Source organism: Lynx rufus, unplaced genomic scaffold (assembly GCF_022079265.1).
Source record: "Lynx rufus isolate CCGP_SWC_20201006 ecotype Redwood Valley unplaced genomic scaffold, mLynRuf1.p SCAF_3, whole genome shotgun sequence".
Taxonomy (NCBI): Eukaryota; Metazoa; Chordata; class Mammalia; order Carnivora; family Felidae; genus Lynx; species Lynx rufus.
In genome coordinates, this window is record NW_025814845.1 from 8856964 (window position 1) to 9001142 (window position 144179).

General features: G+C 45.9%; 1 protein-coding gene and 2 non-coding genes across 6 annotated transcripts; 1 reads left to right on the forward strand and 2 right to left on the reverse strand.

The window, feature by feature from the left end:
• Nucleotides 1–4835: 4835 nt before the first annotated feature.
• On the reverse strand, nt 4836–108494 carry PROM1 (prominin 1). Of its 4 annotated transcripts, XM_047091635.1 has the most exons (25): nt 108272–108494; nt 70697–70752; nt 62270–62296; nt 59550–59755; nt 50524–50644; nt 48220–48283; nt 46471–46560; nt 41142–41359; nt 39010–39084; nt 35913–35976; nt 32874–33033; nt 30228–30380; nt 24651–24774; nt 22750–22853; nt 21032–21116; nt 18316–18462; nt 17588–17659; nt 16418–16510; nt 14467–14520; nt 12101–12181; nt 11709–11777; nt 8549–8641; nt 6027–6142; nt 5528–5551; nt 4836–5096 (listed from the first exon to the last, which is right to left on the reverse strand). In XM_047091635.1, the coding sequence occupies exons 1-25, from the start codon at nt 108492–108494 to the stop codon at nt 5042–5044; spliced, it is 2574 nt and encodes an 857-aa protein (XP_046947591.1). In that variant the 3' UTR covers nt 4836–5041. The 4 variants fall into 4 exon arrangements, with proteins under 4 accessions (XP_046947591.1, XP_046947595.1, XP_046947592.1 ...); XM_047091639.1 differs by lacking the exon at nt 62270–62296; XM_047091636.1 differs by lacking the exon at nt 5528–5551.
• Nucleotides 32607–32710, reverse strand: LOC124521394 (U6 spliceosomal RNA). Its single transcript, XR_006964491.1, has one exon. It is a non-coding gene; the product is annotated as a U6 spliceosomal RNA (small nuclear RNA).
• LOC124521480 (U2 spliceosomal RNA) lies at nt 42666–42855 on the forward strand. Its single transcript, XR_006964559.1, has one exon. It is a non-coding gene; the product is annotated as a U2 spliceosomal RNA (small nuclear RNA).
• Nucleotides 108495–144179: the final 35685 nt, after the last annotated feature.

Here is a 144179-nt window from a genome sequence, read left to right on the forward strand (position 1 = left end):
GTAGTTCTCTTTTTTTGCTAGGTCTCTGTCTGGCTTAGGAATCAAAGTAATGCTAACTTCACAGAATGAGTCTGGAAGTTTTCCTTCTCTTTCTATTTTTGGGAACAGCTTGAGAAGGATAGGTATTATCTCTGCTTTAAATGTCTGGTAGAATTCCCCTGGGAAGCCATCTGGTCCTGGACTCTTATTTGTTGGGAGATTTTTGATAACTGATTCAATTTCTTCACTGGTTATGCGTCTGTTCAAGTTTTCTATTTCTTCCTGTTTGAGTTTTGGAAGTGTGTGGGTGCTTAGGAATTTGTCTGTTTCTTCCAGGTTGTCCAGTTTGTTGGCATATAATTTTTCATAGTATTCCCTGAAAATTGCTTGTATCTCTGAGGGATTGGTTGAAATAATTCCATTTTCATTCATGATTTTATCTATTTGTGTCATCTCCCTTTTCTTTTTGAGAAGCCTGGCTAGAGGTTTATCAATTTTGTTTATTTTTTCAAAAAACCAACTCTTGGTTTCATTGATCTGCTCTATAGTTTTTTTTTTTTTTAGACTCTATATGGTTTATTTCTGCTCTGCTCTTTATTATTTCTCTTCTTCTGCTGGGTTTAGGCTGCCTTTGCTGTTCTGCTTCTATTTCCTTTAGGTGTGCTGTTAGATTTTGTATTTGGGATTTTTCTTGTTTCTTGAGATAGGCCTGGATTGCAATGTATTTTCTTCTCAGAACTGCCTTTGCTGCATCCCAAAGAGTTTGGATTGTTGTATTTTCATTTTCATTTTCATTTGTTTCCATATATTTTTTAATTTCTTCTCTAATTGCCTGGTTGACCCATTCATTCTTTAGTAGGGTGTTCTTTAACCTCCATGCTTTTGGAGGTTTTCCAGACTTTTTCCTGTGGTTGATTTCAAGCTTCATAGCATTGTGGTCTGAAGTGTGCATGGTATGATCTCAATTCTTGTATACTTATGAAGGGCTGTTTTGTGACCCAGTATGTGATCTACCTTGGAGAATGTTCCATGTGCACTCGAGAAGAAAGTATATTCTGTTGCTTTGGGATGCAGAGTTCTAAATATATCTGTCAAGTCTATCTGATCCAATGTATCATTCAGGGCCCTTGTTTCTTTATTGATTCTGTGTCTAGATGATCTATCCATTGATGTAAGTGGAGTATTAAAATCCCCTGCAATTACCACATTCTTATCAATAAGGTTGCTTATGTTTGTGATTGTTTTATATATTTGGGGGCTCCTGTATTTGGTGCATAGACATTTATAATTGTTAGCTCTTCCTGATGGGTAGACCCTGTAATTATTATATAATGCCCTTCTTCATCTCTTGTTACAGCCTTTAATTTAAAGTGTAGTTTGTTTGATATAAGTGTGGTTACTCCACCTTTATTTTGACTTCCAGTAGCATGATAGATAGTTCTCCATCCCCTCACTTTCAATCTGAAGGTGTCCTCAGGTCTAAAATGAGTCTCTTCTAGACAGCAAATAGATGGGTCTTGTTTTTTTTTTTTTTTTATCCATTCTGATACCCTATGTCTTTTGGTTGGAGCATTTAGTCCATTTACATTCAGTGTTATTATAGAAAGATATGAGTTTAGAGTCATTGTGATGTCTGTAGTTTCATGCTTGTACTGATGTCTCTGGTACTTTGTGGTCCTTGCAACATTTCACTCACAAAATCCCCCTTAGGATCTCTTGTAGGGCTGGTTTAGTGGTGATGAATTCCTTCAGTTTTTGTTTGTTTGGGAAGACGTTTATCTCTCCTTCTATTCTGCATGACACACTTGCTGGATAAAGGATTCTCACCTGCATATTTTTTCTGTTCATCACATTGAAGATTTCCTGCCATTCCTTTCTGGCCTGCCAAGTTTCAGTATATAGGTCTGCCACTAGACTTATCGGTCTCCCTTTATATGTTAGAGCATGTTTATCCCTAGCTGCTTTCAGAATTTTCTCTTTATCCTTGTATTTTGCCAGTTTCACCATGATATGTCATGCAGAAGATCAATTCAAGTTACGTCTGAAGGGAGTTCTCTGCGCCTCTTGGATTTCAATGCCTATTTCCTTCCCCAGATCAGGGAAGTTCTCAGCTATGATTTCTTCAAGTACACCTTCAGCCCCTTTCTCTCTTCCTCTTCCTATTTTACGGATATTGTTCCATTTCATTGCATCACTTAGTTCTCTAATTCTCTCCTCATACTCCTGGATTTTTTTATCTCTCTTTTTCTCAGCTTCCTCTTTTTCCATAATTTTATCTTCTAATGCACCTATTCTCTCCTCTGCCTCTTCAATCTGAGCTGTGGTCGCCTCCATTTTATTTTGCACCTCATTTATAGCATTTTTAGCTCCTCGTGACTATTTCTTAGTCCCTTGATCTCTGTAGCAATAGATTCTCTGCTGTCCTCTATACTTTTTTCAAGCCCAGTGATGAGTTTTATGACTATTATTCTAAATTCTTGTTCTGTTATATTGCTTAAATCGTTTTTGATCAATTTGTTAGCTGTCGCTACTCCCTGGAGTTTCTTTTGAGGAGAGTTCTGTTTCGTCATTTTGGGTAGTCTCTGGGGTGGAACTGCAGGGCACTTCCCCTGTGCTGTCTGGAGTAACTTGTGTTGGTGGGCGGGGCCGTAGTCAGACCTGATGTCTGTCCCCAGCCCACTGCTGGGGCCACAGTCAGACTGGTATGTACCTTATCTTCCCCTCTCCCAGGGGCGGAACTCGCTGTGGAGTGGTGTGGCCCCTGTCTGGGCTGCTTGCACACTGCCAGGCTTGTGGTGCTGCTTCGATGGGATCTGGCCAATGGCGTATTAGCCAGGGTGGATCTGCAAGGTGCACAGGGGTGGGGGGGGGGGTGGGCAGGCTCAGCTCACTTTGCCATCTGTGGTCCCCTACGGGAGGGGCCCTGCAGCACTGGGAGGGAGGCTGACCCATCAGAAGGTTGGATCCACAGAAGCACAGCGTTGGGTGTTTGTGTGGTGCAAGCAAGTTAGGTGATGGGAACTGGTTCCCTTTGGGATTTCGGCTGGGGGATGGGAGAGGGAGATGGCACTGGCCAGCTCTGTCTTCCAGGGCCCAACAACCTTCCCTTCCGGTGTCCTCTCGCCCTCCCGCTCTCTGAGCAGAGCTGTTGAGTTATTCCAGATGTTAAGTCCCGCTGGCTGTCATAACTCATGGAGTCTGGCCCCTCCGCTTTTGCAAGCCAGGCTCAGGGATTCCACCTTGCCGGCGGGCTGCCCCTCCACCGCCCCGGCTCCCTCCTGCCAGTCCGTGTAGCACGCACCGCCTCTCCACCCTTCCTACCCTCTTCCGTGGGCCTCTTGTCTACGCTTGGCTCCAGAGAGTCCGTTCTGCTAGTCTTCTGGCGGTTTTCTGGGTTATTTAGGCAGGTGTGGGTGGAATCTAAATGATCCACAGGACGCAGTGAGCCCAGTGTCCTCCTACGCTGCCATCTTCTTTCTCCAATTCATGCAATTTTAGAAACTCAATGGCAGCAAACCTCCCTTGATCCCCACCACCACCCAGGCTTCTGTGTCTCTCACACACCTCCAGTGTGTTGTCTTGGTTCCAACACTGACATTGAGCTTCTGGGAGGTTGGGCCAATCTGTTAGCTCACCTCTCTTCCATCAGCGTCTTGAACTTGCTTGGGACATAGCAGATGATAAGTAGTCACATATTAATTGGATGAAATGCACATGGAACTGTATTTGTAATTCTGAAGCCAGGCTGCACGAGAACTGCGTGGGGTGTAGCCCAGAAAGTGGTCTGTTAATCCAGGGAAGTGTTTCTCAGCCTTGGCCGTCTATTAGAATCATCTGAGGAAATTTAAGCATCCACATGTTCAGGACACTATATCCGAATCTCTAAGGGTGGGTCCTCAGCATCAGCCACGTGAATCCATTGTGTGGCAGGGGCCAGGCATCATGGTGTTAGATGAAGAGACACTTTCTGCTCACAAGCAGTGGAGTATTAACATGTTCTTAAATAAAGAAATGAGCATAAAATTAAGAGGGAGATGAGTCACTATTTTGTATGTGTCTAACAAAATTTATAATTTTTCTATCTTTTGTGATTTTGGTAATTTAACTTAGTTTCTGTGTGTAGAGGGTGTATAGTGTTGCTCTCCTTTGAGTTTCCTTCCCTATCTTTTTGGCTATTTGCTATCACTGCTGGATGACTGTGCTGGTCTGAATGGAGTTCCCTCCCAAATTCATATCACCTAGAACCTGCGAATGTTTGCCAATAGGTTGTTTGCAGATGTGATGAAATTAAGATGAGATCATTCTTGATTAGGATGGGCCCTGATCCAATGACTCCTTAGAAGCAGAGGGAAATGTGGACACAGGCACCCAAGGAAGACTCCATGGGAAGACAGAGACAGAGACTGGAGTGAGTGTCCAAGGAATGCCGTGGATCGTCTCAATCATCAGAATCTAGGAAAAAGGCATAGAGCAGACTCTTGTGCTATCCCCCTTGGAGGAACCAGCTGTGCTGATGAATGCATTTCATACTTCCGGCCTCCAGAACTGTGGGAGAAGATACTTCTGCTGCTTTAAGCCACCCACCTTGTGTAACTTGTTACAGCAGCCTTGAGCAAATGACACAGTGACATAATCGATGTCTATAATATAGGTATGTGTTTCAATAAGATTAGAGTCAGATTTCTGAAATCACTTTTATTGTTCACACACACACAACTGCTATTTGCTGGATTTTGCCTAGCTACAAGTCTAGGTTCCCAAGCAATGAAATGTGACACAATTCATGCCTTGTTTTGAAAATTAAACTGGAAATGAATGAATGTAATACATATTGGAACTTTCATAGAAGGCTCAGATGATTAAAGCAAAACTTCTGGAGAGAAAACAAAACAAAAACCAAAACAGTTGTGAACGCACACTTTTTACTCTTTGGCGCATCAGTGAGTGTTGCATACAAAAATCACTAAACCCTGTAAACTCTGGAAGGGAAGGTTTCTTTTCCAGTATTCAGAGACGCTGTAGATCAAGAACTCGTGCCGTTGGATCTGTTTAAAAACTTTGTTCATACAGTCTGAGTGGAATGATGTCTATGAAAACCAATATTACCATTTTCCATACTGTAACAAAAATAAATACACCAAAAACACCATGTTATCTCTAAGATGAAATATTCACATTGTGAGCTACAAAGGCAATGCAAGGGGTCACGAAAAGCACGTGACCATTTGTTAAATCTACAAAGAGAGTAAAAAAGCTATATTCACATTCTGCTCCCTTTAAAAACCAAACACTGAAACAGCCATTTTATATATTAATAAACTTAACCTATAAAAATATCATTAATTTAACAAGTATTCCTTCAGTGCCTTGTATGTGCCGGCCCTGTTGTAGAGGCATCAGCACGGATTTTTATCTGGGCATATCTAACGTTGTCATGTAATTTTAAGATGCTATTAATTCCGTTTTAAAAGTCCATCACATAATAATAAAGACCTCCCCAGTCCCATCTTAGGAATATGGTTTTTTTAAAAAAAAAGAAAAGGCTTACTTTTTGACGGATACAGTTTCAGCACTATAAAATACTAAAAAGGGAGATACAATTATTGTTTTTAATTACGATCACAGCTCGACAGCTGGATCCCCCACATTTGTTTTTACCCTAATACAGACACTACCCAAGTAAATTCAGGAGAGACACACATCACGAAGGAGGTGAGTGGCGTAAAACATGAAGCATAAAGGTATATATATACTACAGAGTCAAAGTGAAAACTAGTAAACACAGCTATAAAGTAAAGTGCCAAATCCCCAAGACAGAGGAACTGCAAACAAGAAATAAGAAGGCTGGTTAAGGACACTGAGAAGATGAAGCAAGAGGGAGAACAGTTAAAACAAGCATGAGAAAGGTACAAAGAAGACACCTGACCAGAGTGACCCCCTACTTTAAAAAAAGACCAAGTTTAATCTCATCAGAGCTCGTTCTGAAGTCAGTGCCTCTTAGAAAATGACCCCCCTCCCCCAGCCTCTGTAGAAACTTGTCTACTTACTCCTCATACACATCCTCTGAATCCATTCGACGATAGTACTTGGCCAGCTTTACAGCAAAAATGAGAGCCGGCAGTAGAAATACGGTGGCTTTTCCTATGCCGAACCAAAATAAATTCTAGGGAAAAAAAGAAAATCAGGAGGATCAGATGCCTCAAGACGGGAAAATGGAAAGCAGCAGTTGCTTTTTTCGTTTTTCTGCCATTGTTTAATGAGGTTTAATTTTGTTCATTGAAACCATTTGTAAATGCAACGGGAGTCATCTACTGTGTGAAAGGCTACACGTTGCTGCAATTCATTAAATCTCTCCGAAAACCTTGACTCGATCCTATTATATTTATTTTACAAATGAGGACCAGTGGGAGCAAGTGGGGAAGCAAGGGTTTGCATCTAGGACCCCACCAGATGGCGTCCCTTTGCTGCCTACGATAGGAGCATGGCGGACCAGCAGGCCTGAGCTTAATCCCTTTTCTGAGTTGTTTGACGCGGCTAATTCACCTTTCTGGCTTTGCTCTGCATCAGAACCGCGGGACCGTAGCATCTTTATCCCATAACACTATTGTGTGGAGAAGGCAGGACCGGCGCTCGGCACCTACTAGGCTCTCAACAAACATTCCACATTTAACTTAACCAAGCTTAAGGGCAGATCATAGGCTGCATTCAACCCTATTTTGCTTAAAAAGCATGTGAAGGTATTTTCAAAAGATAGTTGCTAACATTCCTAAGTCAGGCTTCACACAGAAATCTGGAGTCACGTCTTTCTTGAAAAGTCTTCAAGTTCAGTCTCATAAACTGAGCCCCCATCCCCACAAGGCAACACCAGCGGCCGCTGGGTGGTGGTTCTTCCATCAAGAAGGTCCGCGTTTGGTTGGGGCCTGGCCACACCACTAGCTTTTGCAGGGGTGACGCCCAACGCTGTTTAGCCTTATCCACCAATCAGAAGAGACGCAGCTGGAGACCCCGACGACACCATACGCCCTCCAGTGTCTTACGCTTGGCCTGTAGAGGTTCGGGTCTATGGCCGCTGCCTTAGGGTGATGTTGTAGGTAACATCAGGACAGCCTCCCCAGCCTACCGGGAGGCAAAAGGCAGCTTGGATGTGACAGCGGCCCTCCTCCGCCGCCCTCCAACCCTCACAGCTCAGCCACTGACGTTCTGCCTTCCTCCGGACAGAGCGCACTGTCGGATGGCAGTGGCACCTCTTGGCCCAGAATTTCCAGTAAATTTGTTCTCCTTTCCCCATGTGTTCTTTTATTGGTAGATTTCTGTGCATTCAGACCTCGCTTTGAGAGGCTTTAGAGCTTTATGACAACCAATCCTTTTACTGGAAGCTGCCATAATTCTTTCAGGAACAATCAAGGTATAAAAGAAACATGCTGGGCAGCCTGGGGTCCACTTTCCTGGCAAAATCAATGCCCAGAGCTCTTTCTTACTATTTTAAACCACCTCGCTACAAAGCTCCAGCCTCTAGGCCTCCCTTCCACTGGTCCTCAGTTACTGGGGGAAAAGCCTCGACAGTTGGGTGATTTGACTGGCTGGGGGCAGGCGGTGAAGACCGAAGGCAAGGAGATCAATTCAGAATCCACCAGGTTAGGGGCACCTGTGTGGGCTCAGTCGGTTCCACGTCCGACTTCAGCTCAGGTCACAATCTCGTGGTTCATGAGTTCAAGCCCCGTGTCGGGCTCTGTGCTGACAGCTCAGAGCCTGGATCTTGCTTCAGATTCTGTGTCTCCCTCTCTCTCTGCCCCTCCCCACCTCATGCTCTGTCCGTCTGTCAGTCTCTCTGTCTCTCAAAAACAAATAAACATTAAAAAAAAAAAAAGAATCAACCAGGTTAGCCCAGGACACACCTACAAAGCCATCAGCAGGGGTCCAAGAAGCAGCACAAAGGGGTTAGGGTCTGGGGAGGAGGGAAGCGGCCAGGAAGCCAAACCTTGGGGTCTGCATGGCTAGAAGAGGACAGGAGCGTCTCCATTCAGGTGTGAAAGTCCGTCCAGCAGATAGATGGGCACGTGGATGTGGGACAGGGAGATGACAGACGGAGCAGTACAGATGCACTTGGACAGACAGATCGACGACAGTTGATTATCATTCATTCAACTGCCTGTGCCAGGCAATATGCCAGATGACCAGGTCTTTTTGTTGTTGTTGTTGTTTTAAGTTTATTTATTTTGAGAGTGGGGGGAGAGGCAGAAAGAGAGGGAGAGAGAGAATCTCAAGCAGGCTCCATGCTGTAAGCACAGAGCCTGACACGGGGCTTGATGCCACGAACGGTGAGATCATGACCTGAGCCAAAATCAAGATATGGGTGCTTAATCGACTGAGCCACCCAGCCGCCCCTGAAAGTATCCTAACACGTTCATCTCAATTTTAGATCTCAGGTCTTGGATTCTACAGCTGTTAACAGACCCAAGCACAGAACTATTTTATATCATAGGGTGTACTACAATCTGCAAACAAAAAATGAAGATTGATGAGTTTACTGTGTTCCTTATTTTGAAAGATGAAATTTCACCATTCTTACCATGGGGTCGATAATGTAGCTGCACAGAAAGACGTCAACAGCAGAGTCTAAAGCGGTGGCCACGGGTTTGCAGGCTGCAATTTTCTCAGTAATCTAGGGGGTAAGAAACACGAGTGAACTTTGAGGCACATGCACAAAAATCCACAAGAATCAGACATGCCATTTATCTTTGACCTATTTTCACCAAAAGGATCTCTACACCCTCGTTGATATGGAGCAGAATGCTGATTTCTACGGATGAGTTTGACAATGTTTAAAAGCAGGTACTTGAAAGCAAGATGCTGATTCTCTCTGCCTCTCGGTCTCTGGTTTCTACACTTGTTTTATGGAACCATAACACCCACCCTTACGAGGCTCCTGAGAGAATGAAGTACAAGTGTCAGGTCCAGGGTCTCGGGCTGAATTTCTTACCCGATCCCTTTGAGATCTGACAAAGGATGTGGAAGAAAATGGAAAGCTAATAAATCAATAATTATATATTTTGGACCAGGGCTTGGCAAACTCTTCCTAGAAAGGGCCAGAGAGTAAATATTTTCTACCTCGCAGGACAGACCAAGACATTTCTGTCGCAAGTGCTGGACTCTGAAAAAAAATGGTGAAAGCAGCCGCAGATGATGTATAAACCAATGGGGGTGGCTGTGTGCCAATAAAACCGTGCTACCTGCAGACCCCATTTTAGAAGACTGAAAACTAAAATAAATAAGGAAATAAATAAATAAAATTAAAAAAAATAAGAAGAAAATAGGGGCGCCTGGGTGGGTTAGTCGGTTGAGTGTCCGACTCTTGATTTCAGCTCAGGTCCTGATCTCAGGGTTGTGGGTCAAGCCCCACTTTGGGCTCCGTGCTGAGCATGGAGCCTGCTTGGGATTCACTCTCTCTTTCCTTCTGCCCCTCTCCCCCCACTCACACACACTCTCTAAAATTAAAAAAATACATTTTTTTTAGAAGACAGAAAACTATGTACTCATTAATGAGTTTAAAATAAACACGTTTAATAAATCCCAAACAGATGCTCCAATCCCATTGACTTACGATAGCTATAGTCATGCGTTTTAAAAAACTTTGGGGTGCCTGGGTGGCTCAGTCAGTTAAGCGTCTGACTCTTGATTTCAGCTCAGGTCGTGATCGCATGGTTTCGTGGGTTCGAGCCCGGCATTGGGCTCTGGGCTGACAGTACAAAGTCTGCTTGAGATTCTCTCCCCCTCTGTCTCTGCCCCTTCCCCACTCTTGCAGTCTCTGTCTCTCTCAAAACAAATAAATAAACTTAAAAGAAAATCTTAAAAAAAAAAAAAAGAACCTTTGAGTACATACAATGAGCTCGATGTTATCTCGTTTCCTTTATTGGTTGGTAAACCTTCCCTTTTTCTTCCACCATCTATACCTTCCAAGGCAATCCATGTTAACAACTTCATTTTCACCAAGCTCAACCAACCTATCTCTTTCTTCATAGGCTTTTTCACTGTCGGGTTTTTACAAAAACTGGGGTTGGAGTCATACTCTGTATGCTTTCTGCATCTTGCTTTTCTCCTTTATTTATAACCCTGTGAAAATCTCTCCTAGCCCCACAGCATAGCTCTGATCCATTTGGTACCAACAGTCACCCAATATTTCCATGGCATGGCTCTCGTGTGACTTAACCATTCTTGTCCAGATTCCCTTTGGTTTCAGGGTATTTGTTTCATATTCTGGGTATGGACGTGACTAAAATGTGGTTCCTTGATCTGGTGGAGGATATGCACAGGGTCCGGTGGCCGTGGCGGCAATGACGGTCACGTATCTCTTCCGCCGCTACTCACCCACGTGTGCACACGCCTCATGCCAGCACTGAGAGGACCCTGCGGTCTTCCCATCTGGTTGGTGGGAGGTGTCAGCACAGACATCAGGAAGCTGGGCCTTGAAGGAGAACCAGATACACGAGGCCCAGATGGTGGGGACTAGAGGTAGGGACTGGGGAGGGGGGTATGACACAGAGGAAATCACATGGAGAAGTGTGAACGTTTCAGAGAATCAAGCAGTGGGGTGTGGCCGGAATCCGGGGTGGGGCAGCAAAGAGGGAGGAAATGGTTGGTAGTCTGGGCTCACGCGGCCAAGGGCCAGGAATAGATGTGAGAAGCTCATGACAGCCTGGAGGTAGCCGAAGATTTCCTGAGTCCCCAGACTTCTCAAAGCCCGTCTTGGCTAACAGCAAGTAGCCCAAGTGACTCAGCCCAAGTTGATCAAGTAACTCAGCGGCAAGCATCTCCCCCCCCAAACCCTGCCCCAGTGGAATAATCCTCACAGAGGGGAGCTGGCCCAGAGCCCAAGATGACAAAAGGCATTTTCCAAGACACTATACTTCTCCACAAGCTGGCTGCTGGGAGCAACGTGCTGCCTTGAAACCACCGGAAACTTCACTCTGCTCCTCGACTTTCCTCTTCTAATGTATTCAGGGAGACCCAACTGTTGTGGACCGAATTGTGTTCCCCCAAATTCGTGTGTTAAAGCCCTACCTCCTGCTATCTCAGAATGTGACTGTATCTGGAGGTAGGGTCTTTGAAGAGGCAATTCAGTTAAAATGAGGTCATTAGGGTTGAGTCCTAATCCAATGTGACTGGCATCTTTATAAACGAAGCGGAAATTTGGGCACAGACATGCACAGAGGGCAGACCTCGTGAAGACACATGGGGAAGATGGTTGTCTACGACCCAAGCAGAGAGGACTCTAAAGAAACCAACACTGCTGACACCTTGATGTCAGACTTCCAGCCTCCAGAATTGTGAGAAAACAAATTTCTGTAGCTCAAGACACCCCTAGTCGACTGATCCACCAACAGCATGGCAGGCTGAGCGCTGCCCAAGCCACCATTGCAAAAGAAGCTCACAGTTCACTGGGGAGACACAGTCAAGTGTGGCCAGAACTCCTATAATGGTGAGCAAGGGAGCTGAGGGACGATGTGAGGGGCACTTTCTCCCGCTCGGTGTCAGGCCCGAGAAGGGGTCCAGCATGGACAACCCGTGCTGTGTCTTACGCCACCTCCCATCATGGTCCCTATTCGAGGTCCTCGACTTATCTCTCCTACCCAGTTACTAGGATTTTAATTTTATCTCCTCCTGATTGTATCCGACAACATGGCCATCCTCACACATGGACCTCTTGTGTTCATAAAAGAGAAAGTACTTACTGAGATTTTGACCCACTGCAGATAGCGTTCAAAGTATCCTACTATCGTGTTCCCATACTTCTGACTTTCCTGGAAAGAAATCGAAGGGTAGGAAAACCGTTAAAAGGATGCTATAGTTACGGGCACACGCCCACTTACTGGCATACATATTTTTTTTTAATATGAAATTTCTTGTCAAATTGGTTTCCATACAACACCCAGTGCTCATCCCAACAGGTGCCCTCCTCAATACTCCTCACCCACCCTCTGCTCCCTCCCTCTCCCCATCAACCCTCCGTTTATTCTCAGTTTTTAAGAGTCTCTTATGGTTTGGCTCCCTCCCTCTCTGGATTTTTTTTTTTTTTCCTTCCCCTTCCCCATGGCCATACATATTTTTTAAAAAGAAAACTTACTTCAACAATAACCGAGGAAATACGGGTTGTGAGGAAGTCCTGAGCGGAATCCAAAGAGGAAAGGGTATTGGTCACTTTCATCTGGAAAACACAGCAATCGACAAGTGTCACGTGACGAAGGGATTTCACTAGTTTGCCTGTCGGTGCCCGTGCGGTCAGCTCAGCCCCATCCCACGACGACCTGCTAGTCAAGAAGACGACTGAGCCGGCCCAGCCCTCTGAGGGCAGGGGGACAAGAGATGTCATACTGAACACTCACTTTGTGGCAGACACTGGGCTGGGCCCTTGATCCAAATCGCCTCCCTGAGTACAGGAGGTCCCCCTTATCCACGGTTTCCATTACTCAGGGTCCAGAAGCAAAGATCCTCTTTCTGATAGATGGTTAGAAATGCTGATAACAGCCTAACGCTCTCTCACATGCCTACCTCATCCCCCGGTCAGGCATTTTTACCACGTCACATCCTCGCAAGAAGGGTGAGTCAGAGATTTTGAGAGTGGGACCACATTCACATAACTTCTAGTACAGTACATTCTTAAAATTGTTCTATTTTATTATTGATTATTGCTGTTAACCCCTTACTGTGCCTAATTTGTAAATTCAGCTTTATCGTAGCTATGCACGCACGGGTTCAGTACTGTCCGTGGCATCCGCTGAATGTATCCCCCATGGATAGCGCGGGGGGCGGGCTCTTGTGCTCACAGGCTGTAGGAAGGCATTATCAGGCCCCCTTCACAGAGGAGGTGGCTGACCCTGCTTGATGTCACCAGGTTGGGGGCATAAGAGCCCGGATGTGCACCTAGTTCCTTGACACAGGTAAGAACTCCGACATGGCAGCTTGGTGCAAATTAAAAAGGTGCCCTTTCTGTTCTGCCCGGAGACCTCAGGGTACCCAGCTTGGCCAGTGGGTCAAAGATGCATTTCCACCCCAACTCGCCCCCCCCCACTGACCCCTCGTGAAGGGCAACGCGCAGCTCACGCTGTCACCATGAACGTCCAGATGCGCAGGATGGCAAGGGACCCGCACACAGTTACCGGTCTGTCCCAGGCTCCCTTGGCCCAGGACACACATGTGTGAAATGGCAACTGTGACGAGAGGAACAGTGACGGTCCCCAAGCCGAGCAAACCTCACAGAAGAGCCTTCAGGGGAACTCAGGGTCTCCCGTGCCAACAAAGAAGCAGGCCCAGGGCTGCCCGGGGAGTGTGCTAACTACTAGCGAAGTTGCTCACGGTTCACGGGGACATGTGTCACACAGTCACACGTGGCAAGAAGCCCTGTGACCAAGGTCTGCAAAAAGAGCTCAGAGAAAAGCACAGGGAGGAACGAGGAACGTGGGATTTTCGGTTGTGGGCTGACATCCCCAACCTCTCACGGGCAGCCCAACCCGCTCAATAAAGAGAGGTTTCCTGAATTGCCCATTGGCACTGAGGGTACCAGACAAACACATCGTAGCCGTGGAGCTCGGTTTCTGTTGTGGGGGTGTCTGCAGTCTGAAGGACCCCCTGTGGTCGACTGTATTAACTGTTCCTGACTGCTGATACCTTTTGAGCTCTGGCTTCTCAGCCCAAGATGATGGGCCTGGCAGCCTCACTTGCTTTGGCTAATGGAACGCAGATGGAGCGGCCGGTTCTAAGAAGTTGCTTAAAAGGCAGCTAGTGTTTCTACCTCGAGGACATGAGGTGGCCCAGACAGGAGCTGCTCCCTCAGCCTGGGTCTCTGGGCGGGAAGGTAGGCGGACAAGCCCGCAGTCAACCCAACGGTGAGAATGAGTCTGTGGTCAAAGGCACTGGATTTTGTAGGCAGCATTAGCTCAGTGAGAGTGGCCAGTGTACCTTCTGAGCTTACATTCTACACATCAACTCACGGCTTTCACCTGTGTATCCAAGGTGAGAGGTACTTGCAGGGAGCAAATGGTAGGAAAACCCAGTTTGCATTTAAAATGGGTGGATAACCAAGCTTTAAAAAATTTTTTTTTTTAATCTTTATTTATTTTTGAGAGAGAGAGAGAGAGAGAGAGAATCTGAAGCAATCAAGTTCCAGGCTCTGAGCCATCAGCACAGAACCCAATGCGGTGCTTGAACCCACGAACTGTGAGATCATGACCTGAGCCGAAGTCAGATGCTTAACTGACTGAGTTACCTGGGTGCCCCCCGCCCACTTTTTTTGGAAATAAAGTCCACTCACAAATGTGGGGCTTGAACTCATGACCCAGAGATCAAGAGTCATGAGTTCTACTGGCTGACCTAGCCAGGTGCCCCAAAGGATTTTTTTTTTTAACTTAAATACTTGTAAAACCATTATCTCTGAAAGGCTGTGTGTGCTTTTATAATAAGACCCCGTGGCAGAAAAGGAAAGTAAGTCCTTACCCCCAATCCGCTGCTTTTTTGTTGAAGTTCCTTGATGCTTTGGTATACAGAGCTCTGGTGAACAAGCATACATAATATTTTCCAACTTATTACACGAACATTGTGTCTCCCTCTCCCCCTCCCCCCCCGCAGCCAGCCATCAAATACGACTTTACTGTGCAATATAGATGCAAGTAACCATGTGAGCCACACAAACCTCTGGTGTAAGAAAAGCGGAAGAAGAATAGCAGGATCTGTATTCTAGAACTTTGAAGGGCAGCACATCCCACACGAGGTGTCCAAGAGACCACTCGGAGTAGGGTTGGCTCAAAGTGGCAGGCGGTAATTACAAAAGTCTACCCTGACTTCCCAGAGTAGTTCCGTCTGAATGGTTTAGGTCAGGAATTGGTAAAACAAAGGCCAGATAGTAAATATTTTAGGCTTTGTGGGCCACGCCGTGTCCAAAGACTCAATTTTGCTCTTTTAGCGGAAACCGGCTGCAGTCATCTGTAAATAAGAGGGCATGGCTGCGTTCCAATATAACTTTATTTACAAAAACAAGCAATGGGCTGGATTATAGTTTTGGGGCCATAGTTTGCTAACCCTAGGTTTACATCATCGGTCACCTGTACACAGCAATTTGCCTATTTGTAGACAGATCGCCTCGGCTCTGCAAACGCCCAGGAGGCTTGTGTCTACTTGAAGGAAAGCCGTTAAGCTTAAAATGTTAACAAACTTGTGCTAGGCATAAACAAACAGAGCAGAGAATTATGATGAGTGCAGCACACATATTAAGAAAATTCAGTTTTCCTTCTGAATGCTCCAATGAGTTAGAAAGTCGGGAAGGAAGAGAGAGAGAGAGAGAGATTGAAGTGGTAGAAACTAGTTCTAGGAGGTTCCAAAGCTGAAGTCAAGTGAACTCGTGTGCTTCTCCAAACCTGAGCAAGCTGACTCTGTAACAGGTCTCCCACAGCAGTGTCACAATAATCCCTCCTGTTTACAGAGTCTCTCTGGGACATCAGGGCTTTCGTCTCCAGGAAACAGGTTAACAGGAGGGCAGGAACCGTTCCCCCCATTTTCAGATGAGAAAATGGAAAATCCTAAGACTTTGGGGAGGTAGAAGCAGGGTCTGGAATCAGTTCCGCCTGAGTGCAGAGCCTGTGTTCTCTCTCTGCTACAAACTGCCTTTCCGGCATTTGGGAAAGAAGCCAGAAGGCAGCCGGAAGCAAAAGAAAGGGGAAGTCACAACAGAGGCTACGAGAGAGGAGACCGGGAACGCGGCCCATCGGATCAGTGAACGGAGCTAAATGAGGCAGGGGGAAAAGGACTTACCCTTGCCTTCCCATATTTCTTGGCAGGGTGTGGAGAAAAAGAATTTGAAAGTAAGTGCGAGCGAGTTCAGAACACAGACATCATCACCCCAGCCAGGTGCCTGGCTTCGGGGGCCTATCGAGCCGCAGGGAACCAGAGCATAGTGTGTGGGGCAAGCACGGAGTTGACCTACCTGGTCACACCCAAGTGGAAAAGGCAAGGAGATAAAGCACAAAAGGAGTGGGTGGTGACATTGAAAATCTGTCTTGTTTAAAGCCCAGCTACTATCATCTATTGATTTATTGATTTTTAAAAGTTATTTATTTATTTTGAGAGAGAGAGAGAGAGAAAGTGGGAAGAAGGGCAGAGAGAGAAGAGAGAGAATCCCATGCAGGCTCCGTGCTGCCAGCGCAGAGCCTGATGCCGGGCTTGAACCCACGAACCACGAGATCCTGACCTGAGCTGAAACTGAGTCGGACGTTCAACCGACCGAGCCACCCAGCCGCACCAACTATCATTAATTTTTAATTCCTTAGCCTGAGGCCAACTGGATTTGACCCCCGCGTGAGGTGCAGATGCTTCCTTAGGCTACATGAAAGCCACCTAGTGACATGGGATTTGCTCGGGTCACGGGGAAATACCGGAGGTTGTCGAGTGTTACCATTGACTGTTCCAAAGGGATGACTTCGCTACGGTGAATCGTCCTAATTGTCTGTGCATTGTTTTTCAGGGACTGTTTCAGACTTCCGTGGGGCTGCAAAGAGAAGAAAAGAAACAAAGGTAAACACCACCTTTCCAGACTTTGGAGCGCTCTCTCTAACCACAGGGGCTCGGGGCAAGGTAGCTGTGACCGACGTGCAGCCCTCCTTGTATGCTGTGGGCGTGGGGCCCACCGGACGTGGGGCAGTGCCAGGACACCCTATTTCAAGTCACAGGACTGTGAACTCTCAGTGGCCACCAAACCCATCAGCCTGTCCTGAGTGCCTGAGGCTGTGCTCTCTTTCTCACCTCCGCAAAATACAGCCACTAGAAAGCCATTTCACAGCAGCGATAGCCCCGTCTCGCAGATGAGAACAGCAAGGCTCAACTGAGAAATTTTTCATTTGACCCACACTTAAAAAGTGTTTAATATACTATCGCGTGACATATTAATGGGCTCATTAATACATTAATGAGCAACTTTATTGCTTCTGTTTTACAGATGAGGAAACTAAGGCATGGAGGAGCGAAACATCTTGTCCAAGTTCCCATAATTAGGAAGTGGCTGGGCCAGGATTTAAATCCCAGTCTTCCTCCTGAGCCCAGGTTCCTCATGGCCATGCTCTGCTGCTCCGTTCATGATAGCCATTTAGTCACCGGCCAGCAGGGGAAGTGAGGAAGGGAGGCTTACGGGGCTTAGGTGGCGTCTTTGCCTTCCGTTATCCACCTGTCACTGGCGATGCAAAGCACCAAATGGAAATCCCCCTCCCGTGTCCTCAGTTTCCATTCCCTACACTGCAAGAAAAATGGCACGCATGCGTGCACTTGCACATGTGTTTGGTGGCAGAGGGGTTGATGGGGTGAAAACAGAGCTGGTGCTAAACAGTGAGGGCACCCGTGCCACCAGCAGAGGTCGGGAGCAGGCGCGGGCACCCTGACGCCACCCTGGAAACGTCCACGTGCTCACCGACTTCCGGGCACCACAGCAATGGCTGCTGGTGGGAAGTCTTGACGTGGACACGAGACACATCTTTAACCAAAGCTTACTTGTGGTGTACGGGAGTGAAGAATAGTACTGACATTTGACACCTGTAGTGATTACAGCATTTAAAACCATACTGTTCGAACTCACCAGATGGTTGGCTTTTACTTCTAGATCATCTGCAAAGGATAAAAGGTTCGCTTTGGTGGGGGCTTTACTCAGCTGCAAAAGAGGGGAAAAGAACTGCGTCATCAACGTGGGATTTTTAAGCCTTAACGGAATCTGATAGACAACATAGTGAACCATCGTCCATGGCCATAAAGGCTGGAAACTCTTACACAGGCGACTTCGGCTACATTCTTATTTATACATGTAAAACCAGATTATTTTTATCCAACCACATCCAGCCATAAGAAGAAATCAAGTGCCGATCCATGCTATAATGGGGATGGATCTCAAAAACTTTTAGCTACGTGAAAGGGGGCCTTTTAAGGCCATCAGACACAAAAGGTCACATGCCTTAGGATTCTATTCAGATTCCATTCAAATGAAATATTCAGAATAGGTAAATAGATGGGTGGTTACCAGGGCTGGGGGGTGGGAGTGTGTGGAATGGGGCTTTCTTTTGGAGTGACGGAGATGTTTTGGAGCTGGATAGAAATGGTAGTTGTGTAGCACTGTGATTATACTACATATTAATGAATTATTCACTTTAAAAGAGTTCATTTGTGTTATATAAATTTCACCTCAGCTTAAAAAAAACCCACCCAAATTAAAAACAAACAAACAAAAGAAAAACAGAAAAACAAAACAAAACCAACCCACGGGTATCTGCTGTGATTTTCCCCAAAAGATCAAGCATGAACTCATGGTCTCACCTCAGCCAAGTAGATGTTATAATTTATGGCGTCTATTCCTGAAAAGCTGAAATCCATAAGGTTTTTTCTTCCTGCCTCATCCAGCAGAACGATATTGTCAATATTTACTTTCATATTTTGAAAGTCATTGCTTATGTTTCCAGCATGCTGCATGATAAAAAGAAAAGTTATAAATAAGTCCATTCTTCAAGATAGTCACATACTTAGAGCTTTAAAAGAGCAGTAAAATGACGAGGGACAAAATACACAGACATGCCCCTGACTGACATTTCTTCCCGGTAACCTTCTCTTCCCTTCCACCCCTTCCCCGCTTCCCCGGCTCCTTCCTTATGCCCCACGCCACGCACTATGTGAGGAGGTCGGAGGCAAAGCAAAATAATATTCCATCTCCACCCTCAAAGTCCTCAAAGGAAGAGGCAGTGTCATAATAAAGCCACATGAACTGCATCAGGACACCAGGCGCAGGAGACAGCCTTCAAAGGTAGGGGACTGGGGAGGACACCAGAGAGGAGGTGGCTTCTGAATGAGTCTTGGCAAATACAGATGCTGAAAGGGGCCAGGCAGGCTTCATCCCAAGGGAAGGAGGCAGCACACACTGGACTCGGGTGGTGGGGGACACTTGAGATCATGGGGACACGGTTGATGACTTGGGGTTGTCCTAAGTGGCAGTCAGTAGTTTTAGGCAGCGTGTAGTGTCTGAGTGTCCCTAGTGCTCTGTCTCTGGTCCACAGAGAAAATGAAACATGGCATGATGTCAGATGAGTAGAGGGTATCTAGTTAGGGCTAGATATTTTATTTATGTATACATGCAAGGAATATTTAAGAAGGATAATCAATACAATAGAAAATACAATGCAATACAAAATTTTGTATCCAGCTTTTTTTTCTTTTTATTATATATAGAGAGAGCACAAGTGGGGGAGAGGGGCAAAGAGAGGGAGAGGAGGGAGAGGGAAAGAGAGAAAGAGAGAGAATATCTTTAAAAAAATTTTTTTTAATGTTTATTTTTGAGAGAGAGAAAGAGAGAAAGACAGAGTGCGAGCAGGGTGGGGGCAGAGAGAGGGAGACAGAATCCAAAGTAGGATCCAGGCTCTGAGCTGTCAGCACAGAGCCCGATGCAGGGCTCGAATTCACGAGCTGTGAGATCATGACCTGAGCCGAAGTCAGATGCTCAGCTGACTGAGCCACCCAGGTGCCCCGAGAGACAGAGAATATCTTAAGCAGACACCATGCTTAGCACAGAGCCTGACTCCGGGCTCCATCCCATGACCCTGGGATCATGACCTGAGCCGATATCAGAGCCAGATGCTCAACCACTGAGCCACCCAGGTGCCCCTGTATTCAGCTTTTAATAAACCTCTTCATATCTGAAAACTGCCAGGCCGTCATGGTTTCATGGTGCTTCTGGAAGCCTTCTGTGATGCCTCAGTGGCAAGCTGTGGGGTTTGGGGAATCACCTCTTTCCTCGGTATCTCTTGGTATCTGCTTCCATTTGGAAGCCCAGAAGAAAGAAGTCTCCTTAAGTTCTTTCCTACAAGAAGGCCAGAAGGCCTCCAGATGTGGGGAGGCGGACAGTGCAGGCTGAAGGCACCCTAGGCCTGGGCAGCTGAAACTCTCGCTCTTTCTTCTGTCAAGCGTGCTGTGGAGTGGCCTCTCCTCAGAGTCTTAAGGCTCAAGACTAGAGCGTGGGCTTGGGCAAAGGAGAAGAGGAAATCATTCCACTCTGTCTGCTTCCATCATTGTGGCCATGCTGTCTTGCTGAGGGCCAGCAGACCTCAGCAGAGATCACATGGAGTCCGGGGGCCACAGCCGTGAGTCACGAGGGGCCACGACTGTGTGGACCAGAGTTCTCAGTGCCTCGTTCCCTCTTCAGGGACCCGGCAGAAGAGGCTGGCCAGTGTTGGAACGCCAATGCCCCCTGGGTTTGTCCCTCTAGGAGCAGCGACACACAGCAACATAAAATCTTCTTATGTAGTGTCCACAGCAAGACCCCTCTTGAGCATTGTGCGGTCTACTAGAGAAACTCATACGTCCATAAAGACAACTGGTTGCGGGTGACGAAAATGTTTTGGAATTTGACAGATTGAGGTTTGCACGACCTTGTGAGTGTACTAAATGTCACTTTCAAATAGTGAATTTTGGGGAATCTGGGTGGCTCAGTTGGTTAAGTGTCGGACTCTTGGGTTTGGCTCAGGTCATGATCTCATGGTTCGTGGGCTCGAGCCCCACGTCAGGCTCTGCACTGACAGTGTGGAGCCTGCTTGGAATTCTCTCTCTCCTCTCCCTCTGCCCCCACCTCCCATTTGCACTGTATCTCTCTCTCTCAAAATAAATAAACATTAAAAAAAAAAGAAAATGGTGAATTTTATCTTATATAAATTTTATCTCCATAAAAAAAAAAAGAAAGGGGCCTCCAGGTGGCTCAGTAAGTTGAGCATTCGACTTCAGCTCAGGTCATGATCTCATGGTTTGGTTCATGAGTTTGAGTCTTGCGTTAGGCCCTGTGCTGACAGCTCAGAGCCTAGAGCTTGCTTCGGATTCTGTGTCTCCCCTTCTCTCTGCCCCTCCCCCACTCATGCTCTGTCTTTGTCTCTCTCCTTCTTTCAAAAAACAAACATTAAAAAAAAACTTTAAGAAAGTATTTCTGAAAAAAATGAAAGATAACTGGATTTAGTAAAGAAATACGTCAATTTCATGATTCGTTCCAAGTCCTTACCTCTTGAATATTGAGATGTTCACTGATATTATAGCTATTCTCTAGCTTAAGTGTGCCATAAATGCCTTTATTTTCTTTGCAATCACTGTGGGAATAAACAGAGAAATCATGATCTAGAAAGGCAGCTGTGGCTGCCTCTGTCCACTGCTAAGGATGGAGAGAAAGGTTCACGGTTTATCTTTGATTTCAATCTGTGAGCAGAGAAGCAGCTTCTAAGCGCCGACGTGGGAGGAGGTCACCAGTGGACCCCCCCCGGGGCCTCCCATTCCTGACTTCGTTCCCTATGTCGCGAAATGTCCCATCTTTGGAACCGATACAATAAAACTGGTAAATCAGCCTTCTGTCTGTCTCCTTTGTGCCTTTGGAAAAAGCCATGAGTGATAACAAGTCCACAGATTGGGAAGACATCAGTTCTCATAAAAAACAAACAGCAAAGAGCAACACCTGCTAGAAAGAGGTGTGTTACAAAGCATATCATGGGGTTTAGGATAAGTTTCAATCAAACCCCTGCCAGACCATCTGCCTCCATATTTTCACGGTTGAGCTTCACTCTCTTAACATATGGTTGGATGTATTTCACTCTCTTAACATATGGTTGGATGTATATTCTAATGGCAGGATGGAGATAGGGAAGGGGGCCACAAATACCCAGATGGTGAGGACACCTAGCTTGACCTCACCTCTCTGTGCTTCTCTAACATGTGCAAAATGCCTCCTCGACCGAACTAAGAAGGGCGGCTTTATCCGATGCACATCCCTGTTGCTGACACAGCCACTTCCTGGGAGTGCCTCTTCCATGTTCAGCAGCCAGAGCCCTCTAGCCGAGGGATGCCTGGGAGACGCAACTTGCCCACATCCCTGGGAGATGTGATACTCCTCTCCAGGGAACCCCGAGGAGGCTGGTGTTGTTGGAACAGAAAGCTTAATACACGACCCATCAGAGGTAAGACTCTGCAGGAGCCAGAGTCACAAAGAGCTGGCAGGCCAGGCCAAGAAGCTTGGCTTTGTCCTTTTAGCCCAGGGATGGTTCAGTGGTGCGTAGAATCTCCAATCGCTTGATAATGTCCGCCTGCATGTTGCGGAGAAGGATTCCGAGACTCTCCGGGCTATGGACAAGACCACAGCTGACTACCAATGTCTACCACGAGGGTCAGGTGCAATGGATGGGCACATAAGCTACTCATTTGCTATCTCTGCTAGAGGAGCTGGGGAGCCTTTGGACCCTATTGAACAGAGAGGACGTGAAACTGCCCAAGATCACCAAGGCCTGCTCCCTGGTGGCAGAGTCAAGACTGGAGCCCAGGCAGCCTCACCACAGAGCCTGGCCCTTCAGCTGCTTCACGGTCAGCGTGTCTGAGATTTGGACCCGTTGCTGAGTTCTTGTTATACATGGTATTCACTTGGGGCAGGGTGATTTCTGTACAGGAGTTTCCAGAGGGTCTCATTAATGCATCTCAGGGTCACCTTAAGCACTGAGGTCTAGTGCCTACTGGACAAAGGGACTTTGAGACATCACCACACCGAAGTCTAGCAGGTTTTCAGGGGAAGGATTCTCTTTCTGGTCTTATTTCTACTCTCTTTGCCAAGACTAGAGAACAGCTTAATTCTGAAACTGGAAAGTCTTATCGAGTCTTATCAAAGACACTTTGAAAGTAAAATTCTCATTCTGGAACAACAACATTTCGGTAGCAAAAAATGCATCATGCAATTATGTATACCTGTAAACTTGTTCAAAAGTGAGATTAATATCCGGTTTGTTAAATACCATGCCAGAGAGATAGTGTTTCCAATTCTCATTTAGTAAATACGGCGTGTCCAAAACCTAGAACAAGTTAAAAAAAGACTCTTAGTTTTTTAAAAAAAGATACTTTTACACTAATATACATGCATATAATAAAATATTCTGTTAAACATATTTCAGGGATTTTTCAGATCATGGTTTTCCTCATTGATTTCCAACTTAAAACCAGAAAATAAGACTATGATTGGAAAAAACTGACTGACCACTGGGTAACATCAATAAGAATGACTCAAATTGCTTTTTTTTTTTTTTTTTTTGGAGAGCACTTCTCTTAGTAAGACAAACTCATAAGAAATTGTCAAAGAATAGACAACTTGATTCAGAATAGCTAATAGAAAGCCATAAAGCAGCTGGCCCACCTTTTCACTACTACTTCTCTATAGATAAAATGAATTAAAACTTTCATACGCTCTCACTTCATATCATATATTTAAGATGGCTAACATATGTAATGTAATATGTCATATATAATAAGATGGGCTCATTAGTGCATGATCACGTACGTGCTTGAGGAACATAAAGGGTGTCAAAATATCCCCTATTTTTAAAGAAGTTCTTTTCAGCAATTTAATACGGCATGGAAGATAATGAAGTCTGGCTTGATGTATCACTATAATTTTTCATTAAGAGGCCAAATGGACAAAATTTGACAAATTGACACTCTCAACTTAATTTTCCTCAACCAGCTGAATAAATAGAACACCATGACAACTTGTTACCTTAGTATCTACTCACCAGATTTCATAACAGATTTGAGGCAAAAAAATATATATGCAATAAAACAAGAAAACAGAAATCTATCTTAAAAAATTATTTTTAAATGTTTCTTTTTGAGAGACAGCGGGAGCAGGGGAGGGGCAGAGAGAGAGAGAGGAAGACACAGAATCCAAAGCAGGCTCCAGGCTCTAAGCTGTCAGCACAGAGCCTGATGTAGGGCTTGAACTCATGACCCATGAGCTGAAGTCGGACGCTAAACCGACTGAGCCACCCAGGTACCCCAAAGAGAAATATATCTTAAAAAACAGCATCTGGAGAAAAGCACTGAAAAGCCAGAGTGACAAGACCCAAACAAGGGCCAAAATTTCCTCATTAATTAGTGAAGCTGAACAGAGAACAGGTCCCTAGAGTCCACAAGACTTGGTTTCAGAGGGAGAAAGTGAAACCTGAACTCATGTCCCAACAGCCTCGCCAGACGTCTACCAGGGGCAACACTGGGCCACAAGGTGTGGAATTTTTTGGTGTCTTTCACTACAAATTTAGGGCCTCAAAACCATCTGTGTGGGCAACTGTCATTTGAGAAACTCTTTAAAATGTCAGAAACCTCCTGGGGTACCCCAACTTGGGAATTTTCTCCTCCAGCTTATTACAAACCACATTGATGAAGAGGCCTTAACTCCTGGTGCTGATTTCACCTGACATTTGACAAATAATACCACCATGGGGGCACCTGGGTGGCTCAACTGCGGCTCAGGTCATGATCTGGCCATTCCTGAGTTCGAGCCCAGCATCGGGCTCTGTGCTGACAGCTTGAAGCCTGAAGCCTGTTTCAGATTCTGTGTCTCCCTCTCTCTGCTCCTCCCCCACTCAGGCTCTGTCTGTCTCTCTCTCAAAAATAAATAAACATTAAAAAAATTTTTTTAAAGAAAGAAAATACCACCATATTATTATTATTATTTTTTTTTTGCTCTGACAAAGTGAAGGGATCTTAACTTACTGAATGAAAACCAAACTGCTCATCTTTTTTTGCACCCACAAGATATGGGGAAATCAAAGTTTCTAGTCAAGCCTTTCCATAACAGACCCTGAAAGCATACGTACCTGGAATAATTTCCTGTTTTGGTAAGGCTCACAGAGCAGTTTTTCCACGTTTGCACCAACGACAAAAGTGAGAACCACGATGGTCATCAATATCCAACAAATCAGGAAGCTGACTCCAGCCCCACTGGAGAAAAAGGAAAAACAGACACAAAGTTAAGAGTTCTACGGTAGATTATTCAATATTTGGGGGTGTCTGGCGTTCAGTCGGTAGAGCATGTGACTCTTCATCTCAGGATCGTGAGTTTGAGCCCCACGTTAGGTGTAGAGATTACTTAAAAAAAAAAAAAAACAACTACACTTCCCATATTACCTACCAGTACTTACTAATTCTATGTATGCAACGTAGGAAATGGACCTAGAGTCTTCGCTTTGTACAGGTTAAGTGAGCCGATTGGCTCAGGAGTGGAGACAGACAGCAGTAAGCAAGCACTGTTGACTCTTCGGTCCCAGGCATATAGTGAGGGAGTCCTTCGACTTAGGTCTCTGGTCTCCCTGCAGCCCAGTACTTTGGTGCAGACACAGCCTCCGGGGTCGCTTGAGTGAACCTAGCCTTCCGCAGGGCACACAGTGAGCGGGGAGGTTCTGAGGCAGGAGACGTACCACTGGGAGTCCAAAGGGGGCCAGCCTGGTTCGGGGAAGGAGGGCCGTGAGCGGCACGGCTACAGCTCGAGAGGCAGGCCGGGGTGCAAGAGAGGGGGTCTGGCTGGTCCAGTAAGGGGAGGCTGCTGAGGGCCTTGACGCACAGGAGGAACACAGCCCAGTTTCTCTCTGAGGAAGAACACTCCAGGCAGAGCCCGAGGATGGGATGGAGAGATGCCCGCGTGGACGGGGCTACGGCCGATGAGGCTGTCATCCTGGGGTGGTGGCCCGACGTGGCCGGAGGCAGTGGTGAGAAGTCAGCCGACGGAAAAGACACGGGATGTGCTGAGGACGCTGCACGGGAGGAGGAGGCAAGGAGGGGCCCGGGGTGAAGCCGGGGCTTGTCAGCAGGGAAAGGAGACACTGGGTGCTGAGGAAGGGAAGAGAAGGTGGGATCTGGTCCTGCTGCCGGGAGACGTGGCGGTGGAGACGCTGCGGGCAGTCAGCTGCGTCTGGAGCACACGTAGCTGGGCTGCGGGCCTGCACGAGGCAATCGGCTGCTCAGAAGTGACCACCGGTCCCCGGAGCTGAGACTGGAGAGAGAAGCAGCCCGGGGCCGGGCCTGGGGACTTCGCCATTTGAGGAGCAGGTGGCAGAAGGCCAGCCAGAGGATGAGACCGCTAGGAAGACTCATAAAGTAGGAAGGAAACCAGTAGCGCTGCTGATGGGGAAACAAAGGCGTGTCTGCAGGAAGAGGGGGCGGGAAGGAAGAGGGGGCGGGAAGCCGTCCCAAACACTGCAGACGGGGCACACTCCAGGGGATCTGAAGCCAGTCCAATGGCTGGAGGCAAAGAGGCTGCTGCTGACCTGAGGGAAGGGGCGTGGCCTTGCCCAGGACAAGGAGGTGAGGAAACAGGCAGCAAGCATCATTACTTTTGATGTCTGTGAAGGGGAGGAGTGGTGTTGGGAGAGGTTTTTGGTTTTCATGGTGAAAGAGAGGAGAGAAGAGAACACGGTTAAGTGTTGAGAAGCAAGTCTTGGAGAGGAGAAGAGATTGAGGACACAGGAGAGGGAAGGGCTCATCCATGACACCCTTGGGCTGTGCGCAGGGATTGAGATTAGGAAAGGCAGGTGGGATGGGCCCAGAAGAGAGGGATTGCTCTGCACTTGACCCTGCACACGTGTGAATGCAGGTGCACTGGAGTTTTGGTGATGGGAAGTTGTATGATGGCTTTTATTTCCTTTGTGAAGAAGGAAGTAGAGTCAGCTGCTAAGCGAGGGAGGAATAAGGAGGATGGACGTATCAGTGTGGAAAAAGCCATTGCTGAGCAGAGGAAGGAGGGAAGGAAGGAAGGAAGGAAGGAAGGAAGGAAGGAAGGAAGGAAGGGAGGGAAGGAAGAAACTTATAGGGCTGTGAAGGATCCATTTGAGGTGGGGATCATAATTTTGTAGGGATACCAATGTGCCCACTGCATGACTTCTCTCTAGAGTGCTCAGTTACTCTGGTGTAGACACAGAGCAAACTCTTGAATCAGTCTAGGTGGAGTAACCAGGTCATCACTGATGATTGCACCGTCACTGGTGCAAACAGGAAGGACCCTCAGAAGTGTGTACTAGGCTGAGGTACTTAGGAACAATGGCATCCCTTCCTAAGGGCATGATTCTGCCCAGTGGACACCATTAAGGAACAATTTCGAATATTTGCCTGGTTTGGCTGAAATAAATAACAAGATGTGCCCACTGGAGGGGCCTCTGTCAGCCTGAACTTCTCTGACCTAAAAGGCTTTTGCGCGTGAAGAAGGGGAACACGTGGGAAGCATATGCTAGTCACCATGGTTTGAACCGTGTGCATGAGCATGTGTGTATATTAGAGTCATAAAAAAAATTGGAAACCTTTGATAGAGTATTTCAAAACAACACTGCTAATCTTAAGGAGCGTATGTCCAGCCTTTATTTCTTAAATATGCCTATATCTAGATAAGGAACGCAGCACTGCCAGAGGCCTGTTTTTGTAAGGTCACTCAGATAAGAATGGCCAATGTGTGTTGAAAGTGTTGCAAAGAAGGAAAAGGAGAAGAAGTAAAATAAGAACAAGAAAAGTAATGTGCGACAAAGACCATATGTGGCCGGCCGAAGTGAACGTATCTATTATCTGGACCTTTACAGAAACGTGTGCTGACTCCTGCCCGATCTACACAGCTGTGAGGACCATACGTGATAGTCTTGTGAGCCCTTGTTGAACATCTTAGCGACTTTGGTCAACAATCCAGGGTAGCCAACCTTGTTACATTTCACTGGCCGCAGGAATGTCCCACTCTTTGGTGGCTGATGTTTGTGTCATTTCCAATGCCTCACTATTATAACTAAAGCTGCAAAAACACTTCTCTGCTTGTGATACTTTGCCCATAGTTGGGTCCTACTTCCTTAAAACTGATCCCCTAAAATGGAATGACTTGGCCAAGGAGATTACTGTCTCTTTATGGCCCCTGCTACAGCATGACAAAATGCTTTCTGAAATATTTGTAACCACTGAACGGCCACTGGTCATGTAAGGGCACCCATTTTGTGACCCCATGGCTATACTGGGTATTAGTCTTTCTTCAAAGCTCTGGGTAATTGGAGCATGGTTTTCAAGAACTAAAACTAGAAGTTTCAGAGTGGGCTTCAGTACAAGACTGTTTTCTTGCTGCCTTGTTTAGGTGTCCTTACCTCCAGGGAAACCTATGTGCCCCTGAGACAGATGTACATTCCTCGCTGTATCCTCTTTGGCCCCCATAATGCCCCCTGGACCCTCAGAAGACACAGGATCAGAGCAGAGCCAGGGGTCTCTGTCTTTCCTCCCCCTAGACCTTCTGGTAGGATCCCCCTGGGAGATAAGGATTCTTGCTTGGTTTCTGAAGAGACCACACTCTTCAACAACAACGTCAACGGATGGTGTTACTGTTTTTAAGAGCAGGTGGTGTTGTGGTTGCAGCTGAACAAAATATACTTTCTTGTTTCTACAAGTAAATAAATGATTTTTAAGAAATTACAGTCTTCTAATGAGTTGTATCATGCTTTCCCCTTTACAACTCTCGAGTTGTTTACCAGATGTCTCAAGAGATGGAAGCTCCTGCCAAGCAAGATTTCCATGTTGAGCCATGGGTGGCAACAATACAGACCCCACAGCCACCAGTTTGTTTCCTATCGGGTGATAAATCCCCTTGTTCCCAAGCCACATGCTTGCATGTGACTTTGTCTCTTCCGAGATTCCTTCCTCTGCAGAGGTAAAAATGATATCCAAACTGAAGTAATTTTAGCCTCCATCAAATTGCTCATGACTCCTCTGTTTCCGTTTTCTTTGAAACGGGACAGCACATATTTTGGTTTTGTCCCTTAAAAATGTTGAAATAGAATGTTATGAAAAGTGCACATTTCCAGAACAATTTAAGCCCTCCCATCAAGCAGTTAAAAACATGTGATCTATAGAACCACCATCAAAACACTGACAAAACAGCCAAGTCCCAGGATTAGTAAATCCTGAACATTTAACTCATTTTCTATCTGTAGCTGCATACATTTAAACCAAAAGGAGGGGCAATATACTCTTCCTTGCTGCATGAATTTCTTAAGCGTAGCCATGTGAGCAAATAGGCTTTTCCGTGCACGGAGTTCTGTTCAACTTTGTCTAAATCTGGCAGACTCCTGTGTTGTTAGTTTTAAAGTTATTTGTAAAACTCTTGTGCCTTGATTTATGTGCCTTTCTTGGCTTGTTGTGCTATCCTGGAGCTGAAAGGTTTCAGGGCAAAGCTTTACAATCAGAGCTCATAAGTCTGATTCATTATTGTGGTGACCCAATGTTTGAAAAGGCACGTTAGTGCATGACAGTGGCTTGCAGCTTCTCCCAGCCTGGTACTAGTGACATAAGCAATGACAGCCATGGCTGAGGTGTTGATTCTCCATGGCTCCAAGGACTTGTTCCAAATCTTTACCTTGCTCTCCAAACCCATCACACTCCCTGCTACCGATTCTTGATGTACTTATTGGAAAAGGAAATATCAGTTTGGAACCCACACAGCTTCCTCTCTGGGGAGCATTCAAAGCTTTAACCTCTGCCTCCGGGTTTATGTTTCTGGCTCCAAGTGCGGTCACACCCAGTTGGTGCCCTCTGCGCTTGTCACACCCTAGTAAAGATTTCTTATGTTTATTTGTTTTGTTTTTTTTTAAAGTTTATTTATTTATTTTTTGTCAAAGGGTCAATTCTTTAAAAAAAATTTTTTTTTACTCTTTATTTTTGAGAGAGAGAGAGAAAGACAGAGTGTGAGCGGGGGGAGGGGGGGAAACAGAGAGAGAGGGAGACACAGAATCCAAAGCAGGCTCCAGGCTCTGAGCTATCAGCACAGAGCCTAATGTAGGGCTCAAACTCATGAACCATGAGATCATGACCTGAGCTGAAGTCTAAATCTGGCAGACTCCCATGTTGTTAGTTTTAAAGTTATTTGTAAAACTCTTGTGCCTTGATTTATGTGCCTTTCTTGGCCTGTTGTGCTATCCTCAACCAACAGAGCCACCAACAGGCGCCCCTTAAAGTTTATTTATTTATTTTGAGAAAGAAAGAGACAGTGCGAGTGGGGGATGGACAGAGAGAAAGAAAAATCCCAAGCAGGCTCTGCACGCGGGGCTTGAACTCATGAACTGTGAGTTCATGACTTGGGCGGGAAACAAGAGTTGGACGCTCAACTGACTACGCCACCCAGGTGCCTTGACAATCTCTTTTCTAAGTCAAGTTTCCAGAGTTTCAAAGCAAACAAGCTGAAGAAACTGGTGACCACAGAGAACAGTGTCTGATACCAGGCCAATTCTCAGCAAGTTTCTGGTGAATAAATGGATGGATGGATGGATGGATGGATGGATAATAATCCATAATGTGCAGCCCAGAGGCCACCAGATTCGTGTCATCAGTCTGCTCTTCTCCCCTCATTTCCACCCCCCACGTGGCAAGGAAGAGCAAACACTCACACCATGAGGAAGATGCCTCCGGTGTTTGAGACGCAGCCTCGTCTGGTCGGGGTGGCATTCCGGTCATAGCCACACATGCCACACAGCAAGCCCAGGTAATAAAAAATCACGACGAGTGTCAGCAAACAGCAGACAACCAGGCCACCCAGCCACCTGGTGAAGCAAGCACAGTGTTATCATACATAAAAGAGGTGGCCTCACAATAACGCAAAAGCTATCGGACTGGGGCTGGAGCGATTGAGTAATACTTGGCAATCAGATATCTGATTGGCCCGCTGATTCCTCAGAGGGTGACGTTGTAGTGAAAAGATCGCTTCCCACCCCTAGTCCTCCACGCCAGCCAGCAGGAAACCTTAATTTTTATCTTGGTTTTGAAGAGATCTAGCTCGCTCACTGGTCAGGAGAGACTATGGCTTCCTTCCCTTGCTTCATTTCTGCGGGGGTCCTAAGCAGGGCCCTTGCTCCATTCTCCAAAGCTACTGATAACAATACCCGTTTAAGACTTGGAAGTTCTGTCAAGTTTCCTGCTGCTGCGAGCGCTTATTGCAACGTTGATGACAACAGGCGGACAGGTCATGATCTGACAACAGATACAGAAATACCTAGCTCTTTTCCCGGGTCTTGCTCTAAAATGCTCTGTGGTTGTGGGAATATTTGGGAGGGGACCTTGCGTTCTTTGCTGAACCAGGAACCCTACATGGGGAACGTGCTGCATATCTTAGAATTTATGAGCATCCTAAGTCAAGTGCCTGCAGAACGCAAATCTCAATTTCGTAATGGCCCTGCGAGACATTTTAGGATAATGGAGCCTCAATTAGGTCTTACTGGCATTCCCGGAAGGTACAACAACCTTTTCCAGCAGCCGAGGAGCGTTCAAGGGTAGAAATGCTGCCCAACCATTAAAACACTAAAAAATAAAGCGTTTACTTCTGCGACAAAAGCTGCCTCTGGAGCTTTTCATTAAATTAAGAGCAATCTCACTAATTGTAATGGCCACCTGCACCCTTTCTGTGGCATTTTATTCCAGATACTGGAGATGCCAAATTAAAAAGCCATGGGACCTGGCCTCAGAAATCTTTTACAGTGAATGCATGCTTCATCTGCTTAGATTTCCTTTAAAAGTAACCTTCTAGTCTCAGGGCAATGGGAGTGGACGTGTAGATAGCAGTTGTATCATTCTTTCCATTTGTGAAACTCTAACCTCTTAAGAGATTGTGAATTCATTGAGAAACGGTCTGTCTTTTTTTTTTTTAAGTTCATTTATTTTTGAGAGAATCAGAGACATCGTGAGTGGGGGAGGGGCAGAGAGAGAGGGAGAGAGAGAGAATCCCAAGTAGGCTCCGTGCTGCCAGCACAGAGTTGACGTGGGGCTTGAACTCCTGAAACCATGAGATCATGAGCTGAGCTGAAACCAAGAGTTGGACCCTTAACTGACTGAGCCACCCGGGCGCCCCAGAGAAAGGGTCTGTCTTATGTTTGCCCTGATACCTGCTGGAGTGTCCCAGCCACACGGTAGGAAAATGGCTTACTAATTACAGGGCAATAATTAAGAGTATAGTCAGATGGGGATTGAAAACCCACCTCTGCCACACTGTTGTTGGCCTTTTGTAGGTCATTCTACTCCCCCGAGCCTCAATTTCCTTGTCTATGAAACAAGATTACAAATAGAACACAACCCTGGAGTTTTTTTCTTCTCTTTCTTTCTTTTTTTTTTTTAGTATTAAATGAGAAGTCACACGTATAGCACTTGGAGGGCACATTGTAACTGTTCCTGAAATGCTAGCAGTTATTATTTTATTATTTATTATTATTTTATTATTTATTATATTTTATTATTTACCTTGAGTTCTTGCATAATAAATAACCAAGCAGGACTGGAACTCTCTGGAATCTCCATGAGTTTGGACAGTAAGAACGATTCCTCTCAAAGGAACGTTACCACTCAAAGTGGTAGGGCGTGGGGCTGAGTGTTTCAGAGAGGACAGCACATCTTATATCTCGCATGGTCGTCGAATAACTCAAGTCTGCAAGCCTATTGTTCCCTGAGATGTCCACTGTCACCTCCAGGGCCCAGACCCCATCACTCACATTGTCTAATGGGGCAATCAACAGCTGGGGTCTAGAGCTGCTTACCTGAGGTCTCCAGCAAGTTCCTTATTTCAAGGATGTTTTTCTGTAAGAACCAACCTCTGTGTGTTTATTTTATAAGCCAACGAAAAGAAGAATATTATCCAAATGCCCTCCTTAATTACTTTAAGGCTTTAAAATCCTTTTCCATGTGTTAGATAATTGTAACTAAGATTATAGAAGCCATTAATGACATAAAAATTGCAAAGTATTGACCACCTGGCTCAAGAACTTACAGTCTCCAATTAAAAAAAACATACATAATACTCCATGATTTTGCATGCCATCCTTGTGCAGGGATGCTAATCTTCCCTGTATAGTTCCAATTTTAGTGTATGTGCTGCCAGAGTGAGCACTCCAACTTTTTAAATAAACATAAACTAGGATTAACACATATCCGGTTACGGCTTCTTTGTACAATTCTCTCCCACAAGATGATCCTGCTTATCATGTCAGATTTCTACCCTGTTCTAGAGCAAGGCTCACTCTCTAGTTTGCTAGCTCAAGGGGGGCACTCACCTGTACGAATCATACTCTTCCAACGTGGGTAAATTGCGGCGGATGTAAGTTTCAGTGTCATTAATGTAACCCATGAAATTCGATAGCTGATCCTGAATAGGAATCTGTTCGCCTATACTTTCAATATCTGAACCAATGGAATTCAAGGTACTTTTGACATCTGCAAACAAAGATACCCAGGTTATGCATTTTCAAACCCAGGGAAAACAGACACTTTGTTTTGGAGCCAAAATGAAAAGCTTCAACCACTTTTAGTTTTCCCCATGTTATGTATGTGGTTAAAACATGAAAAGGTTCTACAACAAGCACGAATGTAGCCAAGACCATCAGAAAGCAATTACTCAACAAAACAGCAAGCTATGAGCGCTGACTTTAATGATATGGTGCTGAATTCAAGCCAGAGTTTTCTTCTGTTACTTACTTCACTAAAAAAATAAAATGAATCTGATGATTAAAACTTATGGTGTGCCTACCATGGGCCACGCACTTTTATATAAATGTTAACTAATTTATTCCACTGAAATAGATATTCTTATTCCCATTTTACCAACAGTGACCCTGAGGCCCATAGAGGTTAAATTACTTTCCCATAGGTCTTTTTTTTTTTTTTTCCAGAAAGCACTAGAAATGAAATTTAACCTTGGGTTCATCTAACTCCAAAACTTCTGTTCAGTGATTTTGGAAAAAAATAATTTAATAAGAAATAGCATTCAGGAATGCAGTAATTCACCAGGACCAATTTTTTGAACAAGTGACCCCAGGGGATATTTTTCTTAAAATTTTATTTGACTCCTACAAATTGAGACTTGTTAAAGTACATCTGTGTATCTCATATGCACAGAGCAATTTACTCCCCGTGGTCAAAGAGTTTCTATTAATATCTACCCTAACCTTTCTGAGAGAAGGTAACTTCCAATTTTTGAAAAGTGTTTGTCCCTTGTGACAGGTCCTGGGATCAAAGATACTCAGGACACGGGTGTCACTTCATTTAATGCTCACCCAGGTCTGAAGCTGGTGTTATCTCAACATGTGATTTTCGACACGGATGTACTAAGAACATGCTAATCAGTTAAATATCCACCGGTCCTGGAAGGGAGATAAACCTCTTTGCAGCAGCAAAGGCAAGGTTAGCTGTTCTCACAGTGTGATCCCAGGGCTCCTGGTGAACTTTGGGTACCGGGTAGCATGACCCATGATGGAGTTACATAAAAGGGTGGGAATCTTTTTCAAAGTGTGCTGTTCACACAGATACGTTGAGACAGAGCTACTAGGAGGAGGCCGTTATCCGCAGTGGCTCAGTTCTCCTCCAAATGGATTGTGCACCCAAAGGCCTCAAGATCCTCAACAAGGTGACTCGGTGGGTCTCGTACTTAACTCTGGGATTTCTGGGAGTTTGTAGGGATGTGGTCTGCAGATTCCTCCTCTGAACACTTCCCGAAACTCAGAATGGGGTTCCTTCTGCTTCTCAGGCTGTCCTGCCCTCCCACACAACATGGCTCCCTGGCTTTGCCAGCTTGGGTGACTCTGTATGCGGCTGGCGTCCTCTCTCACTGAATGCTTCCCTCGGACCTCAGTTTTGATGTTGCTTCCTCCAGGAAGCCTTCTGCTACCCTCTCCCACCTTGGATCTCTTGCACGTATCCCGTCATGTTACCAGAGTGTGATAACTGGCATCTGTATACATGCCCTGCTGAGCGGTAGGCGGGGCTCACGCTTTATTCGTCTCCCATTCCCAGAGCCCAGCAGAGCCTGGCACACAGTAGGCACTCAAAATAGGTGTGCAGGGTGGGACCGGATGATCAAAACGTGGGAGCTAAGGGTTTTTATTCGTTTTGGAAGGGCACGAATCTAAGCAATTAATATTCAGGCTGATGGAGTGATATTCTCCCAGACCCGGGAAAACTCTGGCTTGTGTTTAGGCAATGACACCATGTGTGATGGGCCTCGCTCACACATACTGCACACCTCGCTTTGCCAGACTTACAAGGGAGGGCTGCATGTATTGGCAGAAGAGGTCCAGAAAGGGGGAACAGAAAAAGTAAACACAGAAATTAGTAAGCAGGTGGCTATTAGATGTACAGCATGTGTTAGCCTTCAGACGCTAGCACAGGAAAGCGTGAACTTTGTCTTTAGTATCAGTATTTTCAAGTAGAATCTTAGATTAAACAAAAAGGAACCCACAAAACATCTAAAGCATTATGTAATAGGATAAAGTACTTTTTACCCAAAGTCTTAATGGGTTGAAAGAACACTATTGGGGGGAAAAATCAAGTACTTCTAGCACAACATCTTAAAATCACTTGGTCAACAGATAAAAAGAAGCACAGAGAAGATGATTTAAAAGAAGAAGATCTTACATAGCTTCAGAGATTTCTTCTTTAAGCAAAGAACCCACATTTATTGCCATCACTGCCCCCAAAACTACTTATACTGCACTGTTTCTCTGTACCTTCACCCCAAATACCATGACCTGAATACAACATACTTCAATCATTTAAGGCTAGTAGAATTCTCTCAATATCAGTTGTCTTTCCAAAATCGTAAACAACCTTACGAGCCTAAAACACATTTATAGCAGCATCAGAAGGCAGATGTACATCTTCCTAAAAAGACAAAATCAATCCTTAAACATAGTAATTCTGGAAAAAAAATTGATTTTATGTTCTTTTAGAACATATAATACTCTACAGTTTTTCCCTAGTGAAACCAGTCAAAATGTGACTTTCCAAACAATAGCTGTCTTTAGCGCTGACAGTTCACGATGAGGGCTCATCATTACAGTGTGGTCCTCCACCTTGCAGCCTCTGGCCAGCAGGACCATGTTAATCAGCGTTCAATAGGGTTATTATTTCTTAAGATCAAAATTGTGGTGTGAAAGTGGCACAATTAAAAAGCTCTGATTCTCATTTACTTTTCAAGATCAGTGAGAGGACTTTTTTAAGAGAGAAAAATAATACAGTTCTTAACAATACATTTTTTTGCCCTGATCATCCGTTTCTTAACAGAGAGAAAAAAAAAAGGACTTCAGACTCTGACTCACCTGATATGATGTCTGTGGTTTGATTTTCCACCATCTCAGGAATATCATTAAAGGATTTATAGCCCTAGAAAATAATTCAAAGTAGATTGATGGACATAGTGAATGGGAGGGCAGTTAACGAGTACCCATTTTCTAGCTTAGTTTGGAGTAGAGAAGCAAACTAAAAATGAAACAGTCATCTGAAGGAGGAAATGATCACTATATGGTCATTAAAAGACTACAAAAAAGTTCCCCTTTAAAGAAGATTTTCTTTAAATTGTATCCACTGAAGTTCCCATGAAAAGTTTGTTACTTAAAAAAATTTTTTTAGGGGCGCCTGGGTGGCTCAGTTGGTTGAGCGTCCGACTTCAGCTCAGGTCATGATCTCACAGTCCGTGAGTTCAAGCCCCGTGTGGGGCTCTATGCTGACAGCTCAGAGCCTGGAGCCTGCTTCAGATTCTGTGTCTCCCTCTCTCCCTCTGCCCCTCCCCTGCTCATGCTCTGTCTCTCTATATCTCAAAAATAAATAAAAACATTAAAAAAAATTATAAAAAAATTTTAATGTTTATTTATTTTTGAGAGAAAGAGAAAGACAGAGACAGAGCATGGGCAGGGGAGGGGCAGAGAGAGAGGGAGACACAGAATCTGAAGCAGGCTCCAGGCTCTGAGCTGTCAGCATAGAGACCGATGTGGGGCTCGAACTCACATGTGAGATCATGACCTGAGCTAAAGTCGGACGCCCAGCCGACTGAGCCAGCCAGGTGCCCCAAAAGTTTTTTACTTTTAAGCTTTTAACTTATCTATATTAGCGTTTCTCAATGGGGGGAAATTTTGTCCTCCAGGGGACATATGGCAATGTCTGGAGACATTCTGGTTATCGCAACTGTGGCACTGTGTGAGCAGGGTCCCCTACCACGCACAGGACAGCCCCATAACAGAGAATTATCCAGCCCCAAGTGTTAATAGTGCTGAGGTTAAGAAACACCTGATCTGTACAGTGTACCATGTGCAGATATAACGTGAATTTCCAGAACTGGAATCGTAATTTCCAATGCAATTACGAAGCAAAACTAGAGATCTCGTCTTACAGAAAACAATAATGCCCCAAAACACAGCTTATAGAGAATATAAATTATAGTGAGGCTCCAGTGAAAACAAAAACAGCAATGCCAAGCTCTGTCATTTTGGGGCTAAATCTGTGACAGGAAGAGGTCATTACTTCCCTCCAAGCAGCTCAACTAAATATACAGCTTTTCCTCTGGAAGAGGTTTAATTTGTGTTTCTTTATTGTCTGCTGGTGTATTTAGCCAAATGCTAGGGAATACGGTATCGATTACAACTTATCATGGACTGAATGTCTGTGTCCACCTCCCCCAACAGTCAGCACCGTATGTTGAAATCCTAACCCCCCCCACATAAGTAATGGTATTAGGGGGTGGGGTTTTGGGGAGGTGATTCAATCATGAGGATGAAGCCCCGTGGATGGGATTAGTGCCTTTATAAAAGGGACCTCAGACAGCTGTCTTCACCACATGAAGATGCAATGAGAAAACAGCCATCTGCAACCTGGAAGGGTCTCTCACCAGAACTCGATCATGCCGGCCCCCTGATCTTGGACATCTAGCTGACAGAACTGTGAGAAATAAATTTCTCTTGTTTAGAAGCCAACCAGCCTGTGATATTCTCTTACAGCAGTCCAGCGTGAGTGACAGACTTTATAAGATTTATGGTGCCAGCAAGTTTCCAGTTTAGTCTAGAAACACGAATGCCGTAAGAAGAACATCTACCACTTCTGTTTCCTCGACAGTGACTAAGTTCGCAGCCCGTTTGGATTACTGTCCACCTGACCTCCTACATTTATCTGCAGTTGGACTTGTGGAGGCCCCCCACTGGAAGAGGTTTTATGGCCAGAGAGGGCCTTACAGATCTCCTGGTTCAATTCCCTCATTTAACAAATGAGGGGACACCAGGACAAATGACCAAGAGTTTTTAATGACTTGTTTAAGGGGCCACTTAACTTTGTCAGTAGATGAGTATTTAACAGATACCTGATGATCTTTTTATACCCCCTGCTAAAAGACATAGAGGCAAGAATAAAACTGTTCTCTCCCTTTCCTGCAGGCCCCAGCACTCTTGTTGAATCATAATCTACAATCTATTGTGCGCTCAATATATAGGTTGAATAAATAGCAATAATTGATAGGCTACCAGGGAAATGATGATGCCCTAGACCAACGTGGTCCCTGCCATTTTCAGGGTTTACACTCCAGTGGGACAATAGAAACATTAAAGCAATAATCACAGTCAGGAGGATGTTAACAGAGAATATCTGCTGTACCGTAGGAACGTATTAAAAAGGGTTTGACTTGGTCAAGATGCGCAGGAAAGGTCTCATTAAGAAAGCGATAGCGAGGGGTGCCTGGGTGGCTCAGTTGGTTAAGTGTCCGTCCGACTTGGACTCAGGTCACGATCTCATGGTTCAGGAATTGGAGCCCCGGGTTGGGCTCTGTGCGGACAGTTCAGAGCCTGGAGCCTGCTTTGGATTCTGTGTCTCCCTCTTTCTCTACCCCTCCCCCACTCGCACTCTCTCTCTTTCTCAAAAATAAATAAACATTAAAAACATAATAAAAGAAAGAAGGAGATACTGAATGCTTTAAGTAGTTAGTATTTAGCAGCATAAGTAGTTCGGTGAAGGAGAGGGAGAAAGGAGAGAATGGTGGGCATAGCTCACAGCATGTGCAACTGTGCAGAAGGGGGAGGAGACAAAAGCAAGGGGAGTGACTCCCGGCACAGTGGGAGGGACCTTGCCTCAGAGTCAGTAAGGGGTTCAGCACCACCCCTAGCAAATTCTGAATCCCAGGAAGGTGAGATCAGGTTTTGCTTTCTACCTCCAGCATGGTGCTGTGCACACAACAGATGCTTAATCCCAATTTCTCGAAGTGAAATGAGCATAATTATCTGGAAGATAACAGTTATGTCCTTCTTGGCAAACCCCTTTCCAAATTTTCACTGCTTTTTTGTGGTTACGTATTTTCTTATGTACTTGTCTACTCTTTAAAGTGATGTAAAATAAACTACAGTCTAAACTACTGTATGTTTTTTCCCCCAAAATACATACCTGTTGAACCAGGCTGGACAAATTTGTTTGAAGAATATCATTAATCTTATCAATTGGCTTATCCAAAGATGGGAGCTGAAATTTGTAAAACAAAACATAAGGCAAAGTGGTTACTCCCAACATTATTTGTCATAAAAAGGGAGTCATCTTATATCCAAAGTCTCTATAGTCTCTTAAGAGACTTAAGTCTCTTAAGTCCCAAAATCTCTATATTTAACTTGCTTTTGAACAACAGAATATTTATTGGGGGGGGGATACATTTAGCTCAGGGTGGCCTCTACAAGCATCAAGTTTTAGATGTTTGGTGGGTTTCTGTTGCAGTTAGCTCAAAATGCAGGAAAGAAATCTAACACAGAGCGAATGTGGATGACCTCACAATTTCAGGTACCGAATACTGTTGAACAAAGTCGTAAATAATACGGGCAATAGTTATACTGGTGAGTGGTCTGGAATGAAGTTTCCATTATAGCATCATACCTGGGTTTAAAGTGTTCTGTCTCTTGCCAACACTGAGACAAACATCATGGACCTTCTGACACGATGTACCCAGAAGGACACAATATCACTCTTGTGATACCCCCGGGAAACATGCATAACTCAAATCTAATCACGGGGAACACCAGATAAACTTAAATCATGGGTCCTTCCATAAAACAAATGGCCTGTGGTCTTCAAAAATGTCAATGTTAAAAAAGAAGAAGATAGGCTGGGGACTGTCCAAGATTGAAGGGCCTAAACAGACATGACAAGTAAAGACCAGGTGTGACTCTGGACCGGTCTCTAGACTGGAGAAAGAAAAACAGCTGTCAGTTTTTTTTAAAACATCCACAAAATTTGAATATAAACCATGGACTAGTCAGGAGTCTTGGGTCAGCATTACATGTCCTAATTTTGATAACTGTCCAAAAGGTTGTGTACGTTTAGGAAATGCACGAAAATAGTTAGGGGTAAAAGGACATATTGTCCACAACTTATCGCCAGATGATTGAGAAAAACACAACATGCATCATACTTTATATGTATACATGATAATGAGTAGACGGTAGATACACAAATGGAGAAACAAAGAAAATATAAGGAAGCAAATGAAGCAAAATGGTGGCAATTGGCAAGTCAGAGTAAAGGGTGAAGAAGTTCCTCTTATCATCCTTGCAAATTTTCTGCATGTTTAAAAAGACAACAGAATAAAAAGTTACCTCCCTCCCCAAAAGACTTGAGTTCAAACAATTTCAATGCAAGTGAAAATCCCAGTCTCTGAAAAGCTATTCAATGGTGACCACAGTGATGGTGGTAGATATGTAGACACAGAGGCTGAAGATGAAGAGTTTGCGTAGTATTGGCCCATGAAACAGGAAGGTGAGAAGAGTAGATTTTATATATTAAAATATTATTTTAGAAAAAAATGTGGCATGTATATACCGCTATCTCGATAAATTAAAAATCATGAGTAGATGTGATTCTTTTATCTGTATCTTGGGACTTTATATTTTCAAGATGCTCCAAATTCTTTTTTTCCCCCTAATTTTCTCTTTGGAATAGGAGAATTACTTCTATTTAGATATAAATGGTTCATGTAGGAGGCATGCCCTTTGAAAATATATTTTAATTTTTAGAAGTCTACAAAAACACATGCTTCTTTCTTTCTTTCTTTCTTTCTTTCTTTCTTTCTTTCATTCTTTTAATGCTTATTTATTTTTGAGAGAGAAAGAGAGAGAGAGAGAGAGAGGGAGCAGGAGAGGGGCAGAGAGAGAGGGAGACACAGAATCCAAAGTAGGCTCTAGGCTCTGAGCTGCAAGCACAGAGCCTGTTGTGGGGCACGAACCCACAAGCTGCGAGATCATGACCTGAGTCGAAGTCGGATGCCTAACCGACTGAGCCACCCAGGTGCCCCTCTTTTTTCCATTTAAAGCTGAATTCATTCTGGTAGCTTCCATCAAATCTATTGCAGAGAACACTTAAAAGGGGTTTCCCATTATCCTTTCTCTCCTGCTGCAGCCATGCCCATGTGGCGATCAGATAACCAGGACAGGCTGACAGACACCCAGGCCACTGTCCACTGGACAGGTGTACCCACACTGAGTCCTGCAGAGTTGTCCCAATGACACTGCTCCGTAGCAGAGTCACCTCCTCACCTGATCCATGTTGGTATTGTCATCCAGCTGGCTTAGAGACGTTCTGATGTTGTTGCAAGTGGTAGCCACTGGAGGTGCAGAGCACATGGGGTCATTGAGTGATTGTTCCAGGTCCCTTTTAACGTCACTGAGGCTGGTGTTCAGTTGTGCGCTTGACTTTTTCAGCTCCTTTAAGGTATTGTTCACATTCAATAGGGCTTCTTTGGTCTCTTTGATTGCTGTAGGAACACACCTTGCTTTAGAACAGAGGCACCCACTAGGCTGCCAATGGCAAAATTCCTTCTCATCTACCAAGTACCCTAAAGGAACTTGAGGCGAACTTCTAGATGACACTGGAAGGCAACCAGAGGAGCCTAAGAGGGGAATATAGGGACATGCTTGGCTTCCTCAGCCAGCAACTCCAACCAGCTCAGCTTTCCCGCCTGCACGCTTTTCAGACAAAAAGACAGAGCAAGAACCAACTCAGGGACACAACAGGGCACGTAGGTGTAGCATTAAGTGGCCTGCCCAGGAGCAGTAACGGCAGGAAAAGGGGCTGTAGCCCCAACAAGCTGGCATCTTCAGCCCCGAGCAGTTTTAACGCACATAAATACTGGTCACGCCCGGACCTAGCTTTGCTAGGAATATTCAAATAGCTGGAATCAAACACAGAGCAACAGTTCAAGAACGTGGTTTTGGATTCAGGCGGGTGTAGTGCAGATCCCAGCTTTGCTATTTTCCGGTCACCGGAAACTGAATCCTGAATGTTCTTTAGCAATCTCCTCATCTGAAAGTGGTGGAACCAGCACCACAGTCATCATGAAAGGTGGGGGTCGGATCGATCAGAAGGAGCTCCTCCACGGCGGTGAGTCCATCGGTTCTATGTGAGCAGCCTCACAGCCTGGGACACGTGCTTGCATTAGGAAACCCTTGATAATGTTTGCTATCCTGGTTTTTCTGAGCTGTGGAGCTCTGTATTCATGGCCGTGCAAAAGAGTATGGCAAAACACACTGCACATCACACAACACATACCTCACATTTTAATGTGGTTTACCCCTCATAGGCCTTTCCGTTTAGAGGTAAGGTAAATTTTTAAGGCAAGAAATAAACAATAACCTAAAATGATGGATCGTAAAATAAATTGATGGTCCAGAATACGCGTGTCCATTGAAATGAGGTCTATAGACATTCTGGGTTATGGGCACTATTCTGTCAGACCCGAGAAAGACTCAGAGGTAATAAATATACGTTTTTCCCCAAAGGCTTCGAAGCATTTTATGTCCATAAAGTATCTACTGGATCCGGGAGTCATTCCAGACCTAGCAAGACCACGTATATTATGCATCTGAAGTCACTGGAAAGATATTTCAGATTCTCAATCTTGGTTAATTAGCATTTTACCAGCTCATAGCACATTTCTTTTGTAGGTCCTGATCTGAAGCTCAAATAAGATTTACACAAATCAATATGCATGTTTCTGCTCTCTGCAAAGCCACTAAACACGGAAAGCTGCAAAGAATTTTAAGCAAAAAAATTGTGAAAGCATCGCTTCTCAGCCTTTTGGCTAAGATCCAGTGTAGTATCTGTTCTTAGCAGCTTCGTATCAGATATGTCCTCTGTCCGAGGGTAATAGATTAAATGGGTTTTTAGAGCAGGGAGATTGAAGACGGGTTTCCTCTGTCTACTCCATACATTGACCTCGTCCTGCATTACCTCCAGGAGAGTGACCCCTCAAGGACAAAAATATATTGTCAAAGCAGTTTATTAAGCATACTTTCAAAAGCTCTGGCAACACCAGAAGCTGAACTGTAATTTACTCAGGCTGTCTTAAAGACAAATAAAACTTTAACCCTATTGCAGGAAGCACTGAAGAGAAAAATAAAATCCACTTTAATTGCCTTTAATCCAAAGAGAATTCTAATTCAAACATTGAAGACTGGGCAAATGATGGGCCACAAGTAAAGGTACATGCCAAGCACATTACATCATTCGTATATTTTTGCACAGAATTTACCATCACATAATTTTGGAACTGGAGGAGATCTCGGAAGACCAATTTTCCAAATGCCTGGCATCATCCCGTGGCCACAGCACACTCGAACTCCAGATTCCTAACTCCTCTCCCAAAGTTACTCTGTGCTGTCTTCCCACGGACAGCCCAGAAACACCCTACATCTTAACACTCTCAAATGTACCCAAATACCATCTAGTGCAGACCAGGCAACACAGGCTTTCTAGGCAGACCCGCATCTGAACCCCAGTCCACCATTTCCCAGGTACCTGGTCCTGGACAAGTTACATCATCTCTGAGCCTCACTGTCTTGAGTTGGTACAATGGAGGTGACTATACCCATTGCACAGAGCTCTTGGGAGCACTAAGAGGGTTTAGGAAAAGTACCTGCTATGTGGCAGGCCCTTAACACTCAAAAGCTTTCTAAATACTACTTTATAGCCAATCATTTCTACAAAAACTTCCTGTGGACTTTGGTGGTTGGCATCTCGGCAACAATGTCACCTGTCTCCTGCGCTGCAGTGGACTTGTGTTTCAATAACATGGGTCCCACCTCTGGCTTAAGGAGTGGGGCCTGACTACCTCTAGCCAAACCACTTCCCGTGTGTAGCACTGGTCCACAGATGGCCGTAGAAACCCAGATGGCCCAACTGGAGGGAAATCTGGTTGAGGAGGAGTAGTGATGAGGCTGGTGTCAGCCCTCTTGCAACTACAGGGGGAGTTTGCATTAGAATGATATAGGCGTTATAGAGAACAGCTGGGTGGAGAGAATCTCACCACTAGATCAAGCCTTACCTGAAGCCAGATATCAGTTACATGAGCAAATACTTCGAAGCCAGATAGAGACAGATGTTCTATATGTGTCAGGGAAATGGCACATAGTTACTCAAGAGATATTAAAATAAGACAAGAGAGATGACTGGAGACATCTGATTGTCAACGTCACAGAGCCAGCCCACATCATCTTCAATCCATTGGTGAAGACATACAAGGCTATGATGAGGGGGTGTGGCAGATCATCAGCAAGAGCAATGCCAGAGATGTGGGCAGTGGAAGGTTGGCATTTTCCAGGAGTGATGGTTCTCCCGGTGAGGAAATGAGGAGCCAACAGACCCTTACCTCCTTCCGTAGTCTGATCCTGGTGGTGATGTAATATCTCCTACTAACCACGGGACGGGGCAAGAGCATGAAGGCTCCTTGACAGTGCTGAACCCCCCGAATCCACCAACTTTGGAACTGTCATACCTGCAACATCTTGTCCTGTGTGATAGGCTTCCTGTTGTTTAAGCCACTTCAACGATCTGTGGCATTGATAGCACATCAATGGCACCTCCCAAAGATCTCTAAGTGTAAGAACTGTCCGCAAAGTTCCCAAAGCAAATGAAAACAACTGTACCCTGATTTGAATAAATAGATATATCCATAAGGCACAGAGTTGCATAAAGCAACTAAAAAAAATCAAATGATTACAGACATGAAAAGTAAAAGATCAGGAAGCTCATGAAGTCAAAAGGAGTTGCCTCGCAACTGAGGCAGGACTACGAAAGAATATAATCCATTTTCTACTCTATAACCAGTGAAGTTACAGGATTCCAAACTTGGAAAATGAAGGTAAGGGCTTCAGGCCTTTCTTTATACGTTCCAGAAATGAGAACCTACTCCAGGCCAGACACTCTGCTGGGCTGTCCCCAGACACAAGTTAGGGGAATAGAGGCATGAGCAATATCAACACGTCTTGCCCTTAAGGAGCTCGTTGCCTATCAAAGGTGGGGGGTGGGCGGGTAGGGGGAGGTGCTGTAAATACCACAAATGAGCTGTACGTTTAGGGTCACAAGGTAAGGAGCAGAAATTAGGAGGCTGTCATGCTCTGGGACGGGAAAAGGAGACATGAGGTGAAGCGTGCAGAGAACAGAACACTTAGCTGTGGTTTGGTATGTAGTAAGAAGATGTTGGGAAGGTCCTGGGGCACTTCACACAGAGAAAGCACACGCAGTAAAAGGGTCTGGGAGGAAATGATGCCTTTGGAGACCCACAGAAGAATAACACTGAGGTTCATGGCTTGGAATGGAAGGTTTGGGGGCTGGAGGGTCGAGACAAAAAATGATTGGAATGATAGGCAGGGGCCAGGTTTGGAAGGAAGGCAGGAAGGGAGGGAAGGAGGGAGGGAGGAAGGAAGGGGCTACACGTAAAACTCTAAGAAAGGAAGGCAGGAGGCATGGATGCTTGCAGTCACATCCCTTCTCTGGGCCTCAGTTTCCTTGCATTGGTAGGACATGGTTGGTGATGCGGAGAACAGGTGTTGGGCGGTGGCGGGGGGGGGGGGGGAGCATCTAAGGCATCAACAGCAGAGGTCACACCTTCAGTTGCAGGTAGACCTTTTGCAGGGCCAAGGAGAGAGCAAGGAAAGACTGATCAGTTGGTTAAAAGTAATCTTACCAACTCCTGGCCTGTTCTGCACATCACCCTGTTTCCATACATCACCTGAGTCTTTGAACTCTTAGGTGGGGGGTGTCAGGGAGGAACACCAAAACGAGCGGGCATAATTTTCTCACTTCTACCCTGTTCCTTCCTTTGTGGCCAGTCTTCTCAGGAATACTGGCTCATGACAGCCACATTCACGGTGGCTGAATGACGAATGTGGCAAGTAGGTGACATTGTCCTCTCTATGAAATACTAAGTGCAGACATCTCCTCAACATTTGGAAGCGTCTAGGAGAGCTTTGACTCACTGCAATTGAATACGTAGTTTCTTCAAATCCGCACATCTGCTCACTTATATCACTGTCTGTGGTGTCTTAAAACGTGTGCAGATTCTTCTTCCCAAAGGTGGTTTTTTCCAGGGAAAAGGAAAGAGTAACCAATAGACCCCACCCCCACCCCAGACCTAAAATTCTCTAGGCTGCTCATCTTCTATAGCAAGAGCCCACAAGCTTTTTCTGTAAAGGGGCAGAGAATAGATAGTTAGGCTTTGTGGTCCACGGGGTCCTGCCAATGTTCAACTCTGCTGTCAGCCGCAGTGTGAAAGCCACCTTCGATGCCACCTCACCAGAGGAGCGGGGCTACCTTTCCAGAACTGTATTTACGAAAAGAGGTGTCAGGCTCCTATCGGATTCTGCTGTTGTTACTTCAAAGGACTTTGAGATAAAGAGTACAACTTCTCAGGCACGAGCTTTTTAAGCAAACAAACCAACAAGCCACACCATTGCCACGGCGTGTGTCTGGACTTGGCCTGTGGGCATGTCCGCATCCAGGAAAAACGAGAAAGGGGGAGCGGGACCCTGGGAAGCCGGAGGCCTCCAGGGGGAATATTCTCTCGCCCATTTCCGTCACGGTGCTTACCTTCTGCCATGGCTTTGATGTCATCAAGCGCAGGGATCACTTTAGGTCTCAGCTGTTCGTGAATTCCGCCTCCTAGCAATGATTTAACATCTAAATCCCAAGAAGCAGAAGGGGCTATGAGGGTAGGATCCACGCGTTTCTGCCCCCCGCCCCTTACCTGCATTCTCCTCCCCCTGTGGGATTTCCTTTCCTAGAAAGTCATCCATCTGTGGTCTCGCCTGCCCCGAAGGCCCCTTTGTTTCGTCCTCCACCCCCCAGGTGCTGATTCTTGCCGAGATTTTCTTCACGCTTTTCAAAGTTCCCACCCCCGCCGTTCCCACACCTGCGGACTCGGCATGTAGACGCGCAGGTGTCCCCGGCTCGCCGGAAGTGCCGATGATGCATGTTTAGCCTTTACGAAAGACCTACGTTAATACCAGTTTTCACTAAGGTAAAGGATTTTTGCTTCGATGAAAACATCGCTCATCGCTGGTTTTGCAGCGAGATGAGCCCAATCAGAGACAGCAAGAGTGGCGCCCCCCAGCGCCTTCCGCGGGAACCACACCCAGCATCTCAGGCGCAAGCACCAGAGCTCCGAGCCGTGTCTGTGAGCATCTGGGCTGTAACTCCATCAGTCGTATGCATCCGTTAGCAAGATGTGTCCCACGGTATCAGGAAAGCCTAAGAGAGGTGATTTTGGGGGTCTGGGAACGCTCAAAACATTTCCCGTATACATTAACAGTAATTGTTTCTTTGCTTTATGCCATTTTTGGTTTATAAAAGTATTCACAGGGGGGCGCCTGGGTGGTGCAGTCGGTTAAGCGTCCGACTTCAGCCAGGTCGCGATCTCACGGTCCGTGAGTTCGAGCCCCGCGTCGGGCTCTGGGCTGATGGCTCAGAGCCTGGAGCCTGCTTCCGATTCTGTGTCTCCCTCTCTCTCTGCCCCTCCCCCGTTCATGCTCTGTCTCTCTCTGTCTCAAAAATAAAATAAACATTAAAAAAAAAATTAAAAAAAAAAGTATTCACAGGAATGCTCAGCATTCGGTTAGCGGTTAGCGTGGGTGAGGGCGGGACCTGTCCTGGAAGCACAATGTTGATGAAGTTGAGCTGCAACCGTTATCTCTAATCTTTCCAGCAAGGCCCGGGCTTCCCAACATTGGCACTATCAATGTCTTGAGCTGGATAGCTCTTGGTTGTGGGGGCTGTCCTGTGTGTCGTAGGGTGTCCGGAAGCATCCCTGGCCGCTACCAACAGGTGCCAGTAGCTCTGTCCCCACCCTCACTGTAGGGACAACCAGAATGTCTCCAGATGTTGCCACATGTCGCCTGGAGGGCAAACCAGCTCCTGGTTGAGAACCACTGAGCCAGGCTGTGTGTGAACTCCTCGTGGACCCGCAGGGACCAGCACTGCCCCCCCCCTCGATTTCTGAAGCCCACTGGTTTCTCTGGGGAGCCCACTGCTGTCTGTAACAGGGGACCTGACAGAGACGCATCTCCTCTGTCACAAGGGGAATGAAGAACAAACACTTCTGACTAAAGAAAGCAAAAGCATTTTTACAATAAAAGCTGGGCTTTACTCATCAGGTAACAAACTGCAAACTGTCACTCTCGGGAATTGTTCTGTTTTGCTCCAACTTTCATGAAGACATTGTAGACATGGCATACTTCATGCCTTAGCCCATGTTTTATGGGAGATGGTCATCGCATCTTCTAGCCAAAACAAACAAACAAACAAACAAATGAATTTGAGGCAATTTTAAGTCTTACTCACTATCCAGATCTGAGAATGCCTTTTCCTTAGTGGTGGTGTACTGGCTCAGGATATAGCTGATTTCCTAAAAAAATAAAATAAAATAAAATAAAATAAAGTAAAATTGCATGAGACCTCTTCTAAAGTTCAAAGCCACAGTAAAAAGAGATTTAACATACAAAAACTACCCTGAATCCAAACATTAAAAAAAAAATAAAGCAGGCTCTTAAAGACGCTTATATGTTCTGATACCCAGACTTCCTAATAACACTCCAAAACTTCTTGGCTCAGGAGGCATGATTTATACTTTCTCCTGATTCTGAGAGTCTGGGCGGGGCCGGCTCCCCTGGGGACAAACGGGCCCCTCTCCTGACATGGCCTCTCATCTTCCAAGCGGCCAGTCTGGGTGTTTTCACATGATGGTCCTGGCAGCAAGGGAATGAGAGCGAACACTGCAAGGTCTCTGGGAGCTTGAGGCCAGGGTCACGTGCACTGCGTTCTTCTTGCCACGGCAAGTCACAGGCACAGGCCAGATTCAAGGGGTTGGAAACAGATCCACCTCTCTCTCTCTTTTTTTTTTTTTTTATGTTTATTTATTTTTGAGAGAGACAGAGTGCAGGGCGGGGAAGGGGCAGAGAGAGAGGGAGACACAGAATCCGAAGCAGGTTCCAGGCTCTGAGCTGTCAGCACAGAGCCCGACGTGGGGCTCGAACTCACGAAGCGTGAGATCATGACCTGAGCCGAAGTCGGCCGCTTAACTGACTGAGCCACGCAGGCAGCCCTAGTTCCAACCACATTTTTATTTTTCCAACGTTTTTATTTATTTTGGGGACAGAGAGAGACAGAGCATGAACGGGGGAGGGGCAGAGAGAGAGGGAGACACAGAATCGGAAACAGGCTCCAGGCTCTGAGCCATCAGCCCAGAGCCTGACGCGGGGCTCGAACTCACGGAACACGAGATCGTGACCTGGCTGAAGTCAGATGCCCAGCCGACTGCGCCACCCAGGCGCCCCCCAACCACATTTTTAAAAACTGATACGATATTTAATGTGTTAGTATTGTTTTGGTAGAATAAACTTAGAAGAGTGCATTTCTGTATGAAAAAGATCCTAGTGGGCTCTGATTAGTGAATTCAACAGGAAGGCATCCTTCTGCACATTCTGGTACCCATCAGCTCAGCATCAATTATTTAAGCTGCTTTCTGCTCAGATATCTTTAAAAACAATATTTTGTACAGGCAAGACATTAACATGCTTCTGGGATACAGAAAAAAATGTGCCCTCCAGCCATCCTGTTCCCCTTCTCCCCAAAACAACTTCTGAGTGTGCGTGTATGTGTGTGCATGCGTGTGTGTGCATGTGCACGTGTGTGTGTGTGCGCATGCATGTGTCTCAGTGTCCCCTTCCCGAGGAATTCTACACAACTGTACAGATACTAGCAAATGGGTATTTATAAAGCAGAAAATTTTCATGACAAAAGTAACTGCACACAAATGGCAGGTATTCCCAAAGGGAAAGGACAATAGCCCCCAGATTTTTCTTTTTAAAAAAATCACCGGGGCTCCTGGGTGGCTCAGTCGGTTAAGCGGCCGACTTCAGCTCCGGTCATGATCTCGCGGTCCGTGAGTTCGAGCCCCGCGTCGGGCTCTGGGCTGATGGCTCAGAGCCTGGAGCCTGTTTCAGATTCTGTGTCTCCCTCTCTCTGATCCTCCCCCATTCATGCTCTGTCTCTCTGTGTCTCAAAAATAAACGTTTAAAAAATAAATAAAAAAATAAAAAGTAAAAAAAATCACGAGACCCTTAAGATAGTTAAGCGGTTTTATAATAAGTATTATAATCTTATGTTATATGTTAAAATAATTAAAATTTTTTTTAAGTTTATTTATTTATTTTGGGAGAGACAGAGACAGTGCGAGTGGGAGAGGGGCAGAGAGAGAGGGAGAGAGAGAATCCCAAGCAGCCTCTGCACTGTCTGCACAGAGTCCAATGTGGGGCTCGAACCCACAAAACCATGAGATCACGATCTGAGCCAAAACCAAGAATCAGATGCTTAACCGACGGAGCCACCCAGGATCCCCTGTTGTACCTTAAAATAAAGTAAAATAAATAAAATAATAAAATAACAACACCAGTTCTGCAATTACGCTTTTATACTCTTTTGAAAATCACTTGCTGGGCCTTTATTTCCTCATCTATAAGATGAGGATAGCACCTGTCTATGCTGATTTACTGGGTCTCTAGACATCCAAAGGGGGTCCCAGATACATACAGGGACTCTGAGAGGCCCAAACACAAAGCATCACGGATGCACAAGTGTGGTTTTTACCGCTGGAGCTGCGTTCAGGAGAGTTCTCAAGTCTCTGAAGTTGCTGTCTGCCAGTTTCCGAGTCTTTTCGATCTGGGCCCTCAGGTGGTGGTTTGCCACAAAACCATAGATGATACCAATGCTGCAGGAAATGAAGAAGAGAAGAGAAGAGCATTCAGTGTGTGACCCGTGGTCACCTGGCCAGGCACAGAGCAGCTCTGTAGATGGGAGGGGAGCAGAGCTTCTGAGCAGAGGCCCCACGACGGCGGGACCCTCCTCCCCACCAGGCCCTCTTCCCCTGCCACAGCCTTCCTGCCAAGATCCCATAATCCAACACGTGGGCCACAAAACAGGACTCGGTCCTCTTGGAGGAGGCACATACCTGTTTTAAGATATGCTGTTCTGTTGAATAGGAAATCTTATAAATGGAACAATGTTCCCAAGAAATTGTGGAGGAAACAGAAGGAACAAAGGTTATAAGACAGAGCGCGTCAAAGTCCCGTTCCTGCACACATGTGAATATGGCGGTACATCATCCTGCACAGTGCACGCATAAACGCACCTCCCATGCATACCTCTGGTCCCTCCAAAGGCAGGGATCTCTCTAATTGTCTCTATTAGTTTTATTTTACAGGTTAAAAAGAAACATGAGTTACTTTAGTATTAAAATGCCACATGAGAAGCTGTAAACAAAGCATACATACTGTATCGCTCTATTTTATATAATGTACCACCTCGAGAAAACGATGGTGCTAAAACTCAGTGGTTGTTTGGGGAGGGGTGGCTAATGACATCATCCGCACGTTCACGACATGAAGTTGACGCCTACGTACTTATGATATGAATGCTCCAGTCTATGTAAAATAGACTTAAATAAAAGAGTTTAAAAAACACGATGAAAGGCATTGCTCATGGAAAGCTACTATACATGAAAATTAAAAACAGAGTTTTCAATTCATCTAAGATGTCTGCATTTGATCACTTTAAGCGTTCTTTTTTTTTTTTTAATTTAATTTTTATTGTTTATTTTTTATTTTATTTTCAACGTTTTTATTTATTTTGGGGACAGAGAGAGACAGAGCATGAACGGGGGAGGGGCAGAGAGAGAGGGAGACACAGAATCGGAAACAGGCTCCAGGCTCTGAGCCATCAGCCCAGAGCCTGACGCGGGGCTCGAACTCACGGACCGCAAGATCGTGACCTGAGCTGAAGTCGGACGCTTAACCGACTGCGCCACCCAGGCGCCCCTACTTTAAGCGTTCTTAATGCTAACTAGTTACTAACAATCTCCTGACTTAATTTGACCCGCTGGTTTTTGTGTCGGAGCCTTCCAACGTTAAAATGTTACATTGAGAATTGGGAATTACTAAGGCTCGTCTGTATTTCACCACTAGATGGCAGCAAGGAATTACACAAACTCCTAACAGAACAGTAAACCTACAGAAATGTACAACAAATCTTTTGTTTGTAACTATCCAGGGGAAGATGTGGATGTTTCCAGAACAAAGTTTTGTAAGTAACAGACAAACACTGTGGCCAAGTGCCTGTTTTTCTGCACCCAGAGTCCCATGTTCTCAGGCAACTTCTCCATCTTGGGAAATGGGGATAATCATTCACCCTATATATAGTCACGATTCATTCCAAACAGCATTGGTTCATTGCTGGTCTCACATAAAACGTATTTGCCCTGAGCAGTATTACACAGGTACATTACGTTTGCCAAATGAAGCCAAAAAAAGTCTGTAAGAATACACAGTGTTGAGAAGTATTTCTTATGGTTAACAAGTTGCCATGGAACGTGTACTGGAGTAGGAACATGAGACTCGGGTTCTAGTCCTTCTACTGCCACTAACTTACACTGTGGGAGCTTGGGAAAGTCACTTTCCTTCTGTGAGTTTCAGCCAGTACTGCAAAACTGAAAATTAAACTGGGTAAGTACTTCTCTTGTTGCAAAGGAGAGGGGTAATGGATGTCCACAAGTTCTCCAGGACTTTTTTTTTTTTAATTTTTTTTTTAATGTTTATTTATTTTTGAGACAGAGAGAGACAGAGCATGAACAGGGGAGGGTCAGAGAGAGAGGGAGACACAGAATCTGACGCAGGCTCCAGGCTCTGAGCTGTCAGCACAGAGCCTGACGCGGGGCTCGGACCATGAGATCATGACCTGAGCCGAAGTCGGACGCTTAACCGACTGAGCCACCCAGGTGCCCCTCCAGGACTTTTTTCTAAGGTTTGGGTTCATGCGGATGGTAATTTAAAAAAAAAAGCATATTAACAATAATCTGTGCCATTTGGAACGATCACCTTACAATCCATCTTTGCCAGTCTTAAGTCTACCTTTGTACTCATGAGGCAGGCAATACAGCATAAAAGTAATAGTTATCAAATGATGCACCCGTGCCAAATGAGGCCAAATGACCCAAAGCAAGGACTTTGGAGTAGTGTGAACAGAAAAATAAAGGAAAGAGTTGGGTTGTAGCAACGCACCTGGATCTTTATTTACCAGGTCCAGTTTCAAACATTCCATCCCATGACGAGTCAGTGCTAACACCTGAGTATACCTGCCCACCCCAGCATTTCACGCTGGGGCCCCTTGCTCTCTCTCTCTCTCCCCCGCGTGTCCACATGGTCACCCATCATGCTCCAGACCGATTTTGTCATGTAAGAAGGTAGAATGAACTTGAGAAACACACAGGTCCAAGTCCACTTGGCTTTCACCAAACCCCCTAGACGGAAGAAGAACCTCCTGGCCCCGAACTCCCAGAGCGCTCTCCCTGAAATTCTCGTGGGCCATTGCTCACTTCATACTCTATTTTGTCTATTTCTACCTGTATTTAATTTCCCTAGAAAGAGGTGGGAACTGCTTCTTTGTCAACTTTAGGTGAACGATGGGTCTCTAGCACCACGGGGTGCTCAGTGAAAGTGGGTTTAAAGACTGGGCTTTATGTCACTTGATCCATTTAGAAGATTAGCCTTATGTTTGGAGAGTCTTGGTCATAAACTGTGTTCCTTTACTGGATAGATGCCTTTACTCAAAAGATCATCAATCAGTAAAATGAAACGCAATACAGCTCTGCAAAACAATACTGAATTTCAATGCAACATATTTAAAAAGACCCACATTTCTGCCAATCAGTTATGAATCCAATTAAAATGAAAGCATTGATCTTTTTTTGAAAAACCAAACTGTCCTACACAGAATTCTGGAATGAAATTCAGCAGCTTTCAGAGCTGATTTTCAGACCCATAACACATTGTAAATCTTATATGAAGGATGGCAAATTCAAATGCCTACACAGAAACCACAAAGGGCAAAACCTACGATATGAACCCCTAGGAGCTGGGAGGTGGCAGGTGGGGGTGGGGCAGATGCCCTGCACTGCCAGACTTTCCACTCATTCCAAAAATCCGGAAATCTGTATTCTTACGTAAAATTTCCCCCTTTAAAATATTACCAACTAGAGGATGCCTGGGTGGCTCAGTCGGTTAAGCGTCCCACTCTTGGTTTGGGTTCAAGTCATGATCTCACGGTTCGTGAGTTCGAGACCCGAGTGGTGTTCTGCACTTACAGCTCAGAGCCTGCCTTGGCTGCTCTCTCCCTCCCTCTCTCTGCCCCTCCCCCACTTGCACTGTCTCTGTGTCTCTCAAAATAAATAGAAAGACTTTATTAAAAAGATAAAATTTTACCTACTAAGTAAAGGGAAAAAAAAAACCTCTAAATACTAAGCAGACCAACTGACAGTCTCCATTTGCAATCTCTAATTTAAAACTCTCATTTAAACACAAATAGAGAATAAAGAAGTTATGTTTCTTGTTGCCCTTGATTTAGAAAATCCTATTACGCAATATGTTTTGTTTTCTTTTTTTTGTCTAGTGTTCTGTTTTGAGAGAGAGCACGTGTGTGCGCGTGGGGGAGGGGCAGAGAGAGACTCATAAGCAGGCTCCGTGCTCAGTTCGGAGCCCGATACGGGGTTTGAACCCACGATCCTGGGATCATGACCTGAGCTGAAATCTAGAGTCGGTCACGCGCTGACTGAGCCATCCAGGTGCCCCCTCAATGTATTTTTTAAGCAGAAAAAAAAATCACATGAATGTGTCAGCCAACTATTAGAATAGGAGAACACTGAGGGAACTGTCTCACACAAAAAGGGGAATCTGGCATTTGACATAAAAAATATTAAGAACATATGCTTTTATGCGGTACAACAAGATCTCTTGAACTTTTTAGCCAAATATAGGAATTTTAATTTTTATGGTATATTAATATTACATCTTCTATATTTTTAATGGACAGACCAATCTTCTCACATATACACTTAAAAGTGAACTTAAAAGTTTTAAAAACTGAGGTTAACCCTGTAAAATTTGTAGCAATTTTTTTCTTTACCAATTTCCACTGACTTGATGAAATTAGCCAATAATTGCCAAATAAATGCTCTCAGTCTATAACTGATCTCTTGTTTTTTAAAGATAGTTTTTTTAATTTTAATTTTAATTTTAAATAACTCTCTCATTCACATCTTGAAAATCTCATGATTTTCAGGCATGCTCAGTTTCTTTTCTAGAACCTTGTGGCCTCCATGCCAGGAATTGACCATCACAATCCTAATTAAAAAAATGAATTTTGAAAACAGCCATCTTCCTGAAAGAGACTGGAATTCAATTTTCACCATGGCAACTGGAAAAGCTGGTTTGCTGTAGTCAGAAACTTAGAAATATGCTGGAAAAATAAATATGGCTATTTGTTTCTCTTTTGTTACTGTCCATAACCTTTTGGAATTCTAAAAAATGCAGCGATGACAAAGTGTAAAAGAAAGAAGGGAGAGGAAACTTGGCTTTTTCTGGAGTAACACACATCTGCTTCAACAGTCTACAGTGAGAGATGGAAATTCAATTCTGCTGATGGTCAAAAAGACTTACATAAACATATGTCAACGTCTATGAATTCTAACATTCCACAGCTGCCTCTGGAAAAGCTCAGAGAGAGAACATGACCACATATATTCCATATGTACTAGGGGACCTTTCTCCTTAACACCTATGCCTTTCTCAATTAAAAAAAAGATTTAATTTGTTTTAAATAAAAAAAAAAAAGGATGGATGAAAAATAAGAGGACTGAAGATGCATTTAAAAACCAACGTCGGTATTAATTGTGATGTAGTGGAATGCCACGAAATGAAATTGAGCCTGATAAAAGGCAAGTAGACTGCTCTGGGTTTACAAAAAAATCATATCCAAAAAATAAAAAAAAATTTAAAAATTAAAAAAATCATATCCAAAGATTATTTATCAATAGGACCCAATCTCTGCTGAGGTCAGTGTAAGCCAGAAGCAAATATCTCCTTTTTCTTCTCTTTCTGCCTCCTAGCTTTATTGACATTCTTTCCCCTATTATTTTTATCTCCTACGATTTCGTGGACATACTCTTACTCTCCTTTCTATCGAATTGTAACAGAAATCTTCACTTTCCCTTGGTCTTTAACCTCTTTGGCTAGTTCTGATTACTTTGCAAAGAATATACAGCTAGTATTTGACTCATGATGTTGAAAATACTTGCGAACAAATAGAGGTTTCAAAAGACATCATGATAGCGATTCTAAGTTTTACACTTCCAGCCAAGAAGTTTAAACTTCTAGTGTGAATTTAAAGTAAACTAAGTAATCTCAAATGGTACTCCTTTTTAGAGCTGTCTATAATTCATATATAAATTCAATGTATTATGTAAAATTTGTTTTAAATTTGTCACTTGGCCTCAAATAGGTGATCAACGTTGTTTTAATTATATTGAAATTTGAAGTTATGGGTTTTAACTTAGTAAGTTTTACTTGAGTGGGGAAAAATATCTAAACTGAATGTATACAAGGCTGTAGAATCACAGCATGTATTTTTTAAAAGAATTTTTTAAACTAAAATATCCCTGGGGAGAAAAAAAAACACTTATCTAAATTTGTTTGATGGATCTGAGTTCTGAAGAAAAAAAAAACTGTCACCTTCATTTCACATATAAATGAAAGTCAAGTTTATCTCCAACTTTGTAGCTTTATTGTTAATTATATTTTGGTATTTTAAACATAATATAAATAATTCAAAGAGTTCCGGGGGAAGTATGACATATGTGACACATAATTATACGTAATGTAAATAAAAGCCCAATTTAAAAGTAGAAACCCAGGGAAGGAAAAATAAGACAAAAACAGAGAGGGAGGCACACCATAAGAGACTCTTAAATACAGAGAACAGACTGACGGCTGCTGGAGGGCAGGTGGGCGGGGGATGAGCTAAATGGGTGATGGGCACTGAGGAGGGCACTTGTTAAGATGAGCACTGGGTGTTATATGCAAGTGATGAATCACTAAATTCTACTCCTGTAACCATTAATACGCTATATGTTAACTGACTTGGATTTAAATTTAAAAAATAAAAATAAAAATAGAAACCCAATATAGAATATGTGCTTCATTCAAAAAAACCTGGGAAGTCCATTATTACATATGTAAACATTTATCTGGGTAAATAGGTTAACTACATGCAACAAAGACTTTTCCTGAAATTATATCACATGTATTTATATCAAGTGAAAACTATTAACTATTAAGTAATCATGTGAACAAGAAGCCCTAATGGCGAGTATTTTTAGATGACACTTTGTCATGTGGGCCTCATTTTGGATGTTCAGGGTATGCCTCTACAGAGGGAGAAGCATGGCTGTCCAAGTCTCTGGATGAATGAAAGATGGAAGTTTTAGGCTTAAAATAAATGCACAATGATCTCTGCTGGGTCTGACGTCTCTTTGGACTGCAACTAACACTTTCCTGGTAGCTGGGAGGAGGTAACCACTTCCATAGCTGTAAGGTCCGTGCATTCCTGAAAAGACTTCAAACACAAAGCAGAGAGACAGGGACATCTGAAATCACCATTGACCTGATCTCAAGCTGCTCTCCAGAATTCAATGTGCAGAAACAAGTTATTTACAGAGAGAAGTAGAGAGACAGACAGAGAGACATAGAAAACAAAAATAACTCCCTGGTGGTCAAACAAGGGTGCATGAAATTAGCAATGCATTCACTTGGGTCCTGTTTGCACATAGACCGTTAAGGTCTATTATTTAACTATTTGCAGCAACAGTGTGTCTTTGTTCCAAAAAAAAAATGATTGCCCTGGAGTCAGTGGAATGCACTGCCTTTTAAGCTTTTTGTGAAGATTTTGTTTGGTTGTTCAAGTTTAATTTTTGGTGCAATGAAGTCGGTAGGTAATACCTGAGGCATGGTAGGTAATTCAAAAGAGACAAAAAAAAAAAATCTATATGCCGTGAGAAGTGATTTCCTTCCTACCCTCCACAACCACCAAAGTTCCTTCCCAGGGGCAACCACTGCGTCGGGGTCTTGGCAAGCCTACTACAGATGCTCTGTGTAAATATAACCAAGTGTTTGTGTCTCTCTCCTTTTTGTTTTTGTCGTAGGGACCATGTTGTATATATACATGGTCTGCCAGTTGCTTCTGTGAATTCATCTCTCTTGGGGACTGGTTCATATCAGCACGTCGGGATCAGTCCAGTCCTTTCCAATACTGCCTTCCTTTTTTTTTTTTAAAGTTTATTTATTTATTTTGAAAGAGAAAGCGTGAGTGGGGGAGGGGCAGGGAGAGAGGAAGAGAGAGCGAGAGAGAATCCCAAGCAGGCCCTGCACTGTCAGCATGGAGCCTGACGCAGGACTCGAACCCACGAGCCACGAGACCATGACCTGAGCTGAAGTCCAACGCTTAACCAACTGAACAACCCAGGCATCCCTAGGTATACCGCCTTCCAATGAATGATCACCCCAAAGAGTAGGTCTTACCAGGAGCCCACTAATAGCCACAATTGAAGAACTTTTCTTCTTGGATTTCCATCTAAAACTTCAGCTGGTAGGCCAGCTTAAATTGTTCTGTTTAATCCTGTTTTCTGCTTAAATTCCCGAACATCAGTTATTTAGTGAAACCAGAAAAATCTTACAGCTACCGAGCAAACACGGTGCTTGGAGGAAACAGCGAGGAGGAGGCTGTCAGTCCTCACGGTCTCTGTGCCTCCTTGGGGCCTAGCACTAGTCACGTCATAAGCACTTTACTTCTGTTGCTAAATGTCATGACATTCATTGGCTGAATGAATGAGGAAATGTGGAACCATGACCAAATATCGCAACCAGGGGACCCCTAACGTGAAGCACATTCCTCAGCCGAGGATTCTGATTTGGACTCGGCAAAATGCTACTGTCTTAAGAGCAGTGTACTCCTGATCTGTCAGGCAGTTGGAAAGCTGACGGAGCAGAAGGGACCGTAGAAGAAACACATCCTAAATTATGAAGTGTGTTCCAGGCCTCCGCAGAGGGTAGCAGCTTAACTGCAAATTCAGGAAAAGTGGGTTTATTATTAGAAAGTTAATTCTGTTCTACAGTGTTCTCACATTCCCCGATTCAGGGACTGTACCCATCCTTCAGGATCCCTTTGGATGCACAAATCAACAAGCAAATTCTCTGCCTTCTGCAGGCCGCCTGTCTCCAAACAGCTATTTAAGGAAGGAGCTGCTGGGGCGCCTGGGTGACTCAGTCGGCTGGGCGTCCGACTTCGGCTCAGCTCATGATCTCACGGTTCATGAGTTCGAGCACCACGGCGGACTCCGTGCTGACAGCTCAGAGCCTGGAGCCTGCTTCAGATTCTGTGTCTCCCTCTCTGTCTGCCCCTCCCCCGCTCGTGTTCTCTCTGTCTCAAAAATTAATAAACATTAAATTTTTTTTTTTAAAAAAGGAAGGAGCTGTTGTTCTGCGGGGTAAAAGCTTTCTGCAGGCCAAGATTTATCAGCTCGTCTTCGACACGAACAAGCACCGAAGGGTTGGCTTGGCACCCTGATGACAACCCTAACTTCTGGTTATGGTAACATTGTTTTGAACCACCCCGGACAAGCATTTTTGTCTTCTTCTGTTTTATGGCTGTGTTGTGGTGGTTGTTGTTTTGTATTAAAGGCATGGGCTGAACAGTTCAAAACACAATCAGCTGTCCCCCAAGATTCTACTCGCCTTATAAATATAGAAATCACCAAGAGGGAGACCGCAAAGCACTTCCTCAGGAAGGGCCCATTCTTCTTCTGACGCTGGTGCATCTCTCCACCGCACTTGTTACAGCAACGACACAGACCGAAGCAGAACCCTACCAGGGGCATCAGAATGACAAAGAGCAGTCCCAGGACAGCACAGATGATGACCCCGATTTCATAGTAGATAATCTGCAAGTCAAACAAAAGAAACAGCATGTCCTCTAACACAAAATAACGAGTAGAACATTCCACGGTGTACCTGTTTTGTTTTTTTTAACCTACTTGCCACCGTGAGTTGAATCTTAATGTGTGTGTGTGTGTGTGTGTGTGCTTCCATTTTGATGCTCCTTCTTGAAACAGAAGTAACAGAGTGGTGCCTGGGTGGCTCAGTCGGCTAAGCAGTTAAGCGTCTAACTTCGGCTCAGGTCATGATCTCACCACTTGTGTGTTCGAGCCCCATGTCAGGCTCTGTGCAGACAGCTCAGAGCCTGGAACCTGCTTCAGATTCTGTGTCTCCCTCTCTCTCTCTCTACCCCTCCCCGCTCATGTTCTGTCTCTCTCTCTTCTCTCAGAAATAAACATTAAATATTTTTATTAAAAAAAAAGGAGTAACAGAGATTGGAGTTATCAGAATGTGTAAACAAGTCATTACTATCTTCTTTCAACTCACAGTAAAATGTCCAAATGCAGGGTCGAGTTGCAAATGACTTACTTTAAACCCCAAATATATTTTGTTTGTGTTTAAATGGTGTAACAAATTTTGGCAGAAATACTTGCATTATGAATAATCTACATGACAGGATGCTTTTCACCAGAAAGACAGGACCAGTAGAAGTTATTAAGAATTCAAAGCAGTTCAGATCGGATCAATTAATGACAAACCCACAGTTACAAAAGAATCTGGAATATATCTAATTTAGGAAAAAAGCTCAGACTTTGTGAGTCAGATATGTTAATCACTGGCCACTCACTCTGTTTGCCTATCCGTATGCTGGGAGTAATAATACGCATCTTGTAAGGTCATTGTGAACATTACAGATAGTGTCTGATCAGTGATAACGTGTCAGGGGAAGTATGTGGCCCAGAGCAGACACTTAATAAATGGTCTTTTCATGCCGTGTGGGTGAGGCTGGGCTTGTCGGCCCGTGTCTCAGACAGTTCCCTACGTTCCTAGGAACTAGCACGGCTTCTGGATACAATCATGTGACCTAAATATATTTTTATAATCACTGCTGGCTTTATTCTGGGATAAAAAAAAATAATGCCACTGGATGACAAAACTAGAGCTTACTGCAACTCATGTTTCCATAAAGCAAGACATTTTTTAAAGAATGACAATTATAGGCTGGCTGTTTACAACTAATGGACCGGCTCGCTAACAACAGATTCTGAAGCCAAGCTGAGCGAAGTAAAAGAAGACACAAGTGTTGTTCCTCGAAACGAATGTGAGGTCTTAACACTGAACTGAGAGTCAGAAGACCTGCTTTAAATTACACAGGGTGGGAGCGGGGGAGGGCTTCTGGTTCCCTAAACCAGAACTAGCATTAAGGTCATAAGCATATTGTGAGGGTCAGATAATTAAACAATTGAATGTGAAAACAGCCAGCCAAGTGCCCAGCACACAGCAAATATTCAATCAATAGTAATTAAGTCTGTGGACACATGCCTAAGAGGACCGAGGTGCACATGACACCTGAATATTATGTACTTTGAGATTAAGGATAAAATGCTAAAAAAAAAAAAAAAAGTGGTTGAATTTTGCTTCATTCATCAAATACATGCTCCTGCTTAAACCAAGCCCTATTCCATGGCCACAGAGAGTCATTACCTACTGGTGCTTGTAACCTGCCCTTGAGGACCCACATCATTGGCCAATTGAGATACTCCAAATTCTTATTTCTCTATCATTTCCCAGAAAATGATCTAAATTATTTACTATTTTGAAAATATTTTTTTAACATTTATTTCTTTTTTTTTTTTGAGAGAGAGAGAGAGACAGAGCGTCAGCAGGGGAGGGGCAGAGAGAGATGGGGAGACAACAGAATCTGAAGTGGGCTCCAGGCTCCGAGCTGTCAGCACAGAGCCCGACGCGGGGCTCGGACCCACGGGCGGTGAGATCATGACCTGAGCCGAAGTTGGATGCTTAACTGACTGAGCCACCCAGGTGTCCCAATTATTTACTATTTTAAAAGGGATTTAAAATCCTTTCTGAGTCCAGAAGACACTGAACTCAAATGCAGGAGAGAAGGCGTTTTCAAAATGTTCTAAATGCACTATGTTTACCTCTGAGTACAATTTTCACACTTTATACACAACCTTTCCAACATTACTGACTCAATATTATGTCAAACAGTATCAGGATCAAGGTATATGTCATCTCAAGAGTTCACTTCTGGGTGAAGTCTGGCCAAGGTCTGGCAAAGACCTAACTGAGTTTCTGATACGCCAGGATCTCCAGAACACTTTGTGGATTACGAGGAGAAGATCAAGATGGAAAGTTGCTGAGGTGGGTCGCTATTCTTTGGTGAACTACTAAAACTGGAAGAGACGACTGATGACGATTCCATAAACAAAAATGAAAGGAACCATTTAAAAAACCATCACAACGGAGACGACAGTGGAAGGACAGGAAGTTCTGGCAGAAGCATCTCATACCCCTTGGCTTTAGACAGAGTCACGAGAAACAGCAAACAAGGACTTTACCTTCAGGGTCAAGACTACATTTTCTGGCTGTGGAAGTCAAGGCAGTGGAGGAGTTGAGGAGAGTAAGGCAGAGGCAGCATGCATCAAGAAAACAGAAAAAGTTACATGAGCGATTAACCACAACTGAGAACATTAACATTCCATACAGCGCAAATCAAGTGAGAGGTTGATCCACATAAGCCAGGAACATAAAACTGTTTATTAGAGAAACAACGGGAATTTACATTTGGAACATGTATTTGGATTTCCTGAAAGGTTCTTATCAGGATGCTAATCAGGTGTGGACAGAACGGGGGAAATTAAAGGGAAAGTGACACAGGCTTGACACACGAAACGTGCGGTCTTTACACAGTAGAGGATCAGACGCTGAACCCCAGCCGAAGGCAACAGTTTCCAAAGTGTCCTTTCTAAACTGAGAATCGGATGGGGTCATCTCTTGCTTACCTGCATTTCCTGGATTCCCATCATGTTTAATTCCAACCTCTTAATGTGGTCCTGTTATTTAATCCTGGCCCCATGCCTTGTTCTTCTTGGCCATTCTAGTCCTAAGAAGAAGCCTCATGCTCCCCCTTCCTGCCTTGAGCTCCCTGGCAATGCCTCCTTGCCCAGAACCGTATTCCCTTCACTCCTCTGCTCATGGGACTCAAGTCTGCCTGGATGTTGCTTCCTCCTGGAAATCTGTCTTGATAACCAGGTCTGGGTGTGCTTTCATCCCTCCTTCATGCTGCCTTGGAGCCCACACTTGCCCGTTGTCAGCATCTGCTCCCACAGGAGCCCTGCCTGAGCGGCGTTGTTTGCTCCTGGAAAGCAGGAACCATGAGGTCACGCCCACCGTTCTCTGGCAAGCACCCACCCGGGGACCCGGCATGCAACAGGTACCCAGTCGGAAGCAGGTAAACTGGTGAACCGAGGGAGTTCCCTCAACGGTGGTCCAGTGATGGGGATGGACCACCCTGCAGGAAGACAGAAAAAGTAGGGTGCCGCGAGTTTCCCGTGAGGTGAAATTTGTTCAGTTTATCCTTTTGGTGGGGAGAGGGGGGTGGTATGTGCGTGAGAGGGGACAAAGTTAATACGGTGTTGTTGTTATGATGGGTGTTAAATGTCCTTGGGTGGCAAAATAAACGTTAGGCTCTGTGTCGTCCCCTGGGTTACTTTCTTGCAACTGTGTGCTCTGGGGAATCCAAAAGTTTGGAAACTATCGCTTTAGATGGCAGATTTTCACGGAGGTGGGAGAACAATGTTTGTGATATTAGTACCTGTTAAATGAGGCATCCAAAGTGTTGGGGTGGGCAGTTCAGGTACACATGCCCCCAGGGTCACGTGGGGCATCTTGAATGAGCCCGGACTCCCTTCCTGGGCCTGGGCCCCACAGTCTCCCCAACTTACCACCATAAATGTGTGAAAAACACTGACTTCAGGCTCCTCCCCTAGAGAGGGTATCAGGAGATTTGGGTAAAACCAGGAACCTGTCTTTAAACCAACCCTGGTGTCATGGCCTGATCAGGTGGGTTTGGGACACCTGCTCTCAGCTCCAAGGGCAGATGGTGCTGGGCTGGGGCCAGAGCAGAAGCACCTGTAAGCTACAATAATCAGCTGATTCTTTGGTACTTAATATTCCCACCCAGGAGTCAGTCTGGTCTGATTTGATGGGGTGCCAACAACCGCCCCCCCACCGCTGGAGCTGGGTGAATCTTCATCTTTTTCCTGTTCGTGCCGGCTGTCACACAGTATGAGGTTACTACCGTGCGGTGCAGCAGTTTGAATCCGGCTATGCCGCTTTGCGTCAGCGACCCCCCACTCCGCTTAATTACTGATCATCGTCTCCCGGGGACCTTTTGAAACATATCAATAACCAGCCAGCCCTGACCCATTACATCAGAATCCCTGGGGGACGGGCCTAGGCCTTGTTGCCAATGCTACTCTGAGCCTTGGTTACCTCACTGATGGAATCTGGGTCAGCAGAGACTCTATGTTATGCAGTTTTTCAGAGACAACAAGAGAAAACGGTGAGAAGCAACATGCTCAGTGCCTTATTCTGTTCTAAACGCTTTAATGTATGCGAGGTGAGTTAATACATGTGAAGTGCTCAGACCCGGGTGTCCCAGGGTCATGCTCAAGCAATCGTCATCACCATCAGGAAGATGATGTTTAACAAGAAGATGTAACGATCAACGCACGGTAGCATTATTCCCATCCCTCAGCTCCAGCAAGCCCCAGACATGATCCTGGGCACAGACTGCCGTGCACTGCTTGCTCTCTAAATGCTTCCGAGATCTCTGGAAGGTGCTTCTCTTGCCGGGAAAGGGGAGTGTGCTCTTCCAGGCAGCATGCCTCGCTCTCCTGGAGGGCAGGAAACAGGGAACTCATTCACTTACCTTTCGCGGACATGCAGGGTGGGCTCCAAACACCACAAACCCATCTGGAATAATGACCTGATGTTTCCTAAGTGCCAAATCGATATCCAGTGACTGTCAGCACTGGTGAGGTCAAGAAAAGCAGCAGGGATGAGGCCCAGGCCCAGCACCTGCCCCCAGAGGAAGCTTCAAGAAAGGGAAAGGTAGAGGCGCCTGGGTGGCTCAGTCAGGTAAGCATCCCACTTTGGCTCAGGCCATGATCTCACAACTCATGAGTTCGAGCTCTGCATCGGGCTCTGTGCTGACAGCTCAGAGCCTGGAGCCTGCTTCGGATTCTGTGTCTCCCTCTCTCTCTGCCTCTCTCTGCCCCTCCCCTGCTCACACTCTGTCTCTGTCTCTGTCTCTCTCAAAAATAAATAAACATTAAAAAGTTAAAAAAAATAGGGGCGCGTGGGTGGGTGGCTCAGTCGGTTAAGTGTCCGACTTCAGCTCAGGTCATGATCCCACGGTTCATGAGTTCGAGCCCCGTGTCAGGCTCTGTGCTGACAGCTCGGAGCCTGGAGCCTGCTTCGGATTCTGTGTCTCCCTCTCTCTGCCCCTCCCCAACTTGTGCTCTGTCTATTTCTCTCAAAAAAATAAATAAATGTAAAAAAAAAAATTAAAAGAAAGGGAAAGGTAATAACCGAGGAATGAAATGAAGGATGAAGATACAAACCAGCCAACCAAGAGGCAGTCAACCAAGAGGCAGGAGTGTGGCCTTGTGTGGCCACAAGGAAACAAATCCAGGAGGTCACCGCAAAGAAGCCGTCCATTCCGACGGACCGGGATGTGCAGAATCAAAAGATGGAGGTGACGGGCGTTGCTGGGACCACTGTCCCCTGGAAAGGTTTCTAGAGGTGCAGGCGGCACTTAGGGGTTGCTGGTGGGAAGCGATGGGAAGCCATCCACCTACACTCCACACTACGCATCCTTTGAAGACAGGAATTGTGTCCTTTTATTTCCTTGGGGGGGTCACCACCCGACAAGCTAGGCTGAGGGGCTCTCTCTGCAGAAACTCCACGTGAGCTTGGAGGAGGGGGAGGTCATGCTGTTTTCCCTGGGTTTCCGTCAGCCGGCGCTCAGAGAACCCGGGAAGGGGTCCGCCCGCACTCTGATCCCGGAGGGAATGACACCCAGGGGCTTGGCGCGGCTCAGGTTGTATCTGGAGCACGGCGCTTGGCACACGCTGAGTGGACAGAAGAGTTGCCCGTGTCATCTCTACCTTAACACCTCGAGTGAAGACAGACCACTCCTGTAAAGTCTAAACGGGTTAATACTCGTAAATCATGACCGAGGGTACCTGCCTCACTGTGCGTGCTGTAGAGACGCTAGAAACCGGCGGTTATTAGAGCCGTTCCTCGGATTTCCGCGGCTTCGTCTGCCCGGTCCTCCCTTTCCCTCATTTCCCTTCCCAGGGTTAATTACCCACTGTAACATTTTACGGTTTAATAAATAAAAGGCACGGCACTGAGGCTGTGACGGTCTTTTCACACAGCTCAGAATACTCAACGCGAGCTGCTTCCAAATTAGTCACTTTAGGACTCCAGTAGAGTGGCCCGGGTTGAGCTGAATTTTTGTTGGCCGAGCGTGTGTTGGTTTGGAGTCAGACCGGTCCCGGGAAGGATCCCACCTTCACCACTTAGTCACTGGGTGACCTTGGGCAAGTTCCCCAGCCTCTCCGAGGGCAGGATTTTCTTGCACGTGCAGCGCAGAAATACTTCTGCCTCGGAGAGGTGTCACTGTGGGGGTTGGAAACGATGTCAAGTTGGGGCACCTGGGTGGCTCAGTCGGTTAAGCGTCCGACTTCGGCTCAGGTCATGATCTCACGGTCCATGGGTTCAAGCCCTGCGTCGGACTCTGTGCTGACAGCTCAGAGCCTGGAGCCTGTTTCAGATTCTGTGTCTCCCTCTTTCTCTGACCCTCCCCTGTTCGTGCTCTCTCTCTCTATCTCAAAAATAAATAAACGTTAAAAAAAAATTAAAAAAAAAAAAAAGAAACGATGTCAGCTCATAAGCCAGTGTTGGCCCAAGGTGGACAAGAAACAGTGGCTGTTGTCATTACAGAGAGGACGATGACCCGGTGTAAGCTTCAGAGGCAGTGGAAAAGCTTTGTGCTTCGAGCCTCATGCTCATAAAGAAAGGCTGTAGCTCTCGTTTGCACTACATGCCTTGAGGTCTCAGTTCGTTTATTTGTTTAATATTTTAAAAATTGTTTTTAGAGACAGACAGCATAAGCGGGGGAGAGGGGCGGAGGGATATAAAGAGAGAATCTCAAGCAGGCTCCGCGCTCAGCGTGGAGGCTGATGTGGGGCTCGGTCCCACAACCCTGGGATCATGACCTGAGCCGGAATCAAGAGTCAGACGCTCCATGGGCTGAGTCACCCAGGTGCCCTAATGAAGTCTCAGTTTAAATGCATCCCAGGTGCAAAACCACTCTCCCTCCTCGGAACGTTCTCGTTCATGGCCCTCTATCAGAACTTCTCGCGTGATGCGTGTCCCCCTCCACCTTACGGTCCAGCTGTGGACTGCATTAGTCTGCTGTGGCTGCCTTCACAAAGTGCCGCGGACCAGAGTGTTGAAACAACAGAAAGGTGTTTCGTCACAGGTCTAGGGCCTGGGAGTCTGAGATCAAGGTGTGGGAAGGTCTGGTTTCTTCTGAGGCCTCCTTGGCTTGCAGATGGCCGTCTCCTCCCTGTGTCCCCACACGGTCTTTTCTTTGTGTGTGTCTGTGTCCTAATCTCCTCTTCTTATAAGGATGCCAGTCAGACTGGCTTAGGACTCACTAATCACCCCATTTTAAGTTAATTACCCTTGTAGTGACCCTATGTCTCATACGATCCCTCTCCGAGGTGCTGGGATTACGACTTCAACGGATGAATTTGGGGCACAATTCAGCCCATAACATCCATGCGTATTTCTTATCCCATAACCTCCCTTCCACCAGCTGAGAGTTGGCGGAGTAATGGCCACACTTTCGCAAGTCTGTCCCCTGCGACGCACTGCTCCTAGCCAGCACTCTGTAAAATGAATACATGAAAGAGAGAAGTACATAAAAAAATGTCAAGGAGGAGAAGGGGCCAAGGATCTTAAAATACTACCTTTAACTTTCAGCTGAAGTATAAAGAGGAGGCAGTTCTGTGAAAAGGAGTCCTATTTCCCTCCCAAAGTCGGGCCCAGCGCTTGGAGCAAAAGATCAGCTGAATGCTTCTGAACCTCCTTCTGAAGAGAGTTCACTAAAAGAACACCCAGCTGGAAAGTCACTGACCCTGTGGCCCAGGCTCCTCCGCCACCTGAGAACTCACCAGAAGAGGAAATGCTCGACTCAGGACAAAAGCTGAAAAGACTCCCCAGGGCCCCTCGCCTGGACAGACCTTACCTGCGAGTGCAGTAATTAGAAAGCCAGTGGGCACTGGTCAGTGTAGAAGACGCTGCTGGGGCTCCCACATCTCTCAGGCCTCAATCATCTCCATGTACCCCCTCAAGCTTCTAGCTACGGGCATCTTTCACTCTGTGCTTGACGGCCTTTTCCGGTACCACGGCAGGTCAAAAGTGCTTAGGGCTTAACATAGTCCCCCACACCCACACCGCCCCTAACCTGTGCCCCTTCAGTCTCGGTGTCTGGAAACCTCAGCTCCCTCTCACTTCCCAGGGACTAATTTGGACACTGGGGTTTTACACCATTGCCCCGGCAATTCTGCGGGATGAAGCTTCAGCCGTCCCCTGTGGCCAGTGGCTTAATGCCACACCCTTTCCAGGCTGCCCTCTCTCCCTCGTGTTACCTCTCCACTTCCCGGCCAGTGTCCCCTGCACCTCCCAAACCAATGACGTGACCTCAAGGCCTTGACTCAGGGTCTGCTTCAGAGGACTCCAACCCAACACAGCCTGCATACATCAGACTACGAGCAGAGAGCCCCCCTCCTGAGATGTCTGGCTTCTCCAGTGTCTCTCCCTAACCAAATCCCTCTTTCTTGGACAACAGTGGAAAACGTGACCCGATCCCATGTGAAGGGGGAATTCAGGTCATGCATGAGGACTCAGTGCACCTGTCCCCCACGCCAATGGTGTTGGTCCATTTGCAAAGGCACCTGAGGTGGAGAGGAAATCAGGCACCAGGGAGATCCCCAATTTCACAGGAGCTCCAAATCTAATACCAAGCCAGCCATAAAGGACTGGCCCAACTGAGAATCTCGCCACGGGTAGTTGCTGGGGTGCCCAGAGTCACCTCAAGGTCTCAGGACCCCATCCTCCGAGGCCTGGACCAGGTGAAGCGCAACCCCCACCCATTCTTTGGCAGAACTAGTTGGCACTCGGGCCAGGCTGCTAATGGTACGTTATTTTTCCATATCAATATACAAGCAACGGTCGTTTTGTTCTGCCCAGGGAGGCAGGCAGACATCGGCAACCACGTTTGGGAGACATAGGAAGCCACGGGCATTTCATAGCAAAAATGTTTTTCCACGGTACTAGGGAAGGCTGTGAGCGCTAGAGAGAAACTAATTCGTGTAAATGGTCTTTAGATAAGGGTTTCCTCTTTGGCATCTGTATTTGTTTTCTCTTGGGTATCACTTTATTGCAAACTGAGAATATGAGGCACTGTCACCACAGCATCTGAGGTGGTCATTCACTGGGCGAGAGATCACCGCCCTCCCCATACATTGCCCCCACCACACTGGGACGCTGTCATTCACGTTTGCTGTGCTGGCCATTCAAGAATGTCCCCCGTGCGTCTGCTTTTATTGTTCTCTTGATAACCACTTTCAGGAGAGGACAAAGTACTTAATCCTTCAGGACTAAGAGCCTGACAGATTCAACTATTTTTTTTTAATTATCCTAACTTTCAGTACAACACACATCTGTTTATTTCACTGGCAACCTGCACTCATCGTAAACCAAAAGCAAAGGACACTCTTGTGTTTGGGTAATCCATCACAGATGCAAACAGAATGAATGCGCAACACCTTGGTATTCAGCAGAGGCACGCAAGGTCCTTTAATACTTTCTGAAAATACCATCTGCTCATATTAGCGAGCGTTCAGGGTCCCAGGCCGCCTTTCCTTCCTCTCCACTCTTTCACACCTTGTCCTGGTGGCTCCCGTGGTCCCCGGAGCCTCGGATGCCAGCAAAGCCACCTCCCCACCTGCTCCAGCCCTGCTTCTCCTTCTTCTTTTTTTACAACAGGCCCCCCAATCACCTTTTATGCAAGAACTCCTGGGCAGAATTACGTTTCTTCACCTACGTTCCTCTTCCTGTTACTTATAAATCTACTTATTTCCTTCTTCTCCTTCTACTTCTTTAAACAATCAGGTATGGTCTCTGCCATCTGGCTCTTTGCCTCCTGAGATCAAGGGCGATTTTCCTTATCCTTAGCCCAGGCAAGTGCACACACAGAGCTCTCAATACACCTGTTCCAATGTGAAGCTGCTTTTTACCAAACTGTATTTTATTTTTTAAAAAATTTTAAATGTTTTTATTTATTTTTGAGAGAGAGACAGAACGAGTGGGAGAGGGGCAGAGAGAGAGAGGGAGACACAGAAGCTGAAGCAGGCTCCAGGCTCTGAGCTGTCAGCACAGAGCCCGACGCGGGGCTCGAACTCATGAGCGTGAGATCATGACCTGAGCTAAAGTCGGAAGCTCAACCGACTGAGCCACCCAGGCACCCCTACCAAACTGTATTTTGAAACAAAGTACACATCCCTGTTTCTAGAAATGGTCAAACAATTCTACTTAGTCTGGGAGTTCTCTCCTCCCTTAGCTAAAAAAACCCTACCCCATTACTTCCCTTAAGGAAATTTCAGTTTTTAAATACAGAAATACATACAGCTTAAAAGGTGAATGTTTTTTCAAACGCTACTTTTGGAATTTCTGCTTTAGAAATCAAAGGGGATTTATAAGATGTTTCAATATTCCATAAAAGTTCTTAGTCAAAGAAAATTATAAAGTTCACAGGTGAACTGATTGCTTAAAGATTTACTTTCAAGTCAACCAAAATTTTGTTCACACTTATTTTTACTAACAAATGTATCAATAAAAATTACCTTCTCATAATCAGTTGAGAGGTCAAACTTCTTCTGTAGAATTTTTCTTAAAATATCTGGGGGAAAAAGTCACGAAAGAATAGCAAGGTTACTTTTACAGTAAAAACACAACATGTATGTTTAGAAAATAAATTTTATATATGCTTACAAATTATTGTACCTCTATGTAGTATTCTTATCATTTTATTTCTATTTCTTAAGGTAGGTAAATAATTAAGCTAATGAGGCTCTAAACAGAAGCAAAGAATGGAGGGCAAATATTTTTGACTTACTATTTAGCAGTGGTGGAATCAGACAGTTGCCATTTTTGAGTTTTCGGTTTCTCACAAGACACCTTGATATTTACCAGCGTATAGGTCATTAACAATTACTGATAAAACGTTACACCGAAATTGCTCACTCTTAATTTTTTGGAACCACAAATGCAACTTATTCTTTGGTAATTCTACATTTACATAATATTTTACAAATAAAAAGAACCTTGCAATTAATCCAAGCAGTGCATGAAAACCTGAAATAATATGCAAAATGGTATTTTTCCTGCCATGTTCATTTTGGGCATTTCCAAATTCTCATATAGGTTAGGATTCCCCTCTTATCCTGACTCACCAATCTAGCAATGATATGCCATGACTGATGCCCAGACAGAGAGAATAACTTGTCTAAAATCTGGGATGTGTGAGGAGGCCAGACCAAGGCCCAGGTGGGTCGTCATTTTTCTGCCCCAGGGTCCTTCTCACGCTGCACATTGTAATTCACCCTGGGAATGAGCTTCTGGAATGCTGTGGCTGTATCCTGTATACATCACTTCTAAAGTGTACTACAAGGGGCGCAAAGGAAAACTTGTTGTGAATGCTTATTTAAAGCAAGGAGTATAGATTTACATGCCGGCCACCTCCCTGCAGGGCTTTTTGGAAAATAACTTCCGACCTGCACAGACTAAATGCAATGACCTGCAAACTAAATGGAGCAGATCTTTAAAAGGTGTGCTGTAGGAGCAGGGATCAAACTGGTAGGTTTGGGATGCTTACCCTATCCCTAGGGTACTGGGAGTCCTAGTTATTCATTCCTCCAAGGGACGTCAGGGAGACCCAAGGACGGGAGAAATCTGAGTCTGCTCAACCCCGCAGATCTCCTCCAGCCTTGAGCTAGCCACTTTGCTTTGGTTTGTTGTACAGATTAGGCTTCTGTTCTAGATTTCATTGGATGAAAATGTCCACCGATGACCAAATGAGAACTTTGAATCTCTTCCGGGGAGCCGCCCCCTCCTTCCTCTCAGGTCACAGTGACCAGGTAAGAGGTGGGCATCCCCCACTGGCCTCGGTGGGCACATCTCTGAATGTGGTCCGCGGGCCCCTTGGAATCGTCAAGATATGTTCAGGGTGCCCACGAGGAGGAAGCAGAAGATGTGATCCGCCTTTCCACCGTGTTGATATTTGTACTCAGGGTGCAAAAACAACGGTGGCAAAGACTGCTGTGATTTAGCAGGAACCACATAGCATCCATTCTATTCTTCGCTGCCATCAACTCATGGGAAATAGAGGCCCAAGTCACAAGAATGATCTCGAGGATTATTACAACCATAGCGTCCGACTTCAGCTCAGGTCATGATGTCACAGTTTGTGGGTTCGAGCCCCGCCTTGGGCTCTCTGCTGTCAGTGCAGAGCCCGCTTCACATTCTCTGTCCCCGACTCTCTCTGCCCCTCCCCAGCTCACTCGCTTGCACTCTCTCTCTCAAAACTAAACATTTTTTTTAAAAAGAGAATAATCTTGATGGAGCATTAAAAACTCGTAATTGTATTAAACTTCAAACTGTGAGCAGCCATCTTTTTATTATTCTGTGCGAGGAAACGGCAGTGTGCGTAAGGTGCTTTTGTTGCACACCCGTTTCCAGCTGACTCCAGAAAGAGCACTGGGTGCTGGTCTTGAGTTGGGAGCTAAACTCACCACATTTCTCACGGAGCGCGATTTTCACGCAGAAGAAAAGACAGAGAGACGAACCACGGTTATTCAGACTTGAGGATTTTGGAGACACTTTCCTTAAAATGGAGGGAGTGGAGCCCACAACTTCGAGAGGGCGACTCACAGGACTTGTTGCCAATGATGAAATTAGAGCATTTAAGCAACAATTAGAATTTTGCAAAATCTGCTTCCATGGGGTTGACAGACGTGGGATTTTACCGCATCGTTCTCACCACACTTGAACACATGAAGCAGGTGCGACTCTAACAGACTATGTGGAGGCCAGTGAATACGGGACACATGGATCACACGTTGGCCACGGCCCCAGTGAGACAGTGCCAGTCTTCCAGTGCCAAACAGATGCTCCCAGCATTTGCCGGAAGATCCCCAGCCCCTCCCAAGTACACCGGTGGTCCCGGGTGCTGAAGAAGGGTCCCAGCTACACCAAATGACACTCCTTACTGACAATTGACCCCTGCCCTTTGTCTGCCAGCTGGCCCCATCTCTCTGCCAAACTGATCTTTGCCGTGAGGACCAAGCACCCGTCTGAGATTTGGGGGCAGGAATGTTCTCCCTCCCTCTGGTTTAGGGCAGCGCTGCCTGATAGAAATATATTACAAGCCATACAAGTAATTTCAAATTTCCTAGTAGCCACATTTAAAAAGTGAAAAGAAATGGGTGATTAGTTTATTTTACATTAATTTTAATAATATGCTGCCCTTAATCCAGATATACGCAATACACTGTCATTTCTGTATGCCATCAATATAAAAATATTAATGAGCTGTTTTACAGTCACTAAGTATTCAGGTCTGGTATAGATGTGCTCAGTACATCTTAGTTCAGACCAGCTATAATTCAGGTGCTCAGGGGCCACACGAGGCCATGGCCTCTGTACTGGCCAGCACGGGGTTAGAGGCTGTAGGTCATCGGCCTTGGAGGCCTCAGTCCTTTTGCTCATCCTCCCTCCCTCCCTCCCTGTGACAGTGTACCCTGTCACAAGAACACAAAATGAGCATCCACCATATCCATTTTTCCTCTGCCTTCCCTGTGGATCTCTAAGTGGCTCTCAATCCGGGTAAATGAACATCAGCACAAGGCCTGTAGGATGCAGCCCAGCATCTTCATTTGTGAGGTCGTGGCATTAACTCTGCTGTTCACGCCTCACGCGGGAACTCATGAGCACCCCCCCGCCCCCCCCGCCACTAGGAAACTCCATCTCAGTTCTAACACGTTCGTCGCTGTTGAGAACTTTTAATCGATTATGGTCCATCTCAGAAAGCGTGTGGAAGACCCAGGGTCCCACTTCTGCTCCCCTCCCCCCCCTCCCCCGCCGCCCCTGCTTGGGGGTCTGGCTGCACTACAATCCTTTGTCTTTGTCTCTGTCCTCCTGGCCAGCTTCCAATGGAACCAATCTCTACCTCTGGATCTCCTACATTCCCAGAAAGTTCCAGGGATCCAGCACCGTTTGTGGTACTGATGCTGCAGAAACATAACATCCAAAAAAAAAAGTGTTGCCTCCTTTTTGTAGATCAGACGGGATCCCTGAGGTCTGTGACTAGTTCCTCGTATTGCCTGGTGAGCGAGGTAGCCAGTAGCATTTGGATCACTACAGTGTTATCCTGACCTCTGTGAGACCTCAGTGTGGACAACAATGGCCACCTTGTCCTTCCTAAACCGAGGGAGGGTCTGTTCTGACAGAGCCTGATAGGCACTTAGCATGGGCCAGACAACTCCCAGAGGCCAAGGAAAGATTCTCCCTGCCCTGAACTCAGGGAGTTATCTGGCCACCTTTCCCATGTGGCAATTCATTTTCCACTATAGAAATCCCATGCTCTTTTCACAACATAACAGTTGTCTCTTAAGATATAGCAGGAGGGAAATATGGACTCCAGTGAACGAAGAAGCTCTTGTCATGGTAGATTGTTTCCCAGCATCTGGTCCCATAAAGGGGCTCTGTGGGTCTTTCCAGAATGATGGTGGCTATGAGCCTCTCTTCATTCAACTCTTAGATGGTGCAATGCCCTCTTACCTGGGACTTAATTTTAAATTTCGTGTGATGATGGAAATTAAGAAAGGTAGCAGCCAGGGCTAATTCTGACCTCTTGTGTCACACCATCAACTTAGAAAGTAAGTTGCTTGGGTGTGGTTGGTTGGTTGTGTGGTTTTTTGCTGTGTGTGTGTATGAATAATTTCTCTATGAATTTTTTTTGATGTCTGAAGCCATACAAGTAAGATAAAATAAGAAAAGTGCCTTGTGCAGGATCCATATATTAAAAAATCCATCTTCCTTATCTTAGTCGAAACACATCTTTGACTAAGTAAGATATTTCTGTTTCCTAACTGGCTTCTTTTAATACACATGTAGGTTCTGGTCCAAGCTAGGCAAAATAAAATTCTACTCTTGGAACGTTCTCTTGTAAAATGGATAGACAATTTTTTTAATGTCTATTTTTGGGAGAGAAAGAGAGACAGAGTGCTAGTGGGGAAGGTGCAAAGAGAGGGAGACAGAATCCAAAGCAGACTCCAGGCTCTGAGCTGTCAGCACAGAGCTGGACACGGGGCTCGAACTCACGGACCGCAAGATCATGACCTGAACCAAAGTCAGATGCTTAACCAACTGAGCCACCCAGGCACCCTTGGATAGACAACATAAAACAAACAAACAAACAAAAAAACCCCAAACCTGCTATTGGCAGTTGATTCGTCGGATTTGTGACGAACTTACGTGCTCTCACAAAGATCTCGTTGCTATCTATTTAATGAGACTTACCTGGCTAGGTCTCTAATTAAAAAGATACGCTACCTGATAGCTTCTAAAGTGTGTTCCTGCCATTTACTGGGAACAGAATCTCTCAAAGGTGCTAAATTATATTTAAAAGTTTTTTTAAAGAGATTTTTATATCTGATATAAATAAACATTTAGTATGTGGCAAGCCATTCTTAATCTATGTAAAACAATATTATTTGTAATGCAGTTCTTGAGAAAATATATTTTGGAATGTTATTTTGTTCATAGCTGGTAATTTTTCTGCCAAAGTATTCTAATCTTGGCTTGTTTTATTTTAAAGCCTTTTAAAAAAGTTTAGTAAAGTTTTATGTGCAGGTCATTTTAATTAGTCTTTTGCTCCTCTCTACCTGATGTTTTCTAGTCTCTTTAACTAGAATTTTTTAAATGAAACCAAAAATTAAGTGGTAAACTTGGAAGCACTATGGTGTTAAACATCAAAATTGAGAGATTAAAACATACAGAACAGGTTTTTCTTTGCAGACAAATCTTAGAAAATGACCCTTTTTTTTCCTTTTCTTTTTTAAATTTTTAAAAAGAATGTTTATTTATTTTTGAGAGAGACAGAGCACAAGTGGGGGAGGGGTAGAGGGAGACAGAGACACAGAATCCAAAGGAGGCTCCAGGCTCTGAACTGTCACCGCAGAGCCCCGTGCGGGACTCAAACTCATGAGCTGTGAGATCATGACCTGAGCCAAAGTTGGACGCTCAACTGACTGAGCCACCCAGATGCCCCTGACTCATTTTTTTCTAAATGTCAAGTTAGATGTATTTGTACTCAGAACTCTTATTAATGAAAATTAAACCCACACCCGCGAGCGCGCGCGCACACACACACACACACACACACACACACAAAGTAAGCTCTCTTTCAGGCACTTGAAGTGTTTTCTTGGAAATGTGATTAACTAAGGGCATAAACAGTGTGAAATGTTCCCTTGTGGAGACACCACAGTGTCCCTCTTTGACCTCCAGTGGCATTGTCTGAGACTCCAGTAGTGTGTGGGGCTCTCTATTAAGAGTGACTTAATCTAGTATTTTGTGCATGAAATCAACACTGTCAAATTGAAAGAGATTGTTCAAGTTTTTACTAAAAGTAGCATAAAATGATATTCAAGTTCAACTTAGAAACCTACAAAAGTTAAGTTTGTGACTGTAAAACTTTCATAATTAAGCGTTAATTAAAACTTTAGTCATTTCTTTCCAGGCACGAAAGACTTTCTGCAGGCTCTTAAATCTTTTTTAAGTTTATTTATTTATTTTTGAGAAAGAGAGAGAGAGAGAGAGAGGATGAGAGGGGGGGAGGGAAAGAGAGAACCCCAAGCAGTCTCTGTGCTGACAGTGCAGAGCCCGACGTGGGGCTAGATCCCATTAACTGTGAGATCAGGACCTGAGCTGAAATCTAGAGTGGGACGCTTAACTGACTGACCACTCAGGCGCCCCTCTGTAAGCTCTTAAACATCAATTTGACAACTTGCCCCCCCCCAACTCTAGACTAAATTCCTGAGGGGACAAGGGGCAGGTAGGCACCAAGTGGAATGCCTGACAAGTGCAGATAAAACACAACCCTGGACAGTTCAAAAGTATTAACTTCGCAGATGTGCTGGTATTACGCAGGGTGTGGAAGAAACAGAGGCATTCTGCCCTATGAGAAATGTTCAGTATGGTGTTTGTATATGATCCACTAACATGGAAACATTAGCGTCTCCTACTTCCATTCTGTACCTTTTCATGCTCTGCCTTTTCCTGTCCTTCAGCTTGTGGTACAGAATATGAATGCCCAGAAGAACCCATGTGTCACCTCATTTTCCTTGGCCCACTGCTTGACTACATTCCCCAGCCCCCAAGCACTTAGATGGGACATATGACTTGAGTCCTGGCCAATGGAACATGGGCAGGTGTGCGGGCACAACGCTTCTAGACCCGGCCTCCAAAACCTCCCACAAGAGGTTTGCATGCACACCCTCTTTACCCGTCTCCCAGCCAAATACAAAGGACCTAGTGGAGAATCCTGAAGCCCATGGTGATAGAAGGCCCATTAGATGGAGGGAGCCAGAGTCCTAGGACCTCTCCACTCCATCACTTCTATATCAGACCATTAGACAGCATTTTTCATCAAAATTTGGGCTTGTTGGTTATAAAAAATGGTGTCAGGTTCCCTAACTGAAAAAAGCCTTAGCCAATGAAGACTCCCAACATTTTTGTGCTGCAGGCATCCTCTACCTGTTCCCTGTCTTGCCAGCTTTGACGAAACAAAGGTTAACTCGTTTTTCTCAGGAGCAGGTACACATACACATAACACAGCAGACTGAGGTTTGGTGAAGCCATTATGTTGGCACTAATGCAGACATAGATTTCAAAAGACATCTTCATTAAAAGGTTGAGCTTTCTGTGTTTATAAAAGAGAATGCATGGAAAGGCATTCAAACCCAGAAATATCACTATAAAACGTGGTACAAGGTAGCTCAGATACAGCATCTTTCTAACTGCTCTCATCTGTGGGTCTACAAAAGCTCTGGAAAACATCCACAGCCCTGCCTTAAATCTCCATACGCCCTTCAACAGCTTCACTACCAACTGAATTTTCCTAATCTAGAAAACACATGTTCAAAACACGCTGATTCAGGCGTGTGTCTACCACCAAAATATTTAAGGAAAATGCTCTCAGGTTACAGTGTGATCCTGGGAAGTTTGCATCGAAAAGGAGTTAAGACTAAGTTGGCTTAAGATCTTGGGACCATCTCCAAGAGTCATGGGCACAACATGGCTGCTTAGATGGGTTGAGACCACCAGCTCCCAGGGCCAGGGGGCTCTTTCTGGAGCAGAAGGCAGATTGTCATCAAGATGACAAGTTAGTTGGTGAAACTGTGAACATTTATGTGGTTCCTACGCGGCCCTTGCACTTTCTCCAGAGCTCCCACATGAAGGGGTCTTTAGACCTACAGACAGGAAACACACTGTGGTTGAATCTTGTCTTCCCTCACTGGGCTCAGCTTGCTGGGTTTTGTTTTTGTGTTTTAGAACTTCCATTCAGAGTTCCAATGAATGAACATTTACTTCTTCTCGTGTCAGGGAAATATTTCAATGTGAACAAATCGGAAATCTTCTGGTTATTTGGATTATTTGGTTCAGTTCACCTTTTATCAAGAAAAATGTTTAAGGAGCCAACTCATTGCATGAAATATGTTTAAAACTACATTAAGCCAGCACAGTAAGTATGATCAGTTCTGATATCCGATAGGTTGGTTGAAAGAGACAAACCAGGATAATCATGCCTTAGATGTTTTAACTTAAGGCACATGAATACCAATTGGATGTGAAGCCAAGGTCCATTTTTGAGTATGAGTCCACTGGCCAGAATGGAGGTGAGTTACGGTAAAAGAAAGCTCCTCTCTTATTTCAAGGTAGACTCATGCCAACCACTCCATCTCCAAACTGTACCCTTAGGGTACATGAGGAGGAGTCATTGTCTCACAAAATTACACCACCTACACATAGTGTGGGTCCTCCAGAGAAAGCACTTGGTGATCACAGACTCTGCCTCAAGATATGGGGGTCAGGGGGGAACCTGGCTGATTCGATTCTTCAGTGACTGAAATGGGGAGTGGAGGGGTAGGCTTTACCCCAGCTACACATTCCCTGCCCCCCAGTCCCCAGACATTGAAAATGATTGCCTGTGTCAGTCGGGGTTCGCCAAAGAAACAGCATCAATGAGCAAGGAGATAGAGAGAGAGAGAGAGGAGGAGATTTATGTATGTATGTATGTATTTAATCTTTTGGTGAACGTTTATTCACTTTTTGAGAGAGACAGAGTGTCAGCAGGGCAGGGCAGAGAGAGAGGGAGACACAGAATTGGAAGCAGGCTTCAGGCTCGGAGCTGTCAGCACAGAGCCCGACGCGGGGCTCGAACTCACGAACTGTGAGAGCGTGACCTGAGCCGAAGTCGGACGCTTAACCGGCTGAGCCACCCAGGCGCCCCGAGGGTTTTTAAAAGAGATTATGGGGGTCAGACAGTTTGAAATCTTTAGAGCAGGTTGGGAACTCAGACAGGGGTTCATGTTACAGTCTCAAAGCAGAATTTCTTCCTCTTGGGGAAATCTTAGTTTTTGCTCTTAAGACCTTTCAGCTGATTGGAGGAGCCCCCCCCCCCCCCCACATTATGGAGGGTAATCTCCTTCACTTAAAATCAACTTATTGTAGATGTCAATCACATCGATAAAATACTTTTATGGCAACACCTCGATTAGGGTTTCATTAAATCGCTGGGTGCCAGAGCCCGGCCAAGTGGGCCCAGAAGACCACAGCCCTGCCCCAGCCAGCTGTGTTAGCCATAGAAGGGTCCCGCCCCAGAGCTGTACTGGAACCGAGCATATCTGAGCAGCCCTCTTACAGAGCAGGGAGACTCACTGTCACTAACGGCAACTACTGACAAGCTGTGCCAAAGGACCGCAATCGGGGGCCCAGTGAGTGCAAGGGCAGGGGATCACATGTAGTCTCAGAGGACAACTGATCCTGAATGATTTTCCTTAACCAGCCCCCACACTGACTTAAGTTGGTGTGCGCTAAACTACGAGGCAGGCAAATAAATGCCATTTGAAAAGATGTCCATCAAAAGGAGCGGAACGAAATCTGTGTGGCACTTGCATGGTTAATTTCTTCCCTGAAGAATGTACCTAGCAAGGCCCATCTTCCTGAAGCTCTGGTCGCTTTTATGTGTTTGCTGTCCTCTGACACTGAGATGAACACCCTCTGCCCAGAGCTTGGCTCACGTCTTCCTGTGGCTGATGTGAGCGAGGCTGAGCCTAAAGAAGTGATCTGGGGACCTAAACAATGCAAGTGCCTCTGGTCCGGGAGTTCATCAGATTCCCCGAATGAAACACACTTCCTTCTGGAATGGTTGCCAAGAGCCTGTCTGAATTTAGTGCTCCAGGGATATGCATTTGAAGAATCATTTCGTGCGGCAACCGTCCTGTACTTTTCAATTGCACGGAGCACTTCATTATATGGTTCCAGTCCTCCGGCAACAAGACGAGACTCTGGTTTGCTTTTTAATACGGGGATTGATGCTTCAGAAATTTGGGAGCCAAGCCGCGGGGTCCATTGGAACTTATCAAATGTACTCCCCCTGCCTCCGAGTACATAAAGTTTTCCGGAAGGTGAGTCCCCTTTTCCTTTGTTTAAAATACAGTGTGAACACCCTTGCTTTGCTATTTCCTTCATTACAGCTGTCAACACAAGACTCTGTGTGGTTCTCCTTTAATTGACTGGAGTGGCTTCTCGCAGAAGCAATGAGGCACGTTGGCTTGCAGTAGAATTTGATGGCACTGACTCAGGCTCCAAGAAAAGAGCTTGGGAAAAGTGCTGCCCGGGAAGCTATTCTTGGGAAAACATCTGGGACCATTCTGGCCCCTGCAGCTTTCTCCTTGCTATGTGCTCACACTGATTGTGCACTGGGGTTTCGTCTTAACCCTTAGCATGTGGCCCGGCCTGCCCTTAAATCACCTTGAATTCCTTTAGAGGAGGTGGGAGCTCCGGTCGCACAGGCGGAGGGAAACTTCTGGGGTCTCCTGGGGCCCAGGGCCCTCGATGAAGCTGCATGTGGGTCCCCCGGCCTCAGTGCTGGGAGGGGTGTGGGGAGGGGTCTCTGTTCCTGGGATGGACTAGGGGCTGTGTTGCCACCACCCGTGAATCCAGGGAGGGGAGCAGGGAACACGGTCAAAATCTCTGTCGATTCCTGAAGTTTTTTGGTTCGTTTCCTTCCCTGAGACATTCCTGGAAAGCGTAACTCCATTCGCCGCCTTTGTCTCTGCTGTTTGTTGGGGAAAGTTTGCCACAAGAATCTTGGAAAGGAACACAACGTGCATGAAATCTTTTGTTCTGCACCGGGGCCCTCATAATCTCACATACGCGCCCGTGAGAACGTGGGTCCGCTAAACCCCACTTTGTCCTGCCTTGTGACAGAAGGCTCAGCTGTTGGCAATGGGGTCTTCCCGACTGGGGACAGAGAGGGACCAGGGGCAGAGCAGAGGGGGACTTTTGTTTTCCCGAAGGTTTTTTGAGCTCCCAGGAATTTCTGAAAGAATATTTAGCAATTTTTTAAACAAAGTACTCTTACTTACAGGCTCTTCCACCCCCTTCTCCCTCAAAAATGACATTAAAAAACACAATTGTTAGGGTGCCTGGGTGGTTCAGTCGGTGGAGTGCCCAACTCTTGGTTTCAGCTCAGGTCATGATGTCATGGTTCATGGGATGGAGCCCCACCCATGTCGGGCTCTGCGCTGACAGCGTGGAAACTGCTTGGGATTCTGTCTCTCCTCTTTCTCTGCTGCTCCCTCCCTCTCTCAAAAATAAATAAATAAACTTAAAAAAAAACCCATAATTCTTAACACTATCAAGTTAAACATGCTACTTCCTGTAAATGTAAGTCAGATTTTACCGTTATCTTGTGTAGCCTGGGGCCACTTCTACAGCGTTTCAAACACATACAGTTTGTCACCAAAAAACTGGAAAAGAAATGAGGCTGAAATCCGCAAAATTGTCCATGCTTCCCAATAAATAGTCTTTGGAAAAGTAATAATGAGATATTCAAGATCTAGAGAAGCCCAATTTTGTCCCGATAAGTGTTTGGTTCAGGCAACATACACTCTTCTAGTGTTTTGTTAATAATGTACCAGAACCAACTTTTTTTGTGGTTGTGTGTCCACCCCCTCTGCTTGTGCAGTGAAGCTGTAGGTTCTCCAAGACGCTCTTGTCTTTGTCCCCAGAGCGCTTTCTGCTAGTTGTCCTTGATGGAATTGCATCACTTAACTGAATATTATGTAAACAGATAAAGAATGACTATAAAGAGCAAACGTTGCTGTTTATATAAATTCTAAGTTGAATGTTTTTAAAAGCTCAGTAAAGACGAGGGGTCTTAGAAAGAAAAGATCTGTTGCATTCAACGTAGGGGACACAACTGAAAAAGCTCAGCGTGAAAACCAGCAAAAATCTAGGGGAAAAAATATCAGCACTGAGTCTACACCATAAATTCTCGTTACTTGAATAAAATCCAGACTGGAAATCATAAAAGTTGTGTTGACAGGGAAATTCCAATCGGGAGACTCACACTCACCTGATATTAAGGATGTAGGAATCTGCAAAGCAGTGTCCCTCCCACCAGCAAGAAGAACTAGCTAGATGAAAGACGATGTTATGGCTTTAAAAATAATTTTTTTAATGTTTACTTATTTTTGAGAGAGAGAGAGAGAGCGCACAGGGGAGGGGCAGAGAGAGAGGGAGACACAGAATCCAAAGCAGGCTCCAGGCTCTGAGCTGTCAGCACACAGCCTGACATGGGGCTCGAATCCATGAACCGTGTGATCATGACCTGAGCCGAAGTCGGACGTTTAACAGACTGAGTCACCCAGGAACCCCTGTTATGGCTTTTCATGGGCCCCCCCCAGACAGCTGAGCCTGCAAAGCAGTCAATTCCACACAGAGCGCCAAGCCCCTCTGAGGAGAGACAAGGGATACACAACCTGTTTCCCTTTTGGTGGTCTGGTGAACAGAAATCACTGAAAATGCTGACAAGCTCTTAAGGCTGAGTGTGGCTGGCATGTCCACTGTGGGCCCAGAAGGCTCGGAAATAATGAGGAATTTGCATTTGCTTGCGAGCCCCCAGTGGGTGCTCATGAGAGCAACTGGGGCAGGGCAAGTGACGGGAGAAAGTCTCCCTGGTGGCATAGGTATACAGGAAGTGGAGGGCTGCAGCTGAGGACAGGCACGGAGCCCACATACTTCCCTAGGCCTTTCTCTCCAACAAAGCAAAAGATTCAGAGCCACTGAGTGAGAGGCAGGGAACTCTCTCAGTCCTATGGCCAAGGCAAAACTCCATTGTTCCTAGGATGGGGGGCAAAAGTAAAACTCATCTGCTTGTGGGGAAGAGGCGGAAGCCCTCCCACCTATAGGATACAGGTAAAGGCTTATTGCTGCTGGGGGACAGGGCAGAAGCAAAGCCCCTCTGTCCCTGGGGACGAAACCACTCCGAGGCACACTACTGTTGGGATCAGGGCAAAAACATGCTCCTCCCCAGACCAGTACAGATTCCAAGCAGGAGTTTGGCTGTCATGGGAGAAGGTACAGGAACAAAGAGAAAGCCCCACTCCCCAGGCTCAGTGGCACATGGCCTGCCTATGCCTGAAGCTGGACCAGTTCAACAGAGACCCGCCATGAGCCTGGCACCAAGTGACAGGTACCTCCACCATGGGAGAAAAAGCAGGGCTCTCTGTGCCACAGGTAAGCAGTGACTGTTGAAAGCTGAGGGTGAAGCAAGAACACTGAGTGACACCCTCCAGCACACCAGGCCCCACACCACACACAAGGTGAGGAATTTAAAGCCTGTGGCCCATTGGAGGTGACAGCAGTAACAAACTGACCCAGGCCAGCTCAACTCCTAACCAGAAGGACTCAGTCCCCCACACAACAGCCTGATGGGATGGAAATCATGTCCACATCCATGGGTAAAGACAATTCACCCCACTTTCTACCAGTCTACACAGGATGTCCAGCATTCAGTGAAAAATTACAAGACACACACACACAAGAAAGAAAAACAAATGACCCACTGTCAAGAGAGATTCGGACCCAGAGATCATTCAGATGGTAGAGAACTTTCTGACAGGAAGTTAAACATAGGTTGTTGGGGGGAATTTACATTTATACCTCAGGGTAAAATAAAATGTTTCATGAAAGTGTGTAAAATGTTTAGGATTCCCAATATTTACCAACTTTAACCAACTAACTATCAGTCATATTGTTGAACAAGAGGGTTCTACTCTCCCTAAATTAGTTTTGATTTTTTTTTTTTTACCACAAATCAGCCCTAGTGGCAATTCTATAGGAATTATGATAACCTGTCCTGCTCTATCCGAGTCTCTAACCTATGGATTGTATTCCCCTACTCTATCTTCTAAGTTTCTCAGTGTGCCTTAGAAGAAAGAGAGGGGGATGAGAGGAGAATATTAGCTGTCACCATGAATTACCCACTGAGCTAAGTGCTTTGGGCCATGTGGCAGAGCAGGAAGCGCGGGGACTTGGCATCAGCCGGAGCTGGCTTCAAGGTCTGCCTCCAGCACTTGGAAGCTCTGTGGCTGGCTTGAACGTGGACCAAATTACAAAAACTCTCTGGGTCTCAACTTCTGCACCCGTAAAATGGACAGACGGCAACTACTTGTGACCTTATCAAAAAGATCATGAACGACTCAAGGTGGCCGTCTCACCTTCCAGCAAATGTAGGAGGGGATGGGACATCATTCCTATTCCCAAATGGGGAAGCCGGGCCTTAGGAAGGCTGAGTGGGTTGCATTACATCACTCAGTGGGGCAGGAATTCAAACTCAGGATCACTTTTCACTACACAACTCTGGGCAGCTTCAGAGGCCAGGGCTGGCCTTGCTGCCCAAGGGCACGTAGACTGACTCAGGCCACCGGCTTCAGTTCTCTATGCTCCCATGTTCTCATCTGTGAAATGGGGAATCATACTTACCTTGCTCGACTATCCTAAGCAAGGTAAATGGTATGTGTAAAGCACTTGGAAATGGTACCTGACACAAAATAAATGCCCCCAAATAGTGGTGGTGATGGCGGTGATGGTGGCCGTGGTAGGGGAGGAAGCAGTAGGTCTAGTGGTAGTTTATGAAAAGATAGACCTCTGGGCTTTTCTTGTCTTTTCTTTCTTTTTTTTTTAATATAAGTTTTTTTTTTTTTTTTTTTTTTTTTTTTTTTTTTTTTTACCTATTTTGAGAGTGACAGAGACAGTACAAGTGGGGGAAGGGCAGAGAGAGGAGGGGAAAGAGAATCCCAAACAGGCTCCACACTGGGCAAGTTCCTTACCTGCCTCGGGCCCTCAGTTTTCTCATACTGACATGGTTGCACTATACTCACAAAGAGACTCAACAGGAATGAACATGTCCCAGACCCTGTTCTGGGTGCTAAGGATACAGAGATGAAAAGATGCAATCCACCCTGTTAATGGGCTCACAGTCTGTTGGGAAGATATGGAAGTGAATCAGATGAAATGGGGGTGCTCAGATGTGGTCCTAGGAGGTTCAAAGTCAGCAGGCTAGGTGGGGGGGAGGAGCCTGTGGAGACTAAACAAAGATTTACCCGAGCAGACGATATTTGAACTGTGGCTTAAAAGAGAAGTAGACATGTATTAAGTGGAAGGAAGGAACTTCAGGGAGAAAGGACACAGTGAGGACCCAACCTCTGACCCTGGCTTAGCGAGCCCTGCACGTGAACACTTCCAGTTCCTCCTCACGGCAGACATGAGGCCAGAGTCCTGGGATTAGCGGGAACCTGGTGGCCCCCAAAGACAACTCTCCAAACCCCAAGACAAGCACAACATATACTTATTTGTTTCAAATCCTTGTTACATAACTTCCTCTTTTTTATCTTTTTAAATGTTTATTCATTTATTTAGAGAGAGAGAGAGAGAGAGAGAGCACTCAAGCAAGGAAGGGGCAGAGAGAGAGGGAGAGAGAGAATCCCAAGCAGGCTCCACACTGTCAGAGCAGAGCCTGAGGCAAGGCTCATGAGATCATGAACTGAGTCGAAGTCCAGAGTCAGACGCTTAACCAACTGAGCCACGCAGGTGCCCCCAGGAGAATGGCTTTTTCTTCTGGAGTAATTTAGAGGTGTGGCAAAATATTAGCAACTGATGAATCTAGGTAAGGGCTCTACAGGTGCTTGTTTGTAGGATTCTTATAACAGTTCCAAAGGTTTGAAGTTATTCAAAATAAAAATCTGGAAGGAGAAACATCCCTAGATCTCATCCCATCATTCTCTATAATCACTTTCCCTTTACTAAACTGTTTCCAATAGTCGGTGAGCCAGTTAACCTATTTTCCTATTTACTAGGCTCAGAGGTTTTGATGGTTTCAGAGAGCAGCAATGTTTTATTTCTTGTCGGGATTCTGACTCAAGGGAAGAAAGGAATCAGTAACAAGCTAGTTGGGAGAATGTGGATATTCAACTTAATGAGAATTAATAATAAAAAATTAAAAATTCTTATTAATTTTTGTCGGTTGGTAATCATGCTGTGGATAGTAAGAAATGCCTATATTTTTTTAGAAATGCACATTGAGATGTGAAGTGAAATGATATTATGTCCACGTTTGCTTTAAATGTTCCAGCAAAGAAAAAATGGAAAGAAAAAAGGATTAGATAAAGCAAACATGACAAAATCAGATAATTTTTCATCTGGGCAATTGGTCGGGTGATTCATTGTATCATTCTTTCCAGTCTGGGGTAGGTTTGAAATTTTTCATTATAAACAACGTACAGGAAATCTTACTCCTCTCGCTCTCCGGTATCCCAGCCCTTCATCACACACCTAACCCACTTTCAGTGAAGCTTTTAGTGACTAATTACTCCTTTGGGCTCTATCTCTCTTCTCTCCATTCCATTCCACACAGTGCCGCCAGACCAATCAGTCTATAACCTCCTTTATGTGGCCTCCATTAATTACCTTTAGAGCTATCCATTATGTCACCCTATCCTTCCAATTAAAATCAAAGTAAGCACAGTCTTTTGGTGACAAGGTGGCCAAACATAGTTCTTGGTTTGCCCAGACAGTCCTGGTTCACACTTATGGCCCTGACCTAATCATTACCAGTGTTCCCTTTTTACTCTTCAAATACCCTGGTTTAAATGATAAACTGAATGTCACCCAAATCGAGTGATCCTAAGTTCAAATTCAAGATCTGATACTTAATGCTGCACGACCCACTTAATATTCTTGACCCTCAATTTTCTCACTGTTGAAAACTAATACACAAAAAGCCCTGAACAGGATGCCCAGCACATATCAAGCAATCAATAGGCAGTTGATATCATCATATCTCCCTCCAAACAAGATGCCCTTAATCCAGCCAGATTTCTTCCTTGGTGCCCAAACCAAAACGAGCCTTCCTCATGACCCCTTGAGTCTTCTTGATGCTATTTCTCCACCTATAAAAACCCTCCTTTAAGGTTAAAATTTGAGGTTCTCAGCCGACTTTCCTCATCACTAAATACCTACAACTCATCACTCACTTGTGACCTTTAATGATCTACCAGCTTATGTGTTCCCTGGACTATTTATTCTCTGTAAATATATTTGTCTCCTCAATTACAAACCATTCTTTCCTTAAAGCAGGAAAGTTCTCTCTCCCACATAGATCCTGTGACCCCTAACCTGGTGCTACGCACCTGTGGCAAGAGCTCAGTAAAACTTATATGCCCTAAACGAGACACCTAAATGAGACCCAAGAAGCTGACATCCTTCTAGGAAGAATATTTTCCTTGAAAAAAGAATCTACAGATACAGTCATGGTAGTATTCATAAGAAGTTGAGCATCTGACTCTTGATTTTGGCTCAGGTCATGATTCCAGGGTCGTGGAAATGAGCCCCGTGTGGGTCTCCATTCTGAGTGTGGAGCCTGCTTAAGATGTTCTCTCTCTTTCCTTTTGCCCCCTCCCCTGCTAGCACTCTCGCTCTAAAATGAAAACTAAAAAAAAAAAAAAAAAAAAAAAATTTAAAGAAGTTCCTTTTTGATTAAGTCCCAAAGGGGGTGGGGATGGAAAATCAAAGACTTGCTACAAACTAAAACACAATTCCAAACCCCCATTATTGTTGAACTTTAAAAACCCCAGTCCTTCCAATGGTACATAAAACATCAGACAAAATATGATTTCCCTGCAGCTCTAAGTGCTTAATTCAGTCTAGTTTTTAAATGTGCAACCTATTTTTTAAGTCTCATTTATCTTAATAAAAGAATTATTAAACCCTCAAGCACAGTCAGGTTGGTAATCTGCATACGCAAGAGACCAACGGGTTTGAAACCAGATGATCTAAATATCTGTTTTTCATCTTTTTTTTAAGTTTATTTATTTATTTATTTCACGCGCGCGCGAGAGAGAAAGCACGAGCAGGGGAAGGGCAGAGAGAGAGAGAGAGAGAGAAAGAGAGAGGGAGAGAGAGAGAATCCCAAGCAGGCTCCATGCCATCAGCACAGAGACGGATGTGGGGCTCGAACTCACTAACCACGAGACCATAACCTGAGCCGAAACCAAGAGTCGGACGCTTAACTGACTGAGCCACCCAGGCACCCCTTTCTGCTTTTCTTCTAGGTCATAACTTCATGCTTCCATCCTATATGGGATAAAATGTGACTTTAGCTATATAAAAACAATAACAACAAAAAAATCTTTGCCTAGGAAAAAAAAAGTCTGAAAACATTAGACCAAAATGTAAACAGAGATTATCTTTGGATGGGAGAACGAATACTTGTTTTATTTCTGTTTCTGTGTACTCTGTATGAATGTATTCTACCTGCAAGATGGAAATAAATACAGGTGTGTCTGTTGCATTAGCAATGAATGACATCGCAAATAATTATGCAATTCACTTACTTAAGTCAATAGAAGCACAGTCATTCAATGAGAGCTCCAGCTGTGCTCCAAGAACCAGGAATCTGTTTTGAACAACAAGACAGCACTTCCTCCCCCTCCCCGCGTGCTGAGAACCGTCCCAGGCAACAACATCCCCTGTCCCCTTTCCTGCTTGCTGATCCTCATTGATCTCATTGGCTGTACCGGCTTAAACAACCAAGCTTCCTATGTCCGGGCCTCAGTGTTCTCATCCGTACAATGGAAGTAATAGGTCGGATGATGATTTCTGATCAGATGATGTTCCCCACATGACAAATTCTCTAAATCCAAATGGTCTAATGGCAATTACCTGTAGACAGATTGGGCAAAGCGTTTCTGATGTCGTGGAATCAATACAAAAAGGACGAACTCTGCATTTCACGGAAAAACTCCCCCCAAAGGAAACAAACACATAGGAACACCATCCATCTCACTAGTAGTCAGAAATAAATATTAAAGTACTAACATGCTATATCCATTGCAATTAATTCATTCTTAAAAATGCCCAACACGTTACGGGTGGTGGCATAAACCATCACAGGACCTTCTGGTAATTCTTTCTAAAACTGAAAATGATCAGATCTTTCCACTAATAATCATTCTTCTTTTGGCAAAGAATTCTAAATGCCTGGATGACCCTGAGTGAAAAACTGGAAATAAAAGTAGGGAGGGAGGAATTAGTTTCTATGTGATTCCATCCGTTTTCTCCATGGAGTCTGAGGTCACTGGCTGGTGGAGGAGGGTGTAAGGTAGAAACTGGAGAAGAGCAGAGAAAGTAGGTAAGTGGGAAATGGGAACATGCTCTCGAACGTACATTTAAAGTGAGCCAAGCAGGCACAGAGAGCGGCTCTGACAGCAGCCTGAGAAAATGGCGCATCCAGGTTTGGAATTGTGTAGGAAGAGAATCAAGGTGGCGGGCGGGGGGAAGGGGGCGTCTACAACGCAGGGTAGTGGGTGCTCACAGAGTGAAGGTGAGGAGCTCTCAGAGTGAAACTGGGGGTGTAGAGTCAGAGAAGAATAATTGAGGAGGAGGCTTGCCGTGTTGTGTCGGGGGACCACCACTGAGGAGGAACCACGGGCAGAGATCGCGAAGATACAAAGGAACTGGCCTCCCAGAAACAGGATGTAGAGCACGCAGGTGGGAGGTACAGCAGGTGCAAGGGCACTGGTGTCACAAAGTAACTTGTCTGTAGGAACCGTCTAGGCCAGTGTGACTGCAACACAGTGAACGGGTGGGCTATGCGACAGCGAATCCACTGACGCACGCAACCAAGATTTACATCCTACGCGCTGTCCCAGGCTCTGGGGATGCAGTGTTGAAGAGGTGAACAAAATAACATCCCCTCCGTGAAGATGCTTAGAGGCTAATAAGCAAGATAAACCAGGATTTATTAGAATACCAAGATCCGTGTTACAAAGAAAAATGAAGCAAGATAAGGGAGTGGGGAGCTCGCCAGGGGCAATCTCTTCAAGGGGATGAAATTGAGCAAAGCCCTGAGTGATGTGAATAACAAGCCATGCAGAAGAGTGGTCGGGAGGCCACTGCAATTGTCCCAGTGATGTGTGGCCTCAGCTAGGGGAGCACCGTGCTGACACAGAGAAGTGGACAGATTCGACACATATGTTCACAGTAGAACATGTGGCTTTACCAGCGAACAGACCGGTCTTCAAGAAGACCGGTCTGTCCCTGTTATTGTAATGGGATACTTAAGAGGCACTCATTTCTGAAGTCAGCTATTGACTTGACTTTCACAGTAGATACTCATTTCTACTTAGCTTTACTCCTACTGCATGAGTTATACCTGGACTGACTCTTTAGAGAAATGTCATTCCTTGCAACATAGGCACCCAGGGCATCCAGTCATTTTGGAGCCCAGTAGACGTGGCGGCATTAAACACAGCATGTCACAGTAATTCCTCTCCGAGCAGCCTGCTGTCCAAATCTCATTAGGCTGAGTTTCTGGGTCAGCCAATTTCCAAGAGGATATTACAACATACAACCCCCTCTTCCCCAGGATATACGAGGCTGTTTAATTCCAAATCAGGTTTGAAGGGAGCCTTCCTCTCAATTAATAAACCTGTGCCATTGAATCAGCGACCCCATCAAATTAAAATATTTTAAAATTAAAATCCAAGAACTCACCGGTTCCTGCCTGATGTAAAACTGCTAGAGAAATGCCAGACAAACATAAACAGTTCTGTCACCACCTTTCGGCTCCCAGTGTGGACTACAAAGCTTCCTCCCCACAGAATGACTACACAGACACCTTGTCTCTCAAGCTGCAATCTGGAAGCTAACCACCACTCTCCCTGCAAAGCTCTAGAGACCTCTTTCACCTAAGCTGCTGCCCTGGGGGTCTTCTCCAACCCTCCTCCTCTAGTTTTAAATGAGGTAGTTCTTATTTTTCTTCATCCCACTCAACAAAAATTTGGCCTTTAGGGTTTCTTATTTGGCCTACAAAACAGCATGAATAAGAAGAAAGAGGAACCAGGCCAGGGACAGAAGCCTAAACTCCTTAGCTCCCTGTGGACAGAGACGTTCTGACCAGTGGTTCCATCCCCCACGTGCTTTTGGCATTCGTGGAAAAGGATGACGTGAGGCAAAGGGCACACGGGAGGCTCTTGTACCAGTGGCCAGAGGCAGAGCCACTGTTCTAGAATGCCCAGAAGCCACCTGCAATCACCTAGACCAGTTGTTCGGGAAAAACTCAAGCCTAGAAAGCAGGTTTTTTCCCCCACGCACTCTCACCAAAAGGAAACGCTGAGACACCATCAACAGCTGCCTTAACAACATCCTGACGGTAGCTGGTAACCAAAGAAATGCTAGAAAGTTCCAGAAAGCAAAGAGCAGAGATGTGTGAGAGGAGCGCTCACCACCAGCCATCAGGGGGCACAGCTCACAGCTCAGAACAGAGCCCAGGCAGCGGCAGAAGGTACCATTGGAGCATTTAAAAATAAACGGACCAGAACAACTCGCACTTAGCCTTTGTCCTTTATGCCTTTTCAAAAACGTAAAATGTACTCAACTGACATGAGTCCAATGGGATAAAAGAGGAACTCAGAAGATAATTATTAGAAATTAAAAATGAACATCTATATTTCAAATCACAGGATGCAGCTGAAACTATCTTTAATAGATTTGAATGTATCTGTTAGGAAATGAGAATAAAAATGACGAAATGTTTAAGTCAAAAAGGTAAAGAAGAAGAGTACCTGGGTGGCTCAGTCCATTAAAGCGTCTGACTTTAGGTCAAGTCATGATCTCATGGTTTGTAGGTTCCAGCCCCACATCAGGCACTGTGCTGACAGCTCAGAGCCTGGAGCCCGCTTCGGATTCTGTGTCTCCCTCTCTCTCTGCCCCTCCCCAGCTTGTGCTCTGTCTCTCTCTGTCTCTCAAAAATGAATAAACATTAAAAAAATTTTTTTTAAGTTAAATTAGAAAATTAAGGAGACTTCCCAATGCAGAAGGGAAGAATTACTAAAAATAGATTGAACAAAATAAACATAATTGTTTATTTATTTTAATGTTTATGTACTTATTTTGGGGGGGAGGGGCAGAGAGAGAGGGAGAGAGAGAATCCCAAGCAGGCTCCATGCCACCAATGCAGAGCCTGACACAGGGCTTGAACTCCTGGACCGTGAGTTGAGCTCAAACCAAGGGTCGGACACTTAGCTAACCAAACCACCCAGGTGACCCCCGTATTTTTCATTTAAAAAACATGCAGAGAGCCGGCTAAGGCCAGTCCTTAGTTTTGGAGTTTATTCCCGTTGCGGCAGGGAAGACTGATGTGGAAAACAAGCTGTGCGGTGTCTAAAAAGCCACCTGGAAATGTTCTCACATCCAGGAGTGATAACTGGACCGAACCTTCATATCAAAAGTTAAAGTCATCCTACTTCTTATCCTTTCTAGACTTCTTGCAAGTAGAACGTACAGAACATTTTCCATGAGGTGCACTGTTTGATCCCACTAAAAGGTATCATGCAATAGCTTCGCCTAAAAGCAAGATAAGAAGAGTAAGAGGGGCGCCTGGGTGGCTCAGCCGGTTAAGCGTCCGACTTCAGCTCAGGTCACGATCTCGCGGTCCGTGAGTTCGAGCCCCGCGTCGGGCTCTGGGCTGATGGCTCGGAGCCTGGAGCCTGCTTCCGATTCTGTGTCTCCCTCTCTCTCTGCCCCTCCCCCGTTCGTGCTCTGTCTCTCTCTGTCTCAAAAATAAATAAACGTTAAAAAAAAATTTTTTAAAGAAGAGTAAGATCCTGAAGCCCGACAGATCTGAGTCCACACCCGTGCTCTGCCCACTCACAAGCTGTGTGATCCTGGCTAAGTGAGTTCCTCTCTTGGAGCCTCTATTTGCACATATGTAATACAGAGGTGATGTCCACCTTATAAGACACTAGACAACATCAGTAAGATTTTTTTTTTTTGCATTACCAGTGTAGGTTTGAACTGGACCAACCTTTTTGGGGTGCAATTAGGCAACATCTATTATAAGCGAAAATTCATAATATCATGTTGACTTGGCATTTCCATTTCTAGAAGTATATCCTCCATACATACTTGCACATTTATGAAGTAATTAAAGTGACATACAACAGTGTTTGTGTTAGCCAAATGGTGGAAATGAGCTAATAAGCACTGGTCTATTTTTACAGCAATAAAAAAAGGATGAAGAATTAGATCTTCATATACTAATATAAAATAATGACCAAGATGTATGTTTAAGAAGAAAGCGTTGGGGCTCCTGGGTAGCTCAGTCAGTTAAGTGTCCAACTCTTTTTTTTTTTTTTTTTAACGTTTATTTATTTTTGAGACAGAGAGAGACAGAGCATGAACAGGGGAGGGGCAGAGAGAGAGGGAAATACAGAATGGGAAGCAGGCTCCAGGCTCCAAGCTGTCAGGACAGAGCCCGACGCGGGGCTCGAACTCACGGACCGCGAGATCGTGACCTGAGCTGAAGTCGGACGCTTAACCGACTGAGCCACCCAGGCGCCCCAGTGTCCAACTCTTGACTCAGGTCGTGTTCTGATGGTTTGTGGGACTGAGCCCTGTGGCAGGCTCTGCACCAAGAATGGGGAGCCTACTTGGGATCCCTGTTCTTCCTCTCTCTTTGTCCCTCCCCTGCTCTCTCTCTTTCTCTCTCTCAAAATAAATAAATGAATAAACCTAAAAAAAGCGAGGTGCCTAATGATATGTTATCATTTGTGAAGAAAAGACACAAATGTCCTTTTTGGCTTGTATAGGTAGAAAATAAATCTGAAAAAGACACAGTCACACAAATAGACACATAAGACTGAGACCAGCGATTGCCTGTAAAGAAGCTAACTGGGTGGCTGACAATCAAGAAGGGGACAGAAGCCTCACATTGTGTATCTTTTTGTACTTTGACGTTTTGAGCCATGTAAATATGTTACCTATTCAAAAAATGAAGTATTTTTAAAATTCAGTGAGATACTGGGACAAATCAAAGCGGAAAACACCAGTAATTGAACTGAAAAATAAGCAAAGGCAGGGGCACCTGGACGGCTCAGTCGGTTATGCGTCCGACTTCGGCTCAGGCCATGATCTCGCGGTTTGTGAGTTCGAGCCCCGCGTCGGGCTCTTGCTTGCAGCTCGGAGCCTGGAGCCTGCTTCGGATTCTGTGTCTCCCTCTCTCTCTGCCTCTCCCCTGCTTGCTCTCTGTCTCTCAAAAATAAATAAATGTAAAAAAAAAAAAAAAAGAAAAAGAAGCAAAGGCAAAAACAGGAAGTTCTTTGAAAAATGGAATAAAAATGTATAAAAGGCTATGACTCACCAGTGATTAGAGAGACACAAATTGAATCATGTTTTTTTCCTATAACGTGTCACACTTGTTATGATAAAAGGTTTAATAACCACAGTTGGAAAATGTGTGGGTAACCAAGCACTTTCTTGTCCTAATACTGGGAGTGCAAATGGGTATGCAAATTAGAGAACAATTTGGTAATATCAGTCAAAACTTTAAATACACATACCATTTGCCACAGTAACTCCTCATCTAGAGGTTCCTCCTGTTGGATTTACTTGCTCAGGAACATAAAGCGAAACATTCAAAAGTGGTCTTTGTAGCAGTGTTTGGAGTAGCAAAAAGACCGGATAACCCAAGCATCCACCAAGAACAGTGAAACGCACTGTCTAATCAGTAGAGCACTACAGCAGTTACAAGGATGAGGAAGAGACTAAAAACTATCACCAGAGGACAGAATAAACACAACGTGGCTTACTCATTCAATGGGACGTTTGCACAGCTCAAATGAATGCATTAGAATCGATGGGTTTCAACATGAAGAGAAACCCAAAACTTAACAGTGGGTAAAAACAAAAACAAAAACAGAGGCGCCTGGGTGGCTTAGTTGGTTAAGTGTCCGACTTCAACTCAGATCATGAACTCGTGGTTTGTGAGTTCGAGCCCTGCGTCGGGCTCTGTGCTGACAGCTCGGAGCCTGCAGCCTGCTTCAGATTCTGTGTCTCCCTCTCTCTCTATTCCTCCCCTACTCGCACTCTGTCTCTCTCTCTTTCTCTCTCAAAAATAAATAAAGATTAAAAAAAATTAAAACAAAAACAAACAAAAAACACCCCCCCCCCCAAAAAAAATAAGCAGACAGAAAACAAGACACACACAAAACAAAACTCTCTGGGTATGTGGAGTGAGTAACATAAAACCATGCATTGAGAGGAAACGAGTTTCTGTGGAGAAGCAAAGGAGGGAAGGCAGGAGGGGAATGGGATCAGCGACGGTACATAAAGGGGATTCCGATTGTGTCAATTATGTTTTCTTTCTTTTATTCAAAACAATCTGACTACTTATTCAATCTGGGAGCATAAGAAAACTACCAATGTTTCATGATTTTTTTTCTGTACTTTCCTGCATTTTGTGAAGTTAAAGAGAAATGAAATGGATGTCTAGAATAATCTATCAGCTATGTTAAGTTGAAAAAGCAAGGGGTTAAGAAAATGTTGAATAATTCCTTTAAGAAACTGTGTGTGTGTGTGTGTGTGTGTGTGTGTGTGTGTGTGTGTGTGTAAAACATTTTGTGGATGTTTATTTCCAGAGCGCAGAACACAGCCTGGTACTGGATAAGCACTCATAAAATACACACTGACTGACTGACTGACTGACTGAATGAATGAATGAACAGCTGCATACAAAACTTGTTAACAATCCTTACCTTTGAATATTATTTGCTTTTTATGTGTACATATTGCCTTTACATTTAAAAATAAATTTAGCTTTAAATTATTTTAACAAATACTGGGCCTGACAGTAATGAATATAATTGGCCCCATGTAGTGATTTAGATTTAATTCAATATTTATTCCTTCTCAGTTCAAGTATCTCCAGGACTCCTTGTCACCTTTAGTCTGAATCACATATGATGTTCCTCAACCTCAAGGCCTTCACAGATATTTAATTCCTGTTAAGTTTGAAAATCCTGTTGGCTAAAACATTATAAACTTGAGTTTTCCCAAACAAGCAAAAAAGCAGTAACCTTGGAAATAAAGTATTAAGTCTCCGAAATATATATAGCTATCATAAAGCCCACGCACCTTGAATTCTACAGGAAAAATGGAGTCACCCACTGCAACTCAAGTGTATAAAGTGAAGCATTAGGATTCCAGAAAGCAGAGCTGCATTAACAGCTGATAACGCAAAAACAAAAGAAAAAGTTGCATGGGGCACCTGGGTGGCTCAGTCGGTTGAGCGTCCAACTTCAGCTCTGGTCGTGATCTCTCAGTCCGTGAGTTCGAGCCCCGCGTCGGGCCCTGTGCTGACAGCTCGGAGCCTGGAGCCTGCTTCGGATCCTGTGTCTCCCTCTCTCTCTGCCCCTCCCCCACTCATGCTCTGTCTCTCTCACTCTCAAAAATGAATAAATGTTAAAAAAAAAAAAGAAGAAGAAAGTTGCAAACCTGACAGTAAGGGAAGTTATAGAAGAAAATTTCAAAGGAGAGCAACACACTCTAGAAAGACACATGGCCCTGAGGGTTTTACTGTATAATAATAGCTCAGCGGTATCATCATGACACCAGTATTTCAAGAAACTACACATAGCAAATACTCAATCTTTGTCGAGTAAATAAACTTGGTAGGGAAGGAAAAGTATGATCTTTTTTTAAATTCAGAAATCCCAGAACAAAAGCAAGATACGATGAAGGATCTCTGATGTGCCAGGCAATGCTGACATCAATAAGTTTATCATCTAGGACTGCAAACAATCACAAGACAGTGTTAAACACGTAACGCAGTGAGAAAGTGATACAGAGATAGTACAGACAAAATAATGAGGTCAGAGGTTCCAGATTTCCAGAATACAAATCGTGTGCGGAAGGTTTTTAAAGAAACAACAGGACTTTGCTTGGAGGCATGTGGAGGGTGGGAGGGAAGAGAATGAGGTGTCTGATCTTGAAGGGGCTTGGGGCCTCGCATCAGGCAGGGACACCAGTGAACAAAAAGCAGATAGAGAGGAATTATCTCTGAAAATCCCTTAAATTTCTGGCCTCAACCATCAATGCCAGTTTTTCTTTTAAGCGCTGATGGAGGCAGTAAGTCCTTCAGGTGAAAACTACGTGATGTGGTTGTTGATTGGTGGAGAGACACAAACATTTCTACCTTTTGTTCCTTTGCAGAACATATTGTTGAATCTTCATGAATTAAAGTGACTCAGATGTATGTATAAACGCACAGTAGAGACTTGCGGAGCTAACTTTTCCTTTCCAGCTGACCAGATTACCTCGCCATCAGTTCCTTTCCTCAAAAACATGGCTGTTCGCTGTCCTTCACCGTGAAATGACCACCTCTGCTGGATACACTGCCCCCCCCCCCCAACAGTTCACTCATCGACTTCCCGGGTGAATACATTGGCTAGGCCTGTTGCAACAAAATACCACAAATGGAGTGGCTTAAACCACAGGAATGTTTTGTTTCACAGTTCTGGGGGCTGGAAGTCTAAGATCAAAGAGCGGACAAGAGTATGCTCCTTCTGAAGGCTCTAGGGAAGAGTCTGTTCTCCATCTCTCCTAGATTCTGGTGGTCTCTTGGCTTGTGGCAGCATCCCTCTGGTCCTCACATGACACCCTCCCTCTGTCTATATCTGTGTCCAAGTTTCCCCTCCTCAGGACACTAGTCATATAACTTTAGAGGCTCATCTTAACTCCTGGCATCTGCAGAAACCTTATCTCCAAATGCGGTCACATTCTGAGGTACCAGGGGTTAGGACTTCAACATATCACTTTGGGGCAGGGGGAACAATTCAACCCATAACACCCAGTTTGCTCCCAAGCTTCTTTCTACCTCTTTATACGTGTAATAAGTTCAACGTGTAATTAAATATTATACAAACTGAGAAAATATGCACATAAAAAGAATTGAGCATAGAAAACTAAATGTTCTATAAGGACTTAATAAAGACCATTCAATTGGATGAAATTATGTGTGAGTAAACTTTAAAAGTCTGGGAAGAAAAAACAAACTAAAAATACACAACTGTGAACTCTAAGTGTTTTCTCTGAATTCAAAGAAATCAAAACAAAGAAACCAAAAATTATGGAGGATACATTTTGGCTGCTATTTATACCAGAAACACTAATCAGGAAACTTCAAACAATTAACTCATGATAAAAAAAATTTTTTTCAGTCTTGGCTCTACATCAAAAGGTTGGGGAATAAATGTTTCCAGTTCCTTGTTTAAAAAACCTTTCTAGTTTGGGCAACACCCAAACAGGAACAGGTATGGAAAGATGTCCATGAAATATATTAAGTGAAAACGTGCAGTTACAGAATATGCAAGGTATTCCATTTTGTTTCTTAAGAGTTTTGAGAGTTAGGGGCGCCTGGGTGGCTCAGTCGGTTGGGCGACCGACTTCGGCTCAGGTCATGATCTTGCGGTCCGTGAGTTCAAGCCCCGCATTGGCTCTGTGCTGACAGCTCGGAGCCTGGAGCCTGTTTCAGATTCTGTGTCTCCCTCTCTCTCTGCCCCTCCCCCGTTCATGCTCTGTCTCTCTATGTCTCAAAAATAAATAAACGTCAAATAAAAAAAAATTTAAAAAAAAAGAGTTTTGATAGTTAATAGTATCAAAACTTTTGATACTTGAGAGCATGTTTGCAAATACTACTGAAAGGGCTGGACCCATTATGAATGAATAAATGAATGAATGAATGAAACCAGACAGTGATCATCAATGCTGTTAACATCATAAAAAGAAAGACAATCAGACAGATAGTATCCGTATCCATACAATATCATCTATAAATTGCTTTTGTGCCCCAAATGAACTTGTATCTGATCTTTATGAATACTGGTTTACAGGAAATGAAGAGGACAGAGAAACATGTTAAGAACACCAATGAAAATGGAACCAGTCAAGTTCAACCTGTAAGAAATACTAAAGGAAAAGTAACTAGGTTCTTCAGCAAACAAACTGCAAGGAAGAAAAAGACATAGAGGAGTATCCTATAAATTCAAGAGACAGAAGGAGGGGCGCCTGGGTGGCTTAGTCGGTTAAGTGGCTGACTCTTGATTTCAGCTCAGATCATGATCTCACCATTCGTGAGTTCGAGCCCTGCATCAGGCGCTGTGTTCACAGTGTGGAGCCCGCTTTGTATCCTCTGTCTCTGTCTCTGTCTCTCTCTCTCTGCCCCTCCCCAACTTGCTCTCTCTCAAAAATAATTAATTAATTAATTAAGAAAAGAAGATTTGACTGTTGTATCACCTTGGAAAACTGTTTGTTCATGTGATAGAATAGTATACAAAAGCAAGAATAATATTTACAACTACATGTAACAATCTGGGTGAATCTTACAAATAAAATGTTGAGCTGAAGAAACCAAAAACCAAAGTGGCCATACTGTGTTGCATCAGGAATAACTAATCTATGCTACTGACAGGCAGAAGAGGGGTTACACTTGGGATGAGTCGGGGGACAATGAGCAGGAAACAAGACAGGGTTCTTCTGGGACCTTGTTCTTTTCCTTGATCTGGGTGCTAATTACACCGATGTATGCAGTCTGTGAAAAGTCATCACGGTGTAGATTTAGGGGCGCTTTTCTGTATGCATATTATGCTTCAACACAAAAAATGTTTTCAGTAATTTTTAAATTAAAAAGAAAGATTTTGATTTGCTAGATATGGGGTGGGACCTAGGAATTGGCGTTTCTAATAAGCTTCCAGGCGATATGGAGGCTCTTGTTCCAAGTGCCACGCCTCCGGTAGCACTAAGCTAGGCCACTGGTGTCCAAGTGTAGCTGAGAATTTCCAAGAACAGGCTCCGTGGACAATGCATCCTCCTCATGGCCTCCTTCCTGTAGCTTAGGTCAGGGGGACAGGTTTACTGAGCGATGCTCACCCTTCACTGTCAGCAGATCCCCATGCAGATGTGTTGGCATCTCCCCAGGCTGATGGCCTGGCCATCTCTCAGGCAAACAGGGCTCTAGCCTCATATCCAGGCCACATCCTATGAGCCCCGTCTCAACCTGCATCACTCAGGCCTCTGCTTATACACCTGGGATGTTGCCCTCTGCTTCTAACCCCTCCACACCCTTATGGCTCAGTTCAAATGCCACTTCCTCCATGAAGCCTTCTGTTGGCCCCATCGTGACTAAGTCTTCCTCTGGACAGCCAAGAGCCCACTGTTGACACTTGACACTGATCGAGGACAAGCATGCCCTGCATAACAACAGATGGTGGTCTCCTCACTCAATGTTAGTCTTTTGAGAACAGAGAAACCCAGTCTACACCATCTCTGCCAAACAGCAGGATTAGAATGTGAGCACTTGAAATCAAACAGTCAGGTTTGAATCTGGTTCCATTTTTCAGAAATATGACCTTGGCCACATTACTTGATATTGCTGAGACTTTGGGGAGGACTAAAGAAGTCTGTCATGGGTGTGTGTGTGTTGAAAGGTAGCCTTCAAAAAAGACATGCCCAACTCTCGACCCCAGGAATCTGTGAAAGCGACCTTATTTGGAAAAAGGGTCTTTGCCGACCTAATTAAGTTCAGGATCTTGAGATGATATCATCCTAGATATAGGGTGATCCCTAAAGCCAATGACAGGTGTCCTTATAAGAGAAGGGAAGAGGGAGCCAGTGACACAGAAGGGGGCCATGTGAAGACAGGCAGTGATTAGAACACCTAGAGCCACCAGAAGCCAAAAGAAGCAAGAAGGATTCTCCCCTAGAGCCTTCAGAGACAGCGTGGTCCTGCCGATAACCTGACTTTGGACTTCTGGCCCTCAGAAGTATGAGAGAATAAATTTCTGTTGTTTTAAGCCACCAAGTTTGTGATAATCTGTTATGGCAGCTTTAGGAAACCAATACAGTTGGGGGTCAAATAAATACTCGTTCTTTTGTCCATGTGACCACCCCAAATCTGACATTAACTTAAAAGCTTTTAATGAATATGAATTTTATACACTCCTATCTTACTCGACACACACCTAGCACTTACTGTGTATGAGACACTGTCCTAATTGCTTCACAAACATGATTTATTTAGGAATTATGTTGCCCCCAAAAGTACCTTGATTATTCTCTCCCTTTTACAGAGGGAAGACTAAGGAACAGAGAGTTTCAGTAACTGGCCCAAGGTTACAGAGCTAGTAAACAATGGAGCCAGGATTCAAACCCAGGCAGTGGCTCCAGGATGAGAGTTCTTCACCACGGCTCAAGTGTAGGGCTCCTTTCCGAATCTAGATTCCCATCAAGCAGAGGATACATGGCAGGCCTGCTGGGCCTCTCGTCTCTGCTGCTAATGTCCGTGCTGCTCTGCGGTTCTGACCCGGCACTGACTTCCCAGCACAGGCCGCACTTTACAGCTGCTTCTCCAAGTGCAAATTTTAGGACTTCTCTCCCGCTCAATGCCTGTGGACAAGTGGTATTTAATACCGCACCAGCTTCATCCAGCAGCTGCTGGGGTGGCCTATCTTTATTTACATGCATACTTAAGCTCTCATTTCCTGCATGTACTTGAAGGCTTCCTAAAAGGACATCATCGCTAGAGACCAGAAGTGTAGGAAGATTTTCTTCTTGTGTCTTTTGTGGGACTGGCACACATTTCCCCGAAGAGCAGAGCCTGCCTCTTCTGTTTACACACAGAAAGGCAGCAGCACGTTCCAGCAGCACTTTGTAGACAAGGTTACAGGAATATATAGTCAACCAGACTAGATTTTCAGGTTCGCGCAAAAGCTGTTCTATGAAGCAGAAGACGTGTAGAATGGATTAGAGTCGTGCCCATGATAGTCTATGGACGTGTCGCCTCCCACCCAAACCCTGCCCCACAGGTCGCTGGGGACATGTAAATGCAATCTGTACAGCAGAGCTCCTCCACAGAGGCGACATGGTGCAGCATGGTGAGGTGGCAGGCAGGGGGAGGAGGACAAGTCATGAGCCCTGGGTCAAATCCTGGGTTAACCACTTACCTATCAATGTATGTAACCTTGGAACAGTCCCTGAGTCTCCTGAGTTTCTGTTCAGCAAATACAGGCAGTGACTATGAGCCTGGACAACAAAGCCAGCCTACCTGGATTCCAATTTACTCTGCCACTGACTAGTTGTGTGATGCTGGACAAGTCAGTTATTCTCTGGACCTCAGCTCCCTTTTCTGTAAAATGAGAAGAGTACCTAGCTCACAGAGTTACTGAGTTGTTCAAATCCCGGAAAGTGGGCACATCATAGCTGTTTGCTCTTATAAACGTTAGGATGGAAAGCGATGACAGTTGTAGACTGCCCAATGTATTGAATGATGCCAGGAAGGAAGGATCACTAGATATTAGTTCTTTCCCTCAATGACCTTTTTTTATGGCCATGCCCGTTGCCAATACAAGTCATGTGATCGAAAGAAGACAATGCCAGCTTTGTCTGAATTAAGTAAGAACACACAGGTATTGGATATAATACAACATCCTGATTCCCAGTGGACTTTGGCCAAGACACAACTATTGGGCCGTCCACCCAGCCATCCTCTTTCCCAGGAAGCACCACCCTACCTGTGATGCCACGGGTAAATTGACGGCTCACAGCACAGGACCATGAGCTGTGATGCTGGCTGGCCACTGTTATTCAGTGGGTCCACGGTTGGTCACTGGCCCAGGCAGGACTGGAATTGGGGCTGGGGACTTAAAGAGAAGAACTCCCAACCATTCTCCAGGAAGTTGGCCTGAAATCTATGATGCTGGTATCCTGGTTCTCTGCCACGAGTAGGGCAAGAGTGGAAGAACCCAGAGGGAGGGGGACGGGAAGGCGAAGTATGAAGTGGCTGTGTGCAGAGAAGAGTCAAGTGGGAGGCAAGGAGGCCCCAGGTGAGACCTAGTCTTTGGTGGCTGGGTGCCACGAAGAAACCTGGAGTCCTGGTGATAAACTCTTTTTTGACTCCTTCAACTAACAGGTTTCTGTTACCTGGAATGGAGGGAACTCCCATTCACTAGAACAATCTGCCGGATCTCAGACGCACTCTTCCCTCCTCCCGTGCCTCCTGCTCACCCAGTTCCAATCGGGCACACACCAAATCCTAGGCTCAAATCAGATTAGCCCAGAACGCTGTTAGAAACAGGTCAACCGGCCTAAAGTCTCATTTAAAAATACACCAAAACAGAGCAGAGAATAATTTTAGAGACTTTCTATAAAAATAAAAGCAGAGAATGCTTTTTTTTTCCACTTGCTCCAATAGAATAGCTCTGATCTGGGTCATGATTTATGCCAAATTCATCACAGACACATGAAACTGAAAAGGCACTAGTCAGCATCCACACCAGATGATCGTCTGCAGCACACGCTTTTAGTGTGTAAAAATTACCATTTTTTATAGTGACCCGCAGACACTTTTAAAGCACTTTGGTAAAGTAAAACTCCACAAGGTAGGCTGTGGAATATAGGAGAAATAACTATTCCTGGAGACAGGGGTTTCTCAATCTGCCAGAGGATGGTTGTGTACCTTGAATATATCATCTCCTTCTGACTTAAGCTTTCCAATCTCTAACGGTGGGTATAATAGAAATAGAAATAGAAAAAAAAATAGAAATAGAAATAGAAATAGAAATAGAATAGAATAGAATAGAATAGAATAGAATAGAATAGAATAGAATAGAAATAGGACCACCAGTTACCACCATCATCTACCTCCCAAAGTTGTTGGGAGAGTCAAATGAGCTAACACTTAGCAAAGTACGCCTTACAGCAGATACTGGGGACAGCAGGGAAGAACAAAGAAACAAAAACGGATGTGAGTGTTTTTGTGGAGGAGTAAAGACCACTCAGTAGACAAGCACTGCACCCAAGCCCTGCCTTCTAGACCCCATTCTGCTACTGTGGGGCTTTACCAGGAGACACAGCCCACTAAACTTCAAAAGTAATGGAACTAATTCTTACAAGGCAACTCCATGGAGAATATTCCTGATAGAGCAGCAGCAAGGACATTTTAATGATCCCTCCTGGAGACATCCTTTTCCCACGTCCCTTTTAGACACCAATCTTGGCATTAAATTTGGTCAATTCTTCCTCTCAAATAATATTAATAGCAGCTACACTGATTGAGGATTTGTATCTATGCCTTTCAGCCACAGTTTTAAACATAGGCTTTACATACGGCCTCACAGACAAAGCTATAAAGCAAGGTATGATTACAGTCATAATACATCTATGACAACAGAGGTTCTGAACATTAACTTGGCCAAGGTCATTCGGTAGGTAATAGGCAAGAGTATGTTTGAACCAAAGTCCTTTGAAATGAAATCAATGAAATGGATCCTGCCTCTGTTTCCTCCATTACCTTTGCCTTGTGCTAAGTTAGTCCATTATTACCTCCTTCTGGACCTCTACCTCCCTAATACGTCTCCTACCAGCCACTATCAGATTCTTTTCCCAAAACTCAATTCCCCTTCCACCCTGGCTCACAACCCCTAGCAGGTATATAACAGAAAGCAGGGCCTCTCAATAAATGCTTGCCAAATGAGTGAAACCTTTGCTCATGCTGATTTAGGTTCCTTCTCTCTACAAAACTCCCCAGCCTGCCAGTCAGGGTCCTCTAGCTCTGGCTCTCTGACCTTTGCAGACTTATTCCATGAATACCCACCTCATGGGTCCCCCATGAACCAAACCACTATCTCCGCCACTCCCTGGGCATGCTATTCCCCATGGCTAGAACACCCTTCCCTCAACTCCCCCTGGTCATCCTGCCATTGACACCCTTTCAAAGTTGAATGAATGGACAAGTGACTCCTCCCAAATGTAAGCCATCGCTCTCTTCTTAGTGACTTCAAGCCTAAGACTCAGTATCCTTCTTGAAGCTTCAGACCAGGGCAGGTATTTATGAAGTACCCACACCAGGTTCTTGGGCATATTCTGTTGTGGCATATGGCAGTTACCTGTATTTCTGGTCTGCCCAGGAAGTTAAGTAGGCCTTCTCAAGTCCCAGCTAAACAAGACCTTCCATCTTGTATTTATAAGGCTACAACCCAGGCTTTGCTTTAGAGAGTTACAAATGCAAAATGTAGTATGCTGTTTTGCTCGGACACAGGAGGTAAAGTGGAAAACTTCCCAGTCCAATGGCATGAAAAAAGGGAGCCCAGGCTGGAAGGTCCTCCTTTCTCTCCCACTCCTGCACTGGACCCCGACTCTAAATCTAAATCACTCTATTCTTGGGCGCCTGGGTGCCTCAGTTGGTTAAGCGTCTGACTTCGACTCAGGTCATGATCTCACGGTTTGTGAGTTCGAACCCCACGTCAGGCTCTATGCTGACAGCTCAGAGTCTGGAGCCTGCTTCAAATTCTGTGTCTCCCTCTCTCTCTGCCCTTCCTCTGCTGGTGCTCTCTCTCTCAAAAATAAATATTAAAAAAATTTTTTTAAATAAATAAAAAATAAATCACTCTACTCTTCCAAATGAAAGAGTATACCTAGGGGATAATTTTTTCTGCGAGGATGTTATTTTGTAGAAGACCTGTCCTGAAGTCATCTGTTTTGGTTAATGCCTTACATTAGTTAAGCTACTAAATAGGATTCCTTTTCTCTCTCTACCTCTCTCTCTTTCTCCCACTGTTGTTGTTTTATATCTTCAATTATGAAGACACCTGCCTAAGATCTGGTGCTCATGCAATGCGTTGGCCCCGGCAGGAAAAAATGTGTCTCGTATTTGTCCTTTATGTGACAAAGCACCTAATGGACACTTTGAGACCATTATGAGATCTAGTAACTAGATGAAAAAATTTAAATAATGGGGTGGTGGGAAAAAACCAACACTCCATGATGTCACCTGTGAAATTCAATATAATATTCTTTAAGGAACCTAATGAGTTTTGTTTTGTTTTGTTTTGTTTTGTTTTTTGAAAGGGGCACTGCTGGTCTGCTCTGATCTCCTGTTGAGACTTTTGGGAATTTCTTCTTCCAAAGTAATAAGTATTGATGAAGGTCAAGGGACAAGCAAGGCTAACACCCTCAGATTACAGCAGGATTTAAATTCTTCAGTCGCCTTCTTCTAGACTAATAATGATGCTGGAGTTCAAAATCTTAGAATGCATTGGAAGCAAAATGCCATTTGACCTGATTGTTTGAATGAAGACTTTAAAAAATATGGCTTTCCCTTGTAAACTAAGTGTGAGGAAGCTGCCCTATGAAATCTAGAGGAAGCAAAATAAAGCAACATATGGAAAGAGATTATAGGATTAACTAATTACGTGATATGCCTTAATAACACATGGATGCTTCACAATCTTTTTGAAGATGTCACTATAAATTCATATGAAATAACTGAATTCTATTCCTTTTCATAAAAAGCAAAGAAGCTAAGACTAAAGACGCTAGTAGGTATTTGTTTATTCAATAATATTTACACCAACGCTACAAATAAATGAAAAGGTATCTACTAAGAATAGTGAACTTGTATCCAATATTAATAAATAAACTGTTTTCTACTTCTGTCTTTTGGATTTCCAGATTTAGTCTCTTAAGCAGGGACATAAATAGTAAGTAGTATTTGTTTAGGATTCTCTTCAATGACGATAGGGCCCAGAGTGATTTGTTTCATTGAATTAAAACTTAAACTAACAAAAAATTAAGAACTACACTTCGAACTGTTTCAGTTACTTAATCTAAGATAAATAAATGAAAAAATTTTATTTTTTTATTTTAAAAAATTTTAGTGTTTGTATTTATCTTTGAGAGAGAGCGAGCATGAGCAGGGGAGGGGCAGAGAGAGAGAGGGAGACACAGAATCCGAAGCAGGCTCCAGGCTCCGAGCTGTCAGCACAGAGCCCGACGCGGGGCTGGAACTTGTGAACTGAGAGATCATGACCTGACCTGAAGTCGGATGCTTAACCAACTGAGCCACCCAGGTGCCCCAATCCAAAACAATTCCAATATAAATGTGTCTTAATGAAAATCTACCAATGCCCATAATACAAACAAGTGTTAAAGTCCACTAAATACATTCTCTTTCCCTCTCACCCTCTCTCCATCGTTCTGTCTCTGTCTCTCTCTTTCACACACACACACACACACACACACACACAATTCTCTTATGAACAACAGCTAACCAGTTAAGGAAGATGATAATGATTACCACAAATTTTTAATTTGTATATTGTGGTAATAATAGTGTTCAAATCTTCTTAGTTTAAAAAACAAGCCTAGAAGAGATCTAATATTAAGCCAATAAATATTTAGACTGCCAAACCCTAATAGCACATACTTCCCATAGACCATTTAAATCTTCATAATCTCATTCCTGAAAACACATACCCGCAGATTTCTGAGTACAGGGAGTAGGACAAACACAGCGGTCTTCACGAAGTGTGAGGCACCATGCCATCAAGGCTCCAACAAGGAGCCATCCCTCCTTTCCTCACACGTAAGGTCTTGGAACTGAAGCAGTTACTCAGGTAAACACACTGGGTCAGGCCTGTCTTTGTCCTAAGCAATGTGAAATTGCACTTTGTGGTGGGTGGAGGAGAGGCCAATTTGTAAGTGCAGGTCTAGCCACCAGAGGTAATTATTAACTTATTTGATGTCAAAGAATTTGCATTTTTACCCTCATTTTTATCTGCAGTTTGCACTTGAGAGTAAGTCATTGCTCTAACCAGGAAGGAAAAAAAAAAAAGAGGGAGGGAAGAAAGATCAAGAATTGGAAAACCAACTTAGCAACATAGTTTGATTTCATTTCTTATAATCACATTCCTGACAGTCTATTTAAGCTGGTGCAAGTTTTCTTAACTTCTGTCTCAATACTTTCTGCTCCTGTGCAGTCCAATCACTTTGAATCTCATGCTTTAAAATGCTGAGTATATTACACACTTACTATATCGTTATTAACAAACAATATCGTGTGCGTACACGGCAGCGTATTTGGGGACAAGTCCTCTCTGTTCTATGCAACGGGCACTCACCTTCGGGGAAATCATTGGGCTGCACCACGCGGAGGAAGATGTGCACGATTTGAAAGAGACCGCCAATGGGCCCAGCTTTGTAGGAGTCTTTGGTCTCATAGTTCGTGGCAGGCAATTCCAATTCCAAGACCTCCGTACCCTCTGTAGATGACCGTGATCCCAGGGAGAGGGTATTCCCGCAGAGCTCCAGCAGCAGCAGCAGGAAGCCGAGGAGGAGGGCCATCGCTAGCAAGGTCCCCCACGCATGAGGTGGAGCTGGTGGCCTCCTGTCTCAGAGGTTCTGGAAGCCTTGGGTGAGACAGGAGCCTGCGTTCCTTTTCCTGCGCAGAGAGCCCGGGGTGTGAGGAGTCCTCCCTTTCCTGGCCGGGCTGGCATTCAGTGAACCACGTCCAAGGGCCTTCTGTGGGTGTGGGTCTGGCTCCGTGGCTCAAGGCACCATCCCTGGTGGGAGAGAAGGGCAGCAGTGACTTGGCATGCAGCCTGCCCGCCCCAGGACCTTCCCTGCAAAGCTTTAGAGCCAGCACTCTGCCTAATCCGCGGTGTGGGAGGCAAACGCAGAGCCTGCTTAGCACTGCTGGGGCAAGAAAGCCAGAAGGTCCCTCCCCAGGGGCCAGACGCAGAACACAGACCTTTTATGGGTCCAAGAAACACCCTATGGTGTAGAGAAGGCTTAGAAACTGACACCGGCCACTTACTATGTTCTGGACAATGTTCTACATGCTGTGCTGGCTGGACCCCATTTACAGATAAGGAAACAACCACAGAGAGGACTTCCCGGGGACTTGCCCAAGGTGACGGCTGTTTTAACGGTGGGGCCAAGTTCAAAACCAGGACTTTGCCTTGAAAGCCCAAGCTCTGAGCAGGACACCAGGACACCTTTCCTAAAGAGCCCTGTGTCTCAGGGGTCCAGAGGCCTCCTGCCATAGACTGTTTTTCTCCAGGCTGCTGTTGCTGTCCGTACCTCTGGAGATTCATTTTCTCTGCCTTTTATTCTACTCCTTTGCTCACTGACCTTATTTCAGGCATCCCCCTCTCCACCCCACCCTCAACCCAAACTAGAAGGCCTCAAGGGCAGGAACCAAACTCTCTAAGGCTGGATGACACTGGAATCTATCTTTCTAACACGTCCACTGGGTAATCGTGATGGAAACTTCTGCCGCCAAGTCACTACCTGGAAATTGAGGGTCCCAGTGATGAGAGACAGGGCACCCGCCCCAAGGGTCGGCGGGAGAAATGAACAGGAATTCTAGAAGCAGCTACCAAACCAGTGTCTAGTGAGGGCACGAGACCTAGAAGGTCTCCAAAGTGGACCCTGTCCCTTTGTGTTTCTGTCCCCAACCGTGAACGCGGGACAGGGCACAGAGTCAGACGCAGTAAGTGCTGCAGGATGTAAATCAAAATGATGGTGTGGCTGGTGCCACTGCGAGGAACTAGGAGCACCAGAACAGAACCTACCAGAAGACCTGGGATGCTGTGCTCGTACTCTCTGAACTGGGGTCAGGAACGCCCTGATCGCGTACCATTTTGTACATTAGATACACACTTAGTAACTTTCAGAGTAAGGGCAGGGTGCTCCGGAAACACCGTGAGAGGGTGGAAGGGGGGTCCAGACAGTGACGCATTGCACAAGGGGCCAGAGGCCCCACTGCCTGCATTCCCCCAAGTCAAAGAAAGCTCCAAACAAAGGTGGGATTTCAGGAACTCTCTGAGTGTTCCTGAAAGATGTTAATTCGAATTTAATCCCCTGGATGTTGCCTCATCTTCTAAGCCCTGTCCCACTCCAGTTACTTCTGCACAGAGCTCCCAACAGAATGACCCCGAACACTCTATCTAATCACGGGCTGCTCAGTCCCTCTGGCTCCCGGCACCAACCGGGTTAACCCCGTATGGGCTTCCGCGTCCACGCTCCATCGCACCCACGGGTACACCAGGACCCTGGTGACTTTGCACTGGCCCTTCCAGGCCTGGCTGCTGCAGGCGCCCCGTCCTCGGCGCTGCAGGCTCTAGCCTTTCACTGGTCCTGACTGGAAGCCACCCGTGTGTACGCTCAAACACGGGCCTGCTCTGCGCTACCTTCCCATCGTCTCCAGAGAGGACAGATGAGAAAGACACGAAGCAAGCTGGCCTCTGCAGGTCACTCTGGGCGGGTCTCCGGGGCCACCCCGTGCGGGAGAGAGGGGAGAGGAGACGGTGTGTGTTATTCAGGCTGGCCGCCGTCCTTTAGACCAGCGGCAGGCATGCACACACACACACACACACACACACACACACACACATTACACAAAACATCCACATAACACACACTAACACACAGATACATCACACACTGATACACTACACATTCACACACCACACATACGCCTACCACACACACTAACACGCTCCATACATGCCCGAAACTTACATACGCACAGCACACACACTCACCACACGCCCATCTTATCTTGTTTGCAGCTAAGGGAGGGGCAGGGAGCACAGCAGCTGGAAGGATTAGAGGCTCAGCGGGTAAGAAAAGCTGACTTCCTGGCGAGGCCACCACCGGGCCTCAGCCAGGGAAGGAGAGAGACGGCAGGAGGCCCTAGGGAGAGCTTGGAAGAAACAGTCTCAACCTTCCTCCTGAAAAAGCGGGGGAAGGCAAATCGCACATGAGAGGCGGCCCCACTCATTGCTGTGAGGCTGGAAGCACCAATCAAGCCAGCCAGGACCGCGGCTACCGTCCAGATTTCTTCACCCTTTGCTCCAAAGTGTCGTGCCATCCCCCTTAAGTGTGGGCTGAATGTGAGGAAAATACTAAAATCTCACGACTTAGGAAACCCCAGATAATTAATAAAAGTCAAGGCGAAAGGCATCTCGGCGGGGACCTCACCTGTTAAGCTCAGGGGGCAGCCAGGGCATCTCAGGGCAGCTCCTGGAACTGCCCGAACACACGGAGGCCAGCTCTCCCGGCCCCAGAGCAGCATCCCCACAAAATGGGGTATTTATATAAAATGCTAATTATTGGGCACATTGTCAGCAGCCATATCCAGGGCCTTGTGGTGGCATCTGTGGCCACACACCAAGTGCATTAATCTGCACTTCTAACACTCTTCCCGGTGACTGATTCTCAGCACAACTGAAGTTTGAGAACCAGCACTGTTCCCGCGCGCTTCCTCACCTAACTCGTGCCAGTTGGCAATGACGCCTTCCCCAAATGCCCTTCTTCTATTGCATTGAGCTGATCCATCCCAGCTGCTGTGTGGGGCCCCTGATTTACTCGTCTCTGTACCTCAGAGTCAGGCACACAGTAGGCATTCAGTAAGGATTGCTGAAATCCAGTGGTGAGGGGTAGAGGGAGAACTGACATGACACGGTCATTTTTACCTATTTCAAAATTGTATCAAGTGTTTATCGGTGGTCCCAAAGCCTCTGGAAGGGAGGTGTCGGGGTGTTTGTCGCTATTCCCACAATATATGCAGCAGATTGTCTCCTTGCTGGATTCACCCATCACACAGCAACTGGTCTACCATTCAGGGGCAGTGCCTTCTGCTGGGACCCTCAATTTTGCAAGCCTTGGAAACTGTTCCCTCGGGGGCTACCTCCTCACACGGGCACTGGACCAATCAAGAAGTCGAATTCACCATTTTTCTGATTTATGGGGTGCAGATTCCTGGTGTCCATTGCAAATACACTGAGTTCAAACTGGAAAGGGGGCCCAAGAATGCGAAGTTGGAGCAAATATTTCACATGATTGTGAGCTTGGAGCCCGGAGGATGGCGCTTCCACAAAGACTGTTTGAAAAACAAATATGGTGGCCATCCACCTTCATTTCTTCTTCTTTTGATGGAGTTTCCTTCAAAAGGAGCTTTGTAGTAGGAACTGGTCATCTGGGATTTGGGGGAGGGATGAGCTGCTCAACTTCAGACTCCACCTTTGTGAGTCCTATGGGCAACACCCCTGGGTTTCATGGTGAGGTCAGTTGAGGTGCCCAAATTGTGCCCTGGGGGGTGCCTCAGACTCACCAAGCAGATGCTTACCCCTGGGCTTGTGCCTGGAGCACACACTCACGCAGGGGCAGTTTCTAATTCATTCTAGACACGATGGCACAGTGTCAGCAGCCATATCCAGGGCCTTGTGGTGGCATCCGTGGCCACACAGCAATCAGGGGTCCTGTTGTATGTCCCGCATGAGCTCCTGAGCCCGGCTAGCCAGCCTCCTTGTCACTTCTCTAAGCTACCCAGTCCTCAGTCCCATTTCTGCTAAAATTACCGAGAGTGGGCTTCCGTCACTTGCAACAAAGCATCCTGCCCCTTAACATATCTGAGGTAGCTCTTGGTCCCCTGCAAAACCTTCATATTTGAAATGGTACCAATAAAATAATATTCGGTTTAAAGCTTTATTATGTTGATACACTTGCCCTTTGATACACTTGTTTGCTTCACGGTGCTGGGAATGCACAGAAATAGTCCACGGCAGAAATCATAAAGAAGTTCATTTCAAAAAAATCATGGGGCATATCAAGAAAACAAAACAAAACTAAAGGTCATTGCTGAAGTGACAACAGGCCTCACTTGAGACAGGGCAGGAGTCTCTGGTCCCCCTCACTAACCTTGCCATGAGAAGTTGCTTACCTTCTCAGTGCTTTCCTTTGCTCATCTGTAAAGTGGGGTTTTGAATGGTGTTGGAAGGTGAGACCCCGAATGGGTACAGCCCCCCGGCACACAGTTGCTAGTCAATAAAGGGTCCCTACTGCCATTGCCAGGATCAATCCCACAAACCCCACCGCGGCCCTGGGCTCACCCTGATTGACAGGACAGCTCCGAGGATACTCTCAAAAGAGTGAGAAAGTCTTTGAGCCACAAAAACGGCTCCATTTCGCAAGGTTCAACCTGACATGTGAAAGCAGATGCTTGAGTCTCCAGTGGGGCGTTCAAGGACCCCAGTCATTCACCTGCGTGTCTTCACAAAGGTCAGCCGCAGCCCACAGGCGGCCTGGAAAGCCTCTCGGGATCCGGGAGCCCGGCGGGAGAAGGGTCAGCGAGCCGCCTGGGGCTAAGGCTCAACCTGTTGCTGCAGGAAGCCTGGGGCGCCGGCTCCCCCCAGTCTTGCTCTCCAACCCACCGCCAGGCCGGGGCCCCTCCTGCCCTCTCTTCCTCCGCCGCAGGAGGCTCTCCCGGGCTGCGGGACACAAAAGAATGGGCTGCAGGGCTGGCGCGGGAAGCGAGGAGACTCAAGGAATCCGCCGCCGCTTGGGGGAGGGGGTTGCCGGAGTAACTTGGCTGCCGGAGCGCGTCCGCGCGGGTTCCCCGCCGCCGCCCCGGGGAGGCTGCATCGGGGTCGCCTGGGAGGAAGGAGACCGGGGCGGTGTGCCACCCCATCGGATCCCCTCCCTCTCGGCGCGGGCTTTCGGGGAAACTGACCTCGGGCCCCGCCTCTCCCGCACCTCGAAGCTCCTTCCTCTGTCCACGCTTCCCTTTGTTGTCCCAGCCGGCGCCGTACTGGCGAGGTGCGCCCGGAGCACGCAGCACCCAGTGCTCCACACGGCAAACGCCGTAGGTGCCCGAGCTGTGCACCCAAGGGGGCAGGGGGCTGCGTCAAGCCAGGGGTGCGTGCGCTCTCCCATGGGCGCGGGGAGACGGCCTCTCATTGCTCCCCCAGGGTCCCCCTCTTGCTGCGGTCCTTTGCACCGCGTACTCCATTTGGAAAAGCCAGAGGGAGGTGACCCCTTTCCATCCCCAGCAGGGAAGGCTCCGTGCCCCGCGACCTCCTGGCCACCCCCAGCACTCCACTCGCCGCAGAACAGCTCCCCAACTCCCTGACGAGCCTCCCCTCGGTCCTCCGTACTCTCTGAGAGCGAGCCCCCGGCCTCGGGGGTCTCGGTCCCGCTGGCGCGTGCCCTGGAACCTGGCGCGCCGCAGCCGCCGGCTCCCCTCCAGGGGATGGAAAGAAGACCCGCCACACAGCCACCCGGCAAAGTTTGCGCGCGTCCGCCCTCTGCCCGGAACTCCCGCTGGCCCCGGCGCCCGGACCACCTCGCCCACTTTGCAGCCCCCGGGCTTCCCGGCCGCTCTCGGGGGGGGGGGGGGGGGGCTCCTACTACCTGCCGCCGGGCCAGCGGGAAGAGGAGGGCGCACAGCGAGCCTCTCCGGTCCCGATTTCCTGCCCCCAGCCTTCTGGCCGGGGGTGCGCTCGGGCCCCCACCGTCTCCGCAGACGCCTCCCGGGCTCCGGGATGAGGACGCCGCTACTCACCGTGCGCCGGGTCCTGCTCCCGTTTCGGCCCCAGCGCCGCCCGCCCTCCCCCCTGCGGCGGGGCTTGCCCGACTCCGGCTCATGAATGATTTATGAGCCGCTTGGGGGACCACCGGGACGGCTTCCGGAGTGGCCGCCCGGCTGCCCCGCGCGCCGGTCAGTCCCCGGGACGCGGCGCGCCGGGAAAGGCGCCGGCCCTGGAGGCGCGCGAGCGAGGCCCGCTGGGTCCGCGGGGACCTGTTGCGGCCTCCCCCCTGCTCCCGGGCGGGCACTCGCGGATGGAGCCTCGGGAATGGCAGTGCTATTTTGAGCGTACTCACCCCCCAAGCGGGAGAGCTGAGCTGGCGGCCCGGTTCCCGGTCCGGGACCGGCTCGGGATTTTAAAGGTAGCTAACTAAGCCTGGGGTTCTGGACGCGCCCCGGACTGGGTCGGCAGGGCGGCTTCGCCGCGACGCCCCGAGGCACCCACCGGCCCAGGACTGCGTGCATTTCCTGAGGCGGGAGTCCTGCTCGGCCGCGCACGCCCCTCGCACAGCACCCACGCCCCCTTCACCTGGGCCGAGCCTCCGGGTGGAATGCAGCCACCCCGCGGAAAACTCCTCCCCTCTCTGGCCCCAGCTTGGTGGACCTCGGTCGACCCCGCCCCCAGCTTTAGATCTTCGATTGCCGACCCCCAACAGACCTCTTTTCTAATTTACCCAAACAAAACCCAACCCAAATCGTTTGGTGCGGTAGTCTGTACGGATCACAAAGCCTGGAAACCCCGCCTAAAGCTGTCCTTGCTCTCGTGTACGCATCTAGGCATCTGCTGTAGCACGAAGCAGGATGTAATTGCTCTTTTCAGATGTGGGGCGGAGAGTCCCCTGACATCCCCTCGTCCCCGAGCTGCAGCGGGTGGAAACCGGCCCTCAGCACTCCCCGCCCCTAACAGCTCTCACCAACGGGCACCTCACGCCTCACTCACCACTTCCTGTCTCGAATTGAGATACCCTTGTAGGAAAAGTAAGATTTAGGGAAGACTAGCACCATCGGGATGCTACCGGATAGTACCCGGTAGGCGCTTAATGTTTGTGATAAGGATGGAGGGAAGAATGGACAGGAACATTCCCAACGTAGCTCGCCCTTACCCCAGGATCTAGCATAAAACCGCTGCTGGAAGGAGCATTGTTTGTTTGATTTAAAGTTTAAACTGATCTTGAATGTGCATATTTCTAGGACGACAAGTGCTAGTTCAGGACATTTCTGAAAATGACACTACAGGCATAGCCCGTTTAGGCGGTAGTTTAAGTCTTCTGATCAGGCCTGAGGTTTTCTCTCCGAAGCTCCTACTGGTCAGAGGCCTCTGCCTCAACACCTCCAGAGGCCTCCCAACACCTCTGCTCAAAGGCAGCCCTCACAGGGCTGGGCCCAGAGGGGAGTCCTCCCTTCCTGCCAGCAGCCAGCTCTGACTTGCCTAAAACCTTGACCCTGTCCCTTTTTATCACTGTCACTTTGGCTGCTTATTCTCCCCAAGCCTCAGTTTCCTTGTCTGCAAAATAAAGACAATTATGCCTCACAGGGCTCATGTTTATTCCTACCAATAATAGTAAAAATAACAATGACGACAGTAGTAGAAGTGAGCGCTAACACCTAATGAATGTTCCCTCTGAACAAGGCACTAGGCCAGGTGCTTCAAGTGCATTATTTTGTATAATCTCAGTGACAAAGACAGCCTATTATCTCCATCTTAAAGATAAGGCTAAACACAGGCTCAGTAATTTGCCCGAGGTCACAGACGTACTAAGCAAAGCGCTGAATTTAAACCCAGATCTGGCTTCCAGAGCCCATCATTGCCCTGACCCCAGTATACCAGAAGATAACATAAAACCCTCTGACCAGTGCTCCCCTGATTGACAATGTGGCATGGCATTCTAGCACCTCATTGAAATGGTTGGCCATCTGTCTTCCTGTAGGCACTGAATGCTTCAACTGTTTGTATCCATTTTCCTACACTCTCCCCCCACCCCCCCAGCACCTACTCTATGTGGACCATTGTAGGGGTTCAATAATTAAATGAATATGTAATAAACATAGAACACAATATTAAGATCGGTTCTGAGCAGCCTTAGGCAGATAGTAATGCAGGACTTAATGATTGGTTCTGTTCAATTCAGCTTGGAGTCCTAATCCTAGTCTTCTAATCTCGAATTAGAAATTCTAGCACAACTGAATTTCTCTGGCTGGGAGAGGTAATATTATTCGCATTTTTCCACCCAGTCGTTAGGTGCAAAAATTAGGCCTTCCTTTCTGAAATCGCCCCTCATTTTTCCTGCCCAAATGAAATCAAAACATGAGGCATCGTGGCAGCTGGAGAGAGCCAGGAGATTCATTCAGGTTCTGTCACTCACTGCCAATGTCGTCCCTGGGAAGTCATGTAACCGCCCTGGGCTTCACATTCCTCATCTGTCCAATAGCTTTGCTCAGTGACCATATAAGCCTAGAGGCTGCCATTTGGGACCCTGGAGATCAGAGATCGGGGACATTTTCATCAGCACAGGAAGGTCTAATGGATGGCATTGGTTTAAAGAGTGAACCGTAATAAAGCAAAAATTACAACAGGATGGGATAAGAAACTTAGGTTTCAATGGAAATGATCAGGGTTCTGTGGCATTAGAAATGAAGTGTTGACATTAATTACTGTGAGAGTATACAACGCTTGGCCATTCAACATTCCTCAATCTTTGACAAGCCATTCCTTATAAAAGACTTTGGATAGCCTTCTCTGAATCACCCAAGACTGAAATAAAATAGGTTAGTGAGTATATTATTCTAATTATTCTAATTAATACTAATAATCAGTATAATGTTCTAATTAATTATTCTAATTAATTATTCTAATTAATTCTAATTAATAATTATTCTAATTATTCTAATTCTATAAATAACTATGTCCCTCCCCAATAATGTGTTTGCATGACCAACAAACATGACAGTGTATGACCCTTTAGGAAAACAAGTTTGTGTCATTTCAACATCTGCTGCCCTGTCTTAAGACTGAAATTTGTGTAAGAGACGGCTAAGGAGAGAGGGAGAAGTTGACCGGGGGCAGGAGGTGGGAGTTGTGGGGAGACAGAAAGAGAGAAACTGATTGTTCCAAATAGAAATGCCACTCGTTTTCGAAGGAATGGCTTCATGCAAGCCAGAGTTCTCCCATAAATGTTTTACCTCATACTTTCCTGTTCGTTCATCTTGCTTTTTCTCCCCTTGCCTCTGGGCTTAGAAACCAAAAATAGCATTGCTGATGTTTAATAACCCAAAGCCAAAAAAACATTCTTCTTGAACCTCAAGAACCTTCAGGTAAGATTTGTAACTCATTCATCAAGCCCATTGTGTACGAATTCAAAGGCAGAGGAAGAAAACTTCACCTCAGTTTGGACAAAGAGGAGGAAAGACAGAGCGAGGGCCAGACCAGGGCCAAGACCAGTGTCTCAGCGCTTGGATTCTGAACTTGGGAATTTGGAAAACCCCATCCCATTCACTGGGGGCCAGCGTGGGGTGGTTTTATATTTTATGTGCTGAATCTGTCTTCCAGTAACAGTTTCAAATAAATGCTTCATCTCTAGGGCTGGCTTTCATCTGTGCCGACATCATTTTTAACGCACACTAACTCAGACAGGGCTTCATAATTTGCCTTTCGTCACCATATGGGAAAAAACGAGCGGCACAGGGCAGAGAATTACAAAGCGTTAGGATACTTGATCTCATTTTCTCAAGGAGGGCGAGGTGCCTTCGTCTCAATGCTTGGACTGAGATTGAGGAAGGGGGTAGGCAAGAAAGTTCCACAACTTCTGGTTCTATAGTTGTCAGTTTTTATCATATCCCCTAAAAGGCTCACCCAGGGACATGTAATTCATACAACAGTAAAACTGACCTCTACGCTAAGAAGTGTTTTACCCCTCTGGGAATAATTGCTACTATTACTTCCTTCTAAGAATTGGCACTTCTCCGCCCATCATATGAAAGCATTCCTTAAGGCATTTGGTAGTCACTCATTCAGTAATTTTTATGCAGCACCTACCATATAGGTCAGGAGCTAGAGATTCCACTTCCTTTGATCCAGAACATTCTTGGGGGAAAAAAATAATAAAGCTTTTATCAAATGCTATCTCTCCTCTTATTTACCCCTTGTATATTTCCCTCATTGTGAGACTTTTATTCATTTATTTTTAAATGTTTATTTATTTTTGACAGAGGGAGAGAGACAGAGCATGAGCGGGGGAGGGGCAGAGAGAGAGGGAGACACAGAATCCGAAGCAGGCTCCAGGCTCTGAGCTGTCAGCACAGAGGCCGACGTGGGGCTCGAACTCACAGACCGTGAGATCATGACCTGAGCTGAAGTCGGACACCCAACTGACTGAGCCACCCAGGCACCCCACTTTTTTTTTTAATTCATTGTGGGGCTTTTAAAACATCATTCTCTTTTGCTTCATACTTTATCTGCCACTTGAGCTGTAATCAGGTATTTATTTTAAGCACAATAAACTGTCTGCTCATTAAAACACTCATTTTTGCCAGAGTAACTAAAATGTTATAGTCCCACCCACGTTAATGCCTTGAAGGCATGAAGCCAAGTGAAATAAGTCAGAGAAGAGAAAAAACAAATACTGTATGATCTCACCTATATATGGAATCTAATAAAACCACTTCATAGAAATGGAGATCAGATTTGTGGTGACCAGGGGCAGAGAGGTTGGGGAGTGGGGGAAAAGGGGAAGATGGTCAAAAGGCACCACCTTTCGTTTATGAGATAAATTAGCTCTGGGGATGTAATGTACAGCATGGAGACTATACTCAACAATACTGTTTTGTATATTTGAAAGTTGCCAAGTGACTACATCTTAAAAGTTCTCATCACAAGGAAAAAGAATTTTCTCAGTAAAACTGGAAAACAAAATAAAACAAAAACTATGAAATACAGTATAAAATATTATAGCTCTGGGGCGCCTGCATGGCTCAGTCAATTAAGCATCCAACTCTTGATTTCAGCTCAGGTCGTGATCTCATGGTTCATGAGTTTGCATCCTGCTTGGGAACCTCTCCCTCCCTCCCTCTCTCTCTCTATCTCTCTCTCTCTGCATTCCTGATTGCCTATATAAATGTCTGCCTGTGCATGCATGCTCTCTCTCTCTCTCTCTACATATAAATAAGTAAACTTAAAAAAAAATATAGTTCCATCCAGCTACTTACTCCACGGAGTGAAGAAGGACAGCTATTTTTTGTGATGTAGTGTAGTGGAGAACTTATAGGATGTGGTGTTTGAACAGATACGGGAATGAGTCCTTGCTCTGCTCTTTCATTCATTCACTCATTCATCCATTCATTCATTCGCTCATACATCGCTTACCCATGCATTCAATGGATATTGACTGAGCCCCTTCTGGGGGCCAGACTGAGCAAGATATGGCAGAGAATAAAACAAAGGGGTAAGCCCTTGCCCTCCCAGAGCTCACTCCCTTAGAGAGAACATGAAACATGGAAGCCACCAAATCAATAAGCATGTTCACTGCATACCCTTGAATAAGTTACTTAACCTCTGTGAACTTCAGTGTCCTTACGTACAAAATAGAGGGGTTTGCAAAGATTAAGTGAGCTGACATATGTAACATCGTTGGCACAGAGTAGGCAATAAATGGTAGTTATTATATCTGCTCTTTTTTGAGAGAGAGAGAGAGAGAGAGAGAGAGAGAGAATGCTTGAACAGGAGAGAGGGACAGAGGGAGAAAGAAAGAGAGAATCTTAAGCAGGCCCTATGCTCAGCACGGAGCCTGGAACAGGACTCGATCCCACCAGCTGCGAGATCATGACCTGACTGAGCCACCCAGGCGCCCTTGTATCCGCTCTTTCTATTTCTTTGTCAAACTCTCTCTCTCGCCCCTACCCCCCTTTTCATTTCCAATTTCATAGCTTAGGAGAGTGAGGCTGTGGGATACACAAGCTAAATGTTCACCCCACAGATACTCACCTATTTCACCCCAAAGATTGGCAAGGATTCACACCAGAAAAAAATATGTTGAGGACATATTCCAATCTCTGCCCTGCAGAAGAAGTTGTCCAACACGTGGAAATGGGCAATGCAGATGACTGGCATTTTGTCGGTGTGGCGAGGGGCATGATCTAAGGGACGTTCAGGGAACTTGCGGCTTCTATAGAGGTGTATACCTTTATTTGGATTTCTATGGACTGGGTCATATTACAAATCTGTAAGCATCTAGTGACATGTTTTGCAACTACTGGAAAATATTTATTTCAGTGTTGCTGATTGCCTGTGTAAATGTCTGCTCTTCAACATGTCCTCGGAACCAGTCATAACATCTTACTAGTCCCCTCAGTAATTACTGAGTTGAGTAAAATCTTTGATATGTGTCCACTATACATTTACATGACAATCATGTTTTTAATTCCTCGAAAGTTACAATTTAGAAGCCCCAATGGAGCTTATGGTCTGTAGCAACTGGCAAATTTTAACAATAATTAATTCTGTAAATTAAAATTTGAATATATGCTGGAAAGGTGAAACTCTAAATCTTTGCATAGGTTCTAATATTGTAACAGCCTCTTCAGTGGGACAGAGATGCTGTAAGTGCCACACTAAAGTTCCTGCCAACTTCTCTCCCAAAGCTTCCCTACAGCCAACTCATTTAGAGCAGCCTTTGACCCAACACTCCAAGAAACTGCTAGGGACAAAGGGAACGATTTCAAAAAGATTTCAATAAACTCTGACGGCTGAGAACACAGAATAATTTGTTTTTTTAATTAATAGGTTTAAGGAGGGGAGGGGGAGAAAGAGAGAGAGAGAGAGAGAGGATCCCAAGAAGGCTCCATGCTGTCAGCATAGAGCCCGAAGTGGGGCTTGATCCCATGAACTGTGAGATCATGACCTGAGTGAAATCAAGAGTTGGACACTTAACTGACTGAGCCACCCAGGTGCCCCAATAGGTTTAAGGTTCTAAAAGATCAAGGAAAGTGGCTGGGAAGCAGTTTCAAATGTTTACAAATGAGGTTCTTTGGTCCATTCTCAGAACTCAAGTGGACACCTCACCCACGGAAGATCAGGGAATGTGGATGAAGGACTGGAGTATGTGCAGGAACCGTGCTTGGAGATGGGATAATCCCTTCCAATGGGTAAAATCTGGGAGAGAATTTCAGAATAATTTTCATTATGGAAGGAGGAAAAATTACAAAGTGAGAAAATTGTTCTAGATGAGCGTTTTTTAACTTCGTTCCTCTCAACATTTTGAACTGGCTAATTCTTTGTCACGGTTGGTCCTGGGTGTGCAGGACGTTCGACGGGATGTCTGACTTCTGCCCTCCAGGTAAAAGTAGCACCCTTCTCCCAGCTGTGACACCCACAAGTATTCAACACCTAGAGTTCGATTTTTTTTTAAGGCATAGGAAAAAGTATTGAGTTTGGACAGAATTTTATCAGGTACATTAAAGAGGGACTCCTGGTAGCAGATTTGGCAAATGCTAAGGATCTGGGACATAAACGGAAGTGTATTCGGCACCCAGGTCACTTAACCACTCATATTATCTACCTGGCCCTGCAGAACCAGCTCCCATGTTGACTTCACATCACCTCTACGCCTGCCCTGGAGGAGTTGCAATGTGAGATATTTCAGGAAAGCAGTTTGCCTACTTGTATTCCTCCCGGAGACATTCAGAAATGTCCCACGCTGGGGGCTGGGTACTGGGTGCTTGTTCTGAGTATAACCTAGCTTGGAGAAACTCAACATTTTACTTATAACTTGGAGGAGAAAAGCATCCAAAAAAAAGGGAATCAGACTGTAAATGATATTAGCCATGATTTAATGAGAAAGGGCCTGACACATTATAGGGCTTCAATAAATCTTAGGGAAAAATATGAGGAACAGGTGAAACTATTACCCCATCATAAGAAGACAAATAAATATAGTAACTGCAAGACGGTGCTGAAAGGTAGAAAAAGCATATCCAGTGTGTGTACTTGTTGTCACTTATTAACTAAGTACTATCTATCAAGCACTGAGCAGAGTACTTTCCATTCATTCCCTTATCTAATGAACTCTCCTAAGGGGGTATTATTACCCCTATCTTCCCGCGAATCAAGGCACACCAACCAAGACTGCGTTTTATTGGTTTCATAATAAGAGTAACAGTTACTGTTTATCAAAGTAATGATTACTGTCAATATCTCATTTAATATTTATGATAATCATAGGAAGCAGGTATTGTCCGAGCAAATTAAACAAAAGTCTATTGGGGCGCCTGGGTGGCGCAGTCGGTTAAGCGTCCAACTTCAGCCAGGTCACGATCTCACGGTCCGTGAGTTCGAGCCCCGCGTCAGGCTCTGGGCTGATGGCTCGGAGCCTGGAGCCTGTTTCCGATTCTGTGTCTCCCTCTCTCTCTGCCCCTCCCCCGTTCATGCTCTGTCTCTCTCTGTCCCAAAAATAAATAAAAACGTTGAAAAAAAATTAAAAAAAAAAAACAAAAAAACAAAAGTCTATTGAACACGATGTGCCAGCATGGTGCTAGGTAGCAGGGGCATGAGAGCAGACAGTCCCTGCCCTCATCAAGTGTATAGTATAGGAGAGAAAACAGACATGAACAAATACTTACAGGTGGGATGATTCATTTCAAATTCCCACCTTCCCTCTCCCAGTTGGAAGCTCTTACCACAAAAATACAGATGGCAGCTTTCAGACCTAGGGCCAAAATAAAGCCATTTTCTCAGTGAGCTTTAAATAAACATCTAACCTGTGCCAGCCAAGGGACAGGTTGGAATGTAGGGACACAGAGGTGACTTCAACCCCATCCCAATGAGAAACAATTTGCTTGGACCCGGCTGCCCAAATACTGTAGTTACGTAATTAAACTCCATCACACGGCAAATAACAGTGGTGATAGAAAGATAATGTAAAAAGAAGGTGTAAGAGGAACAACAAAATCCTGGAATCTGTTGGAATACAACAAAACAATGATGATAAGCCTGGGGAAGCAGGGCCTTGGAAAAAACTGAGCTGGGGTTAGGGGATTTGAGAGCTTAACTGGGACAAAAGACAGAATTACAGACGTGCGGAAAGAAATATCTGCATGGGGGTCATTCTGCAAAGCATTTCAGAAGCCACTTAACGCTGTCTAAAAGTGCTAAGATGCATAAGACCAAAAAGAGGGTTTACTGCTTTTCGAGGCATCTCATTTGAAGAAGTGGGGGCTGGAGGCAACCAGAAAAGTAAAATTAAGCTTGAATCCTAAGGAAAAGTCCCCCGGTAAGGAGACCTAGTGATTCAGGGAACACTAATGAACTTTGGAAGCGTGCACTGAAGTAGAATTTAAGTCAGTAAAATTTCTGAAGCTCAGTAATAGGTATCAGGGGTTCTGTTTCGTGCCAGTTTGAAATTTTCCACTATAATAAGGCAAAAAAAAAAAAAAAGTCAATGGCTGGAATATTGGGCAATGGGAAGGGGCCCTGGGGCCCGTCCATGAACTTCAGTGAGAATGAGATGGCTGCCGGGGCTGAGTTGAATGTGGGGTGAAAGTGCAGCCAGCAGGCTAGGAGAGAGATCGGTCTCATCTTGGCTACTTTTGACACATTAGTTCTTATGGAGGGAATGTGGCAAATGCCTGGGAAGTTTAATAAATAAGGGGCAGTGATGGATGCAAATTGCTCACGCTTGGTTATGAACCAGGGAGTGACATGGATTCTGGAATAGTGGACCGTGGAATAGACCAGGCTGGGTTTGAGTCTGGCTCTGGCACACTAAGTTCATGCGTTGCCTCGGACGTATCACCTAACTCCTGTGAGCTTTGGTTTACCGCACCTGAAAAGTGGAGTTAACACCGGTAGTACCACTGGGGTTTGAGAGCATTAAAGGAGATCTGCACATCGGAGCGTTCCAAGGAGAGCTGGTCCTTTCCTCCTGACCACTCCACCCCCGATTGTATCTAGGGCAGAACAATGATCCTTCTTTACTCTACCTTGCTTTTTCCCATCCCATGGGTCTGTGGCTGGTTGGATTAACTGGATAAAGTGATATCAAAAAGACACGGGAGCTACAGATCATAGGATGGCTCTGATGCCCCACTCCTAATCCCCACTGCAAGAAGGCAGCTGCTCACTAAAACCGTACTAGAAGGTGTAAGAGGGCCACGCATCCCCACAGCTTTTCACCACCATGGAAAAGAATCCAAATGTGTCCTACTGGCCCTCACCTATGTGTGAAGTAGAACCAGAACACATATCTGAAAGTAAAACCAAGTTAGTATTTTTCCCTTTGCCAGAGTTTTCTATCTTAATTAATGGCTCTACGCAATCTCTCGGGAGAAATTCAACCTTAGCCGTATTTAGTATTTGCCATTTGTAGAGTTGTCCAACGCTCAATTTCTTTTCTAGCTGAAACAGACATCCCTCCGTGGGGGTAGTAGTGGGCTACAGTCCAACATCTCCCACCACAAAAGCCAAAAGATTTTCCTCCCGTTGACCTGTCATGCACCCAAGGCATTGTCTTATCCAGGCCTGGTCAGTTGGCTACTCTTGCCTGTGACTTTGACTCTTGGATGTGTGAGATGGCAAATAGGGCCAATCAGACCAACAGAGGGTAGCAGTGATGGTGGTGCGGGTGGGTAGCAGGTGCCAGCCAACAGCCACATCCTAACCAGGCTGTCCCCACTGTCCTTGGTTCTGATTCTGCTCTCCAGCCTCCTGACAAGGCCAAGGATCACCCAATACATTGCCAGTACATTCCTTCTCTGGCTAAGATTGGCCAGGATTGCTTCCTGCTGATGTCTGATGGATGAATACACCACCTCCACTATCTCCTTCGCCTTCACCTTACTTTCTAACCCACGTCCTTCTCGCCAGTCTCACGGTGGAGGTTGCTAACTCAGCCACTGTGCACGTATGTTGGCAGTCATTCCCTCTGAGCAAATTGTTTAGGCCAGGACTCAGGGGAGGTGAATGTCTCCTAAGGTGCAGGATCAGATCCCATCTTTTCTTAACATACTGATTTTTTTCATCATGGAGTTGGGGCATAGATATTGGAGTTTTAGAAAATATTGCATTAGAATATTATTTATCCTAATTAATGAGCTCTGGGGGCACCTCCTTATATTTTGTGCCAGCCTTCACATGGCTCTATGCAAAAAATTGTTTAGGGTTCTGCTCTGCACCCCATTATACTAGGCTGTACACATGCAGAGATGATTAATACCAAGTCCAGCCCTCAAAAATGTCACCATCTTGTGGGGGAAACAAATACAGGGCACTCTGAATTCTAGGTGGCCCGACAGAGGGAGAGGATGAGGTAAATATGGGCCTAAAGATAGCAATGAATACTGAGTTCAGCCCTGAGTGGGTCAGGAAAAGTTTCTGACCATGGGCTCTGGTGCTTAAGCTAATCCTTTGGAATGAGATGTTCATCAGGTGAAGAACAAGGAAGACATTCTGAGCAGAAGAGTAACCTACCCAGGTATGTTCAGACTCAACCAATGATATCGTGAGGCTGGATTGTAATGTGCCTGGAACATAGTGTTGGAGAAAATGAATAAGGAGAGACAAATCTAGAGCAGGAGAGTGGAAGGGGTCAGAGTGCCATACCAAGGGATTTAGACCATGTGAAGGCAATGTGGGGAGCCATGTGAGGTTGTAAAGTAGAGGGGTAATGATGTTATGTTAGTTTCAGGAAGGTGAGCCCGGAAGGAGGACTGGGGAGGAGAAAACTGTGCGGCGTGCAGACAGATGAGCCTGACAGGAGACTGCCTGGGTTGGGGGGTGCTCAGGGACTGGTTCGTGAGAGCCTCGGTGTCCTATTAAGGAGTTCAGCCTTTTCCTATAAGTTGAAGGGCTCTGGCCTTTGGAAGAATCCATTAGATCTAACATCTTGTGCTGCCTTTCTCCTTCCAAGTGCTGATTAAAAAAAAAAAGTGCAATTATGTGTAGCAAATGTCTGCAGGCCTCAACATCTTGGGTCTACACAATAAACTTTCATTACACTTAGGTCACAGTTAGAAACTCCATGCCCTGCCCCACTTCCTCCCCTCCCCAAGCAGGAAATTAGATACAGGGAAGAGGCTCCAGGACACCTCTTCCATCGCCCTCCAGGGCTCCAGCTTCCTACTTCTCAAGGTGAAGCCTGAGACAGCCAGTGTGGAGCCCAGCCCAGGAAGGTGGCCTTGGAAGGCCAATGTCCTTCAGATGCCGCATCAAGGCCTGCTGTCCCTTCCTCTGTTACACATCACCGAAGTTATAGGTTTCCATGACCTGTAAGCTCTGTAAGCTTTGTTCACTCAAATATCCCATGATCCTAAAACTGTGCCTGGCACAGAGTAGGAGCTCAATAAATATGCCTCTATTGAAAGTGTTTAGTATAAGCACCCTAACCTGGCTTCAGATGTGCTTTGCTACATGCTGGCTGAGTCCCTTTAGACTAATCATTTCACCTCTCCAACCTAAGCATCCTCATTGGAAATGGGCCTGCCAGTGCTTAGACATTCCTCCAGGTATTTTAAAAATAAAGGTATTTTTAAAAATAAAAATATTGTAAACTAATACATACACAAAGAAAATTCAATATAGAGAGTGCTTGGCACCTAACAGGTGCTAAATTCCTTTCCTTCTTCCTTCTCTTTCCTTTCCCCTTCCACCCTTTCTCCTACAAATATTTATTGAGTGCCTTCTATATGTGCCAGGCATTGCCCCAAAGACATGGCAGGAACCACGACAGAAAAGGGTCAAAGGTTACTGTCTAGTTTCTGAGATACACAGAAAAATCTGTACACAAATCAACCAAGTGGACCATTTCAGACAGTCTTAAGAACTACGGACAAAGTCATACTGAATGAATTGACCACGGAGGTGAGGGGGCAGTTTTTCTGAAGCCATGTCCAGATTTTAATTTGGGTAGAAATTTCTTTTGCCCTGGGCTTACGGACCAAAGCTACATGCTAACTGGGGTCAAGAGCTGGGAGTTCTGGACCTGATGGTCCGTCGGACTTAGAGAAGTACCTAGTGCTGGGGGCCCTCTGTTTCCTCATCCAGGTGCAGAGTCTCTGAGGTTCTTCCCACGGTCAAACACTTCGTGATTCATTGTTCTCCCCAAGTCCAGCACTGTGTCTGAGCCAGTTTGTGATTTGTAGGGAGCTTAATATTTTAATTTAGGAAACGACTGTTAAATTACTTAATAGACATGCTGTCTTGCTGCTTGGCAGCTTCCTCGGTCCATCCTGAGTTTCATTTTATTTTATTTTTTTAAAGGGATCTTTAAAAAAATGTTTACTTATGGGGCACCTGGGTGGCTCAGTCGGTTGAGCGTCCGACTTCAGCTCAGGTCATGGTCTCACAGTTTGTGAGTTCGAGCCCCGCGTCGGGCTCTGTGCTGACAGCTCAGAGCCTGAAGCCTGCTTCGGATTCTGTATCTCTCTCTCTCTCTCTCTCTCTCTTCCCCTCCCCTGCTCATGCTAGGCCTCTCTCTGTCTCTCAAAAATAAATAAATGTTAAAAAATTTACAAAAATGTTTACTTATTTATTGATTGATTTAGAGAGAGGGAGAGAGAGAGAGAGCGTGGGCTGGGGGAGAGGGAGAGAGAGAATCCCAAGCAGGCCCTTTGCTGTCAGTGCAGAACCCGATGTGGGGCTCGAATTCACGAACAAGAGATCATGACCTGAGCCAAAACTAAGTCAGACACTTAACCAACAAGGACACCCAGGCATCCCCCAATCCTGAGTTTTAAACTTAAGCCAGGAATCCCATGGTGACCCTCAGTGTGACTGTGGATACCATTAAGAGGCATATAAGAGCTTATTCTGAGCTTCCTACGTTCACGTCTGCTTGAACCAGCTTGTATTCTCGTCCAGGTTTCTGGACACCCCTCAGAGCACCCTACACTAGAGGTGACTTTGATCGTGGTGTTTCAAAGACGTTTTGAGTAAACGTGCGCTCTGGGAGCCACTGCTCTGTGACACGGGCTGCAGAAACCCTTTGATATGACGAGCCTGTTCCCTGCAGGATCAGTTTTAGGTGAAAACGGGAAGTAGGCATGGGAGGAAAACTATGGGCTTTGACCGAACAGACTACGTGCACGGCCTTTGGTGTGGTTTCGGCATGTCTTCCGATCTCTCAGAATTCGTTTGACTGTGGACAAAATGGGAATAACGATGCTTATTTCACAGTTATTACAAGGGTTTTATGAAAGGACGCAGTGACGCCCATAGATACTTCCTGTGGGCCTCCTCTGGGTGCCTGCACCTCTGTGGTGTTCTTGGGGTGCTCTGCCACTCCTCTGCTTTCTCCACCCTCCACCCCAGCTTTGCAAGCTCTGCCTCTCCCTCTTTCTCCTTCTGTTCAGCATGAGCACCCAAGGCATTCAGACACCTGGGGAGCACCTCTGTCTCCCTGGGGAGACCCTCGGCGAAAGGGCTACAGCCATGAACCTGAGTTAATTTCCCCCAAATTGCTCAGGTTCAGACTTTCTCACTGTGATCTCATCAGGTGCTCATGACACCCCATCGTGTGTCCCCGGCTCCCCTGCAAGGTCTGGCCATGATTGGGGCCCAGCACCTGGTGGTTGGCATCCCTCCCTTCCTGCCCTCAGGGAGACTAGGTGGGCTAGGAATTGCCAGCCTCACCCTGTCACTTCCTGGGGCTGTCAGGGTTGCTTACAAACTTTAAGGTATCCAGAGACTTGGGGGCACCTCTCTCCTTGATGTGACCCTCTGAACCCTCTGTTAAAGGGGCCCCAGGCTAGCACTACATATCTTTCTCCTGAAGACATTTGGGGGAAATGTTCCTTTTGTTTCTACCTCTCAATCCCCTCTCTGGAGATGCAGGCCTGAGGCCACAGGATACTGGGCGGGACGGAACAAAGAAGAAGACCACAGAGCTGGCAGTCCAATCCTTGTCTGGGACTACCGCTCCGCCCACGTTGTCTCCCTTGGCTCCCCATCCCAAGTCTGAGTTACCTCCTGGGGAGGCCTTGACCCTCCAGCCACTGCCTCCCAGGGACATTCCCACCACCTCACTGGCCAGCCCGCACTCATCCTGTCCCAGCACTGCAAATGCCCCCCAACCGCAGCAGCCACCCGCACAAGAGGACACTGAGACTCCCAGAGACTGCTCATTCGGCCTTTTCCATCAGAAGGGTTCAGTGCTGACATTCTGGAGGCCAACTGCTGGGTATTTACTGCCCACGTCTGCTGGACACCCTGTGGAACCCCCTCGGTGCTATAGTTTCCTGGTCTGTAAGTCGTAGCTAAGACTAGCACCTTATATGGCGTCAGATTGTGAGGTTTTGGTGACAAAGAACTTGCACAGGGCTGACATATAGTATTACTCAGCAAACATTTACTGCGAATCTGCCATGTGTTAGCTGGTATCTTCTCCAAGGTCACAGTGCTGATCACCGGAGGGGTGAGTGATGAAATCTCGGGGCTCTCAGACTCAGAACCACCGCTTTTCCTGGGACACATGTGCCTCCATCTTTTCAGGCCAGAGAAAGAAAGGAAGACTTGAAACACATCAAGCACGCCCTCCCTCTTCTCAGGGTCCGTGCTGAGCTTGGGCTCAGCTACTCTTGTTTCCCAGATGTAGTTTAAGGAATCCCTGGGCCTCTGACTTCAGAGTCAAGTGGAAGCTATGGAGGGCCCCATTGCTGCAGAACCATTCCTGTTAATGAGGAGAACCCGGGACATGTTTCTCCCCTGTGGGCCTCCTGGATCCGGGCACCCTAGTTGCTCAGGATAGAGTAGGCCACAGGACTCCCAGAAGACACCCGGCCCCTGGTCCTCAAACTCTGGCCCATCCGTCACTGAGAGCTGGGCCTGGGGTTTCCCCATTCAACCCATTGTAACCCAAATAAACTTGGAACTTCCTGCCTCTTTAGGCCTGCCTGAACACGCCCTGGCATTCTAGGCACAATACCCACTTATATATCTGCCTCCAAAATGCCCTGTGTGGTGATTGTGGCCGTCTCCTGAGGGATGCTGGAACATCGCCCAGCAAGGGCCTGCCCGCAGACCTTCTTTGTAGTGCCCTGCCCTCCTCGTCCTGCAAAGCCTCGCTCAGATCTCCCCCCCAGCTCTGCTTTCCATGGACTCCCCGCTCACGTGGCCCTGATGCTGGCACAGAAGCAGCAGGAGTCAGGAGGCGAGAGCTAGAGAATTACTAGAAGATGACTACCGAGAGTCTGGGTTCCTCGGCTGAGGAATCCTATAGGGGACAGCAGAATATGGGGAGAGACCACACTGGGCCCCTTCATCATGGTATGAGGGGGCAGCTTGGGGATGGAAAGGTGTATTCGTCTGGGGCCCGCTGGCTCTGTGACCTGGCACAAGGGATTTGCCCTCTCGGAGCCTCGGTTCTGCTCCGCAAAACAGAGCATGACAGGGATGTGCGTCTCACAAAGCCAGCACTCGATAAAAGTCTATTTATGCCTTCGTTACCAAAAGCCTTGTCTCTAAGGACTTCCGGTCTGAGAGTGTGGCTTTCTGCCTGTGATACATGGAGCCCTAGACTTGGCCTGGACGTCCCCCAGACTCCCAAGGCCTGTTTCAAGGACAGCAATTGCCCAGACGTCAGTTACACGTATTAGGTTACTGAATACAATTTCCACTTAAGAAAAAGCATTCTATTCTCTCAGTCTCAATTCAACATTTAAAAAAGGTGGGCCTAAGAAAAGCCCTGGCCTTGATGAGTATTCAAGCAGTATGCAAATAATGAGGATGTAGCCCAGACTTCTCTTCCTCCATCAATTTCCACTTCCCCTCCTTCTTCCACCCGGAGATCTCGAACTAAGCAGTATACATGGCCTCCTTGAGGAAAGCTATGTTTCGCAGCCCTCCTTGGAGCTGGCATGCCCATATGACTAATTCTGATCAAACGGAATTATGCAGTAGTGGTGTGTGAAATCTTGGGAAAGGGCCCTTAGAGGCTGTGTTGCTCAGGATTTTCCAGAGAAACAGAATGAATAGGATGTCTAAGAGGTATTAGCAGGAGCTGGCTCACGTGGTTTGGAGGCCACGAAGTCCCACAGTCTGCCACGTGCAAGCTGTAGCCCCAGGAAAACCAGCGGTGAACTCGGGCTGAGTCCGAAGGCCTGAGAACCAGGAGGACCAATGACACAAATCCCAGTCCAGGAGATTCTCCCAGGGCAGGAGAAGATGAAATGAAATGTCCCAGCTCAAGCAGGAAAAAAACCCTTTTTGTTCTATTCAAGCCCTCAACAGATTGGCCAATGCCCCACCACACGGGGAAGGCAGCTTCCTTCACTGAGTCCACTGATTCAAAGACTAATCTCATCTGGAAACATTCTCACAGACACACCCAGAAACAGTTTAATCTGGGCACCGGCAGCCAGTCAGGTTGACACATAATGTTAACCATCACAGAGGGAGAAGATGCCTCTTTCATTTCTTCCTTCTACCTGCTGGCCAGAATTTGCACTGATGGCTGGAATCCAGCAGCCATCTTGGACCATGAGTTGACCTTGAAAATAGAAGCCATGCACGGCCCAGGAACAAGAGCAGAGCATCAATCCAGCCCTGCCCTTGCTTCCCTCTGCCACCGTGATCATGACTGACAAATAAAGACCCTAAGAAGGCTTAGGTTACTGTGATGCTAGCCAAACTTCCTCTTAACTAAGAAAATGCAAATATACCATACTCAGTGGAAGATGATGGGTCCTGTGGGGGCTTCTTTAATTGCCATTCATTTTCTGTCTAGTGTGTTTGGATTTACGCTCTCCCCCCCCAGCCCCAGATTTCGTTCAGGAAAGGCCCAGCTACAGGTGCCACACACTCGTTACAGAGAGCAAGAGTCTGGGAGGAAGGGGAGCAAATTCCAAATCCAGAGCGGAAAAAGCCACTTCCCCCACCCCCACTCATTTGCCCTTTCATGTAGCCAACGCTGACCGATGCTGTGCAGGCACTATGCAGCATCTCACCTAGTCTTCACTAATAACGCAATGATTTTGGCATCATGCCCATCTTCCAGATGAGGAGACCGAGGTTCTGAGAGGTAAGGAAATGGCAGAGTAAAATTCAGGCTGCCTCCCTTGATCATGCACTGATTATTTTTTTCGTCATCAGGCGTATATCTGTTTGACTAGTGGGAACCTGTCTTAAGTATTCCATAGATATACTCCAACAAGGCAGAGAATTAAATAGTCTGGAAAGTACCCTGTTTCCAGGTCAGGATTGATAAGAGGGTGGGGTTGGTCAATCAGTGAACCCCTATCTATCTTGTGCATCCTATGTGCCGTGCGCTGTCCTTGTGGTTTGTCATCACTGATGTCTTTGGGGCACCTGTTGCCCTGAAGTGTGAACATCACAGTTTTCTGTAAAGAACCCACGTTGCCCTGGCACAGTCTTGTGGTTCAGAAGGGAAAATACTGGCCAGGGGTGCAGAGCGCTGGGTCTGGTTCCATCTCTACCACCTACCCACTGTGTATTTTCAGATGAGCTGGGCCGTTGAGAGCTTCCCCTTTGCTTGTGTTCCTTTTGAGTCATTCAGACTTGGCCAAAGCTCATCAAAGAAGTGCTATTTAAGGTTGTCCAGGAAATTACACTCTCAGTGGAAATTCAGGAACCTTCTGTTAGGCCCCCAAAATAATTCACATAAATAAATATCAGGCTTCAGTTGCAGCTTCTTTTTATAAAAGAGAGGAGATATTTGAGAAGGAACTGTTATTAGAGTTGAAATAGTCACTGTGATCGTGTTTTTATGTCCTCTTTGACCTTTCTTTTTTGGGGACTTCTCTGAGAAAGAGTCTCAGTGAAATGTGTTTCCAAGACTTACGTGGTGATAAGAATCACTTAGGGCTCTTGATTAAACTGACGAACACACAGAACCAGGATTCCAAGGCGATCTTGGAGTCATGATTCTGTCGGCTGGTGTGAGACCAGGAATCCGTGTTCGTAAGAAGTGCCCAGTGCCCGGGAGCTTCTTGTGGTCAGATGAATCTGGGGAACACCAGAAGGGCATGAAGTCGGAAAGACACTCAATGTCTGATGCTCTCTTTGTAACGTTGGAAAATCGAGGGCCAGAAAAATGAAATGGCTCTTCCATGAACCATTAGGAGCTGGCACTAAAAAAGTCAAGACTTGAGTTCAAGTTCTGAAGCCACAGGAAGTTGGAGAGAAATTTGAACCCTGATCTTCCTGCTTTTTAGCTGTGTGATCTTGGGCAAGTTTTCTATTCAACTCTCAGAGTATTAATTAGCAAGTGTCCACACTAGGTGCCAGATCGTGTGCCTGGCTTAAGTGCTGATGGGTGAACAAGAGAGAAGCTAGCCTGCACTTGGGTGCTCTGGAGCCCAGAGGGGAGACCAACAAAGAGCGGGGGTCTCAAAGGTGAGGACTGCAGCCAAAGTGGAGGGGACCCTGCCGAGGTACCCAGCCCACGTGGCTTGGTCTGTGGAGACAGGATCAGCTGTGGTTAAGGGTTCAGAGGATGAGCAGGACTTAGCCAGGTGAGCAAGTGGGAGGAGGGCACTGCAGGTACCAGGAAAGATTTTTATATGCTGTTGAATTCGATTTGCTAGTATCTTATTGAGAATTTTGGCATCCATATTCATCAGGGATATTGGCCTGTAGTTCTCTTTTTTTACTGGGTCTCTGTCTGGTTTAGGAATCAAAGTAATACTGGCTTCATAGAATGAGTCTGGAAGTTTTCCTTCCCTTTCTATTTCTTGGAATAGCTTGAGAAGGATAGGTATTATCTCTGCTTTAAACGTCTGGTAGAACTCCCCTGGGAAGCCATCTGGTCCTGGACTCTTATTTGTTGGGAGATTTTTGATAACCGATTCAATTTCTTCGCTGGTTATGGGTCTGTTCAAGCTTTCTATTTCCTCCTGATTGAGTTTTGGAAGAGTGTGGGTGTTCAGGAATTTGTCCATTTCTTCCAGGTTGTCCAATTTGTTGGCATATAATTTTTCATAGTATTCCCTGATAATTGTTTGTATCTCTGAGGGATTGGTTGTAATAATTCCATTTTCATTCATGATTTTATCTATTTGGGTCATCTCCCTTTTCTTTTTGAGAAGCCTGGCTAGAGGTTTGTCGATTTTGTTTATTTTTTCAAAAAACCAACTCTTGGTTTCGTTGATCTGCTCTACAGTTTTTTTAGATTCTATATTGTTTATTTCTGCTCTGATCTTTATTATTTCTCTTCTTCTGCTGGGTTTAGGCTGCCTTTGCTGTTCTGCTTCTATTTCCTTTAGGTGTGCTGTTAGATTTTGTATTTGGGATTTTTCTTGTTTCTTGAGATAGGCCTGGATTGCAATGTATTTTCTTCTCAGAACTGCCTTTGCTGCATCCCAAAGAGTTTGGATTGTTGTATTTTCATTTTCATTTTCATTTGTTTCCATATATTTTTTAATTTCTTCTCTAATTGCCTGGTTGACCCATTCATTCTTTAGTAGGGTGTTCTTTAACCTCCATGCTTTTGGAGGTTTTCCAGACTTTTTCCTGTGGTTGATTTCAAGCTTCATAGCATTGTGGTCTGAAAGTATGCATGGTATAATTTCAATTCTTGTAAACTTATGAAGGGCTGATTTGTGACCCAGTATATGATCTATCTTGGAGAATGTTCCATGTGCACTCGAGAAGAAAGTATATTCTGTTGCTTTGGGATGCAGAGTTCTAAATATATCTGTCAAGTCCATCTGATCCAGTGTCTCATTCAGGGCCCTTGTTTCTTTATTGACCGTGTGTCTAGATGATCTATCCATTTCTGTAAGTGGGGTGTTAAAGTCCCCAGCAATTACCACATTCTTATCAATAAGGTTGCTTCTGTTTATGAGTAATTGTTTTATATATTTGGGGGCTCCGGTATTCGGCGCATAGACATTTATAATTGTTAGCTCTTCCTGATGGATAGACCCTGTAACTATTATATAATGTCCTTCTTCATCTCTTGTTACAGCCTTTAATTTAAAGTCTAGTTTGTCTGATATAAGTATGGCTACTCCAGCTTTCTTCTGGCTTCCAGTAGCATGATAAATAGTTCTCCATCCCCTCACTCTCAATCTAAAGGTGTCCTCAGGTCTAAAATGAGTCTCTTGTAGACAGCAAATAGATGGGTCTTGTTTTTTTATCCATTCTGATACCCTATGTCTTTTGGTTGGCGCATTTAATCCATTTACATTCAGTGTTATTATAGAAAGATACGGGTTTAGAGTCATTGTGATGTCTGTATGTTTTATGCTTGTAGTGATGTCTCTGGTACTTTGTCTCACAGGGTCCCCCTTAGGATCTCTTGTAGGGCTGGTTTAGTGGTGACAAATTCCTTCAGTTTTTGTTTGTTTGGGAAGACCTTTATCTCTCCTTCTATTCTAAATGACAGACTTGCTGGATAAAGGATTCTTGGCTGCATATTTTTGCTGTCTAGCACCCTGAAAATCTCGTGCCAATTCTTTCTGGCCTGCCAAGTTTCAAAAGAGAGATCAGTCACGAGTCTTATAGGTCTCCCTTTATATGTGAGGGCACGTTTACCCCTTGCTGCTTTCAGAATTTTCTCTTTATCCTTGTATTTTGCCAGTTTCACTATGATATGTCGTGCAGAAGATCGATTCAAGTTACGTCTGAAGGGAGTTCTCTGTGCCTCTTGGATTTCAATGCCTTTTTCCTTCCCCAGTTCAGGGAAGTTCTCAGCTATGATTTCTTCAAGTACCCCTTCAGCACCTTTCCCTCTCTCTTCCTCCTCTGGGATACCAATTATGCATAAATTATTTCTTTTTAGTGTATCACTTAGTTCTCTAATTTTCCCCTCATACTCCTGGATTTTTTTATCTCTCTTTTTCTCAGCTTCCTCTTTTTCCATAACTTTATCTTCTAGTTCACCTATTCTCTCCTCTGCCTCTTCCATCCGAGCTGTGGTGGTTTGCATTTTGTTTTCCATTTCCTTTAAAGCGTTTTTCAGCTCCTCGTGCCTGTTCATTAGTCCCCTGATGTCTGTAGCAAGAGATTCTCTGCTGTCCTGTATGCTGTTTTCCAGCCCAGCGATTAATTTTATGACTATTATTCTAAATTCACTTTCTGTTATATTATTTAAATCCTTTTTGATCAGCTCATTAGCTGTTGTTATTTCCTGGAGATTCTTCTGGGGGGAATTCTTCCGCTTGGTCATTTTGGATAGTCCCTGGTGTGGTGAGGGCCTGCAGGGCACTTCCCCTGTGCTGTGGTGTATAACTGGAGTTGGTGGGCGGGGCCGCAGTCCGACCTGATGTCTGCCCCCAGCCCACCGCTGGGGCCACAGTCAGACTGGTGTGTGCCTTCTCTTCCCCTCTCCTAGGGGCGGGATTCACTGTGGGGTGGCGTGGCCCGTCTGGGCTACTTGCACACTGCCAGGCTTGTGATGCTGGGGATCTGGCGTATTAGCTGGGGTGGGAAGGCAAGGTGCACGGCGGCAGGGGGGGCAGGCTTAGCTCGCTTCTCCTTAGGTGATCCACTTCAGGAGGGGCCCTGTGTAGCCGGAGGGAGTCAGATCGCTGCCGGAGGTTTGGCTCCGCAGAAGCACAGAGTTGGGTGTTCGCGCGGAGCGAGCAATTTCCCTGGCCGGAGCCGGTTCCCTTTGGGATTTTGGCTGGGGGATGGGCGGGGGAGATGGCGCTGGAGAGCGCCTTTGTTCCCCGCCAAACTGAGCTCTGTCGTCCGGGGGCTCCGCAGCTCACCCTCCCTTTGTCCTCCAGCCTTCCCGCTTTCTGAGCAGAGCTGTTAACTTATGACCTCCCAGACGCTAAGTCGCGCTTGCTGTCGGAACACAGTCCGTCAGGCCCCTCCGCTTTTGCAAGCCGGACTCGGGGGCTCTGCTTGGCCGGCGAGCCGCCCCTCCGCCCCGGCTCCCTCCCGCCAGTCCGTGGAGCGCGCACCGCCTCGCCGCCCTTCCTACCCTCTTCCGTGGGCCTCTCGTCTGCACTTGGGTCCGGTGACTCTGTTCTGCTAATCCTCTGGCGGTTTTCTGGGTTATTTAGGCAGGTGTAGGTGGAATCTAAGTGATCAGCAGGACGCGCGGTGAGCCCAGCGTCCTCCTACGCCGCCATCTTCCTAGTCCAGGAAAGATTTTTAAAAAAGGCCAGGGAAATACCTAAACTCGGGCCTCTTGAGGAATCAAAGAGACAAGTCCAAAGATGATGGCCATGAGGGAGCTGGGGAGGGAGGCTGAGGCAGACCATGTGGGATCTCATCTGCATACATGAGCTCTATTATAAAGGCAAAGGGAAGTCACTCAAAGATTCCAGACGGTCATGGTGCCATCAGATTTTTGAGACATTCTTGATCCTCTGAATCTTCATCTGGAAATGCGGGTCATAACTTGTCCCTTCTGCTCTCTCTCTTGCCCACTTATGGGCTAATTCCCCACACTAGGGCCAGAGTGAAGCTTTCACAGTGGAAGCCAGATCCCATCACTCCTCTGGTCAAGCGTCCCCGGTGGTCCCCATCCCAACCCGTGCTCAGAACCACGTCCGAAGTGCCCAGTGGGACCTAGACCTATCGCCTATAATCCTCGACCACCTCCCCCAGTCTTCCCTCCTGCCCCAGGCATGCAGGGAGCACTTCCCCTCTGGGCTGTGCATGGACTGTGCTCTCTGCCTAGGGTCTCAGCCCCAGACACCCACATGGTTCTGAGACCTTCGCTGACGACACCCCTCGCTGTCCCTTGAGGTGGCTCAGGTTTTCTTTGGGACACTTTCACCTGTCATCTCCTGTACTTGTGCGCGCAATTCTATCTTGTGTGCTCCCCCCGTTAGAGGGCAGGCTCCGCAGGGTGGGGGGCGTCTTCTTGCTGCCTTCTCCCCAGGGTCTGACACAGGGCTGCCAGCCCATGATATTTGCGAGTAAATGGCTGAGCAAGACTGATCTCGCGGGGTCACTGAGAAGCTCGAATAACAGAATTGCTGTATATGTAGTACTGGGAGCAACAAGGACTTAGCTAGTGGCAGCTTCCTTCTTTCTTTCTACCCCATTCCCTCCCCTTCCAGACCCCCAGTTAGAAGTCCTTCCCAGGGCACCGTTTACCCCTGGGCCCCCAGTTGCCCCTGGATCCTCTTTCTGCCTGCCAGCACTAGGCTCCGCCCCCGACTGCCCTGCCCGTTCTGTGCTGCCCAACGCTGGCTTGGCTGTGTCCCTAGAGGAAATGGGATGTGCCACAGTTACCACACATGGAGGCTGATGGGGGGGGTGGAGGCTGGCCGCTCAGAACTACTCATTGTCCTGGACCTGTGCGGTCAGAGCCTGGCTGAGGCCATCACACCTGGGCGGCATCAGATGCATGCCAGGGCGTGTTTTGCAGGCACAGAAAACACAAAGCACTTCCTTAAGCCTTGACTGATGGCTTCTTTTCTTCTGGCCTTGACACAAATAGGCTGTGACCCCAGCAGTGTGGACACGGGATCACGAGGGGAAAGTCCCCTGCCGCACCCCAACGGCAAGGTTCACAGAGATGGCCATCTGTGGTGGGGAGGCCCAGGCAGTGTCCTGGAAAGGCTCTCCCCTCTTTGCTTCCTACTCAGAACTCATGGGGGGTGTAAATAAATATACGGGGCATGAGCTGTAAGCTGCCAGGGGCGGCCTTTAAAATCACCTATTTCAGGAGTGTTGCCTCTGAGGCTCCCAGCTGGCTAAGGGGTTTGGACATGGGTACCGAACTTTCATACGAGTTTCTGTCTAGTTTCTGTCGAGAGAGGCTTTGTTGCAATTTTAGCTTCTCAAAACCCACCTGTATAAACATCCGGCCCGGAGATGAGAAAGAACTCACCTACAGTCACAGTGTGAATGGCAAACTCAGTCTCCTGCCGCCCCCGGGACCTCCATTTCCCAGGTCACCAGTACTGCTGAGGACGAAACAAGAGTCAGATAAGCAACAGCAAACGCAGAAACAATGAAAACCTAGCTTAAAAAAAAAAAAAAAAACAGAGCAGAGCAAAAGGAAATATACCAACATGTGAGCCATGATTGTCTCAGGGAACAGTGTGACAAAAGTCTTTTTTCTTTTCTAGTCTTCTTAAAATTTTTCCAGATTTTCTATTAAAGAAAATCTTTTTCTGTTTTTTCTTTTTTTTTTTTTAATCATTAAAAGAAGAAAGAGTTCTCTGAAGGAAAAAAAATCACTACAATTGTATCAAAGTATCTCCATTCCATCCTTCTTTTATTATTTTTTGGGGTTCTTAAAATTTTTTTACCGTTCAAGTTTGTGGGTGATACATTTTGGAAATCCGCTCTTCTGGAAAAAGCATGAAAGTTAAAAAATGCATTAGCTTTCACACTGGAAGTATTTAGTTTAAGAAGTTCATGGAAATGGTTTAAAGGACAATCGTCATGTTCTTATAAATTTCAATAAACGTCAGAGCACATTGGTTGGAAACATACCTTTTTTATGGATAGCTTTTTTTTTCATTTAATCTCTTGTAAAGATTTATTTCTTCAGGGACTGAACTAAATTCAGTGAGCTAACTTTGCCCCCATGATACCACTTAGGGCCACTCTCTTATTTTTCTATTCTTAGCTTCAGTGGGGATTTTAAAAATATCAGTTTTAAACAGTGGCTTCAGCTGATGAACCCATGTGATAGCTACTGAACTCAGTAATTATAAGATTTCCTAGAATAAATTTAATTGCCAAATTCTCACAATCAGCTGTTACTGTTGCTATAAATACCCCTCTTGCCTTTTCAAGCCCTGAGTGAGCCTACAGTAGCTGTTCTGGTCTCTGGAAAACTGTGAATTAGGCATCACCAATTTATGGCACCTCACTGTAAGCCAACTGCTTTGATTCATCTAGGGCAGGTGTCTGTGTAGTTCAGAGTCTCCTCACACAAAAAGAAGACAATTTCAAGTTATTTTCATCCTTGTGGAAAAAGGACACACTGTTTTTATTTACTTTTTGGCATGTTAGAATCAGGTGTACAAACCCATGCCTCTTTGTGTCTAGTTACATCATCTTCTAGAATTCTATGAATTTATAAGGATTAAAATAATTTAACTGAATATAAGCCATCTTGTCTTTTTTTTCCCCCAAAATTTTACATCTTTATTTGTGTTTGAGAGAGAGAGAGAGACACACACACACACACACACACACAGAATCCGAAGCAGGCTCCTGGCTCTGAGCTGTCAGCACAGAGCCCAACATGGGGCTCAAACCCACCAACCACAAGGTCATGAACTGAGCTGAAGTTGGACGTTTAACTGACTGAGCCACCCAGGTGCCCCAAAGCCATTTTGTCTTTTAATAAATAAGTCTGACTTTAAACCCTGGTTCTATATCTTACTAACTGCGTGACTCAGGGCAGCTCACACAACTTCTCTGACCCTCACTTATAAAACAGAGATAGTAAAATAGATTCAGTAAAACGGTTGTGCTTTGGAAATAAGGACTTTGGAAATAAGGACTTTGGAAAATAAACTACGTGATGGCATTTATTAGCACAGTGCATAGCACACAGTGCATATTTAAATCTACTTTCTTTTCTCCAGCCAATTGTCAGAGGACAATCCCAACTTTTTTCCATTAGGCAAACATTAACTGAGCACTTACAGGGAAAGTATGAGAGATGCCAACACCCTGTTCCGCAGCTTTAAGGATCTCACTGTCTCATGAGGAGGACAGAGACCTGTTTGTGTCCTAATTACTCCAGGCCTGTGAAAACTGGTTTTTAGAAAACATTTCTTTAAAAAAATGTTTATTTATTTATTTTGAGAGAGAGAGAGAGAGAGAGAGAGAGAGAGAGAGAGAACACACACGCAAGTGGGGGCGGGGCAGAGAGAGAGAGAGAATCCCAAGCAGGCTCCACGCCGTGACTGGGGGAGACTATCTCACGAACCGTGAGATCATGATCTGAGCCAAAATCAAAGGGCCGGATGCCCAACCGACTGTACCCCCTCAGGCGCCCCTCAGTAGACATTTATCACCTTTGATCATTCACTCAGCAAGTATTCATCGAGTGTTGACTGTGTGCCAGGCCCTGAGGCCCTTGGGAGTCACCAGTGAGCGAAAATACAGTTCTTGCCTCCATGGCAAGAGTACATTCTACCAGGGCAAACAGACAGTAATCAGATGAACAAATACACATCTTGTAGAGCATAATTTCAGGGAAGGAGTGCTGTGAAGTAAGAAGGTGTAGGGAGAGACAAGAGTTGCTGTTTTCCAAGGGGTGGGCAGGGGCGTCTCTCTGAGGTGATACGCGAGCTGAGACCCGAGTGAGTCCGTGCAGGCAAAAGGTTTTTGGGAGAAGTGGGGCATGTGCAAAGGCCCGGATATGGAGTTGCTTCATGTGCTAACGGAACAGTAAGGAGCCTGGGTGATTTCAATGCAGTGCTAGAAAACGGGACCAGAGAGGTATGAAGGCACAGATGAAGCTTTCTAACTCACCCTCATCCTGTTCTGACCCTCTGAGCTTGGTTCTCCCTGAATTTAAGGCCCTGCTTGGGCTTTCCAGGATAGGCTCTCCTGGCCCCTGCTGGCTCCCTCTGCCCTGACAGGAACCCCTGACCCACATGTGGCCACCGCACACAGGCCTGGATGCCAGTCTCGGGAAAGGAAGCCCACAGAGAAGGGCGCCTCCCCCACCAGTGTCCTCAGCAAATTCTCACCTTGATTCTGCAAGGTAGGTAGCAGGGGAGAGGTTCTCACCATGGGAGGGCCGTGTCAGTCTTGCCTCTGAGACTCCCCTTTCCCTCCGGGGTCCGCCTGGTGTCATCACACCCCTGATGTCCAAGGCCCTGCTTCTTTACGCCCTCTGACCCAACCCTGAACACAGAACTTTCCCTCAGTTTGCCCCAGCCCAGCTGCGATGGGGCTGGGCTGTTTAGCAAGATTTTATAGGGAGTCTTTGGAGCACTGAAGGGGCGTAAACAGAGTAACTGACAACTACCACCAACACGACTGCTTTCAGAACCCTCGAGGCCATCCACATTGACCCCTGCCTGGCCCAGCCTCTTCCCGGGCAGCCGCTGCCATGCTTCAGCCCTTGGCACCCCTCCTTCCCACCCCCGGAGCCCAGGTCCCCACAGAGGGGCCCGCAGACAAGAAGGTGGCAGTTCCTCACCAGTTTAAGACCCGCCTTCCAAGCCACTTCCTGTCCCAGCATCCTTCTCTCCCCCACACCCCAACCCCCGCCCCACTGACATTAGAATTGTCCACGCTCATCTGGGAGACCTGCCCCCCGCCCCCAGAGGCTTGAAGCCCCGCTTATCCCCATCAGAGCACTGTCCCTTCGGTGTCATTCAAAGGTCTCTGATATTCCTGTGGGAGGGACTCCTCACAGCCCCACCCGCTGTACCTGCACTCGGTCCCCTGAGCTGCTTGGGGCAGGAATCCCGGCCTGGTCATCTCGACCCACCAGCCCAGCACAGAGGAGGCCGGGGAGCCCTCCCTGAGCAGAAGCTGGGTCTTTGGTGGTGGTCGTGGTGAGCTCGCTGGGGACGTCCTGAAGGAGTCTGGGGAGGGTGAGGAACATGGCTCCTTGCACCCATCATGCCTCGGGCTGAGGAGGTCTTACCCTGTTTACAGGATACATACTAAAGCAAATGGTCCAGAGCTGTTGTCCAAATTCAAACGGGACACAAAAGGAATGGGGCCCGGAGAGGCCGCCAGGGAAAAAAAGACTAAAAAAATGGCAAGTCTTGTAACACAGGTGCGTATAGTGATATTGCATATATGTGACCTTGAGAGACTGGATTCAAGATCGCATTATACCCCAGACGTAGAGATTCATTTTCTTGATTCCCTGGGTGAAGAGACGTGAGCAAATGCCATTGCTGGGGAACGGGGGGGGGGGGGGTTTGAGGGGGGTTGTTGGAATGCAGACCGCCCTTACCTCCAGGCTTGGGGTTTTGACCACCACACTCGATGGCTTGGCAAGCAAAGAGGCCTGAAGGTCGAGGAAGAGAAAATAAGGTCTGGAAGGATTCACGGAACCAGGTTTCTGGGCCACTGTGACATTTTATGCTGAACTCATGACCCGTGTCCGTCAAAGAGTGTACTTGGAATTGTCTGGAATATGGTAGGAAACCACCCAGTGAGAGCTGCTTTGGTCAGGGCAGTGGGGGGGTTCAGGTGTGCTGGGGTTTTCCCACACCCGGAACAAGCTGCACCCTCGTGCTGTAAGCAGAGATGGTTCTGTCTGTAATTATGATTACTCGCTGGCCTTCTGTGGTTGGGTAACAATGGTACCAGAGATCTCCTGGGGTGCCCCGGGTAGGACTGTTCATTTCCTGTTTCTCTGAAGCAATCTGATTCCTGGCAGCCAGGGGGAAGAAGGGCCCAGCAGCGTATTTCCTTATTCTAAACCCAGGAGACTTATCTTGGGAAAGTAAATATGGTGGCTGCAGGAAATTTTTGAAAGTGAAATGTGTGGCTGTGGGCGGCTGTCCCCTGTCCCATGCTGGTGTCTTCATCTCGAGGCTCTGATTTAACTGAACTCCTCCAGGTATGGACAAGCTGGGATGGGGGAACACCCTGAGGAGGGAGGCACAGGCCGCTTTTAAGGAAACTAAGGTTCCAGGAAGCGGAGAAACGGCCCAAAGGCACCCAGCTAGTTAGTGTCCAGAGCAGAGATTCAAGCTTGTGTTGTCTCTCTATAGAATTCATCAGGAGATCATTACTGAGCGCTTGTTATTTGTACGAGGGAAGAAGGAAGAATGTAAACACAGCCAGCCCTTCTAGACTGTCTGGAATT

Excerpts from the sequence above, each read along its gene's own strand:
- PROM1 (XM_047091635.1), bottom strand. The coding sequence starts at position 108,494 with ATGGCCCTCCTCCTCGGCTTCCTGCTGCTGCTGCTGGAGCTCTGCGGG. Across the intron at positions 33,034-35,912 it reads AACCACAGACATCATATCAG|ATGTCAAAAGTACCTTGAAT; the intron begins GTGAGTCAGAGT and ends CTTTGTTTGCAG. Across the intron at positions 18,463-21,031 it reads AACATCTCAATATTCAAGAG|CATGCTGGAAACATAAGCAA; the intron begins GTAAGGACTTGG and ends TTTATCATGCAG.